The sequence below is a fragment of the Mytilus californianus genome, unplaced genomic scaffold (genome assembly GCF_021869535.1).
Source record: "Mytilus californianus isolate M0D057914Y unplaced genomic scaffold, xbMytCali1.0.p SCAF_4, whole genome shotgun sequence".
Taxonomy (NCBI): domain Eukaryota; kingdom Metazoa; phylum Mollusca; class Bivalvia; order Mytilida; family Mytilidae; genus Mytilus; species Mytilus californianus.
The window spans coordinates 38,553,273-38,675,168 of NW_026262690.1; the positions used below are offsets into that span (position 1 = coordinate 38,553,273).

General features: G+C 32.4%; 1 protein-coding gene across 7 annotated transcripts; it reads left to right on the top strand.

Moving 5' to 3' along the window:
- Nucleotides 1–61,544: 61,544 nt before the first annotated feature.
- Nucleotides 61,545–120,245, top strand: LOC127698268 (GTPase-activating protein skywalker-like). 7 transcript variants are annotated; one of them, XM_052201649.1, is made up of 12 exons: nucleotides 61,545–61,593; nucleotides 73,937–73,987; nucleotides 88,743–89,316; nucleotides 94,334–94,641; nucleotides 95,004–95,111; nucleotides 100,152–100,242; nucleotides 104,903–105,012; nucleotides 105,522–105,725; nucleotides 107,697–107,777; nucleotides 113,031–113,189; nucleotides 115,282–115,490; nucleotides 116,822–120,245. In XM_052201649.1, the coding sequence occupies exons 3-12, from the start codon at nucleotides 88,866–88,868 to the stop codon at nucleotides 116,955–116,957; spliced, it is 1,857 nt and encodes a 618-aa protein (XP_052057609.1). In that variant the 5' UTR covers nucleotides 61,545–61,593; nucleotides 73,937–73,987; nucleotides 88,743–88,865; the 3' UTR covers nucleotides 116,958–120,245. The 7 variants fall into 7 exon arrangements, with proteins under 7 accessions (XP_052057609.1, XP_052057611.1, XP_052057616.1 ...); XM_052201651.1 differs by having other exon boundaries at nucleotides 61,545–61,589; XM_052201656.1 differs by lacking the exon at nucleotides 107,697–107,777.
- The last annotated feature ends 1,651 nt before the right edge of the window (nucleotides 120,246–121,896 follow it).

Consider the following 121,896-nt stretch of genomic DNA (forward strand, 5'->3'; position numbering starts at 1 on the left):
AAAGCTTGCGAAAACGTGACATGACCATCGCTGGCTGATAGGATCAACCTCGACAATGACAGGACCAAATGAAAATGCTAATTACTTTTTTATTACTCTAATGTTTCTCTCAAATTTGAAATATAATAAGATTAGACCATTTTATACATAAATATAAGAAAAATATAGAAAATAAAATGCTCCGCTGGGCGCAGCTTGATACGACCGCAGAGGTCGAACCCTGAACAGTTGGGGCAAGTATGGACACAACATTCAAGCTTGATGCAGCACTAAATTTGGATTGTGATTCCTTATTTGACACAGCATAGGTTTCTGACACAGAATGAATGTGGTCTAAGAATTTAAAAAAATTTAATTTACCTATTCAAACCATATCATTATTATTTGCTTTTATATATAAATCAGAAATAACCAATTTAAAATGGAAAATTTTAAAGAAAACTAGAGGCTCTAAAGAGCCTGTGTCGCTCACCTTGGTCTATGTGCATATTAAACAAAGGACACAGATGGATTCATGATAAAATTGTGTTTTGGTGATGGTGATGTGTTTGTAGATCTTACTTTACTGAACATTATTGCTGCTTACAATTATCTCTATCTATAATGAACTTGGCACAGTAGTTACAGTGGAAAATATTTTGTAAAAATTTACAAAAATTTACAAAATTTATGAAAATTGTAAAAAATTTACTATAAAGGGCAATAACTCCTTAAGGGGTCAATTGACAATTTTGGTCATTTGACCTATCTGTAGATCTTACTTTGCTGTACATTATTGCTGTTTACAGTTTATCTCTATCTATAATAATATTCAAGATAATAACCAAAAGCTGCACAATTTTCTTAAAATTACCATTTCAGTGGCAGCAACCCAACAACGTGTTGCCTGATTGGTCTGAAAATTTCAGGGCAGGTAGATCTTGACCTAATGAACAATTTTATCCTTGTCAGATTTGCTCTAAATGCTTTTGTTTCAGAGATTATGAGCCAAAAACTGCATTTTACCCTATGTACTATTTTTTAGCCATGTCGGCCATCTTGGTTCGCGGGCGGAGTTATCGGACACATTTTTTCAACTAGATACCCTAATGACGATTGTGGACAAGTTTGGTTAAATTTGTCTAAGTAGTTTCAGAGGAGAAGATTTTTGTAAAAGATTACAAAAATTTACGGAAAAATGGTTAAAAATTGACTATAAAGGGCAATAACTCCTTAAGGGGTCAATTGACCATTTTGGTCAAGTTGACTTATTTGTAGATCTTACTTTGCTGAACATTATTGCTGTTTACAGTTTATCTCGATCTATAATAATATTCAAGATAATAACAAAAAACGGCAAAATTTCCTTAAAATTACCAATTCAGGGGCAGCGACCCAACAACGGGTTGTCAGATTCATCTGAAAATTTCAGGGCAGAAAGATCTTAACCTGATAAACAATTTTAACCCATGTCAGATTTGCTCTAAATGCTTTGGTTTCAGAGATATAAGCCAAAATCTACATTTTACCCCTATGTTCTATTTTTAGCCATGGCGGCCATCTTGGATGGTTGGCCGGGTCACCGGACACATTTTTTAAACTAGATACCCCAATGATGATTGTGGCCAAGTTTGGTCAAATTTGGCCAAGTAGTTTCAGAGGAGAAGATTTTTGTAAAAGTTTACGGACGACGGACGCAGGACGCAGGACGACGGACGACGGACGCCAAGTGATGAGAAAAGCTCACTTGGCCCTTTGGGCCAGGTGAGCTAAAAAAGGACCCCCCTTATGATTCATCACCCCCAAACTCAATCCCAGCCTTCCCTTTGTGGTATAGTACCTTGAAGTACAATTTCAGAGAGATCCATACGCTTGAACACAAGTCATTGTCTGGAAACTAGAAAAATGCTTGTTTTTGGCCCCTTTTTGGACAGAAAGTCACAGACAAAAAGTCACGGACAAAAAGACACAATTCAGTTTTGAGATTATTTTTCTTTGGTCAAGGAAACACTTGTTTTAAAAAAATATTTCAGTATTTTCTTAATCTTATGTATGAAAAGCTACTTTGTAAACAAAATTTATTAAAAAAAAATATCATTATACATGTAATAAAATAGTTGTTAAGAAAACAAAATGTCGAAGTGGCTTGGTACTTAAATGGCTTCATGATGCCAAGAAATATAATAATTAAAGTTTTTTACCCAACAAAAAATGTATTTTTCCTGATTTGTTTAGTAATACCTTATTAATTATGGATCAAAATTTAACAATTTAAACATTTTGCAAGTAATATTAGAAAGAAATTAGGACTTTTCATCGGCCAGGTCATTGTCAACGTTGGTCAGGTCACGTTAACGTTACCGCAAGCTTTTAATACTTTTATCTATATTTTTCTTATATTTATGTATGAAATGGTCTAATTTTATTATATTTCAAATTAGAGAGCAATATTCTGAGAATTAAAAAAGTTATTAACATTTTCATTTGGTCCTGTCATTGTCGATGTTGGTCCTGTCATATTGTAAGCGTTGGTCAGGTCACATTGCCGCAAGCTTTTAATACTTTTTCTATATTTTTATTATATTTATGTATTATATATTCTAATCTTATTATATTTCAAATTTGAGAGAAATATTTTGAGAAATAAAAAAGGAATTAGCATTTTCGTTTGGTCCTGTCATTGTCGAGGTTGATCCTGTCAGTCAGCGATGGTCAGGTCACGTTAACGTTACCGCAAGCTTTTAATACTTTTATCTATATTTTTCTTATATCTATGTATGAAATGGTCTAATTTTATTATATTTCAAATTGGAGAGCAATATTCTGAGAAATAAAAAATTTATTAACATTTTATTAGGTCCTGTCATTGTCGAATTTGGTCCTGTCATATTGTAAGCGTTGGTCAGGTCACATTGCCGCAAGCTTTTAATACTTTTTTCTATATTTTTATTATATTTATGTATTATATAATCTAATCTTATTATATTTCAAATTTGAGAGAAATATTTTGAGAAACAAAAAAGAAATTAGCATTTTCATTTGGTCCTGTCATTGTCGAGGTTGATCCTGATAGTCAGCCATGGTCATGTCACGTTTTCGCAAGCTTTTGAAAAAAAATCTATATTTTTTCTTAAGTTTATGTATTAAAAGATGAGATCTTATTATATTTCAAATCTGAGATAATTCCATTGAAAAATAAAAAAGTTATTAGCATTTTTATTTGGTCTTGTCATCGTCGAGGTTGGTCCTGTCATTGTCACCGTTGGTCAGGTCACGTTTTCAAACGCTTTTAAAATAAAATTCAAATTTTTTTTCTTAAATCTATGTATTAAATGATGAAATATTATTATTTTTCAATTTGAGATAAATCGTTCAAGAAATAAAAAAGTTATTGGCATTGTTCATTTTGGTCCTGTCATTGTCCTGTCATTCGGTCCAGTCATTAGTGTTACTAAATCAGTTTGGACGATTCCATATACCATTATGTTTTACTGAGGGGTTTTTAGCTTCAGTGTCGAGTTGATGTATATTATTAAGCGTTGTCTGCGAGAAATAACTATTTTTTCTGATAGGGTAACTAAATTTAAAACCAATATAAATATAGTTAACATATATATTTTATTTAACTGAGTAAATTTATCGGAATGTGAATGACAACATAGACCTAAAATTCTTTTTGGTCTATCCCGTTTAACACAGTCATTGAGGGGTTATTATAAATGAAGATGGAAGCTGGAATAATCATGTAAAAATTGAATGATTGATTGATTGATTGTTAATAGTTGGACAATGCCACAAAACACTAATTGTAGCTTGGTACATAGTGGAAGGGAGCCAGGTCCCTGTAAAATTTGTGGCACACATGATCAGACAAAGCGTTATGTTCATATGTGTCAGAAAAAGGATAGATTACCTGCATATTATAAATATGTAAAGGAACATCATTCTATAGAAGATGAAGATTGCATTTGCAGGAAATGTGATGCAAAGTTAACAAGGGACAGTCGTCTCTTGAGCGATGATGTTACACCCCCTACTAAACGCAGAAGTCTAGAATTCAGTGATAGTGCAAGTAATGCACCAGATTTTTCTGGATCTATTTCAGGTTCATGTTCCACTTTCAGTGATTGTGCAAGTGTTGCACCAGATTCATGTGTCTCTATTTCAGGTTCATGTTTCCTTTCATCTTTACATTGTGATATATCATGTAGGGTTGCTTCAGTTGAGCCCCACAAGTTTAAGAATTGCTTTAAGACTTGGGACTCGTCTCAGCAGCCCCTTCCTGATTCCAGTGATGTTAAGGTTACATTATGTGAGGATCATTACAGAGAGTATCAGAAATGTGTTCATGATATAAACTGTTGTATATGTGACAAATCTTTAAAATATTCAAAAAAGTTTGTTACTATATCTCCAGATAAACATGACCATTTCAACCTGTGCATTACAGAAGAATTAAATGTTGAAAAAGAAATAGAATCTGAAAGCATGTTAGTATGTTTGAGTTGCTATAGATCATACAACGTGTTTTCAAAATCTACTAATTTCACATTAATTCATGCACAGTCTGATGGATTTTTAGTTGATTGTTTACAGGAGTTTGATGAGATTGATATTAAACCAGTTGACGTCACAAACATTGATTTATTTTGTTTCAGGATGATTCTGGCAGAAGTTGTAAACACATTTTTGACATATAAACCACTTTTACTGCAGTCTTTATACTCAGAATATTGTGGACATGTCTCAAAATTGTGCAACACTTTAAACATTTCATTAAATGTTGAGAGTGAAAATAGAACTAAGCATGATATTAGGTGGATTTTTAAAATGCTTAAGTCATGCTTAGGTTCTGCACTTCACTATTGGGTGCCAAAGGGTTTGAAGACAGGTAGGATGGTATATAGAGTAGGTACAGACTTCATGCGCTGTGCACATTCACAGCTTCATGGTCATAAAAAGAGTATTGATGAACTTCAAGCTGTGAATAAGGCCTTGCAGATTAAACTTGATGACTTGTCAGAAAGTTTGCAGGCAATGAAGAAGATTGAATGTCTTGATGAAACATTAAAAATCACCAGAGAGTGTATTAAGTCATATGTTTCTTCAAGTGTTAATTCTTCTGAACTACCTGATATTAGGTGCTTTGATGTGCATGATGAGATACGGAAGCTTGACCCTGTTCTTTGGAATTTCATTTATAGACACTGCAAATGAAATTGAGGAGAAAGAATTGCGCAGAGATGTGTTTAATTCATCGGAAAACAGCTATTTAGGTATAGATGATTCATGTTTGAGATTATTTCCTAGGCTTTTTGTTGCTAGCTGCATTTTTAATGCTCAAAGTTCTAAATGTGGTCAACCCCTTCATTTGCTTCTAAGTGATGTCTTGGACAAATACAGTGGTTCTTCTACAGAACTTTTAGCAATTAGCAATCGACTTGGTGCAACTGTTTCGAAGGAGTCATTGAAGCATTTTATTAGTAGTAGGTGCATTCAGCTTGATAAAGAACCTAATTTGTTAAGTTCAGACAGTTTCACTGTTGCATCTTGTTGACAATTTGGATAAAAACCAAAAGTATGCTATAGTTGGGACAGGAGCAAACAAATCAGATTTTCATGGCACGACTATTCAAGCAGTTACACCAAAGCCGAGTGTTAAGCATGATTTTACGTATGTTCCAAAGCCATCTGAGTCTAGTGATCCCGATCAGAGTGCTTCGGAAACCGGTGTAAAATCAGTATCTAGGAGTATTCCATCTGATTTGATTAAGGCCTTAAGGGAACCTGGAGACAACATTGGTGAACCTTCAAACATTAAAGTAAATAGGTTTACTCGGTTATCTTAAAATGATTTTTCCATATCTGAGGCGGAGAAAGTTGCGTGGGATAAACATGTGTCAGATTTGTCTGCGTACTGTTTCTCTAAATCAGTGTTGAAAACAAATCATATTGTACTTCCTGGTCTTAAGGCTTATTTAGCATATGACTGCAGCCAGACAGAGGTTTCTGAGTTTCACTCAATTGCAGTTTTGGATGAAACAGCTGACTCCAAAGCTACAGTTGAGTTGACACTCAATATTTTGTATGAGAAGTTCAAGGTTGAAACTAAGATCAACTATTTAGTTGTAGTTGGTGATGGTAAGTCTTACGATATTCTCATTAAGCTGAAATCAGAATATGGTAATGCACTAGATTGGGTTTTGCCATACCCTGGAGATTGGCATATTCTGAAAAACCTGCTACCAGTGTTTATGAAAATATACTATGATGCTGGTCTGAAAGAACTAGCTGTCAAGTTTCATCATGGTGCCACTCTGAAGGTGTTAACAGAGTGCACTAGATTTCCCATGACCCACCGGTTTTTATCACATGTTTGGGAAGCCATGTTCAGATATCAGGTAGAGTCTTTCATGAGGTGTTGCTTGTTTTGATAATGATTTTCAGAAAATCATTTCTGTCATTTTGGAAAGTGCTGACATTACAGTTAGTAGAGACTGTAATGGGAATCTTGAAGGTGATATTCAAAATTTGAAGGTATGGTCTTCTGTTTTGGAACAGAAGGATAGGTTTTCTATGATGTTGCAAGGTGTACAAGTCGAATTCGATGAATGGCGTAAGCAATCAAGTGAAAAAAGCGAGACATTTCGTTTTTGGGATAATTTCATTCATGTAGACTTTATGGCATACCTTGGTCTATGCGTTGCTATTAGGGAACAGAATTGGGATTTACGAAATGCCTCGCTGAAGAACTTGGCTTGCCTTTTCACTGCTTTTGACAGGCATAACTACATGCGTATGATTCCTTATTACTTTGCTGACCTACTTACATTCCCTCTCGATGTCATACACCATTTTAAGGCTGGTTGCTTTGCAGTGTCTTTGTCTGGGGATAATTTTTTTTCAGTGGCTCTTGATGAAGCTCATGAGATGGAGATCAACCTCAAGACCAAAAAGGCAATAAACACCTTCAGTTTACCTTCATTGACTGCCATGACATATTATATGCCTTACAGAGCTGAAACATTGCATAATCTGAAGGTGAAGTTAGATATTGAAAGTGGTCAGTCAGGTAAACGCAAGGAATTGTCAAAGTCTTACATTCATAGTGAAGAGCAGACCATTTTCCAATATGTGAAAAAATTGAAGGTTTCCTCACTATTTGTTGACGATTTGGTAGGTTATCTTCATCACATATTTACACACACCACCGCTACTAGTGACCAGGCAGATTCCCTTTTGAGGTACAGGTACTATGGTAGTGAGGACATGAATAATTATATTCAGTGTTTCTTGATCAGGGTCCCTGATATTTCAGTTAAGCAGCCACACAGGAAAAGGCGAAACCTTAAAACCTTTTCTTCTCCCAAGGTGACTGTTCATAAGCAGAAGAAAGAGATCAAGGATAATAAGACTGTGATCTCTTGTTTACGCAAGCAAATAGCTTTTTCAAAACTCTCCTCAGAACCAGTTTCTGATCTGGACCAGTTTTTGGCTTTGCCTAGAGCTATTTGTGATGCGGAAGGCATTCCCCTGAAAGGTCAGAAGTCATTGCCCCTTCATCATTTTAGGTCATGCTATCCTGATGCCTTCCTTTCTGCTTTACCCACAGAGACAGGGCTTACTGCAGTTATACTGGAAGGCATGTTTATGATTAACTCCAACCCAGCCCCTCAGCATAAGTCCTTTGGAGATTACGCTAAGTTTATATTTGACAGGTGGATTGTTAGGTCATATAAGCAGTTTTCTGCTTCAGAAATCCATGTTGTGTTTGATCACCCAAACAGGCATGGTTGTAGTCCGAAGGATGTGGAGAGGTCACGAAGAGATAGTAGTGTTCAGGCGACTGACTCTACTGTGTTAAGTTCAGTGGTACATGAAGGTCTTTTGCTGCCTTCCAGTTGGAGGTCTTTTCTAGCCAACCGTGAAAACAAGAAACTTGGTGAATTTTTTGTCCTATGAGCTTTTAAGACTAGCATTGTCATTTTTCATAGATGGATTGTGTAATGTCATTACAGCTGGTGGTTTTGACGACGACAACCGTGACAAAGCACTTGGGATCTCTTATCTTCACGTTGGCATTGTAGAGTTTGCACAGCTGTCTGCAAATCACGAAGAAGGTGATACACGGGTTTGGTTACATGCGTCTCAGGCAGCTGCCAGTCGAGTTATTATTTATAGTCCTGATACAGACACCTTTTTCATTGGTCTCCCTATTGTTAAATCTCTGAGGAAGTCTGTTTTTGTACAGACTAAGGAGACTCCCTATGAGAAGACTTTTATAGATATGATGAGCTTCCTTTCACTTCTTTCTCATGACCTCTCTCTGCAAGGTATACATGATATTGAATCATGCATTCAGATGTTGTATATTTGCAGTGGGTGTGATTTTGTGTCATTCTTCCATGGTTGTGGTAAGAAAGCATTTTTAGATGGCTTTTACCAGAATGCACAGTTTATTGCAGGTGATTTGAACCGTTCCACTCACGATGAAACAGGGCTATGTTCATTTTATAGATTGGTAGCATCAGTATACTTTGCTAAACATAGACCTGCTTTTCGGCCATCTGCTTCTATTAGTGAATTATATAACACTATTGAACTGGGTGACGGATTAGAAAGTCACACAGCATTGGTTAAGATCATACGTGAGCATATGTGGGATCGTATACAATCTGAGGATAATATGCTCCCCAATTCGGATGCTTTACAGCTTCATTGGGATAGAAGTTGTTGGGTTGCCAAGTACTGGAAGCAAGCACTTGATAATTCTATGCATTTTGAACCCATAGACAAATCTGGTTGGATTATTAAAAACACAATTGTATCTGTAGTTTGGGATTCTGATGTAAACATAGATAAAGTGGAGAAAACTATTAAGTGGTACACCAAGGGTTGATCTTGCAAAAGTGGTTGTACCACTAATAGATGCAGTTGCAGGAAGTCTGGTCTTAGTGTTGGTGGTTATTGTGGTCCAGGTTGTAAGTGTCAGAACTGTAAGAACATTGCTAGTTGTCAAAATGAACTTCCAGAGTTGTTTGATGAATTAGAATGTTTTTCTTATATTGAGTTAGATGCTTGTAGCAATATTGATTCTGATTCCAATTCTGATGAAGGTGAGGATGAAGTGCAAATTGCCCCATCTCACCCATCAGAAGAGTTTCAGTAATATTGGGATACTTTTGGATTTTTAACAGTGAGCTAGTACCAGATCTGTAAATCTGCCGAGTATTTCTTCGCACCTTACAATTGATTCATTTTGTTTAAAGACCCTTCCAATACAACCATGCCTTGCTGTTTTTATATAACACTAGGATTTTTAAGTTTAGTCCATTTTCCTAGCACAATACGGTCTATTTAAAATAGCAGCCCCAAAGTCCATTAAAGAATGTATTGATTGACGTTTATCACCACTTTAATCACTGTTGGACAGTGGAATTGTTATGGCCGTCTATTTTTGTTGGTAGAGGAACCTGCAGAGAACCACTGACATTCAGAGTCAATTAAGTAAATATATGTTAAGTCCATGAAAAAAAAATCAAGCATACTTTTCTTATCAGGTTTTTTTGCAATTTACATTAAAGTTTAATATCAGTAACGTTTCCGTCAAGTTAAAAAAATCAGTCCTATTCAATAATGTCCGCCGAAGTGACTTCCTTGGAAAAAGTATGTTTATGCAAATGCATTGTCAAGGATACACAATTGTTAAGATTATTTTTTAAATTTATATCAAAGGCTTATATCTTATGTATCAAGTTTGGAAAATGAGCTCTGAAGGTTATTTCTATTATTATTTCAATAATAACATCCATTTATGATAAAATACATTGTAAATGATAAGTAATTGAAGACCTATTGGTGACCTTCTGCTGTTGTCTGTTCTATGGTCGGGTTGTTGTCTCTTTGACATATTCCCCATTTCCTTTCTCAATTTTATACATATTAAATTAGGAGATAAGGTATGAATGCCAACGAGACCGCTATCCTTGTGCAGTGGATTTAAGCAACTATCAGTGTAAGAATGGCATTCAACAATGAGCAAAGCCCCATCTGTTCTATCATCTTTATTTAAGAACCCAACATGTGAAACATTGCTGACTGAAAAGAAATTATCTCCCTGTATGTATTTAGTTTCATACATTTGTCTCCTGCATTTTGTAATTTGAAGAATATGTTTAATTTCCTCCTCTGCTGAAAAGTTATTTTTGTGTAGTTATCATTCTTATTCATTTTTCAAATAACTCCCCTACTCCACCATTCACCTATCCCCTTTATCCACCCCATCTACCTATTCCCTACTCCGCCCAACCCTCATTTAAGTACACAGCAAGGTTTAGCTGTATCTGTTGTGTTTTTAATATGGATGATATGTATCGGCTGTATGGTGTGTTCCTGTTAATTCCATTGTATCAATATATATGTTACAGTACAAATTGAAATACACTAGAATCCAGAATCCCCCAAGTACAAATTTGAAATCATATATCTATCATTATGATTCATTTTTATCAACTACAATATTTGAAATTACTAATCAGAGATTAAGGACAACTCCAAAATTGATGATCTTTAATATATACTTGTATATTAGTTTGATCCGTTTTTTTAATAATACATATATCATGTATATATACATTTAAGTTTTGCTGGAAAGTTAAAGTACATCATCTGAACTTGTGGTACTGTGAATTTTGAACAAGAATGAAAGATTATGGTATAATTACCAGTGAGACAGCACTCCAGCAATAAAAATAAGAAGATTTCGTATAATAACCAGAGAGACAGTATTCCACAAAAAAAAAATATTTGGTATAAAGCCATGATAGCCAGTGAAACAGAACTCCAACAATAAAAATAAACATTTTGTATATTAACCAGTGAGGCAGTATTTCCCCAAAAACAATTATATGGTATATGGCCATGATAGCCAGTGAGACAGCACACCAGCAATAAAAATAAGATGATTTTGTATATTAACCAGTGAGACAGTATTCCACCAACAAAGAAAAATCCCTATGTGGTATATAGCCAGTGAGACAGCAGTCCACCAATTTGTGCGAAGAGGATTCTAAATCCTAATGAATTTCAATTAGTACTGTAGCATACTGTATATCCAGTACTTGCAACCACTTTTAAAATGAGTTTATTGAATTATGGCCAAAAACCCCTTATAAGTAATGGTTTTAAGATTAATGTAAATGATGAACATGACTAGCTTTTGGACACATTGACAAAGGGTTGAAGGGAAGGGAAATAATAATGTACAACATTATCATATTAATTTCAGTTATTTTATTTTTCAATTGGAGGCCAGAAATGACCATTTATACTGTTGTATCTGTGTATTCAGAGTATCTTAATTTCTAATTAATTTACTTTAAATTTATTCCTGTTGGAAAAAAACTGGTGTTTTAATTTTTTTTTAATTTCTTTTTTGACAAATTTAAAATTATATTATATGGTAATAATGTCAGCATTCTTTAAGTCTAAATATTAAATTTTGCAATAAAGACTAGTACTTTAAATGTCTCTTATCTGCTTATCTAAACTATGCACTCATAGTTCAAACGAAATGTTTTTTACATACTCTAATATTTGATATGGCATGCATACTTGTACAAATGTATTGGGTCATTTTCTGGTGTTCACTTAAGATTGCTACTTAAACAAAGCCCTTTATTTTACTTTCTTATCGTATACACTTTTCAGGTGTATTCAGGGTAAGCATAGTTATTAGTTAATTTTTTATATTTTTTTCACAAATTATGAGTAATTTAGATTTAGTTTGTGTTCAAGTACCAGAGAAACATAATGTTCTGGTGCTTGGACATAGTTTTGTTGCTCGTTTGGGAAATGATGTTTCTAAGATTTCTTCTTTAAGACCTGATTTTGACCTTGATCAGGCTGTAGTTCACTGCCTTGATTTCAGGGGGGGGGGGGGTGTTATCAGTGACCTTATTGAAGATCTGTCAGGGAGACTTCACAGCAAACTCCATAGTTTTCGTCCAGAAATGGTGATACTACAGATTGGTGGCAACGATATTGATAAAGCAAAAGATTATCATCCACAGTTGTACATGGAGTCTGTGAAGCATTTCATCACAAAGCTCCAGACCGTATACCAGGTACAAAAAGTTGTTCTGTGCGAGATTTTTCCTCGTCTTAAAGTCCGGGAAACTGATGTTGACTTTTATAATGAGGAAAAAGATAAGTTGAATAGGGAGTTGGATGCTCACTATTCAGTTAGGCATGCATCACCTGGTGTTGTTTTTTGGTACCACATGGGTGGTATAACAAGTTCAGAGGGTTATTTTAGTAAGCGTGATGGTGTTCATCTTAATGATGAAGGTACTAAACGTTTTTATTTTAGTATCAGAAGGGCTATTGGAAGTATTTATCCAGAATGGTAGTTCAATAGTCCTTCAAGTTTGGAATTAAAAGAAGTTCTTACTGTCTGCATGTGCCTAACTAAGTACCTGGGTTCTTCTGTTACGAAGTTTTCGTCTGTCATATGTCTATTTTCCTTGACCTCGTAAGGATAACTATATTTGGTATATATATATAGGTTCCTTTCAATATGTACATGTCTATATTTGATGTATTGAATGATTGACAAGGTTTAGTTGTTTTGGTTTGATCTATCTCTCAGATCTATACTATTTCAGCATTAGGGCTACTATATTTGGTGTATTGAATGATTAGGGCTACTATATTTGGTGTATTGAATGATTAGGGCTACTATATTTGGTGTATTGAATGATTGTAAGGTAAATTGACAAGGTTTAGCTGTTGTGGTTTGATCTATCTCTCAGATCTATACTATTTCAGCATTAGGGCTACTATATTTGGTGTATTGAATGATTAGGGCTACTATATTTGGTGTATTGAATGATTGTAAGGTAAATTGACAAGGTTTAGCTGTTGTGGTCTGATCTATCTCTCAGATCTATACTATTTCAGCATTAGGGCTACTATATTTGGTGTATTGAATGATTAGGGCTACTATATTTGGTGTATTGAATGATTAGGGCCACTATATTTGGTGTATTGAATGATTAGGGCTACTATATTTGGTGTATTGAATGATTAGGGCTACTATATTTGGTGTATTGAATGATTGTAAGGTAAATTGTGTTGTGGTCTGATCTATCTCTCAGATCTATACTATTTCAGCATTAGGGCTACTATATTTGGTGTATTGAATGATTAGGGCTACTATATTTGGTGTATTGAATGATTAGGGCTACTTTATTTGGTGTATTGAATGATTAGGGCTACTATATTTGGTGTATTGAATGATTAGGGCTACTATATTTGGTGTATTGAATGATTAGGGCTACTATATTTGGTGTATTGAATGATTGTAAGGTAAATTGACAAGGTTTTGCTGTTGTGGTTTGATCCAGCTCTCGGATCTATACTATTTCAGCAATAGGGCTACTATATTTGGTGTATTGAATGATTGTAAGGTAAATTGACAAGGTTTAGCTGTTGTGGTTTGATCCAGCTCTCGGATCTATACTATTTCAGCAATAGGGCTACTATATTTGGTGTATTGAATGATTGTAAGGTAAATTGACAAGGTTTAGCTGTTGTGGTTTGATCCAGCTCTCGGATCTATACTATTTCAGCAATAGGGCTACTATATTTGGTATATTGAATGATTGTAAGGTAAATTGACAAGGTTTAGCTGTTGTGGTTTGATCCAGCTCTCGGATCTATACTATTTCAGCAATAGGGCTACTATATTTGGTGTATTGAATGATTGTAAGGTAAATTGACAAGGTTTAGCTGTTGTGGTTTGATCTATCTCTCAGATCTATACTATTTCAGCATTAGGGCTACTATATTTGGTGTATTGAATGATTAGGGCTACTATATTTGGTGTATTGAATGATTAGGGCTACTATATTTGGTGTAGTGAATGATTAGGGCTACTATATTTGGTGTATTGAATGATTGTAAGGTAAATTGACAAGGTTTAGCTGTTGTGGTTTGATCTATCTCTCAGATCTATACTATTTCAGCAATAGGGCTACTATATTTGGTATATTGAATGATTGTAAGGTAAATTGACAAGGTTTAGCTGTTGTGGTTTGATCTATCTCTCAGATCTATACTATTTCAGCATTAGGGCTACTATATTTGGTGTATTGAATGATTAGGGCTACTATATTTGGTGTATTGAATGATTAGGGCTACTTTATTTGGTGTATTGAATGATTAGGGCTACTACATTTGGTGTATTGAATGATTAGGGCTACTATATTTGGTGTATTGAATGATTAGGGCTACTATATTTGGTGTATTGAATGATTGTAAGGTAAATTGACAAGGTTTAGCTGTTGTGGTTTGATCCAGCTCTCAGATCTATACTATTTCAGCAATAGGGCTACTATATTTGGTGTATTGAATGATTGTAAGGTGTGAGTTTCCGTTTGGCAGGTTTCATCCCAATGTGACTTTAAACTTGTAGGGTTCATTGTTCAATGTTTTCTTTTTGTTGTTTTGTCTCTTTCTTGTATATTACATTTGGTGTATTAAATGACGAAGGAATACATGTATGTCTGGCAGGTTTCATACATCCTTGACTTTTTTCATGGTTCATTGGTCAATGATAATTTTTCACTGATTTGTCAGTTTATCAGATAGTGTTTAACTATATTTGGTGTATGGAATGATTTACAGCTCTGGAGCTTTGTGATGAGGTGTAAATTACAAAAAACATACATTTGTTCAATTTTTCAATTAATTTTAGCCCCTTCTACCAAATTCTTATTTCCAATAAATATTGAATAATGAAATATTTATATTTAAAGAACAAAAAAAATCATTTTACATGGAAATTTAACTTTTGTGTCCGTTTCTTAACACCTTGCAAAGGAAAAGTTTAGGTCACCTTTAAACCAAATGATTTTAAGTTAATTCATTTTTAAAACCCCTTTCATATTATAATAGGTAAAGGTCATTTCACTTTCCATAAATAATCCAACAAATTTTAAAGAAAGACATCCCTGAATTTGATATATATAGGAAACAAATGAGATATTTTTTTTCTTATATAAATGAAGTTATCTAATTTTCTTTATTTTTTTTAAGTTGTCTATTTAAATCATTTTATTTCCGTTTTTAAGTTACTTGAGAAATACATGAAATATGGGTTGGTTAATCTAGAAGAAAAATTATTAAAATTTTTACTATTTAAAAGTAAATCGCTTTAAACTGACATACAACTTCATGGAGGGTGGTAGATCATTGTCTACAATGTTTTTCATGTTGTTGGGAACAGTTTAAAAACATTTCATTTTGTTGAATGATTTTTTTTTGTTGCTAATTTAATAATTATAATTAGGTATTTATGGGTTATTTGAAACTTATGACTGACGAAAATTTGAAGAAATATATGTAATAGATGGAACTTTGTTGTTATTAAATGTAGTGAAATGAAAAGGAACTTGAAATAAAAGGTATCGTCCTGAACATGCATGAAATATTTGCCACTGGACGTAAAGCAAACAACAATCAATCAATAAATAAAATGTACAACTTCATGGAAAGTGGTAGATCATTGTCTACAATGTTTTTCATGTTGTTGGTAAAACATTTGAATTTCGTTGAGGCTGAAATATTCTGTGTTATGGTATTACTAAGTCCGTCATTGACTTCTTTGTGTGTAATCTCAATAATTTTAGGGCATACGAAACAGTTACAGGGGTGGTAATGTAATCGCTTACAAAAAAAAATTGGCAACATTTGGAAAACAATTATTTTAAGAAAACTTGAGAAGAGAAGACGTTCAAATTTTATTTTATATTATTTTGTAATTATCTTTTAAAACAAGAAGTGTTGGTATGTTAGCAAAGATTAGTAATGTCCAAGAAACCAGAAATTCTAGTCATGTGAAAAATTAATACTCCATTTATCTCCAAAAATTAGCACATGAAGCTTTATTTTTTCATTTCAAATTTGAATTGACTGAAGGGAAAAAAAGCTTGTATTCAAACTTTCATCAAAATATCAGTGTGGGATTAAAACTGTATAGTATGCCCTTTAAAGACCAAACAGCCTATTCAGTTCTACCAGTGATTTTTCCTTAAAACTTTGTGTGAAGGTATTTCATGATTCGAGGAACAAAATATGATAAAAAAAATTGGGGGTGACCGACTTAGTTTTGTCACTATAGCAACCTCAGTTCCGTGTTTTCCCGAATATTAACATGATATTTGCTTGTTATTTAAACTCTAAAAAAATCCCATTATATCAAACCTACAAGCATAATTCTTGTTTCATGTTAAACAGCAGATTTGTGTCTATCAAATACAGGTTCAAGAGTTTAAGACTCTTATTGTTTTGATCTTAAAAAATATGATTTATTTCATTCCCGCCAAAAATAAAACGCAAGAATGAAAAACGTTTCAAGTATTAAAAAATATCTACCAGTGATTTTTCCATAAAAATTTCAAGAAGGAAAGTGACATGTGTACTCTTCAAAATAAAGCAAAAAAATGTATATGTCACTGACCTTTCAAAAAAGTTATGATTAATTTTCATGTTTTTTTCTCATTCGTTTTAAAGAAAAGAGTTGTCTTTCTTCAGAACATTGAATCTGACGTCATAGTACAAGTTTTCCTTGCTGGCGTACTGTTTGAAAAAAATTGCAAATTGGACGTTTGAAACCCACATTTAAATTTTCAAGAATCAAGAATAACAACTATATTCACCTACTTTATTATCCGGTCATACAAGGGATCACATGTATGTATCAGTATCAGATCTCATGATGTTGTTGCCGCACAAAATAAACCTTCAGAAACACCATCCGTCGGAATGAAAAATTGTTCGAAATAATCTTTTACGACGCTTAAGAAAGGAAAGTCTGTTTTTGTCCTCTCCCTCTCATTAGCAAAATCATTGAAAATAGAAAGAAAATGAAAGATGACACTGGCTAACTTACAGACTATTTGACTATATTAGACTAGATGTGTGGGTTTTTTTGTCGCGTCAATTTCAGAACTTCGCCCTAGCGCACTCTTTCGCTACTGTTGACAGACGGACAGACATTAGCACGGACGGACTTCTTTATACCATTATGTGTCCCGACTAAGACGAGCGTATACAAATTATTCCATCTAGTTTGTGGATTCATTATTTCTGAATATTTAAAATATAAGAAAATTAAAATTATAGGTATAATTGAATATATGAATTAAAGTTTTTGATTCTAAAACATTATACATCCATTTATCATAAAATACGATCCCCGTTATTACTACCTCACGTGTTTTGAATAAACGAGACAGTAAATATAAAATACAAATAAGTTTTTAATTCAAAAATTTATTTAGAATCTAAGAAATAATTTTCCGTTGAAAAATATAAAGTATTTCTCAAAACTGGATGAAATATTATGAATCTAAATAGCTCATTTTGGAAATTAAAACAAAGACAAGGTTGTATGTATAGACTGCCGGCATTGAAAATCTAAATTTGTTTTCAATCTTTCCGGTCATTGTAGCTTTTTGAAAGTGAGAAATTTGATGTTGGATCTTATTCTTGAAGCAATTGTTTTTGTCATAAGTTAAATTTACAACAAGTTTAGTTTTAAAAACCGTAAATTTTTATTTTAATTCACATTCACTGAGTATATTAATTACTTATATTTTTTGCCTTAAGCTTCTGTGAGATCAGGCGAAATCTTTATCATTTCTCCTTGAGACAATTGGAAATGAAACAAATGACAAAAGACAATGAACCTTTATCATTTTTATTTTTACTATAAGATTTTGTCAATTAAGCAGTATAGAGAAAATTTAACTTCAATGCAAGATCACCATTATTTTACGAGAATCTTAAAGAAATAAGTTAATCTCAACATGCATACGTTGCCAGTATATCGAAACTTCTAGAAAGTATTGTTTATCGGCCTAACCTTCTGAAAACTCAGTTTTGAAAATCACATATTAAGTTAAAATTCTAAGCGTAAGTCATATAATTTTACCAGTGTAAAGTTACACGGGCGTACGAGATTTGCGCCGATTTAAAAAAAAATTCGATCTTTAATTTGCGCCGATTTAAAAAAAAAATCGATCTTTAATTTGCGCCGATTTGATTCTTTCATTAGCACATATTTTATTTTTTTTAACACTTGACCCGATACTTTATTTGCTATACGAGTAAATACATGTACATGTAGTAAACCTAGAATGTATATTGCATGGTAATATATGGATATAAATAGTGTTCCCTTATGTATAAGATAATTTTGGTCATATCGTTCGAGAACTTCGTTTTGACACGAGAAAGAAAAGATGGACTTCGTTATTGGCAAGTACAACAAGTATAGAAAAGATGAAATGGAAAGAAAGGAATATATCAAATGTGTGGCATATAAATTCTCGGCAAGATAATGATTCATTGTACTAGTATTACATTTTTATGGATTTTATTGTGGTGCTTTGAAATGCTGTAAATAGAATTTTACTCCGTGATTTTAGTGAATGCAAACAGAGTGCACAAATATCTTTCAAATTGACTTATCCTGCTCGAAATTCTACTCCCATCTCCCCTTTGTGAGCAGGGGACAACAGTTATATACATGTTATAATTGACTATTCATAACATATGTATAACTGGCTAACGGAAGAGGTTTATATGATAAATAAAAAAATACCTTTCACCTATAATTTACCTGTACACAATCGGCGCAAATGAAAGACAAAATCGGCGCAAGTGGAAGAAAAAAAGTAAAATGCAGATCGGCGCAAATGCAAAAAGCCGAGTTCAAAATGTATACGTTTATTATTATTTTTATTAGAACTGGAATCCGTGAAAAACGCGAAATAGGACGTTATAATTTGACGTTTTTTTTTTCATGGCTAGAAACAACGTCATAGAGCTTTTATGTCACTACCAAGTTGCGTTAGTTGATGCGCATCAACAATAGGCTGTTTGGTCTTTAAGTGTTTCTGTACCAATTTAAGCTAAATATATATTGGAATTTTTAACTCTTAATGTTTTGATTTAGGAATAAAAATTGACCGTTTTAGTGGATTTAAAGATGTTAATAAAATTCAAGCACAATTTTAAAAATTCATATTGCTCTTTCATAGCTTTTTTAATGTTTAGAAAAGTTCTTTTGATTAAATTTTTTTGGGAAAGAGTGTTACTAATGATTTTGCTGAAGGAAAGAAAAATCCAGTAAAGAGCTTATTTGTAAGAGATTTGTTAAATGTAATTTTACTCCTTAATTCCAATCAATTTATCAAAAGTACATTTTTTTCTCCTTATTGCAATGGCTGTATTATGCTCCGTTGATAAAACATTGTTATCTTTTGGCTATGGAGGGGGTTGTAGATTAATAGTTATTGTATTTGAAGATTGAGTGTTAAAAATATTGCAGATTATGAAATCATTATTTTACATTAATTTTTAACTAAAATTCCCAATATCCCTTTTCATGAATGAACAGTAACATAATGATGATTTCATTTACAATTCTTTAATTTATGTATCAGAGAAGTGGCAATGAAATCACATTTGGTTATTTAAATCACTTTTCAAGTTGGTTTTTTGTCCCAAAGTGTTCCAGGCGATACAAAGGCATGCTGTTTCCAGCAGGGTAAACAAGTTTGTGATGAGGTCAGTTAAGTTGTTAAAGTTGATAAGGTCTTCTGTTAAAGTTTGGGTAATGTCAGTTTTAAGGAATTAAATGATATGCGCTATACCCCATTTTCATGGATCTTATTTCTACTTTTTCTCTGAGTTGTGGTCTGTTGATTTTGGGAAAAAAGGACAAAAGATACTAGAGGAACATTAGAACTCATAAGTCATTGTAAGTCAAAGATAAACTGATGAATCTTGATAAAAAGTAAAGGACCTAAAGGCATACAAAACACAACATAGAAAACTATACACTATGAACCCACATGAACTCCAACAAAAAATTGCGGTGATCTCCGGTGCTCTGGAAGGATAATTAAGCAGATCCTGCTCCACATGTTTATAGCTTTGTTAAAATCTTAAGTTTGTGGGGAAGTCAATAATATTGTTTGCAGTTGTGTTAGCCCAGCACATTCAGTTTATCATTGAAGATATTTTGGCCTTGTCCACACATTCCTGGTCTGTTTACTTGTCAACATTTGCTGAATTTATGTGTTTAAGTTCATGATAATGTCTGGTTTTAGAAGGAACCACTTACTATAAATAAAAATGGTAAATGATATTTGGATCTTTGAATATTAGTTTGATGAATAGTATGTTTAAATTTCGTTAATTTGTATGTTACTACAAAAAGAATAGGCGAGACATTTCTCTATACGTCAACAGCTTATGTACTGTTAATTGGTAGTCTATACAAGTCACTTCAGTCAAATCCAACATGCAAGGTACATGGTTTTAAATTAGATAAAATGGATGAATAAAGATGGAGAAATAGTTTATTTAAATAAGGACAAGTGGTATGATTGTGATTATGACTTTAGACCAATGTTTAAATGATGTGGATGTACAATGTAAGTAACTATAGTTCACCTTCAATTATGAGTGAAACCCATACTGACAGTTCGGCATACAAAAAATAAAACATCAATTTATTTACCAATTCAAACAATCTCCTGTGTCCTTACTTGGAACAGACACATACAAAGTATGACAAGTTAAGGTAGATAGGGTGTCTTCCTCCATCTTGGATTTTGAAATACCAGAAAATAATCGGTCTAGACCTTTAATAAAATGTGCAAATTTTGAGAGTAGTGGGTAATTCATGTGTAAGAATTTACATTTTAATATAGAAAATGACATGTTTAATTATATTTATGGTTGTATTTTACAGAAAACAGAATACTTTTGTTTGATTCGATTTTTTCTAACTTTGCCACATAAGGGGAGGCAACTCAAATGTAAGGGCAGATAATTCAAATATTGTTACTTTTACAATAGAATGTGTTAGGAATTTATCTATTTTATTATGTAGCAAGAAAACGGGCCCGGTGACCCCATTTCTTCTTTTTCTTATCTGAAAGTATAATATTAGAGCTATCTTCTCATGTTTTATCTCAAAATTCTATGGTGCAGTTTTCGTTTTATGGCAGAAAATTGCGTTTTCCATGCATAATCTATACAAAATCTGTCAATTTTGCACAACCTGTAGCGTGAAAATAAGCCCCGTGACCCATTCTTTTTATTATTTTTTCCAAAAAAGCATGATATAAACTTTATTTTGGCAAATTATTAAAAAATTCTATGGATTATAATTTAGACACCCCATCTACCTTAAATGTTTTAAATCCTCAACACCTGGAGAGTCGTGATTTGCTGAACTTTACAGATTGCCTGATTGGTACCAAGCACAAAAACAAGTTACAAAACCAGAGTCATTACGCATAATATAGATATAAGAAGATATGGTATGATTGCCAATGAGACAACTCTCAATTCAAGTCATAATTTGTAAAAGTAAACCATTATATGTCAAAGACTTAACTGATTTTAATAACCAAAGTTTGAACATTGACACATTTTCAGGTTATAATATTTTGTAAGTCCATTTAAGTTTTCTTTTGAGGTGAATGTGCTTACTAATTTTATCCTTCTGAATACAGGGTATTCCTAATATAGTGTAGATTAGCATTTAGTTTTTCCTTTGCTGAAGCCATATAACATAGAGTTCTTGTGTATTCCTCTTACTTGTAGATTTAATATTATAGTACTTGTTTATTTTGTTGCCAGTAAACCACACAACATAGTATTGCTTATGTTATTTTCCTATTACTCTTTTAACAGAATAGTTGCTTATTCAATTTGCATGTAAATTATATAACAAAGTATTTGCTTATTCCTGTTGCATACTAATTTTTATACGCCCGTTTACGGGACGTATTATGGTATACCGTTGTCCGTCTGTCCGTCCGTCCGCCCGTCCGTCCGTCCGTCCGTCGTCAACATGTCGGACATTAACTCAAAAATGCTTTAACCAATTTGCATAAAATTTTGGTGAATTGTTTATATCTATTGACGTGAGCTCCCTTTCGTTTTTTATAAATTTTAGATTTTACGTTTCCGAGTTATGGGGTTTTATTCATTAAAAAAAGGGGGATTTTCCAGTTTTCTGACAATAACTCAAGAATGCTTTCACCAACTTGCAAGAAATTGTGGTGAATTGTTTATATCTATTGACATGAGCTCCCTTTCAATTTTTATATATTTTAGATTTTACGTTTTCGAGTTACAGGGTTTTATTCATAAGAAAAGGGGGATTTTCCAGTTTTCGGATAAAAAATCAAAACTGCTTTCAGCAGTTCTTATGAAACTTTGGTGAATTGTTTATATCTATTGATGTAAGCTCCATTTAGAATTTTATAAAGTTTTCATTTATCATTTCTGAGTTATGGGGTTTTATTCATTAAAAAAGGGGGGATTTTCCAGTTTTCCGACAATAACTTCAGCAGTTCTTATGAAACTTTGGTGAATTTTTTATATCTATTGATGTAAGCTCCATTTAGAATTTTATAAATTTTTCATTTATCATTTCTGAATTATGGGGTTTTATTCATGAAAAAAGGGGGGATTTTCCAGTTTTCGGACAATAACTCAAAAATGCTGTCAGCAATTATCATGAGACTTTGGTGAATTGTTTAAATCTATTGATGTAAGCTCCCTTTACATTTTCATAAATTTCTAATTTGACATTGAGAATTAATTGAACTTTATTTGTTTATAGTCTGACAACAGATTTACTAAGTATTGCGCAACAGCACAGTGTATTGCACAACAGCAAGAAATCTTTAATTGAATATAAATTAAATTCATATAACTAATTTCAAGTTCTTTGACTACATTCATTCAGAAACCTATAATATGTCAAATATTTAATTACAATCCAAATTCAGACCTGTATCAAGCTTGAATATTGTGTCCATTTTTGCCCCAACTGTTCAGGGTTGGACCTCTGCGGGCGTATCCAGCTGCGCTCAGCGAAGCAGTTTATTTAACAGAGTTCTTGTCTATTAACATAGAGAATTACTTTTGCATGTAATTGTATTCGAAAATGAATATCACATAATTTAAGTGAAGTCATTGGTAAGTGACTATGAGTTATCATAATACCCCCTGTTGTGACAGGATATATTTATTCTGGTTAATTACTGGCTGTATATTTAGTTGCACATCAAATACATGTACATGTACAAGTTGCTCCCTTTTTATTTTTTCATCTTTTTTTCTTATTAATTTATTCAAACATATTTCATTTCATGTATACTGCGAGGATGCTGGAGGGGTGTAAGGAAAACAGATATTTATGAGTTTATTTTTTTACTTATTTGTTAGTTCGGTTAAATTTTAGTTATTTCATGATTTACTGCTTTGCTGTGTTTTTGTTTTATTATTTTCCTGTAAGAACAGTATTGAATATCAACATAATTTGGTTTAAATTTAAAATTGCAGTACAGTTCATTTATATGTGTACCTTTTATTAAATTATAATGCAAAAACATTTAATATATATTTCCAAAAAGCATAAACATATAGTATAAACTTTTAACAGACCCCTTTTTCGATATTCATAATTCAATTAAAAATTAAAAGAAATCTGCTTTTGTTAAAACTTTGTAGAACTTTTTAATTTTAATTTAAGAAAAAATATCACAAACTTCTTTTGGCATTCATGTGAATTGTATAATACCATATTGCATTTCAGATTTTTCTTTAGTTTTATTTTTACTTTGTTCTTCATGTTTTAAATCCATTTCTGGCTTTTGGATGTTTGAATGTCTCTTGATTTAAAGCCAGCAGTAGAACTTGTACATCTGATATAATTTCTAATCTAAAAAGATGATATAATTAAAATGTTAATATTCTGTTCACATCAAATAATGTTTTATTGCTTAGATATCAATATTCACAATTGTCAAGGAAATATTGTCTACATTTTCAATTTGTACATAGATTGGATAAAATTGTAAAAAAAGTTCTTTTCTAAATGTAACACGAGTTCTGCTGATGAATCAACAACCGAACTGGATATAAATCCTTTCTATTGTTGGATCGCTAGAGGGCGCTGCAAGGGTAGGCGTGTTTATTTCTATCTTTTTTTATTTTATTTTAAGTGAAATACATACTCTGACCCTGATTAGTTTTTTGTATATCAATTTTTTGGTTTGAAATCATTTATTCATTGTTGGCCAAAATTCAACAATTATTAATTTTAAGGTTCTAGTTTCATCTGAATTTTTTTATTTAAATTTTTACCTTAGAAAAAAGGCTATCATGTCATAAAATGTAACCTTTTCTTCGCAGGTCATTTAAAAAACCCTGATAGTTTGCTATTTACATACTGTCTAGAAATAATTTTATGAGCAGCATTCAACCACAGAATCTCTAGCATATTTGTTAATTCTCCCCTTTTGACAATTAAATTTAATGAATATATTATTTGCTAGCCTTTGCATGTTTGAAAATTTAATTGTCTGGAGTTTAGGGAAGTTCCTCACAAAGCAATTTCTCTCTTATAAGATTTATAAATTTTGAAGTTTTTATAACCCTGGAAGTACATGGACAAATGCAATATTCAATCATTTCATATCTATTTTTGTGTGATCAAAATTTAAATGGATATTAATTATTGACTAACGATTTAAGGAAACAACGAAATATTTTAAACTGTAATCATGCATTACTCAGATTACTGTTCAGTTTTAATGAATAACTTGCACTTCCTTCGTTGCGTGGACCTAGTTATCTCCCTTTGATCTCCGCTTCGCCACGAATAAGCTGACACAATTGCGTATCCGGGGAATTTATGATCTATAATTAATATATAAGATCCAGAAAATGGTTTTACTTCATATTTTATACCCCTCCATACGTTACCAAACACATTTAAGAAATGATTTGGGATTTTCCGTAGACCTACGCAAATTTTCCAAAAAAAATTTCAACTTCCATCGTTGTTTTAGAATACTTTTATAACACCTTTCATAAATAAGTATACATAATAATGAAGCTTATTCACTCAAGATTTGGACCCTACAAGTTTTATTTATGTACGAGTTACAATTAGACGATACGAGGTAAAAAACCAAGAGGTGTACACGTTCACAAGAAAACGGTAAACTCTGACCTTTTATCACGTGACCAATGTCTTGAACTTAGACGCCATTAAATCGTTTGCCGTTCAACTGTATAGCATGTTCTTGAGGGGTATTTGCGAAAAATACCAGTCTTGAGAATGAATTTCCCTCGCTTTACGGCTCGCGAAATTTAACATTCTCTCGACTGGTATTTTTCGCAAATACCCCTCCTTAACATGATATATCTGTTCAATACCTTAGCCTGATTCTAGCATACTAGTTTTTGCTAAAAGACTATTTTTTAACATCCATGTACTTTAACGTTTGAATCCCTCGAACCTTACCCTATTGGTCCATTACACTTTAGCGTGATATACCATCGTACTTTAGCAAACAAACAACCATCGCACTTTAGCGTGAGACACCATCGTACTTTAGCGTAGACCATCGCACTTTAGCGTGACCATCGCACTTTAGAGTACCATCGCACTTTGGAGTCCTACATATATATGTCAACCAAAAGTTATCAGCGACGTCATAATGTGTGAGGAGATGTTATCAAGCTTGCTTTCGTCTAGCGTAAAACTCTCTTAGGGAGGTGAAAAAGACCAGTAATAGAACGATAAACAGATAATTGTTTTTTTTTCGTATAGATATCGTAAAATATCAATGTGTAGAAAAGCCGATAATCTATACATGTATATATATATGTCAACCAAAAAATACAACTGATTTACACTACAACTGTTGAAAAGACCTTTATGTATATATATCTAATCTCATTCATTCTAGTCCGTTCAACTGGCAAAATCAACGGAATCGGTGTATATTTCGTGAACTCTTAACAAAAATCGTCATGGACTATTCCATATACCAATATCTTTTAGCCATTTAGGGGTCGTTTGCATTCAAAGCCAAGTTATAAATGTATGTTAATTACTTAGTGGGTTTATTTTGAGAAAAAAGAACTCAATTTCCTGATAAACTTTCTTAATACAGAAACATTATATATAGTTAACGTTTTCTTTATATTTTGCTGTATCAAATGACCTACACATACAAAAATCGTCATGGACTATTCCATATACCAATATCTTTTAGCCGTTTAGGGGTCGTTTGCATTCAAAGTCAAGTTATAAATGTATGTTACTTAGTGGGTTTATTTTGCGAAAAAGAACTCAATTTCCTGATAAACTTTCTTAATACAGAAACATTATATATAGTTAACGTTTTCTTTATATTTTGCTGTGTCAAAATGACCTAAATATAAAGGACAGTATATAGCCCAAAAAATGGTATATCACGTTCTACACATGACATTTACGCGGGAAAGACTGCCATTGGAATATATCAACACTGCAACAATAAATGTTTTTTTAATTTGATCTCCTTCCACTAAAGTCATTCAAGTAGAACGGCTAACATTATCAACATTTGATGTTGGGTTTGTCCACAATTTGGAATATATATAATATAGATATACTGTTGAGTATGTTCCCAGATGCCTGAGATGGACTTCAATTTTTATACGACCGCAAAACATTTTGCGGTCGTATATTGGTAGCACGTCGTCGTCGTCAGCGTCGTCCGAAGACAGTTGGTTTCCGGACAATAACTTTAGTATAATTAAATAGAAATCTATGAAATTTAAACACAAGGTTTATAACCACAAAAGGAAGGTTGGGATTGATTTTGGAGGTTATGGTCCTAACAGTTTAAGAATTAGGGGTAAAAAAAGGGGCCCAAATAAGCGTTTTTCTAGTTTCCAGACAGTAACTTGTGGAACGGTGTATGGATCTCTCTGAAATTATATCACAAGTTTCCATACCACAAAGGGATGGTTAGGATTTGCTTTGGGGGGTTATGCCCCAAACCTTTTAGGAATTAGGGGCAAAAAAGGGGGGAAAACAAGGGTTTCCTGATTAATGGACAATTACTTAAGACAATTTAAAAGCAGTGTAAGGGAGGTAATCCAAACACAACGTTTTGTTTACCTCCCTTACACTGCTTTTAAATTATGAATAAAGAAATGTTGTATTGTCTTGAGATGATTAGCTGTCAATTTATTTTTAGAAGTAATAAGGAATATTAATTTTAGCCATGATATGGATGTCATTTTCTATTTTAAGACTTTTATGATGTATTAAAATGGGTAATTACGGTAGCAAACTCCATTGGAAAATTTGAATTGAGATTATGACCATATCTTCAGGGAAAGATTTTTTTTGGGGGGAAAAGGGGGGGGGGGTGATAAAAAATTGGGGGGGGGGGGGTAAAAAGAAATTGTGGGGCTCAATTTTTTCTCATTTCAGATTTCAGAAATTAAAAAGAAAAACTCTTCAAATATTGGGGTGGGGGTCAATACGCAACAGCATAGTGTATTGCACAAAAGCAAAAAAAAGGGGGGGGGTAATTGTTTTTTTGTTTTTTTGTGGGGAAGGGGGGGGTCAATTCGCAACAGCAAAGTGTATTGCACAAAAGCAAAAAATTGAATATAAATTCAAATCATATAACCAATTCTAAGTTCTTTGACTACAGTTATTCTGTGTCAGAAACCTATTATGTGTCAAATATTTAATTACAATCCAAATTCAGACCTGTATCAAGCGCGAATATTGTGACCATTTTTGCCCCAACTGTTCAGGGTTGGACCTCTTCGGTCGTATCCAGCTGCGCTTTTACAGCCGAATATACAGTATGGGGTTTTCTCATTATATGCCCGTTTACGGGACGTATTATGGTATACCGTTGACCGTCTGTCCGTCTGTCCGTCTGTCCGTCCGTCCGTCGTCAACATGTCGGACATTAACTCCAAAAATCTTTAACCAATATGCATAAAACTTTGGTGAATTGTTTATATCTATTGACGTGAGCTCCCTTTCGTTTTTTATAAACTTCAGATTTACCGTTTCCGAGTTTTGGGGTTTTATTCATAAAAAAAGGGGGGATTTTCCAGTTTTCCGACAATAGCTCAAGAATTTCACCAACTTGCAAGAAATTTTGGTGAACTGTTTATATCTATTGACATGAGCTCCCTTTTGGATTTTTATAAATTTTAGATTTAACGTTTCCGAGTTATAGGGTTTTATTCATAAAAAAAATCGGACAATAACTAAAAAATGCTTTCAGCAGTTCTCATGAAACTTTGGTGAATTGTTTATATCTGTTGATGTAAGCTCCCTTTAGAAACTTATACATTTTAGATTTTACATTTCTGAGTTATGGGGTTTTATTCATTTAAAAAAGGGGGGATTTTCCAGTTTTTGGACAATAATTCAAAAATGCTTTCAGCAGTTCTCATGAAACTTTGGCGAATCATTTATAGCTGTTGATGTAATCTCCCTATATCTCAAATATGACATTGAGAAGAAATTGAACTTTATTTGTTTATAGTCTGACAACAGATTTACTAAGTATTGCGCAACAGCACAGTGTATTGCACAACAGCAAGAAATCTGTAATTGAATATAATTTCAATTCATATAACTAATTTCAAGTTCTTAGACTACATTTATTCAGAAACCTATAATATGTCAAATATTTAATTACAATCCAAATTCAGACCTGTATTAAGCTTGAATATTGTGTCCATTTTTGCCCCAACTGTTCAGGGTTGGACCTCTGCGGGCGTATCCAGCTGCGCTCAGCGAAGCAGTTTATTGAAGGAGGTACGGTTGCCTTTAATTTCTTACATTTATTTTATTTGAATTTAAGGGAATAGTTGTTATTTATATAAACAAATCCCACGTCGATATATTACATGTACAAGAATCAGACATCAACCCAACGCCAAACTGGATGTAATTGAAAGACATCTAGAGGTCAATATACAGTCTCGAACAATAGACAAAATAAGAAAAAATATAGCGAATTATTGAGAAGAATTATTATTACATGTATTTGCAAGATTTAAAATATATCGTTTAAATTTTTTTTTAGAGTTTAAGGTTCCACCTACCATTTAAGAAAACTGTGATTTCATTGCGGCTAGTCTATTAGAGGGGTATTTCATTGGTCGTAGATTTGGAATCTTATTTTATTATGAAGTCAGATTTGAACATCGACTTGAGGAATGAAGGTCGAGTAAAGACCGGACGTCAATTTTAGTCTTACATATGTATACATATAATATTATACCCTCCGCAACCAAATACCTACGCATCGAAGTTGCGGAGGGTATAATGTTTTTGACTCGTCCGTCTGTCTGTCCGTCCGTCAGTCCTGTTCTTGTCATCGCAACTCCTCTGAAACCACACAACAGAATTTCATGAAACTTTGTAGATAATAAGGACATACTATGTAGATGTGCATATCGACAGGAAATTATGATTCAATTATTTTATAGGAGTTATGCCCCTTTGAACATATTGGCCTCAATATACTACTGCAACAGCTTGTCATCGCACTCCTCTGAAACCACACAACAGAATTTCATGAAACTTTGTAGATAATAAGGACATACTATGTAGATGTGCATATCGAGAGGAAATTATGATCCAATTATTTTTCTAGGAGTTATGCCCCATTGAACTTATTAGCCTCAATATATTACTGCAACAGTTTGTCATCCCAACTCCTCTGAAAAAACACAACAGAATCTCATGAAACTTTGTAGTTAATGAGGACATATTTCCGACAGAGGGGCACTCAAGACAACCTATATCAATTTGTACATGAAGCGATTGTTACTTGCTAGATACCGAATGATTTTACCACAAATCTGTGAAAGTTTTAACCGGTGTATATACTGGAAATATGATAAAAAAAATCATGTCTTTTTCAGGACTTCTGATCCAACTATGTAGTATGGCATGTTTGTGAGATGTGGTTATGGCGGATGGATGTTCATGAAGGACCTGTAGTACAAAGTATATCACTGGATTGAGCTCTTTGTCTAAGTGTATTATTAAAGTGCTTTGCTTTGAGCTCAGTTCATTGTTATGCAATTCATTCTTTGTGAAATAAAGTTTTGACAGACAACTCTCAACTGCACAAGGAATTATCAAATTAGTATTCATTATATGTACAATGTAAGTAGTAATGGGGAGATAAAAGCATTTTATTTAGATTTGAACCAAACATTTTTTGCCGAGAAGCCAAATTAAAAAAAAAGCACAAATTTACCAAACAATGCTACTCGTGCTACTAGCAATATGATGCTAGGTGGATTTGTTACATGTTTATACGCCCGTTTACGGGACGTATTATGGTATACCGTTGTCCGTCCGTCCGTCCGTCGTCAACATATCGGACATTAACTCTAAAACGCTTTAACCAATTTGCATAAAACTTTGGTGAATTGTTTATATCTATTGACGTGAGGTCCTTTTCGTTTTTTATAAATTTCAGATTTACCGTTTCCGAGTTTTGAGGTTTTATTCGTTAAAAAAGGGGGGATTTTCCAGTTTTTCGACAATAGCTCAAGAATGCTTTCACCAACTTGCAAGAAATTTTGGTGAATTGTTTATATCTATTGACATGAGCTCTCTTTTGGATTTTTATAAATTTTAGATTTAACGTTTCCGAGTAACAGGGTTTTATTCATAAAAAAAGGGGGATTTTCCAGTTTTCGGACAATAACTCCAAAATGCTTTCAGCAGTTCTCATGAAACTTTGGTGAATTGTTTATATCTGTTGATGTAAGCTCCCTTTAAAATTAGATTTTACGTTTCCGAGTTAGGGTGTTTTATTCATTGAAAGAGGGGGGATTTTCCAGTTTTCGAACAATACCTCAAAAATGCTTTCAGCAGTTCTCATGAAACTTTGGTGAATTGTTTAAATCTATTGACAAAAGCTCCCTTTCGATTTTCATAAATTTCTGATATGACATTGAGAAGTGATTGAACTTTATTCCCTGAAAATGCGACGGGCATATCATGCGCTCATGGCGCAGCTGTTTTTTTTTTCGATTCAGTCCTGAGTGTAAATGGTCATTCAGTATGTTAAAAAAAGAACAAAATTCATAAGGCCTACCTGGCCTAATTGATTTCTAAAATTATATTTCATTGTTCAACATTTATTATTCATTTTGTTTATTTCTTAATTTGTGTGAATTAACAGTAAATGTTAATTACTGCACTTCCATACCACAACAAAACTGCCTTACTGTACTGGTATCACTTATATTTGTATCCATATAACAAAAAAAATTGAAAACAAGAATATTTTTGCAATCCCTTTTTCATTTTGAATACTACAACTTTTAAGATATTAAGACATATCAAGTAGATGTTCATATCCACTAGAAATTTTATCAGATGACTTCTGTAGCAGTTATGAGTCTTTGAAGCATGCTCACAAAGGTTCTTTTGTTGATTTCATTTTCATACTGGTCAAAACTTTTTTTTTTTCTTTGACCAGGCTTTGGAGAAGATATTTTCGAAGAAATAATAAAAAATAACACAGAAGTTTACTTTCTAGCTCATCTAGCCCCAAGCATCATGTCAGGCATTGTCATTGCTTAAAACCATTAAATGTCTTCTAATCTGAGAAACAATTTCGACATTTAAACAAAATCTTTTACTAATGATACTGGGAAGATCCACCACAAAGTAACATAAATAGAACCATACAAATAGTACACAAATACATGTTCTCAGATACCATCTCCCATAAAAAAGAATCACATCATGAACAAATGAACCTAATATATATATATGTGTTCCTCTCCTAGCTACAAAATGTATCCCAAATCAAAGATGTGGAACATATTCTATCATAATCATTTGGTATATATTTTTTTAATCATAAAAAAAACCAAGTTTAACATCATCATATCATTAAACCGGAATTGTATGTAGTAAAAACATACATGTATCAATTGAAATCAAAATTTGTGAACTGATTTTTTGAGAAAACCCAATTTCAAACGAAAAAAATGCATATTTTTTGTCCCATTTTACGTACATTCTATACATTTCTTGACCTCTTTTTTTAAATGATTGTATCTCTGAATTTCTTAATGCTACAAACATATTTTTTTCTATATTCAGATACAATTCAATGAGTTATAGATGCATATAAAAATGTCATCTAAATATATAGTATTGCCCAAATTACGTATACTTTGCCTTAACTTGAATCTTTAAGACAATACATAGCAATACATATAAATGTCCTTTTTAGCATAATAAAGGATATCCAGATGTACTTGTTAATTAATATCAAGAATCTGAAGAAATCTATCAAAATTGAAGTTTTGAGTCATCGTATTGCATTTATAATGTGTTTGTGTGTTAAGATTTAAGACAAAATGTTGTTTCAAGTATACATATGACACTATGAAACTGTTAAATTGAATAAATATCGAGGGGGAGATTGAAGGCCATGAGAAGTGTGAAATTAGTTCAGCGGAAATGGACCCTACCTTTTTATTTAGTAATAGAAAGAAAATTAATACAAACAAAATGAGATGTCCGTATATCTCAAGGAGACAGCAACCCAATGACACAACAAAAGATCGAGTTCTCTCTACCGCGTTTGACCGCGTTGATGTTAATTAAAATGTTCAAAACCAAATCAAGTTCAAATGTCAAACTTGTATGTACCAGTTTTTGAAAAATTAAATAAAATAATCTTTTTTCTAGATAGTGTATAATAAAATGATTCTAAAAACTTCGAACATTATATAATAATTCATAATAAATTGCAAACTTAAAAAGTACACAAGAAAGTGACAATATTGCTAAATATTTTATTTGGGACTAATGTTTTTCAGCTTCCGATATTCGGATAATAATACACATTTTCGTTTAAAAGCCCTTAAATTTTGTCATCATTTGAAACCGTAATCAGTGTATGATTGTCTTCGAAACAACTTTTACAATTACCTAAAATGTCGCCATCTGCAAACATGGAGCAGTTTACTATGGAAAGCCAACGGGGTCAAAATTCTTAATTCGTAAATTGTCAATTAGTAACTTGTAACTGTGTAATTTCAAAATTCTTAATTCGTAAATTGTTAATTTGTAAATTGTAACTATGGAATTTAAAAATTCTTAATTCGTAAATTGTCAATTTGTAACTTGTATCTTTGTAATTTCAAAATTCTTAATTCGTAAATTGTTAATTTGTAACTTGTAACTGTGAAATTTCAAAATTGTTAATTCGTAAATTGTCAATTTGTAACTTGTATCTTTGTAATTTCAAAATTCTTTAATTCGTAAATTTTCAATTTGTAACTTATAACTGTGTGATTTCAAAATTCTTTATTGGTAAATTGTGAATTTGTATATTGATGTTTTGTAACTTGAAACATGTCGATTCGTTAAATGTCGATGTGTTAAATGTCATCGTTGTATTATGCTAACGATCATTATGACGACAGATGCATGGCGCTCGGTTTCTTCTTCGGTGTATTTTAAATGAATCCCTTAGTTAATGTATACTATATATTAAAACTGTATTGAATATGCAATATTTTGTAATAAAGTCTAAAGTAACCAGAAAACTTAACGAGGATAAATGGACTACCCATATTTCCAACGTAGCCAAGAAGGCAAACTCAACACTAGGATTCCTGATAAGGAATTTGAGATATTGCCCACCAGAATGCAAGAAAACTGCATATATTTCACTGATCAGGTCAACAATGGAGTATGGATCAATAGTATGGGACCCCTACACATCTACGAACATCAACAAGCTTAAAAGAATACAGCGACAAGCTGCGAGATTTATAACAGAAGACTACAAATCCAGAGAAGATGGTTGCGTCTCAAACACGCTCGCCAAACTAAAACTACAAGACAAACAGACAAGACGCTCAAGCCAGAAGCTAATATTTCTGTACGAGGTGGTTGAGGGGCTGATTCTTGCTATAGAACCAGACAAACATTTAAAAAAGGCTTTTCCAAATAGAACAATTGCTGCCAAGGGATTTGACAATTATCAGTCAATAAATATTGTGGAAAAACAGGTCAAGAACTACACAAAGTGATTTGAGATTCCAACGAGCAAAATACCACAATATTCTAACTCATTTTTCGTAAAAACAGTAATCGAGTGGAACCAACTTGAAGACACTGTAGTGCGCACACCGAGCGTTGATAGCTTCAGAAACTGCTCTCGTGCACCGTCAATAAATCAACGGCGCTCTCTCTACCATTGTATTAAAGCCAGTATTGGTATCCACAAAGTATTCCTACAGATACAGATACAGATACAGAATGATTACTGGATCGACGAGACATGACATATACTAGGAGGTGACCCCTCTGGATATTTTGTCAATGACCATGATCGTAAAACTATGAAACTGTTTCTTTTTTATTACACACCTATACCCACTGTTAAACAAAGTGACAAACTATCCCTTTCAGAGAGAAGATCTCGCCATTTCGCCATTTGCATGACAGAAGCAATTCTCTCCAATCTGCTTACCCTAATTTTATTTCTCCATGAAAATCTTTGCACATGATTTGGGGTTTGGCGGGGGGTCTGTCGGGGATCATTTTTGGAGAGCAAAATGGTGGCAAACTGTGAGGAGGGGGTAGACTGGGATCCTGGCTCACTGCTCGACAGTAGAGCCAGGCGGAATACAACAACATGGATATTCGAGTGATGCATCGTGGGATAGCGTCATATCTTGATATATGGCGGGAAATATTTATATTGTTACGAATTCATTGCAAATCATTTTTGTTTCATATGAAATGCAAATTTCGAAAAATTTAGCTTATATAATATAAACATTATTGATTAATTCATTAACATCGTGAATCAACTGTTAATTAACGATCCGATCGACGAAGTATTAGATTGGGTCAGGTTGCCAGACTAAGGAGGCGGGGGGGGGGGGGGGGGGGGTACCGGGAGTATGGGGCGTGAAGCGTGAAGCAGGAGTTGAGAGGTAGCGAATCGGGATTATTTGGAGAACACCCTATCGGTTTTTTTGTTTGCAACACATTTTGTAAATTTTTATAGAACGAAAAATCAGGAGGCGGCAATTCCTTAGCTTCTTGACCAGAAAAGTTTAGTAGGCATGTACATTAATATATATATATATATATATATATATATATATATCTGTCAGCCCTTCCCCCTCAGTCAGAATAAAATGGTCCGATAATAGCATTTTAGGATTAATAGAAACCGTTTATTACCTTGGTTTTCCAGTAATGATGTAGCCTTTTATAGCCGACTATATGGAATGGGTTTTTTCTCATTGTTGAAGGCCGTACGTTGCCCATAATTGCTTACATCGACTTTATTTGAACTTTGGTGGATAGTTGTCTCGTTGGCAATCATACGGTTTATTACCACATCTCCTTATATCTATTTATCCGAATAATTCAGTCGTTATATTCCGCTGATCTACGACTACTTCATTAACCTCGCATGTAGGAGAGATCGATTACGTGGAGGGACTGAATTATTCGGGTTGTATTTTTATAGTTTCCGTTCTCAGGCGAACGAAACGCTACCTGTCATCTTCAGAAAACAAAATAAAACCGGGTTCGTGTATACATGCCATATAAAAATAAAAAAAATATTTTTCTATTTGTTTTCTTTTATATGTATGTGCTGTACATAATTGATTTATGTTACTAAGGTTATATACTGCATATGGAGGTGTTCCTACTTACAGGAGGCTTATACACAGAAAAAGAAACCGAGCGTCGAAAACGAATCGACATGTTTCAAGTTACAAAACATCAATATACAAATTGACAATTTACCAAATCACACAGTTACAAGTTACAAATTAACAATTTACGAATTAAGAATTTTGAAATTACAAAGTTACAAGTTACAAATAAACAATTTACGAATTACGAATTTTGCAATTACACAGTTACAATTTACAAATTGAAAAAATTGGGTAAATAAACGAGCTATGTACAGTGAAAATGTTTTTTTTTTCAGCCGAATTTATTTTCGTTTTGTAGTTATTAGAAATTCAAAATAATTTAGCTCCTAAATCAATGGCAATATTGAAATCAAATACTTGCATTTGCAAGCACTTAGTCGGTCGTTGCATTTTTCAACAAACCAGAAATGAGACTGCTGTTGTTGTTAAAGGATGTGTTTGACATGTTAAGAAGGTTGATTTAATTAAATATTCCAATGGATACTGTTTGCACTCTTGAATCACAAATCCAGGTAAACTTTGAATGTAAGCACATTATTAAGAAGTTGGTTTCTTATAAATGATCATCACAGAAGATTGACATTCCATTTACAGCTACATTACTAGCGGAGCAGGATCTGCCAACCCAACCCAAGGGCATCTGATATCATTCCTAGCTTGTGTTGCTCAATCTGTAGTTTTCTGTGGAGCGTTTATTTGTTACTGTTGTTTGATCGCTTTTGATCATGGATACACTAATTTAGAAATATGGTAGATATTCAGCCATTTCTTAGCTTTGGAGCGAGGATACATACTTTGTGTTATTTTAAAACATCCAATTTCACTGCACTCAACACATGTTCCGTCATTAATTTTCCCGGATTCTCTGAGATAATTTGATGTATTCTAGTGAAATGTGTCACTTGGAGATATACAATAGCAAATATAATATACGTCCAATAAAGGAGGAAGAATAATAATAATGATAAGAGCCATTCTTTTTTCATCATTATTATCTTAGTAAAGAACTAAAAGCAAGATGTTTGACGTCATAATGCAAATACGTTAGACAAAATTACTTATGTCTGACAGAAATACTTTGAAATACATATGTCAGACAGACTAATTTCAATATAATGTCAATTTAGAAATTATTGCGAGGTTTTTATTAATGCGGATAATGCAACTGGGTGAATGTCGCAACAATAAGAACTCGCTTTCTGATATCTGATGCAAATATCTATATGCAGCTTTTGCTCAAATCGCAAAAAATAATCTCGCATTTTGTCCATTCAAAAATCGCAACAAAAAATGCACGCAATAATTTCTCAATTTACAGTATTTGACTCATAAAGCCGTGATATCGAATTTTATGAAGAACTGGGCAGGGTGATACAGGCACAGGGATTAACGATAATACTGCATATACTACATACATTTTTTAGCATATATATAACACCTAAAAATCTCTTCTTTTTTTTTACATGCAGATGCCGGTATTTAGGCAACTGTATGAGCTGTCATTATTGACTGTTTTGTTAACAATCATTGTGGTTTTAGTTATTCAATGATGTAAAGTACCTCTTTAGCATTATATAAAGGATTTAACATCTGTCCGTCTTTGAACTTTGACCTTAATTTGACAGAAATTGCATTGTACGAATATTTGACGGGTTGAAAATATCGTACAGTCGTAATTTTCGAATGTAATATGATATAGCCGTATGTTAGGTGGGTGCATTAACGGATTAAATCATATGCTTATATTCACCCACTAATATCCTTGCATATGTGCGCATAATTTTTCTAGCTAGCAATGGGTTGACCTATATGCCGAGTTTCGGTATAATGTCAAAACTGAGGCACACAAAAGCATAGCGAACACAACTGGTGGGTATAGACTAGTCAAAAGATCTTATCACTGTTAATATATATATGACCCATGTTCAAAAGATATGAAAACCCGTTTCTTAGCGATGAAATAACAGGACTTTTCAAAACCGATTTTTATAGTTTGTTCTTATGCTGTACTGTTACACCACTGTCCCAGGCTAGGGGAGGGTTTGGCGTCAGCAAACATGTTTCACCCCGCCACTTTCTGTATGTGTATGTCCAAAGTCAGGAGTTTGTAATTCAGTGGTTGTCGTTTGTTGCTGTATATCATATTTGTTTTTCGTTTATTGTTTTGTACATAAATCAGGCCGATAGTTTTATCGTTTGAATTGTTTTACATTTTTCATTTCGGGGCCCTTTATAGCTGTCTATGCGGTATTGGTTTTGCCATTATGGAAGGCCGTACGGTGACCTTTAGTTGTTAACCTTTATGTCATTTGGTCTCTGGTGGAGGGTTGTCTCATTGGCAGTCATACCACATCTTCTCGTTTCTGTATGTAAGTTAATGTATTTCATTCGTTTACGCAAGCTGTATTTTTTTATGATATATAAGTTTGTTCCATATACCCGGTATACATTTATTTCACGAAACATACCTCCAGATCCTTCGTGATCGAGTGGGTCTGTAACTGGTGTAGCTCCGGGGTCCATCTCAAGTGGGACTGTAACGGATGTATCTCCGAGGTCCATCTCAAGAATATTGATCTTTTAACTGGATGAAGGCCTGGAACAGAAAGTTACTGCAATAGTGTGCATGCAATGCAGTTCTGTTATATATATATATTTATTACATTGGTAGCAATGAATTACATTGATTTTCCAGTCAAATAAAAACCGATAATTTCACATGTGAAATAAACGTGGTTATTTCACTCTCTGACGTCATACAACAATAGGCGTTGTCAAGACGTCGATAACGTCGGATCAAAACAAATTGTGAATGCGTAGAAAAAAGATATATTTCCTTACATTTTCTACATTAATTTCATTAAAAAAAAGCCATTTGCCAATGTAATAAAAAGAATAACTAATCAAAGAATTCAAATATCGAAAAATATTCAACTCGTGACCGAACAACACTGATAATTAACTCATGCGCTACGCGCATTCGTGAATTAATGTGTTGTTCGGTCACTCGTTGAATATTTTTCTCTATTTGAATTCTTCGATTAGTTATTCTATAAATATATTATATGGCCTTACAAATACCGTTTCGATTCCTAACATCACTGAAGAGACATTAATTGTCGAAATCCGGATATGGTGTACTAATTTTGCACCTTTTGTTTGCGGTATACCATCTTTTCCGCAGGTTAATTGTTTTCTGTTTGGTATTAAATTAATAATTAAGATCCATTTTGTTACATCTTGTGATCCGTTTATTTGGCCATCGCCAATGGCAGTCAGCAGGGTTTAAGAACATCCGTTGTTTGACCTTCTAGTCAAATGCGTTTTGTTAAAATATACTTTTTCACTTTTTGGGTTTTTTGGAAAACGTTGTTTGTGCTGTATTTAGACACCTCTACCAAGAAATTTGTTTTCCCGGCATGCACACTTATAAAAATTGCGGTTTTTATCCAACGCAATCATAGGTTTGAACGTTGTTTTCAATTTAGAATTGTTGGTAATATATCATAGGTTTGAACGTTGTTTTCAATTTAGACTTGTTGGTAATATATATATATATATATAAATTAAAAACAACGTTCAAACCTATGATTGCGTTGGGTCAAAACCGCAATTTTATATATATATAAAACGTCCATATTTTAGTCAACGATCTTTCTTACGAGGGCGCTGGATCGATACGAGTAACGATACATGTACACAATAAATAAATTATATAAACGCCTAAAAAGTGTACAAAACAACACCAATATTAAAAAAAGGAAACAATAAGTGTAAGTATATATATATGGTATATATAAAATGTCTGAATAATAGCCAACGATAAATCTTCCGGGACGATGGATCATATAATTATGATACAGTACACTACAAAATATAATATATAATAAGCAAGTCTAAAAGGGTACAACATCACCAAAAAAAAAAGTAAAATCATGAACAAATGTTAAATATTTCGGATAACTAATATCCTTCATCATTAAGATGTCAAATCATTCTTATCTTGACATGTGATAGTCACACTGAAATAATAATCTTGATCGTTATAAAAATTATCACGAATCAATACGCTGGTATTTTTTTTTAAATATTGATGTTTGGGAGGAGGAATAAATTCCTTAAAACTGTGAGACTCCTGTACTGAAGCCTGAGTTACATGAAACAAGTGATGGTAGGGACTCATTCTATGTGTTTTCATTAATGCCCTCTTGGGAAACTGTCCTTAACATTCTTATCCAAAAACTTTCCCGAGCAAGTCTGTCGGCCCTTGACCAACCCTAGTTGTGGTCTATGATAGTGACGGTAAGGTTTTTGAGATCAGCTTGGGCGTGCTCAGGTGATCTCAAATGAAGACTTACGGGGAGGTCGGGCTTGCAGGTGTAGTCACTTCGATGACCATTCATGCTTTTGTTGCATGACTGTTCTGTCTCGCCAATATACTGCATGCCACATCGACACTGAAGAAGGTATACAACATTCTGGGTTTTGCAAGTTACATTGCAATATATAGTGTATACGGACCCAGTGGGGTGGCAAGTAACTGTTTGAGTATTCAGTATTTGTTGGCAAATCTGGCATCGTCTGTTACATTGTAAGACACGACTTGCACCATCCTGCAGTTGAAGAGCTTTCATTAGAGGAGACATCAGCTCTCACAAATGAGTCTTTCAGACTTTTTGGTCTCCGAAAAGCTAAGACAGGAGGTTTGGGAAAGATCTTGGATAATTTTGGGTGTTTGCCAATAATCTGCCAATTGGCACGGATCAAACGGGAACGGTTAGTAAAGGCGGGATAGTATGTTAAAACAAACGGAACTATTTCGCTTCGCCTCTACTGTTTGTACTGTAATAGGTCATTGCGGCTGTTATTGTTAGCACGCGCAAACCCCTTATCTATGTCCCATTTCTTATAACCTCGTTTGGTAAAAAATCCGCGAAGTTCCTGTAACCGTTTAGTGAAAGCCTCCTCAGAGGAGCAAATCCGCTTTACTCTGAGAGATTGACTGTACGGGATACTTTTTTACAGTGTTTGGGTGACAGCTTTGGGGAGAAAGGTACTGATGTTTAAAGCTGTCACCCCAAACACTGTACAAAAAGTATCCCTTACAGTCAAGTTAACTACAATTTGAGGTGTTAAAGGACATTTACTTGGCATCAACCGATATAATACTAACAAGGAATGAGCTGTCAAATTGACAGCAAACTGAGTTTTCTGTGTTTTGAAAGGCGCTTTCAGCCTTTTTTCAATCTACCACATTCTATACCTATTTTCCAATCTATCAATGACCATTACTCCCAAACGGCAAAAATTAAATAGTCAATATAAAACTTGGCCACCATTTTGTCATCAATAACAGTATATAAAAATTTTAAGATAAACTGGATTTTTCCTTCGGAAAACCAAGTTAAAAATGAGATATTATTGGTCCATCTCATTTATTTGGTTCCGTGGTGTAAAATGTCATGTTGTGTATTTATACAGTGTCCAACAACTTGTTTGTTTGTTTGTTGTGGAATAAGTAATAAACTTCATTATACCTCAGTATATATTTCCTTTATAAAATTATATACGAATATATTTACTATTCATTTTACAAAATTGTCTGAAACAAAAATTATTAACCGGTTAAAGTCTTGTTGCGGGAAATGTTCCCGTACTTTCTGTATCATATGAATTGGCAGGCCTCCCGAAACTTCCAAATGAGTGTTGTGCTATTGTGCATTGAAATCGCCATGACGTCAATACAGAATATAGCTTCGCGGAATTTTGACGTCGCCCACTTCAAATTATAAAATGATGGGTTACCCAAAATATTTCATTTGGAACAGTTATAAGAGTAACAGTACAAAGAGAATAACTATACATTTTCTCGAAATATATGCTAGTTTCTTTCTGTATAATAAAACACTTGTTTACTGGCTATGAGGACAATAGGAAGTGTATTGTCCTCATATCCAGTAAATAAGTGTATAACCCTATTAATGATACCGAATAGAACCAGCCTTGTTAATGTCAACGAATAGCATGTTAATCGTGTCAATATCACTTGATAGTATGCAGTGTATATAAAGTGCGAATCCAGTTAGTTCATTTTCACTGTTGTAAGCGAGTACCTCTATTGTAGAATAAAGGATGATGGGGGAAAATGCGTTTGTTTACTTTTTGAAAATACACAATAATTGATTTGAATGTATGTTTTAACAAAATTTCATTACAATATAACTTTTTAATGTTTAATAACAGGATTTAAGTCCACAAAAGTGTATGAAGGCAGCAGAATCCATATTATTGTTTACTGAATGCGATTAATTTTAACTATAGATGCGATGAATTATCACTGTAAGTTCAATCATTTCTGATGTGGAATTTTTGGAGGTGCGATGAATTTTCATTGTTGTTTTTTATATGTATTCGACATGCAACAACTGAAAATAGTTTTTAAATGACTTCAATATTGATGATATTTACAATTTGAAATGCAAGCTAGTCGTAATTGAATAAACACGGGTATAACCAGGTTCATATCATGCATATTCAAATATTGTTGGTGAGTTTGCTATAAGCTTGTCATGGATCCGAAAATTTACTGGAGCAGAACATTCTTGAATATAACGTATTTCTACGGAGAACTTTCCTTTAAAAGTTTTAGAACTCGCTTAAAAAAGCTTTGAAAATTTGTCACGCCGTGTCATTCGTAATTTTACCCTATTGATAGGCTTTTTCACAACGAACAGTACAAGAATGTACAACGAACGGTCATAAAGAAAGTAAACAAACTACAAAGAGAATGAATCGCACAGTGCCAAAATTCTGAGGTCAATTTTGCAAGTAAATGTCTTCAAAAATAATTAAAACAACGGGTTTCTCATTCGCATTACGTATTTTTAACAACAACAAATCACAAAATACACGGTCGCATTTAGTGTAAGAGCCAACCAACTACTAGTATGCTCTATTTGTAGTTTAATCAAGTTTGAGTTACACAGAGTGTTCGTTTCGCGATGTTTACCAGTAATTCACAGACCTGTCTATTTAAAATAGTCACATGGTGTTCATGTAATATAAATAGTATACAATGATGTCAAGAGCAGTAAACTTTGTTTTAATAAATATTGAATACTTAACTGAACATTACGTCAATTAGTCTTTAGTGAAAATATAAGAACAGTCTATCTACCAACATCGCTTCGCGATGTAGCGATTAACGTCCGGAATCAACTGTACGGCGATTATACCACGTAGTATAGAACCATTTAAACATGTAACAATAACTGACTGTTGTCAGTATGTCCTTGTATTCTTACAACTGCGTTTTTGCTTATTTGTAACACCAACTTATAAGAAATTCAAACATAAATTAAGGTGACTCGACTGTTGCTCGAACTTTCTTTACTGTATTAGATGTATACACATTGCACGATAAATATCAATTAGCCACTCATCAAAGCGTCAGTTGTTTGTACAAGATGAAAACGTTTTCACTCATTTAATCGTGAAATGTAGATCGTTTTGTGAATGCTCTTTGTTATCTAAAATGCATCCATTAGAGCTAATTTCCTAATGCTTGTAGTTTAAAGGTTTGGTTGGCTTGTTTGCTTTGTTTGTGTGTATAAATGTTTGCTCAATCTTAATTATAATGCTTAAGCAAACATTTATACAAAGCAAGCAAGCCAACCACACCTTTAAACTACAAGCATTAGGAACATAACTCTAATAACGATTATTTTATTAGTATGCGATGTAGAATTAGATCGAAACAGAAACGTTGCCTTTTCGGTGACGCGGATTGGCTAAACTTTCCAAGATATATGTATTAAATGATGGCGTGTCATAGGAAAGGATAAATTTTATCCTACATATAGATCTGGATCTGGACAAATTACTAAAGAAAATAGAATTGACTATATTAACAATAAATGCCATTTTTAAGGAATTTGTTGATATATTACCTCAGACTTTTACTCACTAAGTATGCATATATAATCAATCCTTCTGACTTCATAAATTTTGTTAGAGAGTCGGCTGAATTAAGACTTTATATAATGGAAATTAATTAATTTCCTTCTGTGAAAATGCATCGCATGTACAATAGAAATGAATCGCCCTACAGTGAAAATGAAAGTCTAGTATCATTATTCGACAGTAAACATGAATCGCATAACGAAAACAGCATAGTGGAATTTGATTCAATATCAAGAAGCTGAATAACAAAACCTGTTTTAAGTTATTATATAATACAACATTAATAATTATGCTAAAAGGTACATTTTTTCTGCAAATGAAACTTAACTACTACTTTGAAATCTCTTGCACGCTCTGTTCGTGAACTATTCTTAATATTTATCTATTTGTGTATCAATTTTGCACCTGGATGGCTGTAGACGCGGTGAAAACCCGTCCGCATCTCATACCTATATCATGAATTTAAAAAAACAGTACACATCATATATTATTTCTTATTTTATAAAAAAATCATGAATTTGTCGTCTGTTTATTTATCATTCTACATCAGAAATTCATCACGGATACAGTGAAAATGACATTTCAGGATTCGCACATTACATACACTGGTATGTCAGTCTTGTCAAGGTCACTAAATATAGTACGTTAGTCTTGTCTGAGACTACTATAACACATAGTTATAGTAGTCTCAGGTCTTGTCAATGCCACTAAATAGTCTATTAGTCTATTAGTCTTGTCAATGTCACAGAATAGTATGAGAGTCATCCAAATATCACTGAATAGTATGTTAATCTTGTCAATGTCACTGATTAGTATGTCAGCTCTGTCAATGTCACTGAATAGTATGTTATTCTTGTTAATATCACTGAAAAATATGTCAGTCTTGTCAATGTCACTGAATAGTATGTTAGTCTTATCAATGTTAATCTAAAAATATGACAGTCATCCCAATGTTAGTCCAGTCAATGTCTTTGAATATTTTGTCAGTTTGATAAACGCTAAGTAAAATTTAGCTCGACAAAGTTAGTTATTTTTTAATATATGCAGCGATTCTAACATTTCTTTGACTACACGAACAATTATTTACCATGTTTTAGCATAGTAGACCCCCGCAAACAAAGTACGACCCTATGTTTTTACCTCGCTTGTCCAAAAGGGCACGTGTGAGCTCTCTGTCGTCTGCGATCGTTATTTAAGATTTACCCCAAAAAAATCGCTTTTTAAATCTGCAAAGTCAATTGCTACATAAAATTGTAACAATCCTGAAGAGTATCTCGATTCTAGTTCAAAATTATGTACGATGAACCCGCCGGCCAACAAACAAAATGCTTGAAATAGAACAGGGGTAAAACGCAAATAATCATACAGTATCTTGAAAACCGTATTAGATAGAGAAAATCGGAAACGTGTTTTGAATTCCACCATCTTATTATGGCCCAGTTTTACTGAAACTGTCAGACGAATCCTTAAATGACGATTTCTACTAGTGTTTTGTTATTTTGGCTATTTCCTTGAAAAATTATAATGGATAGATAGAAAATTTAACTTGCAAAATGATCAGCAAATTTATACAAACAATTTAACAGTGAAGAAATGGTCAGTCACCTCGTTAATCTAGGATTAATTACCCTTCAATGACGATTTTTGACAATTTTAGGTGTTCTTGGCAGAAATTATGAAAGATAGAGAAAAAACTGTAAATCGAGCAAAAATTATCTGTAAAACAAGTTCTACAAATAAGTAAAGAAAGTCGAAATCGTCAGTCCATTCTTCATAGGAGTTATTGCCCTGAAGTGATATTTTTTTTTTATCAATTGTTTGTGTTTGTTACTTTTTGGCTATTATCTTGAAAACTATGATAGATAGAAAAAAGCTTTAGCATAAAAAATTATCACCAACAAAAGATCTACTTATAAGTTAAACGCCTAAATGATCAGTCGATTCTTTATAAGATTTGTTGGTCTGCAATAAGAATGTTAAGCCATTTTTGCGTTTTTTGCTATAATCTTGAAAACTTTAATAGATGACCAATAAGAAAAAATCTATAGACCAACAAGACAAAATCTACAGATAAGGCAACAGGACTAGAGTCGTTATTCGTCAGAGGAGTTGTTGTCCTTCGATGACAATTTTGACTCACTTTTGAATATTGGTGAACACTAAGGTAGATAAACATAAACTAAATAGACATCTAAAATGATAAGCAAGATAAGATCTACAAATAAGTCAACGTGTCCGTTCCTCATTACTCTTTTTAGGTCTTATTGGTCTTTTATGACGGAAACTACTGTGCTGGTGGTTTGTACCACAGGATTGTGTAAGCGTCTAGTGTGGTTAGAGCCCTAGGCTCTTTATCACCGCTGGCTAGCCTGCTTTGCAGGTGAAAAGAAAGCCGACTGGGTAAGTCTTTCTGCCAGTACATAGCCTCTACACTATTCAAGACTTCTACAATGCCTCCCCGCGACGGCACATGGTAACTTGGATTTAGCATCCTAGGCATTATGGTAGAGGATCTCGGAGCAGCAAGGGCCCTAGAGATGCAGTGTGTAGGCCCATCGGCGTGTGGAAACGCCCTTGCACTCATCAACCTTGTCCCAACTATGCTTTGGGTAAATAGTACCACTGCCTTGTGGTTAGATTTGGGAAGATCAAAGGCTATGGGAGAAAACCCAGAAAGAAAAGCCGGGAAGATGGAGCTCGTCAGCCATGGTAGGCAATCGTGTATGGGAAGGAAAACCCAGACAGCAAAACTCCATTCTGCTGGTAGTAGGTTTCTCGCATCGGCTAATCACCAGGCAGAGTAAAAAGAAGCTGATTACGGAAACTACTCCAAAAGAAACACTAAATTGCGTGAACGAGGACATACGTCATACAGATGACCCAATGAATGTGTCTAGTGAAAACAGAAATACAGCTAGGGGCAAGAAGTGTGGACTCTTAACGCCAAAAAATGTTCTCAGCATAGGGGCATGGAATGTGCGGACCATGTATGAGACAGGAAAAACAGCACAAGTTGTTAATGAGATGAGAAGGTACAACATCAGTATACTAGGTGTTAGCGAATGTAGATGGGTAAACAACGGATCTATTACAACTGACACATGTGAGACCATACTGTACTCAGGCCGAACAGACAACAAACACTATGAGGGAGATGCTTTAGTATTGAGCAATGAAGCAAAAAGAGCTCTTCTAGAATGGCAACCAGTTGATGAAAGGCTTATTATGAAAAGGTTCTACTCAAAATATTCGAAACTGTCAGTGATTCAGTGCTATGCACCTACCAACGAAGCTAGTATTGAGGACAAGAATAACTTTTATGAAAAATTACAATCACTTGTTAGTAAAGTACCAGCACATGATTTATTGCTTGTAATTGGTGATCTTAACGCAAAGATTGGGGCAGATAACTCGTGTAAGGAAAGAATAATGGGCAGACATGGATGTGGAGAATGCAATGAAAATGGTGGACTTTTAGTAGATATATGCGGCTTGAATGATTTACTTATTGGAGGATCCTTATTTCCACATAAGGACATTCACAAGCTTACATTGAACTCACCAAATGGCAGGGACCAAAACCAGATAGACCACATAATTGTAAATGGAAGATGGAGAAAGTCTCTGATGGATGTCTGTGTTAAAAGGGGACCAGATTGTGGAAGTGACCATCACCTTCTACTTGGGAAGATTAGAAAGGTAGTCAAACCACAACATAGCAGAAAAGCATGTATAACATCCAACGCCTTAAAGACAACCAGATAAGACAAAAAATTAACATCAGCATAAGAAACCTATACCAAACATTACAAAATATCAGTGAAAACAACGACAACATTGGTCCGGATCTAAATGAACATTGGAACAAAGTAAAAACTATGTTTAATGATACAGCTGCTGATGTACTTGGAATTAGAGACAGTACAAGGAAAAGGTGGATTTCAGATACAACCTGGAATGTTATAGAAAAGAGAAGATTTACAAAAAGTAAGTGCAATCAAACAAGATCAGAAAGGTTGAAAGTAAAGCTGCAAAAAGAATACTCAGAGCTAAATAAAGAAGTTAAGACAAAAGCTAGAGAAGACAAACTGCAATATATTGAAGGTTTGGCCAATGAAGCAGAAGATGCATGCAAATATGGAGAACTAAGTACTGCATATAAGATCACTAAACAGCTATGTGGGAGAGTAACAACAATGACACACCAGTTTTAAGCAAGAATGGAGAGGCATTACATCGGAGTAACAGAAACTTGAAAGATGGGCAGAGCACTTTCGGGAAGTTTTAAACAGAAAACCACCAGACAAACCAGCACAATTTGATAACACCGAAGAGAAAATGGAAATAGATATACCAGGGTAAAATTGAACTTGGTGAAATAAAGAAAGCATTGTGCAAGCTCAAAATGGTAAATCAGCTGGAGTAGACAACATCAGTGCAGAACTCCTTAAGTCAGATGTAGAAACAACAACATCAATACTACACACAATATTTAGCAGAATATGGGAGGAAGAAGTTATTCCTAAAGACTGGGAAGAATGACTACTGGTTAAACTTGCAAAAAAGGTGATATGAAGAATTGCAACTACTGGAGAGGTATATCTCTACTATCTGTACCTGCAAACGTGTTCCTTCGAGTTATTACCAAGAGAATAAATAGATGCTTTAGATGACACTCTGCGGAAAGAACAAGCAGGTTTTAGAGCCAATAAAGGGTGTAGTGACCACATATTCACACCCAGAAACATCATTGAGCAGTGCATAGAATGGCAACACAACATCATCATAAATTTTGTACACTTCGAAAAGGCTTTTGATAGCTTAGACAGAGCCAGCATGTGGGAAATAATGAGAACGTACGGCATACCTGATAAAATAATTAACATGATAAAATTATTTTACAACAACTATAGATGCTGTGTCCTACACAATGGAACCCAATCCACCTGATCTAGAGTAAGACAAGGATGCATCATCTCTCCCTTTCTTTTCCTGATTGTCATCGACTGGTGCATGAGAAGAACACTTGGTAATAGAACAACTGGAATAAGATGGTCGATAAACACAATCATAGAAGACCTAGATTTTGCAGACGACATATGCCTATTATCAACAAATCGAACAAACATGCAGAACAAAACATCAAGACTACATGAGACTGCTCTATCTGTATGTTTAAAGATAAAATGTAACAGTAAATTTGGTCCGGTAGTAAAATTTGTCCGCTGGACTTTTTTTCCTAGGTAATCAAGTCCGTGACCATAATTTTACTAGGAAATTAAGTCCCTGGATAAATTTTCCTAGGAAAATAAGTCCGTACCTAGTAAAATATGTCTGGCACCTATTTTCCTAGGAAAATTTTTATATTTCTGTATTCTCCTTTTTTGTATGAAAAAAAGTCCCTTTAGAAGTTTATTTCTTAAGACATTATTTAAATTAATCAATATCAAAATCAAGAAAGGAACATTTGTGATTATGTACATCATAAAAGTCTGTGATATTAATTTTCCTACGAAAAAAAGTCCGTTTAATTATTAAAAAACACCCATATTTTGATAAAATAGTGAAACATCAATGCACAACTGTTAAACAATTTAAAAACATATAAGTTACAAATTCCATTGTTTACATGTAAATTATTTGTTTCATTACAAAATTTCCTATAAAAATAAAGGACATGGACGTTTTTACGAATATTAATGGCCTGGACATGAATTCCTAGGAAAATTAGTCTGGGCAGATAAATTTTATTAAAAGATTAATGCACAACTATTTAACAGCATTGAAATATAATTAAAAATTCCATTGTTCACATGTAAATGATTTCTCTCATTACAAATTGTCTTATCAAAATAATGAACATGGTTGTGTTTACTTAGCAATATTAATGGCCTGGACAGGATTTCCTATGAAATTTAGGGTGACATCCTGGTTTGCCCACTTTTAATTACATGCATATGTAAACATAGGGTGGATTGTTGTTTTAACAATTATAGTTTATTTCTGAATTATAGTCATATTTTTTACCTTTTATTTTACCTGTAAAATTTTATCAAATACTATATTATGCTATTAAATCAATGAAAATGTTCAAAATTTTTAATATAGTTTTTATCAGGAAAATGAATTGAATTTGACAATAAATAACTCAGCCCTGATAATAAGAAAAAATAATGGTTTGTCCTGCAGTAGTTTGAAAATAAATAAACTGACTTAAAATGTATTAAAAATAAATAACTCGGCAGGTCTTTTAAGCCATTTTATAAATGCTATTTTAAAGTATGAGATGGCACCAGATTCTTCCAAAATTTGATTTTTTAAATTTTTTTTAGGGAAAAACTTCCCAAATCTTAGTGTTGCTTTCCATTTGTATTTTAGTAAAAAAAAAATTTAACTTGACTTTTATTTTTTGAAGGATTTTTTATCTAAAAAAAAAATAGCAGCTACATCCATAAAACTATACGTGAACTACATGTTTTTGCTTTCTCCTACATATTGGTCTTTTGATTTTGTCCCCAAAAACTAAAAGTCTTACACTGAAACTAAATATTTTGCCTTGAGACCAAAATATTGTAAAAAAATAATTAAAACAGAACTTGCATTTTTGATCAAGAAAGGTTCTGGGAAAAGCGCAGAATGCATGATTTTGCATACATTTTTCTATAGCTTCTTCAGGCCTTCAGCGGCCCCAAAACCCTGCACACGAAATTTGTTAAGTTTTTTTTTTTATATACTTTATATTACTTTTAAAACAGGCTAGTGTCATTATTTTACATGTATGTTAAATTATTGAGAGAAAAAATATATGATTTATTTATAATTTATCTATACATTTATGAAAATGGAATTACAAAATAAAAAATACCTGAATATATAGAGAAAACACTGATAAACTATATACCTAAGTTGGAACAGACTATATAATTGTATGCTCATTAAACCTTTTGTCTTTTTTGTTTTCTTTACTTATAAATAATTGGTGTAATTAAAGGTGGGCAAACCAGGAGTAAACCGAAATTTAGTCTGGGCACATAAATTTTATTAAAAGATTAATGCACAACTGTTAAACAACATTAAAACATAAGAATTAAAAATTCCATTGTTTACCATTAAATGATTTCTTTTATTACACATTTTCCTATTAGAATAAAGGACATGGACGTTTTTACCTAGGAATATTGATGACATGGACATAAATTCCTAGGAAAATGAGTCTGGGGACATAAATTACTGACATCGGACTAAATATACTAGTAAATTCTGTAACCATGGACTTTTTATACTAGTAATATTTGTCCGCCCGGACACATTTTACCAGGACTAATTTATCACTTACAAAGATAATAAGCCTAAATGACAAAACTAGAAAACAACCAATAACACTTAAAGGAGATAACATAGAAGACGTGGAAAATTTTACCTATCTTGGTACTAATATCAGCCATGAAAACGGAACTAGCAAAGATATAATGATAAGGATCAACAAAGCCAGAACTTCTTTCTGCAGACTTCGAACAATATGGAAAACAACATAAATATCCAGGTCCACAAAAGTCAAAATCTATAATAGCAATGTGAAATCAGTTTTGCTATATAGTGCAGAGTCATGGAGGGTTATAAAATCTGACTTCAACAAACTGTTATCATTCCATAATACGTGTCTTCGTAAAATTTGCAAGATCTTCTGGACAAAAACCATAAGTAATAAAGACCTATACAACCTAACCTTACAAAGAGACATCAGAGCAGATATTAAAGAAAGGCGATGGAAATGGATTGGCCATGTTCTAAGAAAAGACAAACATGACATAACAAAGATAGCTCTTCGATGGACACCTGCAGAGGGGAAAAGAAAGAGAGGGAGACCGAAAGAAACATGGCGACGCACAATAGAGAGTAAACTGAGAATCGTGGGAATGACATGAAGAGAGGCAGAAAGAAAGAGACAAGACAGCCAATAGTGGAGGGCGTTGGTAGTGGCCTCATGTGCAAGTACGCACGAAGAGGATTAAGTAAGTCAGCATGACGGAAACTAGAGTAGATAAAGGGAAACTGAAAACAGCAAATATTATCAACAAAATTAGTTCGAAATCTAAAAAAAAATCACTTTACAGGAGTTGTTGCCACTGGATCACAATTTCATCCTTTTCTTCCTTTTTGCCTATCATCTTGAAAGATATAATGGATCTACAAAGACAAAAATCTTTTGAGCAAAAGAAGATATTGTCCTCGAAATTCCCGGGACCCCATTATGCAACAAACTAAACTGATACAAACAGATACTTCGGACTTTTATTTGTTTGTGAGTGAATTGGTCCAGTTTATACACCAATAAAATCCTTTAAAAAGGCGTTTAATCCTATATGGGACAACTATCCACCAGAGTTCAAATAACGAAGATATATACAATTATAGGTCAGCAAATCGGCCTTTGACAATGAGAAAAACCCATACCATATATTTAGCTGTGAAAGCCCAGACATGAAAAATGTAGAATAATTCAAACGAGAAAACTGTAGTTTACTAGAAATTTCGATGATGTGGATCAGTTTTCTTATACAAATGTACATGTTCTCATTAAAATGATGTCGACCAAAATAACGCAGCAAGTAAATTGTTATGAAACCTTATGTCATGTACCTTTTCTTCATGTTTGTGCTTTTTTAACGACTGAATGTCTTGTTACCACGATTATTGTCAAGATCGCCGCCGACGTCATAGTAGGACGTCGATGGCTATGTAATTTGTTAACGTAATGTAGATCCTTTTTTTCTTTCTAGCTGTTTTTCGGTTTTCACTTAGAAGTAGACCAGTTTGTCCGTTCAGAGATATTTAACTAAGGTTATATTTCAAAAAAGTCCGCCAAAGGATATATAAAACGGCTCGTTAACGTTAAGAGATTTTTCTTTGATATGAATATGTTGTTACTCTACAAAGGAAGGAGGGTCAATTTCACATAAATTCGTTTATTGAATAATTCTTTCATGTAATGCTCTATGCTCATTTTAACATGGGTAGACATTATATGTTTGTTCAAATCTTTATACCAAGCGTTAGCGAGATGTGAATTGTTGACAAATACAATAAAAACTCATGTTCAAATGACCATGGAATGATAGAATGGGGAAATTCAAAACTTTTGTACTTCGAAGCGACCTATAAGACACGTTCGAGAGGTAGACCTTTTGATTTGATGAAGCCAGAACATAAGAGAAAAACATCCGTTACATGATCACACAAATGAACAGATACCAATCTCCGGCGCATAGATCATATCCGTTCCGTTCCATGCTATATAACCTTGCACTAAATATGGTAAGTTAGGATTATGTAAAACAAAATTTTGAAAGCCTTATGATTACCCAAAACCGCTATCGCAAAAATGAATTAGAATGACATTCTCAGCTAATACCAAAATTAAGTAAATGTATGTTGATTTTCATTCTCAATTTTATGCTTCAGGATGTTGGTCAATGCAAGATTTTACAAAAACATGTAAAAGCAATACTGTATCCAAACTGTCTCCAACAATAATGTATAGCCCTTGATAATGTTTTGAATTTATGGATTATTAAAAATTATGCGCATTAAAAAACATCGACTTTGAGATATGCAAATTCCACTGAATTTTAAAATCTTTCGGATTTTGACACTATAAGTGAAAAAAGGGGGTAGGGGTGTGTGTGTGTGTTTAGGGGGTATAAGTTCTTTCAGATTACAAGGTGGTATAATATAACTATAAACAGTAGCCGGGTCAATCTATTTTCTATTTTCTAATGGCCATGATCGTATCGAACGTATTAAATCGTCACGATAGATTAAGAGTTGATCATTCAATCAAATGGCTCCCGTCCGATCGTATCTCTCGTATTAAATCTTTATGATCAAATAAGAGTTGACGAATTCAATCAGTTGCCTTGATTACCCTATCGTATCTATAGTATTCATTCGTTACGAACTATAAAGAGTTGATCAATTCAATCAACTGACTCTACTGGTTTTCAAGTGTCAAGATCGTATCGATTGTATTCAATTCAATCTTCTGACTTAACTGGTTTTTTTCAAAAGTCACGATCGTACTGATCATGTTTAATTCTTAGAATCGATAAAGAGTTGTCCAATTCAATAAACTGGATCTCTTGGAGCCAATGCGCCCTACCGTATCAATTGAACAGAAATATCATGTTTTGGCATGGTATCTGCGAAAAATACCAATTGAGAGACGGTGGCTCCCTCGGCTTAATGTTCGCGATCGTATCGAGATTATTCAGTCGTTACGATCGATTAAGTTAGGATCTGATTCAGTTCTATCAACTGTTTTTCCAGTTTCACGATCGTGTTACGATAAATTAAGAGTTTATCTTTTTTGTTGCATTCAAGACTCAAGATCGTACTGATCGTATTCTATCTTAAAGATCAATAAAGAGTTGATCAATTCAATCAACTTCCTCTACTGATTTTTATTACGACCGATCGAGGCTTTGCAATGTTTTATTAGGTTAATTGAGTAGGAAGTTGATGTTCAGTCGTGATCAGTTAAATATATCGTTAATATCGAGGCTTTGATTTTTGCATTGTGTTGATTGAGTTGACGGTTGTTGTAAATCGTGATGAATATCTTTACGATAGAGGCTTTTAATGTTTTATTCAGTTGAGTTTACAGTCATTTCACGGCTGTCATTCGGTATATCGAGAAAAACGAACTTGAAAGAATAAATAACGGTGGTCGAGTATTGCGATTGAATCTTGAAGGAAATCTTATAGAAAAGACACAGTAAATAATCTAATATAATGAATTATAATGACAAATATTGGAAAAATAAAATTGTCCGTCAAAATGGTTCAATATTATGATCAGTTTTCGAAAAAAAAATCAAGGTTTAAAAGTACACCGTTTTTACAAAACTACAAAAGTCAGATTGCTCCTCGAAATTTCAAAGAATTAAAAATGTAAACAAACATGATTTTTTTTCATATTTTGGTTGCATAAACTACTTTCTCTTAAAAATATCGTTCCATATTACTGTATAAAATGATTCTTAAAATTATTCAGTTTTAGTTTAATCAGAAATTTTGCAAAAATTAGAATGTTTGTAACAATATGAAATTTAGGATCGTGAAAGATCGGATACCGCTTTTTGATAAAAAGAATCGTTAAAGACCTATTGTCGCTTATTCGTTATTGCAAAAATCAACGAAACGATCAAATCATTTTTTAAGCACATGATAATATATATTTGTAATTGTTATAGCAAAAGATTAGATTTGCATGACTTATTCCGCTTCACTTTTGTTGGTGAATATAGGGCTATGGCGGTTCAATGCTATTATTTGATTATTTGATTATTTGATAATACCACACCGACTACTTTCCTTATAACAATATAAGTCCGTCTGTCCGTCCTGCATAAGTTTTGTTGTATGAAAAGTTATGATTGTCTCATCAGATTTCCATTAAGTTTTATACACAGTCATATCTATAAAACTAAGATCCTTGTTGATTTGAAAAAACGTTGTTTTAAAAATACGCAGGAAAACAACTGTCAACTGTCATATTCCTGACTTGGCACAGGCATTTTCTTAAGAAAATGGTTGGTTAAACCTGGTTTTCTAGCTAGCTTAAATGCTCACTTGTATGACAGTTGTTTTATGTTCAGTAATATAGCCAAATTGAGTGAGCAACCGAAACAGACATAATTGGTTAAAGTGGCCGTAACTGGGATCCAGCAGCCAAAACTGTGTAAATATAAAAATAAGAAGATGTAGTATAATTGCCAATGAGACAACTCTCCACCATAGACCAAATGACATAGAGGTTAACAACTATATGTCATCGTACGGCCTTCAACAATGAGCAAAACCCATACCGCATAGTCAGCTATAAAGGACCCGAAATAACACATGTAAAACAATTCAAACAAGGACTAACGGCCTGATTTATGTAAAAATACACTGAATTACAGGCTCCGGACTTGGGACAGGCACGTACAGAATGTGGCGGGGTTAAACATTGTAAGCGGGCGCCAAACCCTCCCCCTAAACATACATTACAGACATACAACACAACTGGATTAAACGATCAAACATACTTACACAAACAAAGACGCCAACAAAAAGATTTTTGTAGTTGATAATACAGTCAGTATAGTAAAGCATAATGACATATACACTTTCCCGATGAAATACACAATAAGTAAAATATAATTACAAAGGTATACAAAATGAAATTGCACTATAAAAACCTCATGTGTCCGAATCGCATCTCTGAACACACCCGCAAAAGATACGCCAAAAACCAAAATTCTGATAGCTGGATGCACATATAGGACTTGGTACTTTCCAATGAACTTTTTGAGAAAAGAGCTATAGACGTTCTTTCACAAAACCCTGGCTCATTAGTTGTTTGCTCAGACACAGTTGCGTTTTGCAAATTCTGAGTAGCAGCTGAAATCACCTGAATATCATATGAGATCAGAAATGTATACTCCATACGCGGATGAAGTTGGTGAATTGCTGCTAAGGTGAGGAAAATTTATATTTTCAAAATTGAAAACATTTCGTTTGTCATAGACTCTGGTATTGAGTTGAACGCTGTAGTCAAATTCGGGTATATGTCTAAAAATGAGGCCAGTAAGCTGTATATGTGGTGTATGTAATTTCTAGTTCAGGACTATTAATGGGACCCAATCAGAAAAAATTGTATTGTTAATAGAAACAACATCTTTATGTAAAATTAGATAATATAGCTTGTTTGATCTGACCCTTACAAAAAAAAAAAAAAAAACGTACACATTAAGAAATTTAATGGGGAAGACCACCCTCTCGCTTCATTCATTCGTGGATGCATTAGCATTAAAATTACAAAGATATTTATTTTCGACAATTTACGCTCCTGGATGCCTTATTATCTTGGATGCCTAGTTAGCATTACTTTTTAAATGAAAACAGGTCTAAACATGGGTCTATTATATGTACTAGTATAATAAATATATATTAGAGTAGATCTGATTCTTTACTTCCTCCCATGGCGGGGCTGGAATCTCAGTACTTTTTCACTTTTCACTTCTACGACAACACAGCCTACCATTGCGCAGAAGCCTTATCCCCTCCTCTTATTATAGCTAATAAAAATCAACTTTCGTTTTGGGAGGTGTAACAGATCGCATTTCGAAAATTATTTATATCAATTTCTGCTGGGTCAATCTAACTTGCAAAAAGTCAGCAGATCACCTTTGTGAGTTAATATTTTTGTTAGGACTTATTTGTAAATCACAAAACTGTAAAACCATCAACAAAGTGGAGAAAAAATACTTAAAATATGCCACCTAATTAAATTCAATTTCTTTTTAAAATTGCTTCTGTTTTGATATGTAGCGCGACGTATTAGAACGGGAGCAATTAAAGTATTTTCTTTTTATTAGATTGCAAAATATGTGTACTTAAATATTTATATTATATATAAGATTTGATCATCAGTTATTACCTGTGCATTTGGAATAAACTAGTCATGTATTTGTAGGTATCAAATCAAGTTATACAGAAAAGGATAAGGGAGAATACCTTCCATGCTTCCTCTCGTCTCAGGTTGTGGACAAAATTCGGCAAAATAACACTTACAGAGCTGAAAGGTCGGGATTTTTGGCAATAATTTTTAATATGGGTATTATTAGGAAACCAACTATTGCAATGTATTGGGAAAAAGAGAAGTAGTCAGTCAACAATAAGGTTTAGGAAAATGTTTTCTAGGAATCGTTTCCAATTAATAATCTGTTTTTTTTTTCAACTGGTCGACAACCGTAATACACCACAAAGGAACTCCGAGCACTATGATCCCGATGCATGGTTTAAATCCCTTGTTGATCACGCAAACATGCAATTTAAGCGATACTGTACGCCTAATAGAGAACTGTTTATTGATGAATCTCTTGTCGGAACTGTTATGACACAATATATACCGACTAAAGCCCACAAATTTAGCATTAAGTTATGGATGCTTGTGGAAGCCACATCAGGATAATTAATCCATTTTTTTACCTTACCGTGGAAAGCGTTATGACCTTATACCGGCTGATGATACGCAAAGAAGTCATATAGTAAATAAAATTAATGACTGAAGCTGATTTATTTAACAAGAATGATCACGTCATCTGTGATAATTTTTTCACTTCTATTCCGAATGTCAGACACATAAGAACGCTAAGACCTTACTTGATGGGAACCCTCCGTGCTATCCGTCACATGCCTCAGTTACTCCGGAACCCTCAGCTGCGGGAGAACGAGTCTCTATTTATTCGCCAAAGAGAACTCATGTGCGTTACCTCTAAAGAAAGGCAAAACCGCAAAACGGTTTGCTTCTTCGGTGATGGGGAAAATTTCTATCATAAAAATGTGCAGGTTCTCATGAAATAAATATTTACCAAAGTAATGCAGCGAGTAAATTATTATAAGTGTTACGTACCTTTTCTACATGCTTGTGCTTTCTTTAGCAACTGAATGTGTTGTGTGTTGTTACCACTACTACCGTCAAGATAGTCAACGTCATAGTAGGACGTCGATGGCTAATTAAACGTAATGCAGATTTTTTTTTTCTTGTTTTCTCGAAGAAAGGGTTCAGTAATCGGTCGAGGTTTAATCTGTTGAGAGTTTATTAAAACAAGGTTAAACCTAAAAAAAAGTCCGTAAAAGGTTTCATGATTGGTTCGTTGATATTAGGAGTACATTTTGTTGTTTTGTAATAAATCAGGTCGTTGGTGCTTTGGTTTAAATGTTTCACATATTGCCATTACGGGCCTTTTATTGCTGACTATACAGTATGGTCTTTGCACATTGTTGAAGACCGTACTAACAGTTTTGAGGCGGCCCATCGGCTGACTTAGTTTCCAATCATTTTCCAGTCTCATTTATCTGGAAGATAAAATGGACTTCGTTTGCTAACCTACTGCATGGCGTTTAGTCGATGGTATAAAAATCCGTCTAGATAACCAAAAATCCTTTCTGGTAACTTGTTATGAGGCACAACTGATAACATGGGTTTTTTTACTTCCTTGTCGATGTCCATCTCAAAATATTTCCCTTCAGGCAAATAGATGATCCTGTACCTTCTGTTCGAGAGCTTTACAAATTCCTGCACACTACTTTTGTTAATAGTGCTCCGCGTTCTGCATAGTGAAATAGTTGTGCCAAAGAAACCCAAACTGTATCCATTTTGACAGATATATCTAGAAATGGTGTAAAATTCTCTGTTAGAAGTTATTATATCTTTTCAGTATTGGTTGAAATCTCCTTAAGAAAATTAACTAGTGTACAGTAAAAACTGTTCATTTCAATTTTCAAAAGCTTCATTTAAAGTCTCTTTGAGCTTTTATAACCGACATAACACACATTTACACAATAAACATACACAATACACAATACTAATATTAAAACATAAAAGACATAGAACATATTTGAATGATATAATTTGATTTATCTTTCAGTATCATGAGCAATGGTGCTGATACAAATTTGTTGAAAATTCCACGTACTCTCATCCATAAATCACTTGACCGTTGATTACAGCCGAGTCAACGTTTCCATTCTCAATTTTATACCTCAATATACCATTAAATTTCTTGAGATTTCCTTCCTATTCAACATGCATTTTCTAACAACTCCTTGATGTGTATATGGTATAGGTAAACAGCACCATCATTATGAAAGGCAATGTTAAATCTGTTTCCTGAAAAATTGTTCACTGGTTTGTCTCAACTTTGAATTTCTTTCTCTTGAAATAGGTCTGAAATTCCAAGAAACGACAATTTCTTGTATCGTTTCCGGCGTAAACGCCTTTGTGTGGCATCAAACGGTTCGAATAATGTCCGGTCCCCAGATTTTAGGAAAAAGTAGGATAAGGTTTATTATTTTTGCATATTTCGAGAGTGGATAACAACATTTACTAGCTGTGTGTAATAATTTCAAGAAAACAAATCAATGTAGCGGATATCTTTTAAAAACTTATGCCCTTATTTCTCCGTTTTACGTGTACATTTATAGAATGTTATTTGTGTTATCCTCAAATTATAATTTTATTGTCATGTCAAATGTTAATGCCCTTCGGGTCCTTAATCGGAATAAAATATTCTTCTTCTTCTTACTTCTATAGTACCTCAACACCACTGAATTCAAGTTCCCTTGACACAGTTATTATATGTATCTGTCGCTAGGTTATGCTCAATATATCTTATGGATAAAAATACACAACTGAAACAAATATTGCTCTCATCCTAATATATAAACAGTTTTTCAGGGGCCTGCCACTTAGTGGTCGGGCCATATAGTTTTACCCTTGTCTGTTATTCCATCATTCCGCTGATTTTTGCCGAAATTACGGGCTTTGGACTTTTAAAAATTTCGTGAAAATAACAGTTATACGGACTTTTTATTCTAAGAGCGCCTTCACATATTGACCTATTTTTTAATATGTGAGTCTATACTATGATGATTTACAGATCGAGTTTACGTTTGGTTCCGCTCCGCTTATTTTTGCCAAAATAACGGGCTGTGGACTTTGAAAATTTCGTGAAAATAACAGTTTTACGGACTTTTTGCAAAACGAGTTCACATTGAGCTGCTTTTTAATTTGTAAATCTACTATGAAGAGTTACAGATCGAGTTTACGTTTCGTTCCGTCACATATTGAGCTGCTTTTTAGTTTGTGGTTCTTCTATGGTGAGTTACAGATCGAGTTTACGGTTCAAGCTTTTTTGGCGAGCGGGCCAATGCGTATCGTTCCGACACATCTAGTTTATCATATATGCTACAGCGAAGACTCTACTGTACTTGACTGAAACCGTACTGCTGTGTAGAAGACAATTCATCGATGACCTGAATAATAAATATTGTAATTATATAATTAAATCTCTGACTATTACACTAATATATTAGTCCTAGGTCAAATAGAGCCTGCGGATATCTTTGCTATAAAGCTAAACTAAATCAAAACCAAACATGAACTTCAATGTCTGATATGTTCATGTTCGCAGTTGATACCAAATCATCTAAGAAAATAGTCGATCAACGCAGGGACAGTCTATACTAACTATGTCCCTGCGTTGATCGACTATTTTATACTATAAGTCTCTGATCAACGTGACCAGAAGTTTATCCAGGAGGACCTTGATTGGCCGTTTTCGAATGGTGCTTCTTCTTCTTCTTCTTCTTCTTCTTCTTCTTCTTCTTCTTCTTCTTCTTCTTCTTCTTCTTCTTCTTCTTCTTCTTCTTCTTCTTCTTCTTCTTCGTTAAGAACCCTTGCAACAACTCTTTGAAGGGTCCGTAGGTGACCTGTTGCAAGGCTAAATTGCTGTCCCTTTCCAATATACCCTCATTTCCCATGGCAGTCTAAATTTCTCCGACCTTAATCCCTGACGCCTCTATTACAGAACCTACCTATTGTATTTATTGTTAATTTGTTCTCGTCCTGAATATGCATGAAATATTTGCCACTTGACGTTAAGCAACCAACAATCAATCAATCTTCTTCTTCTCTCAGTATAAGGCTTCCTTTGTAAAGGAACACCAAGGATAAAATCCAAGTATTGGTTATATTTACATATGTTTTTGAAAGTGTATGTCCAACGGTATTATACACAGTAAAACTTTTCTATTTACACATAAAATCCAACTGTCATTTATGAAAAACCTTGTCATGAAATTTCATCATGAAAATGATTGAGTTGTCTCTCTTTGTTCAAATCTATAGCTGGATGTCACTTACATTGTAATTAATCTCATGTCATTCTAGAGATACCTTGATTGGTAAATAAAAATATATATATGTTTCTGTATTTGTATTTGATAATTCTATATATCTAATATGGGGAAATATTTGTATGGAAGGACAACACAATATAAAATTGATCAATCCGTTATTCAAAAATAAATTTACACAATCTTTTCCTTATTCAAATTTGATATTTCCGGTTTGGGAAACTGGAAAAAATTAACTGAACTTTGTAGGTTTGTAAACATAGATTGGACATAGACATAGAACATAGAAATCTTATTTTAAACATCGACAAAGGAAATAAACTTTGAAGAGCTTTTTACACACAACAGTATTTAATAAGAGACAGGTGCTACCTGATGATCCCCCGATGGTTTTTAACAAGTGTTACTTCGCCTTCGGACTAAACAAGTGGATGATGATAATTTGCATTCATGTTTGTTTTGATCAGGTTGGGAACAACCCACCAAATGGGGTTCTTCAACTGAGTAAATCCCTCAATTGAGTAACCATTTGATAGTGCTATAACAAAATTTTCTTAGAGTATTTTTACTTAAAATTGCACAAATGTATAGAAAATGGATCAACTTCTTCTAAGAACCATATTTTTTTCGAGCTATTTTTTTATTTTGAGTTTTAAAAGAGTAAGTAGCTTTGAAAATTGTAAATTTTTTCGAAGTTTTCATATCCTTGTGACTTCTCAGTAAATCCGGTCAGGGCTATTCATCTTTTAGAAAATTTGCTGCATTTTTCATGAATACGGGCCATTTCAATTAAAACATCTGTAAAAAAAAGCACTAGAAAAGTATTCCTCTTTTGAGGGATAGTTACTCATTAAAGTAACTATTCCTCATTTGGCGGGTTGTCCCCAACCTGTTACTTGCATTGAATTGGCAGCCGTAATGTCTTGTGACTTTTCAGGTGCTCATATCCCCAATGTTAACAGTCCCATAGCATTTTTTTGTTCTAAAGATAAATCAATAAAATAATTATGTATATATATTATTACTAAGGCAATCAATACATCTACATGTATTTACCTTTTCCATGTTAGCTTAGGTCTTAAATAATTTGTGTATTCCAAAGTTGTTTGACAAAAAAATTGAGTTACTCCCCCTTTTTTGCCACTATTAACAGTAAGCTTCTTAAATTGATTTTTTTTTGTGTAAAAATATTAAATCTAAGGCAAATTGAATGCAAATACATATCAGAATATTACTTGAAAATGATTTTTGTCGAGCCTGCGACTTTTGTCGCAGAAAGCTCGACATAGGGATAGTGATCCGGCGGCGGCGTTAGCTAACTTCTTAAAAGCTTTATATTTTAGAAGGTAGAAGATCTGGATGCTTCATACTTTGTATATGGATGCCTCATGTTACGAAGTTTCCGTCAGTCACATGTCCAATGTCCTTGACCTCATTTTCATGGTTCAGTGATCATGACTACTTGAAAAAAAAGTTAAGATTTTTTGTAATGTTAAATTCTCTCTTATTATAAGTAATAGGATAACTATATTTGGAATGTGCGTACCTTGCAAGGTCCTCATTCCCGTCAGACAGTTTTCACTTGACCACGACCTCATTTCATGGATCAGTGAACAAGGTTAAGTTTTGGTGGTCAAGTCCATATCTCAGATACTATAAGCAATTAATAGGTCTAGTATATTCGGTGTATGGAAGGACTGTAAGGTGTACATGTCCAACTGGCAGGTGTCATCTGACCTTGACCTCATTTTCATGGTTCAGTGGTTATAGTTAAGTTTTTGTGTTTTGGTCTGTTTTTCTTATACTGTATGCAATAAGTCTATTGTATTTGGTGTATGGAATGATTGTGAGGTGTACATGTCCAACTGGCAGGTGTCGTCTGACCTTGACCTCATTTTCATGGTTCAGTGGTTATAGTTAAGTTTTTGTGTTTTGGTCTGTTTTTCTTATACTGTATGCAATATAGGTCTACTATATTTGGTGTATGGAATGATTGTAAGGTGTACATGTCTAGCTGGCAGGTGTCATCTGACCTTGACCTCATTTTCATGGTTCAGTGGTCAAAGTTAAGTTTTTGAGTTTTGGTCTTTTTTTCTAATACTATATATGCAATAGTTCAACTATATTTGGTGTATGGAAAGATTTTATGATCTATATGTCAGTCACGCAGGTTTTATTTGACCTTGACCTCATTTTCAAGGTTCATTGCTCAGTGTTAAGTTTTTGTGTTTTGGTCTGTTTTTCTTAAACTATAAGCAATAGGTCAACTATATTTGTTGTATGGAAGATTTGTTAGCTGTACATGCCTGCCTTGCATGGTTTATCTGACCTTGACCTCATTTTCATGGTTCATTGGTCAATGTTTAGTTTACTTGGTTAATGTTAAGTTTATGTGGCAGTTGTAATAAAGCTTTATATTAAGGACTATCAACATAATATCAATGATTAGTAAAGAAGGCGAGACATTTCAGCGTGTGCACTCTTGTTTTATCTTAGAACAATTAGAAAAATTAATATTTTGAAAATTATTTTTTTCATCTATACTTCCTTTAAACGCTTAAATTTTGAATTATACATTCTTACATCAACTAAGATCAAGTGAACCGACTGTGCAAGACCCTTATGGGTAGGCAAGGGTGTTAAAATCTCCCCTCGTCGTCAAATAGAACATTAAGTAAAGTTTAGTAATGATGAATACTAGACAATAAACCATGTGGCTTGTTTGTTGATTTAAAACTGTAAACAAAACAATAAGAGAGGAATGGCTTGGCATGAAGTGATATAGTATAATACATTAATATTTCAATGGTTTTATAAACATGATAAATGCAATGAATAAATAAAATTTAAGTTTTAAATTATTTTCAGTTAATACTTAACCATGTGATAGATCTATATAGGAAGATGTGATATGAGTGCCAATGAGACAACTCTCCATCAATTTATAAAAGTTAACCATTATAGGTCAAGGTAAGACCTTCAACACGGAGCATTGGCTCACACCGAACAGCAAGCTATAAAAGGCCCCAAAAATTACTAGTGTAAAACCATTCAAACGGGAAAACCAACAGTCTAATCTATATAAAAACCAGAAACGAGAAACACGTATAAACTACATAAACAGACAACAACTACTTCAGCTGAAAAAAATTTGTATGCGTTATGACCTGAGATTTTCTTCTTCAATGCATGACCTCCATTTTTTTTCTTCATAGGTTGACAGGTATGCCTGAAATGTTTTTTAAAAAACTTTTTTCATTGTTTCTAAAGTAAAGGAGATAGGTTGAAGGTGTTTATCGCAAAAATGATCATCATGACAAGATGTATGCACCTTGAAAATTGGAGACAAATTTAAATATTTGTTTAAGAGTTATTGCCCCTGAAATAACTTTTTTCAGCAGATGTTAGCTGTTATCTTGAAAAATATAGGAGCTAGGTTAAAAGAATAAAATACAAAAATGACCAGTACAAGAACATCTATATATAAACCCTGAAAATTCCAGAAAAATCATTCAGTCTGTTTTTGAGTACATTTAATTGCCTCTGAATTAAACATTTTTTCCAATTTTTTGCATTTTTTTGCTGTTACTTTTACAATCTATAGGAGCTAGCAATACATGTAGGTACAAAGTGAAAACTGCAAAAATGATCAGCATGACAAAAACTTCTCTAACACCACAGGACTCATTTCAACCAAACTTAAACTGAATAATCCATAGAGTATCTTGTATAAAGTTTTTCTGTTTTTCCACTGCAAATCAACTAACATGGCAACCATGACCATGACGACTAAAAATAGAACATAATGGCAACATGATCAATACCTGCAGGAGTTATTGCCCTTTAATGACAATTTTCATCTAATTTTTTTAGATTTTGGATTTTGGGCTCCGTTATCAAATTGGTCCACCATGATGTCCAAAGGGCCCTAAAATAAACTTTATTTGATTTCATCAAAAATTGAATTCTTGGGGTTCATTGTTATGCTGATTCTAACCATGTATTTAGATTTTGGATACTGGACCATGATAGGTAAATGTCCAATTTCAAATTTTTCATTTCTTTGACCACATTCATTTTGTGTCACAAACCTATGCTGTGTCAAATATTCAATCACAATCCAAATTCAGAGCTGTTTTAACCTTAAATGTTGTGTCCATGCTTGCCCCAACTGTTCAAGGTTTGACCTCTGTGTTCATATCAAGCTGCGCCCAGTAGAGCTTTTTATTGCTATTATCTTTAGAAGATTATAGAAATAGATACAGTACCATTTAAACGAATCGATTTAAGATCGTTTTTTCCGATTTCCGTGTTTTTCGGAGTCACACCGCGTACCACGGATTATACTCCTAATTTCCTTCAAAGATTCTCTCCCAACACTGTGTGGCTGTTAATTTGTTTATTGCCCATCGGATGTCCTAGAAATTAACGAAGCGTGACAACATAATCGGATTAGCCAGATTATTTACCTATGTACATTTAATCGATCTTGATTGCACCTGTGTGCTTTAAAAACACGGTATTAAAATTTTAACAAATGTTTTCCTTTCTTTGACAGATAAAGATGTGACATTATCATTCAGCATAAGATAATTATTCTTATACGTTTTTGCCTTATGTCATTGTCATTTGAAATAAAACGTACAAACAAATAAAAATACGAAGAAAAAACTTATTTTGTATTTCTATTATAGTCTGGTCAGGTCATACTTTGTGTTCTTTCAACAAAGACGATTTTACCAGAATTAGAATCTTTTATGACTTAGTAAGCAATTTCAGGTGCATATTTATTTTGCAATGTAAAATATTATGTTTCACTACCTCGGTACATGACTGACTTGAATTATTTGAATTCCGAAAAGAAACTGTAAAGTGACAACTCTGTTGAACAAAGGGAATAAGTTTCGTATGCATGCCCTTTATTCATGAAAACAAAACACTGAGAGAAATTCCCCGCCCAGACACAACACAACATTTACAACTTAATTAATTTTATGGAAAAAAATCATGCGTTTATCTCTGTTATTGATTTTTAATTATTTTTAAAAAAAAATTGAATGCGCGCAATCCGTATTTTAAAAGTTAAAAGTCCTTGGCGAAATGAAAAAAAATGAACTATTTCAACAATTACCATGATTACTATAGAAAAAAATCAAATATATATATACGAAAAATATTAAAATGAAATTATATCGTGTACCCATATGCCTCAAGAAAAAAAAAGTGGACAGGATTTTAACGAACTACACATTTTCACAGAAGATCTCTACCAACGCCCAACTAAACGACATGCATCGTGTTTTCATCTACAATAAATTTATATTGTTGACCATGGAGGTACAACTAATGTTCAGGTCTATGTCCTGTTTTGACTGATAAAACATAAAAAATAAGATAGTTAAAGAACACGTGTATTCGTTTATTCTGAAACAGATTATATTTTAGATTCCGGTTAATCAATCATAAAAGGACCCTCTAGAGCCTCAATACTAACATACAAAAATGTCAATCATTAATACAAAGCAACTTTAAAAACCTGAATGAATTTTCCCTCAGTCATTCAGAGAGGTCACCCGAGTTTACTGGTATGCGATATTATTTCCCACCATATAAAGATCTCGTGCTGTGGATAAAATTGATGTCAGCTATTTTTATCATTTAATATTGTGAGCGAAGTCAAGTTGAAGTTCAACCACACACTGTTGATCACTGAGATGTGTATCCTGGAATTGTCTTCCCACGGCAAATTAATTTCTTTTAAAATCTTTTAAGATCAAGTGCTGTCCAAAATACAACACACAAGTTTACATACATTGTGTGTAAATAAATATTATGCAAAGTCAGGCAATGCAGCTGTGGAAGTATTCCTGTTGTAGCCAAAATGTATTATTATCCTAAATTAATGCCAACAAATCGTAAAAAGAAAATGCCGTAGACTCATTAATCATAACGAATGGTGAATAATATCTATGCCCCCGTCGTAGCGGTGGGGGCATTAAGTTTTACCCTTGTCCGTCTGTACGTACGTCCCAAAATTGGTTTCCGTTCTCTAACTTGAGTTTGCCTCAACCAAATGTTATGAAACTTATACACAATGCTTATTACCACAAAACACAGATCTAGTTTGAATTTTGGTGGCGTCACTTTAAATGTTCTAGAGTTATGCTCCTTTATAAATGGAAAAATTGCAAAATTTTTAGTTTCCGTTCTCTAACTTAAGTTTGCCTCAACCAAATGTTATGAAACTTATAGACAATGCTTATTACCACAAAACACAGATCAAGTAGGGATTTGGGTGGCGTCACTTTAACCGTTCTAGAGTTATGCCCCTTTATAAATGGAAAAAATGCAAAATGTTTATTTTCCGTTCTCTAACTTAAGTTTGCCTCAACCAAATGTTATGAAACTTATACACAATGCTTATTACCACAAAACACAGATCAAGTCTGAATTTTGGTGGCGTCACTTTAAACGTTCTAGAATTATGCCCCCTTTATAAATGGAAAACTGGCAAATTTTTTATTTTCTTCTAAATATCAAGTGATTTTTAAAATTGGAGTTATCTTCCTTTGTCCATGATTATAGTTGAATCAACTACAATCAATGCTTTATACAATGCAATGTTTAATTTTGACTTCCACTGATAAAACACAGATCAAGTTGAATTTGGGTAGTGTCACTTTAACCATTATTGAGTTATGCCCCTTTATAAATCAAAAGATTGCAAAATTTTTAGTTTCCATTCTGTAACTTAAGTTTGCCCCAACCAAACATTATGAAACTTATACACAATATTCATTACCACAAAACTAAGATCAAGTACAAATTTTTATACGACCGCAAAAAGTTTTGCGGTCGTATATTGGTATGACGTTGGCGTCTATGTCATCGTCCGATGACACATTACTTTTACGTCCGGCGTCGTCCGAAGACATTTGGTTTTCGCACTCTAACTTTAGTTTAAGTGAATTGATCTCTATGAAATTTTACCATAAGGTTCAATACCACAGAAGGAAGGTTGGGATTGATTTTGGGGGTTATGGTACCAACAGTTAAGGAATTAGGGGCCAAAAAGGGGCCAAAAATAAGCATTTTTGTAACTTCCAGACATAACTTGTGTGTTAGTGTATGGAGCTCTCTGACATTGTACCACAAGGTTCCATATCACAAAGGGAATGCTGGGATTGATTTTGGGGGTAATTGCCTCAAAATTTTAGGAATTAGGGGCCAAAAAGGGGCAAAAAACAAGTATTTTTCTAGTTTTATGACAATAACTTGTGTGTAAGTGTATGGATCTTTATTAAATTGTACTACAAGGTTCCATATCACAAAGGGAAAGCTGGAATTGAGTTTGGGGTAATTGCCCAAAACGTTTAGGAAAAGGGGCCAAAAATAAGCATATTTCTAGTTTCCAGACCATAACTTGTGTTCAATTGTATGGATCTCTCTGAAATTGTACTGCAAGGTACAATGTACCATACCACAAAGGGAAGGCTGGGATTGATTTTGGGGGTACAATGTAATTGCCTCAAAATTTTAGGAATAAGGGGCAAAAAACAAGCATTTTTATACAACCGTTCTAGTTTCAGGACAATAACTTGTGTGTAAGTGTATGGATCTCTCTGAAATTGTACTACAATGTTCCATATCACAAAGGGAAGGCTGGGATTGAGTTTGGGGGTGATGAATCATAAGGGGGTTCAAAAAATTTGGGGGAGGGATATCTTTTTCCTTTTTTTCCTTTTTATACGGCCGCAAAAAAATTTTTGTGGTCGTATATTGGTATGACGTTGACGTCATCGTCGTCGTCCGGCGTCGTCCGAAGACACATTGGTTTTCGCACTCTAACTTTAGTTTAAGTGAATGGATCTTTATGAAATTTTACCACAAGGTTCAATACCACAAAAGGAAGGTTGGGATTGATTTTGGGGGTTATGGGACCAACAGTAAAGGAATTAGGGGCCAAAAATAAGCATTTTTGTAATTTCCAGACATACATGTTTTGTAACTTGTGTGTTAGTGTATGGATCTCTCTGACATTGTACCACAAGGTTCCATATCACAAAAGGAATGCTGGGATTGATTTTGGGGGTAATTGCCTCAACATTTTAGGAATTAGGGGCCAAAAAAGGGGCAAAAAACCAGCATTTTTCTAGTTTCATGACAATAACTTGTGTGTAAGTGTATGGATCATTCTGAAATTGTACTACAAGGTTCCATATCACAAAGGGAAAGCTGGAATTGAGTTTGGGGGTAATTGCCGAAACGTTTAGGAAAAGGGGCCAAAAATAAGCATATTTCTAGTTTCCAGACCATAACTTGTGTTCAAGTGTATGGATCTCTCTGAAATTGTACTGCAAGGTACCATACCACAAAGGGAAGGCTTGGATTGATGATGGGGGTAATTGCCTCAATATTTTAGGAATTAGGGGCCAAAAAGGGGCAAAAAACACATTTTCTAGTTTCCAGACAATAACTTGTGTTCAAGTGTATGGATCACTCTGAAATTGTACTGCAAGGTACCATACCACAAAGGGAAGGCTGGGATTGAGTTTCGGGGTGATGAATCATAAGGGGGTTAAAAAAATTGGGGGGGGGGGATTTTTTTTTTTTCTTTTTTTTCTTTTTTTCCTTTTTTTTTTCTTTTAAAATTTTCCATTTTAAGTTGGTTATTTCTGATTTATATTTAAAAGCAAATAATAATGATATGGTAGGAGATACACACCAAACAGGATGTGTAAATTATTATATAATAAGTATTGTGCAATAGCAAGAAATTTTCAATTGCACAGTATTGCACAATAGCAAGAAATCTTCAATTGCACAGTATTGCGCAATAGCAAGAAATCTTCAATTGCACAGTACTGCACAATAGCAAGAAATATCCAATAGCACAATATTGCGCAATAGCAAGAAATTGTCAATAGTACGTATACAGTATTGCGCAATAGCAAGAAATATTTAATTGCACAGTATTGTGCAAAAGAAGATACTTCGTATAAATTGCTTATTTCTTGACCAATTTCAATGGGGTTTTATTCTTGAATTCTTGGGGTTCTTTAATTAATATGCTGAATCTAACCGTGTATTTAGTTTTTGGATTTTGGGCCCCTTTTTAAATTGGTCCACATTGAGGTCCAAAGGGTCCAAAATTAAACTTTGTTTGATTTCATCAAAAATTGAATTATTGGGGTTCTTTGATATGCCGAATCTAACCGTGTATTTAGATTCTTAATTTTTGGTTCCATTTTCAAATTGGTCTACATTAAGGTCCAAAGGGTCCAAAATTAAACTTAGTTTGATTTTAACAAAAATTGAATTCTTAGGGTTCTTTGATATGCTGAATCTAAACATGTATTTAGATTTTTGATTATGGGCCCAGTTTTCAAGTTGGTCCAAATCGGGGTCCAAAATTAAACTTTGTTTGATTTCAAAAGTTGAATATATAGGGTTCTTTGATATGCTGAATCTAACCATGTATTTAGATTTTTGATTTTTGGGCCCCGTTATCAACTTTGTCCACATTGAGGTCAAAAGGGTCCAAAATTAAACTTTGTTTGATTTCATCAAAAATTGAATTCTTGGGGTTCTTTGATATGCTGAATCTAACCATGTATTTAGATTTTGGATATTGGACCATAATAGGTGAATGTCCAATTTAAAATTTTAAAGTTCTTAGACCACATTCATTCTGTGTCAGAAACCTATGCTGTGTCAAATATTTAATCACAATCCAAATGCAAAGCTGTATCAAGCTTGAATGTTGTGTCCATACTTGCCCCAACTGTTCAGGGTCGACCTCTGCGGTCGTATCAAGCTGCGCCCTGCAGAGCATTTTATTTTTTCTTTAAAATTTTCCATTTTAAATTGGTTATTTCTGATTTATATATAAAAGCAAATAATATTAATAATGATATGGTTTGAATAGGTAAATTAAAAAATTTTAAGTTCTTAGACCACATTCATTCTGTGTCAGAAACCTATGCTGTGTCAAATATTTAATCACAATCCAAATTCAGTGCTGTATCAAGCTTGCATGTTGTGTCCATACTTGCCCCAACTGTTCAGGGTTCGACCTCTGCGGTCGTATCAAGCTGTGCCCAGCGGAGCATTTTTTGTTTGTTTCTGTTTTCTAACTTAAGTTTGCCTCAACCAAGTGTTATGAACCTTATACACAATGCTTATTACTACATAATACAGATTAAGTACGAAATTTGGTGGTGACACTTTTACCATTCTTGAGTTATGTCCCTTTATAAACAAAAATTGCAGAATTTTCTGTTTCCGTTCTCTAACTTTAGTTTGTCTTATCTAAATGTTATAAAATTTATACACAACCGTTCTAGAGTTATGTGTTTTTACAAATAGAATGCGTGTTTATTTCTTTTTTACTTGCATATACAAAACTTTGAGACACGTAATTTTCTAAGAAAAACTGTAAACAGCAAAAATGATCAGCAATACATGTACAAGATCGACAAAAATGCCAAAGTGAACGAAACAACTGGACGACTCCTTACAGGAGTTATTGCCATTAAATGACAATTTTTGCCCTTTATCTTGCTGCTGGACACTGAACAGCCCTCTATCATCATCTTCATAATCAAAAGATAGCCCCTTAACAAAATTTAGATTTTTTTACTAATTTTTCTGTATTTTATTGATAAACATGAAAAATGGACTTTTTTCTGCAAGCAATTTTACACTGATAGCAGCAGTCACATTGCCTGAAATTTGATGGTGGAATCTGTTTCTTTAATGATTTTTAGACGAGATGCAGACAAACTTAATCCTTTTCCAATGATCTGCGAAAAGATGTGCTCTTAAATTTCTGTATGACGTCATCAGGCCTAGTCACCTTTTTTTGTGATGTCAAATAGGGAATTCAGGAAAAAGCAAGAAAATTTGACATCATTATTGAATTTGGACGAATGAAGAACTGAGACCAAATAAACCACATGTTGATTAAATTAAGATAATCAACAAGTCAGGAAAAAGATAAATTGGCTAAGAATTAGAGAAATGTATATTCACATCAGTCTCTGAAATTTAATAGGATCATGATATGGAACCTCACCATACCATTTGATGGTTTTTTTATTCTGTTAATTTTATCTAGAATTATACCTCTTTTACAGTAGAAATTTTTACCCTTTTCAGAACCAACCTTCTCATCACATCTTTTCTTAAATGGTTTATCCTATCTACAAAAAAAACGTGAATAGTTCATTGTTAGATCCTTATATACAGATGTGCATGTGGGAAGGATATTCCCGTTCGTGATTTTTTGGTAGCTTTATGCCCCTTTCCACTTAGAAATTTTTGACCAGTCTAGCACTGACCTTGTCATCGCAACTCCTCTTACAATGTACAAGTTTTATCATTTACACACAAAACTAGGTATATCTTTAGAAGACGAGGTTTTTTTTTAACAACCTTGACTATCCATGAGGGTCGTGCACGGTTGGTTATATCTTTAGACCCTGATATACAGATATTTATACGTATACATGTATGATGTGCATATGAGTAGGATCATCCAGTCCATTGAGTTTCCCCAGAGACATGTCCCTTTGAGTTAAGAAAATATTTATCCTGTCTGACAATATGTCACATATATCTTGTCATTACAACTCCTCAAAGATGGTTAATTATTTCTATATAATTCTTATTATCTTGGATTGGTCCATTAAGTTTTTTCCTTGGTCTTCACTTCGATAGACCATATTGATGAAACTACATGTACTTTTGTAACCTGCACTGTTATCTATTCATGCATGATAGACATGCATGGGATCCAGGGGTTCCAAGCAAATTGAGATTGAAAAACAAATACATAACTGTTATTTCTATTTTTATACGACCGCAAAAATTGAAAATTTTTTGGTCGTATATTGGTATGACGTTGGCGGTCAAAAGTCTCCAAAATTAAACTTTGTTTGATTTCATCAAAAATTGAATTATTGGGGTTCTTTGATATGCCAAATCTAACCGTGTTTTTAGATTTTTAATTTTGGGTCCCGTTTTTTGAATTGGTCTACATTAAGGTCCAAAGGGTCCAAAATTAAACTTAGTTTGATTTTAACAAAAATTGAATTCTTGGGGTACTTTGATATGCTGAATCTAAACATGTGTTTAGATTTTTGATTATGGGACCAGTTTTCAAGTTTGTTCAAGTTGGGGTCCAAAATTAAACTTTGTTTGATTTCAACAAAAATTGAATATATGGGGTTCTTTGATATGCTGAATCTAACCATGTATTTTGATTTTGGACATTGGACCATAATAGGTAAATTAAAAAAATTGAAGTTCTTAGACCACATTCTTTCTGTGTCAGAACCTATGCTGTGTCAAATATTTAATCACAATCCAAATTCAGAGCTGTATCAAGCTTGAATGTTGTGTCCATACTTGCCCCAACTGTTCAGGGTTCGACCTCTGCGGTCTTATCAAGCTGCGCCCAGCGAAGCATTTTATTATGATATACATGTATGTAGGATGTTCAGGCATTTGAGACAACATGAAATAAAACACTAGAAAAAAGTTTAATTCCTATCTTTCAATCAGTCACTATTAATTTATACTCTTAAAGGCTATCCAGGATGTGGGAGTAATAGTACAGCTTAGCAGACAGTTATACAAGGTGAGCAATTCAGGCTCCCTAGAGCCTCTAGTTTTAGTGATGTATAGCTCTGTATATGATTCATTTTAATGCAAATGCCTAAATCGATAAAAAAACATTTAATGCAGGTCAGAGGTGAAATTACATGCACATACAAACTGTATAGAAACATGCATTTATGTATATGCAAATACATTGATCTTATAAGGTATTCAATTAATGCTGCAGTATCATATATTAGAGTTGGTTTTCTCATGTATTGATTTGTTGAATCAGCTGAGGGGATCAATCTTAGAGAAAACAAGAATTTCTATTGATTTTATATAGGCTCCAATCAATGTAATGATCATTATAATTGGATTTCATCTTGGTGACAGGTAGTGTTGGAATTTGATTTTTATAACTCTTTTATTTAATTTGTTGGCTATTTTAAATTGTATTAAATATCTACAGATGTTGTAGTAAATGAGCCCATACATGTAATTGATCTTGAAATTTATATTCATTTACATTTTATACATGAATCAAGTCAGTAAAACTGAAATAAATACTAGAAAGTAGTTTATCTTGTAAATTCATCTGTATCCCTTCACTTAAAGGTAAATGGGAATGCTCATTCCCATACTGCCATAAATTGCATAATAGTCTATTCTGATGTAATTTACACACCACAAAATATTTAATTACAGTTGCATATGTATAACAATGTCTACTGCCATGACTGCAAATCAAGTAACTTAGCGTTCCACGGTACTGGTCTGTAAATGTCTTTTAGACGACAACCCTTAGCTGTATACATGTATATGTATTAGATGTATTTGTATATATATATAAAATGACTGAATAATAGCCAACGATAAATCTTACGGGGCGATGGATCATATAATTATGATACAGTACACTACAAAATATAATATGTAACAAGTCTAAAAGGGTACAACATCACCAAAAATTAATTAAATCATGAACAAATCATAGATATTTCGGATACATGTAACTAATATCCCTCATCAGTAAGATGTAAAATGAATCTCATCTTGACATGTGGTAGTCAAACTGAAGTAAAATTCTTGAAAGCTATACAAATTATCAATAATCAATACGCTGGTAATTTTTTTCAATATTGATGTTTGGGAGGAGGAATAAATTTCTTAAAACTGTAAGAGTCCAAAACGGAAGCCTGAGTTACTGGAAACAAGTGATAGTAGGGAAAATGAGTGACACATTCTTTGTTTTTTCATTTATGCCCTCTGGGGAAACTGTCCTAAGCTTTCTTATCCAAAACCTTTGCGGAGCAAGCATGTAGGCCCTTGACCAACCCTCGTTGTGGTCTATGATAGTGATGGTAAGGTTTTTGAGATCAGCTTGGGAAGTCAGATATTGTCTGTTACCACACGACTTGCACCATCCTTGAGAGTTTCCGGAGGAAGAGGATTCATGGATTCCATTTTACGAAGGTAGTCTGTATATATATATATATATATATATATATATGGTCAGTAGAACCTATGCTAATTGATACCACTTTAAATGTATTACATTTGAAGATCAAGAAATGTCAATCCCAGTCACTTTGAATCAAATGCAACATTGGAAGAGGTCTCTCTCTCTAGTCATGATTTAAAGATTTGCAGTGCCAATTTTGTTGCTGGCCTTTGAAACATGTTCATTTCATTCAAACTTTTGCTTTTTGAAAATCACATTTCCAATTTCATTCCCCTGAAACATGTATAATGTACCATTGTTTTTTTTGCTCAAACGTTCCTGAATTATTTCCTTTCCAAAACATGTCTAATTTTAACACTAAATTAGCCTCTTTGTCTTCAGTAATGTTGTCTGGTCCTCTAATAAGTTTTCTTTATACTGCAATATATGAGCCCATAAGTCATGACCGTAACATTTAAACAGTTGATTTTTTACTTCCTATCCTTCCTTTTAGCAATTACTTGGAAATTCCGGGAAACCAACCTGAAAATGGATTTTTCAACCCTAGAATTGCAGAATACTTCAAATGTACATGTGCTTCAATGTATTCAGCAGAACAATTTGGTGAAATATCTATGAATGAAAATACCTACAATCCTAATAAGGTGATACAGTAGACTATTGCACAAATCTTATCATGAATAATTAAGATACTTGATTTGTCCAGAAGTGACTTCTGTAGGAAAGACGTGGTAATTCAGATAGACAAGACTTGGAATGCTATGATATAAAGGAAGAGAGAACAGGGTTTTGCTTTCAAATAAATAGATATTAGATAAGGAAAAGATTGCGTTATCAAATTTGATTTTCACCCCGTTTTATTTATTTGTTGATTATTACAAAAATTCCTCTCCTAGATATATATATATATAGATATATGTAGGTGCCAATTATGCACACTTAGCTCAACCAGTAGATGCACCTGATCCAACTTTTTTTGGAGTTCATTCAATTTATACCAACTTCATTTTCCCATTGACATCAAAGAAAACTTTGTATATTACACTTAAAAAACAAAGAAGATTGACTTGCAAATTATCAGTAACTCATTAGTAAATAAAATGTCTTGAAGGTCTTTTCTTTTACAAAGTTAATGAAGAATTTGAGGAAAACCACAATTTACTCAGTTAATGAAATCAGATCTAAGGAAATCTTATTTTTTGATAATCTACTTTCAAAGAGGTGTTCAACACCAACGTGACATATTTGGACGTACAGTAATGTGGACTAGAAATGTTTGGAGGGGGGGACATGTTAGAGGGGAAGGACACTTCTGATTGTGACATTTATATAAATAGGATGATATACTGTGGATTCATTTATTTTCGTGGATACCAATTTTAGTGGATTGAAGAAAACTTGCATTTTCGTGAATATTTGATTTCGTGGTTTTGCCAAAGTCTGAATAAAAAGCTTATAGAAAATGTGTAATTTTGTTGAACATTTAAATTCGTGGTTCACCTGTACCCACGAGATCATAAAAAATTGGTATCCAAAGAATAATAATGAATCCAAAGTACTGTGGATTCATTATTTTTCGTTGGATACCAATTTTCGTGGATTTTGTGGGTACAGGTGAACTATGAATTTAAATGTTCAACGATTTACAATTTTTCCATTGGCTTGTATGCAGACTTTGGCAAAACCACGAAATTAAATATCCACGAAAATGTACGTTTTCCTCAATCGACGAAAATTGGTATCCACGAAAATAAATGAATCCGCAGTACTTGGGACAGTTATTTGGTGCAGATATACATGTATTGATAGTGATGTTATAATAAACATGTCAAACTAACATATGATCTAAAACAGCAAAAATTATCAGAATGACCACTTTGACTATATATAGGATATTGATAGACCTGATACATGTAGGAGTTATTGCTGCATTGATAATCAGTTGAAACTAATGAACCTTGACATTTAACACATTTTTTTGTATCTAAGAAAACGATGAAAGATTATATAATAACAAAACTGTTTAAACTGTTTATTATAGTTGACAGATAAATGTCATCATATAAAAAAATTTAGGTGAGATACTTTAGTCCAATCAAATATTTAAAGGTCACTCATAATCATATCGGACATGTTAGACATTTATCATCTTTTGAATATGACTTAAAGGGATAAGAAAGTATGTTTAAGGTCAGTTTGAGTTCAAACTTTTTAAAGATATTACAATTTATTTTTGTCAGAGAGGACAGGTAAAGGATACATGTTTTTCCATTTTTTCCAATTCTATTACTCTCATGTAATTTTACCTTAATGTATAGATCATGAAATATATTTTTAATACATGTATGTAGCAAAATTCAAGAAGATAATGGAACAGGTACATATACATTTAATGATACATTTGTTGTTGTCACTTGTGGTCTGTTGTATTGTCCAATATTTTGGTTACTCCTGCTGTTATCCTTTTTATCTTATTTATGAATTATTAGAAATTCATCTTATTACATGTATTAAAAAGTAAATGAAAAATTACAAATATGTGTTACATTCTCAGACATTTTTTGCGAACTACAGGTTCACTTGCAAATATTTATCTATATTTATTATGAGAATAAATTAACAATAAATTCAGTAAGTTTGTTCTGCAAAGTGGTTTGAATTGTTGCATATGATATTTTAACTGGTGTACTTGAGTTTCAGAACTTTCAGGCGTCGCGATATGGAAATGGTGTCCATATGAAACACGCCAATATATACTCAGAGACTGTTTGACATAAAGCTTTCATACTTGGTAGAATTACTTGTCATCATATTTTCTGGACCATGCTGTATTATCATTTTGATTTGACAATTTTTATGGGAGTAATTTGACTTCGACCATTTTTTTTTGCTCTGTAACAATTATACCTTGTGAACACAATTCCTCTGTGTCTTCTAAGCCTGTTTTACAGAAGGATCTCATAGATGGTAATTTGGTAGGATTGTTTGCCCTCATGTGTAATTGACCTTATTGTACTGCCATTTCGATTTTACCATTTTTTTTACGCCTGTTTACGGGACGTATTATGGTATACCGTTGTCTGTCTGTCTGTCCGTCCGTCTCTCCGTCGTCAACATGTCGGACATTAACTCAAAAATGCTTTAACCAATGTGCATAAAACTTTGGTGAATTGTTTATATCTATTGACATGAGCTCCCTTTCGTTTTTTATAAAATTTAGATTTTACGTTTCCGAGTTACGGGGTTTTATTCATTAAAAAAAGGGGGGATTTTCCAGTTTTCGGACAATAAGTCAAGAATGCTTTCATCAACTTGCAAGAAATTGTGGTGAATTGTTTATATCTATTGACATGAGCTCCCTTTTTGATTTTTATAAATTTAAGATTTTACGTTTCCGAGTTACAGGGGTTTTTTTCATAAAAAAAGGGGGGATTTTCCAGTTTTCGGACAAAAACTCAATAATGCTTTCAGCAATTCTTATGAAACTTTGGTGAATTGTTTGTATGTATTTATGTAAGCTCCCTTTAGAATTTTATAAATTTTACATTTTACATTTCTGAGTTATGGGGTTTTATTCATTAAAAAAAGTGGTGATTTTCCAGTTTTCGGACAATAACTCAAAAATGCTGTCACCAATTCTCATGAAACTTTGGTGAATTGTTTATATCTATTGATGTAAGCTCCCTTTTTATTTTCATAAATTTCTAATATGACATTGAGAATTAATTGAACTTTATTTGTTTATAGTCTGACAACAGATTTACTAAGTATTGCACAACAGCAAGAAATCTTTAATTGAATATAAATTCAATTCATATAACCAATTTCAAATTCTTTGACTACATTTATTCAGAAACCTATAATATGTTAAATATTTAATTACAATCCAAATTCAGACCTGAATCAAGCTTGAATATTGTGTCCATTTTTACCCCAACTGTTCAGGGTTTGACCTCTGCGGGCGTATCTAGCTGCGCTCAGCGAAGCAGTTTATTACAGGAGTTGAGGAAATTTGACCATTTTTTGTAGTATTGTAGCATTTGCTACAAATACAACTTCTATGTTTTATCCTATATTTATTAAAATCTAGATTATTAATTGCTTAATACCAAGTCAACATTTGTGTAGTAAGTCCACTTACATATTTACACTTTCATTTTGATCCGAACATTTTTACAGGACTTTTGGGACTTGGTGGAGGCAACTCCTCTGAAAATTGGGGAAATATCTATCTGTTTCAGTGGCGGATCTGGGTGGGGGTGGGGTTCCAGGGTTCAGAACCGACATATAGTTGGAACCCCCTTTATCCTGGTTTAGGAACCCTCTTTTATAAATGGCTGGATCTGCCCCTGTGTTTTGTGTAGAAATTTAGAAAATAATGTGTGACTTATTAATAATTATATTTCTATGAAATGTGAAAATCTAAATTGTTGATAGCTTATTCTGAAAACATTGAATGATAAAATAATTTTGCAGAAGTTATTTAAAGTCTTCTGTTAGTTGTGATTTCATTTATACACAAGGACGGAAAACTTGACAACATTGAATAGACAGAAAATGCCATTCTAGCTACTCTGTGCTTTGAATAAAGTTTTAGCAAGTCTAGCCTCATCTTGTGACAATGTATTATGAAACTGAAAGTGGTGTACATGTATTCTAAACATGAAATGGGAAATGCGCAAGACAAGTTTATATGATTGTAAAATTCACAGACTAAGAAGACCTATATACATGTATGTCTTAAATTTGTAAATGTAAAAAAAAAATAAAAAACACCTTGAAACTTGAAGCCAATACTGTTTGACACATATTATATATCACTAGGAAAAATTGGGTTACCGAGCTGAAGGAATACAAATTAACAATTGTTATGAATGTGAATGTGATATTAATTTGATAGTTTATGTTAAATGCCAATCCTTTTATATGTGATGTAATGATTAGCATATATATTGACTGACAAAAATAAATGAATTTAATTAGGTGTAAACATTTGTACTTGTACTGTAACACAGTACATAGTTTTATACATTTCCTGAAAGGAATAAGTAGATGGTGAAAGCATTCAAGGGTAAATTGTTATATTTTCTTTTTGTTCAATTACCGGTATGTCAGTTGTGGCTATAAGTATAAGTCCATACATGTGTACATGTTATTTTTTGCAACATTTTTTTTTTTTCAATTTGATAAACCTATTTTGTAGTTCCTGATTTATGATGAATATATTGCCACAGATTCAGTCATAAGAGAGGTTAAACTTATCTTTCCTTTAATAGAAAATAAACTTATTCTCAAGGTTACCAATTCAACACTGTTATTAGATCTTTGAATATTGTTTTTATAGGTTTAAATATTGATTTTGTTATCAATAAGTTAAAACACAACTGAATATTATTGTTATACACATATGTACATTCATGGTCCTACAATCTGTCAATACCTATTTATATTTTGGCATTGCACAAGGTCATGTTTTGCTCTGACTGTTTATGACCTCTTTAACTCAATCCATCGGAAGTTGGATGTGTTCTGATTGATATTTAAGTCTCTGATACTGTACATGATTTTTATGCCTCTGCCGTAGGCGATGGGGGCATTATGTGTTACCCTTGACTATCCCTCCTTCCATCCATCTTTTCATCTTACTGTCATTTCAGCTGTCCTATTTTCGTTTCTGCACTCTGATTTAAATTTTTCTCATCCAAATTTTATGAAACTCATACACAATGCTAAGAGCGAAAACTCGCAAACAGAGTTCAAATTGGGCAGTGAGTCACTTATCATTCTAGAGTTATGCCACTTTATAACTTGGAAATTTGCAAATTTTTTCATTTCCACACAGCTTACTAATGTTTTGCATACCAAAATTTTATGAAACTCCTACACAATGCTAAGAATCAAAACTTGCAGACAGAGTTTGAATTTGGGCAGTGATTCACTCACTGATCTAGAGTTATGCCCCCTTTTTAACTTGGAAAATTGCAAAGCATGAGCAGGGGCATTCATGTCTTCAGACACATTCTTCTTTTATATCATTAGTTGTTTTGGCTTTGAACTACAGCTAGCTATCAGTAGCTGTAAGTACTCTCAGATCTGTACTTTGTGTCTTTTGTGTTTTTGTTAGTTTTATTTTGTGCTTTGTATCTGTCTGTTGAGTAAAGCCTTTTTTTGTCCCCCGCAACGCATTGGGGGGACATAGAAATACCATCTGTCTGTCTGTCCGGTCTTGTTAGCGCTCTCACATGTACAGTTCTTGCCAGATTTTTATGTGTTTATTTCAGTAATGTCTTGGACGAGTTCGAAAATCAGTGCAGAACAATTATTTTTAAAAGAGTCATGCCCCTGGAAACATTTATTATATGGAAAATTGCATTGTTAGCACTCTCATGTGTACAATTCTTGCCAGATTTTTATGAAACTTATATCATATGTTTATATTAGCAATGTCTTGGACGAGTTGCTGACAATAACTTTAGTATATGTAAATCGAAATCTATGAAATTTAAACACAAGGTTTATAACCACAAAAGGAAGGTTGGGATTGATTTTGGGGGTTATGGTCATAACAATTTAGGAATTAGGGGCCAAAAAGGGGCCCAAATAAGCATTTTTCTAGTTTCCAGACAATAACTTGTGGAAAGGTGTATGGATCTCTCTGAAATTATACCACAAGTTTCCATACCACAAAGGGGTGGTTAGGATTGGCTTTGGGGGGTTATGGCTCAAACCTTTTAGGAATAAGGGGCAAAAAAAAGGGGGAAAACAAGGGTTTCCTGGTTAATGGAAAATTTTTTCAAAGTACAATGTTATGTTTGGATTACCTCCCTTACACTGCTTTTAAATTATGTATAAAGAAATGTTGTATTGTCTTGAGGTGATTAGCTGTCAGTTTATTTTTAGAAGTTACTATTAAAAATGCTGATTGAGGAATATTAATTTTAGCCATGATTATGTATGTCATTTTCTATTTTAAGACTTATATGATGTATTTAAATGGGTAATTATGGTTGCAAACTCCATTGGAAATTTGAATTGAGATTATGACCATATTTTGAGGGAAAGATTATTTTTTTTTGAAAAAGGGGGCGGGGGGGGGGGGGGGGGGTGTGGGGTGGGGGGGGTGGGTGGGTGGAGGTGAAAAAAAATTGGGGGGGGGGGGGGGGGTAAAAAAGAAATTGGAGGGGGACAATTATTTCTCATTTCAGATTTCAGAAATTAAAATTTTTTTTTTGCAAAAAAAGAGGGGGGGGGGGGGGTAAAAAAAATTTGAGGAGGGAGGCAATTTGCAACAGCATAGTGTATTGCACAAAAGCAAAAAATTGAATATAAATTCAAAACATATAACCAATTCTAAGTTTTTGACTACAGTTATTCTGTGTCAGAAACCTATTATGTGTCAAATATTTAATTACAATCCAAATTCAGACCTGTATCAAGCGCTAATTGTGTCCATTTTTGCCCCAACTGTTCAGGGTTGGACCTCTGCGGGCGTATCCAGCTGCGCTCGGCGAAGCAATTTATTCTTGTTTGTCAATGTTTTAATTGATTAGATTTTGTCATTTAAGGACCTTTTATTGCTTGCTATTCGGTATGGGTTTTGCTCATTGTTGAAGGCCATGCAGTGACTTATAGTTGTTAACCTATGTCATTTGGTCTCTGGTGGAGAGTTGACTCACTGGCAATCATACCACATCTTCTTGAAATATACACTATGATGGCATGGCTATCAAGAAACATTAAAGATATCAAATGTTATAAACTTATCAAAGGGAAAAAAGCTGCATCATTTATAGATACAGTACAAAACCGTGACATTAAACTTTATAAACTAATCAAAGGGAAAAAAGGCTGCATCATTTATAGATAAAGCACAACACCCTGACATCAAACTTTATAAACATATCAATGGGAAGGAGCTGCATCATTTATAGATATACAGCTGAGGCAGATTTTTTTTGGGGGGGAGGGAGCACAGGGGGCCAGGCCTTTGCAGCTACATATATGGTTTTAGTGTTTCCGTTCTGTAACTTAAGTTTGCCCGAACCAAACATTATAAAAACCTATACACAATACTTATTACCTTAATATTTAGATCAAGTACAAATTTGGGTAGCGTCACTTTTATCGTTCTTGAGTTATGTCCCTTTATAATGTTGTATGCAAGCGGGGGCATCATCTGTGTCCATGGGGACACATTCACCATTTATTATATGCTGAATCTAACCATGTTGTTAGATTTTGGATATCAGACCAAAAGGTAAATTAAATGTCCCTTTTCAAATTTTTAAGATCTTTGACCACATTTATTTTGTGTCAGAAACCTATATTATGTCAAAAATTTGATCACAATCCAAATTCAGACAGTATAAAGCTTGGATATTGTGTCCAAATTTGCCCCAACTGTTCAGGGTTCGACCTCTGCGGTCGTATCAGGCTGCGCTCGTTGAAGCATTTTATTTGAAATGTTTGAAAGATATGAAGCATACATATCTTTTGATTTTTGAATTCAAAGGCCAAGTAACTAAGTAGCTGTATCATACCTTCTCCTTTGTCATATATATATAATAAGGAAATGTTTACATGTATCATGCTTTTAACCTACATGTAGTAGAACATGTATATGGCTTATGAGGAAATATGCTCAACATTATCACTTCCTATGAGTTGTAGAATTTCATTTTCAGAAATGAATCATTTCATATTTTCTATTTTTACAGTAAGCACTATGATTCTGTATTTTATTTCAAACTAAATAATTGCTTCTCAACATTTTGCATTTTTAATTTTAACTTTTCAAGAGGAGGCAGCTTCAACAATTGTAAAGTTTTCTGCTTAAAGTCATTGATAGGAACTACTTGTGATAAATCAATGATTTTTTCTATAAAGTTGCATATTTAGTTTGTCGACACCTGCAGTCTATATTTCCTAGGCTATTTTTATCCTATTTGGGATGTAAAAATCAACGCTTCAAAATAAAACAAAAAAATCTAACTTTCTTATGTATCTTTTCCTCAACTTAAAACATTTATATCTAGAAACATTGAATTTAATAATCGTGGCCAAATATTGTCCTTACCGAAATTACTCCTATGTGATTAGGTCTGTTTAAGGGAAACCACTTATAATGAGTTGATATTTGGTATGCAGTTGTATGAGCATTGGCATAATTTATTTCTACGGAAATTATTTGGCCCTGTATCTTTAGTCATTGTACATTGATTTTGAATATTTTGCATAATTTACATGTGAAAGTATTTTAATTTTTACTTTTGCCTTTTACTATTAAAAAAAAAACATACAGGCGAGACATATATCTGTGTCAACAGTATATTATATTTGTTTATTGTTTTGGCATGTTAGAAATTATGAAGTAAAGGAGATGTTGGGTAATGTCAATGAGACAGCAACCCTGATGACACAAAACCCCAAAGGATATCTAGTGGTCAACAATTACAGTCTTCAACAATAGATAAGTGTCTATACTATGTGAAAAGCTCATAATCTACTGAAGTCGAAAAAACCTTGAAATAAATAAAATGGATTCTTATTTTGGGTTTGCCATTATGCTTTTCTACAATACAAAACTAAAAAAACAGAGGATGGTATTTCCAGTGCTTTACCTATATTATAGAATTAAATTTATAATGCAAATAGAATACTTTACATTTTTCTGTCCTAGAAAAGATTTTTGATAATGTTATATACATTGTGACAATAATATTATTATAATCTAAATCAGAAGTACCGTTACCAACTTATTTTTGTGAGCGATTTATTTTTTGTGACTTTTGTAGGGAAGAAAATAACACATATGTACTACTTTGATATTTCCTTATACTATTAATATTGTGTATATTCTAACTAATTTGATTGGTTTAAAAAGAGTCACATGTTCAAATACAAAAAATGTATATTACGAGAATATATTGACCTGAGAAATATATCGACCTCTGACTTTGTCCTCAGTATACCCCTCAGAGGGTGAATAAAATCCATAGGAGATTCGGCCTTCGGACTCACCCCCTATGGATTTTACTAACCCTCTATGGATCCGTAGGGGGTCAGTAGCGAACCATATAACTTATAATAGCCATTGTATGAGGTCGATATGAGGTTATATCGACATAAGAGAAGCATATTGACTTAGGACGAAGTCTGAGGTTGATATGCTTCTTTAGGTCGATATAACATTGTATTGACCTCAACCAAAGGCTACAATATATTGTTATATTATTAATCAACAACTATTGCAACTATTGCAGGAACAATGTAAAATTGGGGATTTCTAGAATTTATTTTTAGTAACATGCTGTATGCCCTGTCACACTGTTTTGATGTGCAAAAAGATTCATTTGCCAAGTGAACTTGGTCGTAAAAATTGAAAATCTTTCATTCAGATTATCTGCTTGACATTTCGATTTGCAGTTATCTATTTCTTCTTTTTTACACTGCCGCTTGGTCCAGACAAAGACCTCTATCTTGTTGGAGTTGACATAGCAGAACTGAATTTCGATTACTTATATATCGAACATAAAAACTACTGACCAAAGTTTTCAAATGATCGATGATTGTTTATTATACCCCCGCTTTAAAAAAGGGAGGTATACTGTTTTACCTCTGTCTGTCCTTCCGTCAGTCCATCCGTCCGTCCCATGAATATTTTCGTCGCATTTTTCTCAGGAACTACTTGACAAGGATTTCTGAAATTTGGTTTCAGGGTTTATATAAGTAAGTTGCACAGTTTGATGCGTTTTCAGATTCATCACTCAACAACTTCCTGTTTACTGAACACTTGTATTATTTTACACATGATAGCCAAGTTGAAAATTTTCGTCACATTTTTCTCAGGAACTACTTGATAAGTATTTCTGAAATTTGGTTTCAGGGTTTATATAAGTAAGTTACACCGTGTAATGCGTTTTTAGATTCATCACTCAACAACTTCCTGTTTACCGAAACATTTCGGTGGGGGTATCATCAGTGAGCAGTAGCTGACAGTTTTACTTGTTTATTTCTATTGAAAGTAATGAATAAGCCAGAGAATAACGAACGTAGGTTATTCTATATGAACAAAGTGTAATAGTCAGCCGAGAACCAGTTTAGGTCAAAATATCCGATAGTGGGAGATTCTATACTCCCGCGCGGGAGCGGACTGGCAAGCGGGAGATTTCTGGAATTTCATCGTTTGTCCGGGAGACTCCTGCTCAAAACGGGAGGGTTGGCAGATATGCCTGTGAAATATACTGTTTTTGACCTACAAAAAGCTAAACAACAGTATTGGCGTGCAAACTGAGTAAATACAAATGTACATGTGATCAAGTTTTAACGAATTACAATTTCTTAGAAATATTCGATTTATAATATAATTGTATAATATAAATACAACAGCAATATTGGAAAATCATGGAAATAAATTACCACTAAGTCGACTAAGAAGGGTTAAATGGGAAATTTAGTATTCGTGAAAATATATTGGTTTACAGTATATAATGAAAACTACCTTGGTAGATAGCACTTTGGTGGTTAGAATTGACAGTTTGCTGAAATGTCTTGGCTGTATGTTTTTAATTTGATTTGATTTTGAAAGGGGTATTAACTTGTGTTCAGTTGCATGTGACAAATTGAAGAGTACATGTAAAAGTGGTAGAAAGATATTTTTGGTTACTTCCCCTTAAACACACTAGAAGTCGTAGGATAAGTAAGATAAACATTTGATAAATTGTTTTGAAGAAAGAAATTTTTCCTCTCTGTAAGCAGAACAAACTTACCGGTAGTCAAAATTTTAGGTTAGGTTTCCCAAAAATCATATATTTGTAGATTTTGAGAAATTTTGCCTTAAATATATCATGTTAATCCTTGATTGATGATTTTGGATATTATGCACTTTCACCTATGAGATTAAATCAAACATGAGACTCTTTGCTTCAGCAAGGTTCTTTGAATATTTGGATTAAGATCTTTCATCATACATGCATGAGCTATTGGATGTGTCTTTCATCATATTTGGGTGTATAGCTGTCTCATTGACAATCATACCATATCTCCTTATTTTATATATATGAGCTATCAGATGTGTCTTCCATAATAAATGTATGAGTTATTGTATATGTCTTTCATCATACATGTATTAGTTATTGAATGTGTCTTCCATCATACATGTATGAGCTGTCAGATGTGTCTCTGATCCTGCTTGTATGAGCTATAGGATTAGTCTTCCATCTTAAATGTATGAGTTGTCAGATGTATCTTTATTCGTACATGCATGCATGAATTGTTGGATGTGTCTTTCCAGTCATTGGATGTGTCCTCCATCATACATGTATGAGGTATTGAATGTATCTTTCATCATGCTTTTACAAGCTGTCAGATGTGTCTTCCACCATACAAGTATGAGCTATTTGATTCGGTTCAATTTTTAGCTGTTTCTTTTGTCTTATTATAAAATGAAAGTCACTACCCAATTAGCCTCACAATTATTGAGTATTTATCATACTACCAGTACTTATCTTGAAAAGACTAAGTATTACATGTATTTATAGGTATAATTGCATAATGACTTTAGCATGCATGTCCTTCCTAAAGGTACATTGTATATAAGTTAAGGTCAATGTATGTGCATAAATTTTATGTCCCTTAGTAAATATTAATATTTTTTCATAATAAGTCCATTTTGCACAATGTTAATGAATTTATTTTGGAGAGGTATATGTATACACTTCTAAGAATGAAATTAAAATGGAGATCATTGCAGATACTAGTAATACAGTTATCAAGTTTGTGCATGATACAACAAGCACACAATAAATGTACAGATTTGAAACATCTTGATATATAGTTCACCATCAAAGAAAATACTGAACACATAAATTGTTAATGTTGAATTTTTTTATGTATCTTAAGTGTATATGTATGCAGTAAATATATTTGATTAAACAGTTTTTATTTGCTGAGGTATATAACTGTCTGGATTTCAGAACATACCTGCTATATTTAAATTTATAATATTTATAGCATGTTTTATGCTGATTCGTATATTTTTATTGTATGTAATATTATGAATATATAAATTAATATTTTTGTCCTGAGGATAATTACAAGGTGGGTTGTGACAAGTCATACAGAATTGTCTGAAGTCATTGTTTGTCTGTGTTTACTTTTGTTCTTGCACAGATTAATCATTTCAGCATGTACATGTATTTATTATACACAGAAAATAAAGAAAATGATTATTTAAAACTATAAACATAAACAGTTGAGAAGAGGTTGGTTTAAAGGGTAGACATCCATGTTATTTTAAACTGAATATTTTATTGGATTTATTTATTTTCAGGTGAAAGAAATTACACATTTAAGACATAAAAAAAATAATGAAACAGCCATAAAGTAGGAATTGAAAAAATGGATACAGTGTAAAAAAACATGTGAAAATTGGGTAAAAAAATGGGGTAGAAATATGCATGCTGTTATTGAAAGAGACAAATCGATCAGTGAGAATAGTCAGAAGGAAGAAGTAGATAAAAATGAGAAAGAAGAAAAGAAAGAAGTAGTTAATAGTCAGGAAGAAGTAGTTAATAAACTGGAAGAATTAGATGATAATCAGTATGAGATTGTGGCTGCAGAGGCAGAGGGATCAGGATTCTCTGAACTAGTTGACAAATCTGCAAGAGAGATAACATTCTCTGAGGAATATTACACCTCAAATGCCAACGATTATGACAGTTATGGTGCTGTAATGACTGGATTGAAAAACAATGATCTGGCAGTAGTCAAACATGTATTACGAACAAACAGTTGGTTACCAAATCACCTGTGTCGGGAAACATTGTGGATGCAGATCTGTAAATATTTACATAAAGCTAAAGGAGATGTGTACACAGAGTTAGAAGGAGATCTACTAGGTGACAGTAAGTATACTTGTTATGGTAAATATATTTAATTAAAGGGCATATTCAGTTTAAAAAAAAAATAACAGTTATTTGAAGAAGAGCATAATTCTGAATATGTTAAAATTTTAATTTAACATTTTGCCTGTAATCTTGGTGACTGCCATCTTCTGTATCACCACACTGACATGATACAAATAAAAACATCATAGAATATTAAGTTTAATGACTATTCATTTTCTAAACTAACTAGCTTTATAGGAACAAGGCAATATTATGTTTGTTTTCTGATGTGTAGCCAGCTTACCCTACCTCTAGGCTCTAGTATACAATGTATCTACATGTAATGAAAAGGTACTTTTTATAAGGAAATGAAAGTATGTATATATATATGTTAGCGGCAATAAGTAAAATTAGGCATTAAGCTTAAATCCTAGGCAATAAGCTAAAACCTAGGCATTAAGTTATTAATTTCAGGCATTAAGCTTATTTCGTGCAATCTGATGACAATTATTCAACCTATTGCCAAACCTCATTTCAGGCAATAACTAAAAAAAGTGAACATTGGGATTTTTGTTTTATCTTTCAAGTATATGTGTAACAGTAAATTTGGTCCGGTAGTAAAATTTGTCCGCCAGACTTTTTTTCCTAGTTAATCAAGTCCATGACCATTATTTTACTAGGAATTTAAGTCCCAGGACAAATTTTCCTAGGAAAATAAGTCCATAGCTAGTAAAATATGTCTGGCACTTATTTAACTAGGAAAAATTGTCCTAAGACTTGTTTTTCTAGTAATTTTTATTATATTTTAAAAATTATTGCAAATAAAAAAACAACATTTTTTCTTAGTTAAGATTGGAAAGTTTCATTAATTTTTCCTATTAAAATAAAGGACATGGCCGGACGTTATAACCTAGGCATGTTAGTGACATGGACATGATGTCCTAGGAAAATTAGTCTGGGGACATGAATTTTATTAAAATATTAATGCACAACTCTTAAACAATATTAAAACATAAAAATCGAATTTCCATTGTTTACATGTAAATAATTTGTTTCATTAAAATTTCCTTTTAAAATAAATGGCATGGACATTTTTACCTAGGAATATTAATGACATGGACATGATTTCCTAGGAAAATTAGTTTGAGGACAAACATTATATTAAAAAAAATGATACACAACTCTTAAACAATATTAAAACATAACATTTATATTTACCTTTTAAAATAAAGGGCATGGACGTTTTTACCTAGAAATATTAATGACATGGACATGATTTCCTAGGAAAATTATTCTGGGGACATGAATTTTATTAAAAATATAAATACACAACTCTTAAACAATATTAAAACTTAATATTTAAATTTCCAATATTGTATAAATGTAAATGATTTGATTCATTAATATTTTTCCTATTAAAAAAAGAACATGGACGTTTTTACCTAGGAATATTAATGACATGGACTTGAATTCCTAGGAAAATTAGTCTGAGGACATAAATTACTAACATCGGACTAAAAATACTAGTAAATTCTGTAACCATGGATTTTTTATACTAGTAATATGTGTCCGCCCGGACATATTTTACCAGGACAAATTTATCACTTACATATGTACATTCGGTTTAATATTCTTGATGTAAAATTTAAAGTGTTGTTTAAATTATATTTTAAATATTAATATACATTTATTTAACAGATCTTCTAATTTGAGTATTTTTCCATATTCATAACAGAATTAACTTGTATTTCCTTGTGGTATTACAAAATTAATATGTTTCAAACAAGTGATTGTATCTAATGAAAGGAAGGTGATGAAAGATTCATCTGAATAGTATTTGAAGAAAATTTACACTTCACTGGTCGAGCTGGTTTTGGTCTGGTCAAAGTAGACAAATGTAGATGTGATTTTTTGCTCACATCATCTTTCCATTTATTTTATTGGATATGTCAAAGATATGGTTAAACATTTCGTTAAATATCTCTGGCCTTCTCGTCTTTTTCACTTTTTTTTCTGGATTGTTAGCATTTAAGTGACATGTCTACTGAAGACAAATTTCTTGTATAATTGCGGTCTCAATTTGAATTAAGGAAAACAAGGAGTATATACCCAATTCAGCACAATGATCTTTTGGCAAGGTTAAACTTTTAACTTTTAGAACCCCTAGAAAAGATGGCAACTATAGACTTTTACAATTAAAAAAGGAATGACATTTTAACTATTGCAGGCTTTGAAAGGTTCAAAAGTAAAGTAGAGGAGAATGTTAGGAAAATTTGAAAATTTATATTTTTCTAGAGGAACTGTATGGTACTTTTGAAAGGGGACATACACAGGTCATGTCGACAGAGACCGTATAATTCAACAACTGAATAATGACTATGTAAATTTACCCCTTGATACCATGGCTTCTCAAATATCTAGCGATTCCATCAAACTATTTCTTTCACTTTGTGAAAATTGTAACATGAAAAAAAGCATTTAGGGAAGGGAGTAGTAGTGAAACCCATTTTATCCAAAACAATCCTAGGATTTAAGAATGATGCCTAACATCATTCAGGTAAAAGACTTACTGCCTAGGCGTTAGCTTATTGCCTAGGATTTAAGCCTAATGCCTAATTTCAATTATTGCAGCTTACATATATATATGAAACCTATAACTCAAGATGATATGTTTCTTGTATACATGTTCATGTGCAGGTATACATATCACTTATTAATTTTTTATGCAACAGAGGAGATTTGATCTTGAATTGCCCCAAAATTTAAAAAAAAAGAGTGAGACTGTTCAATGTTTTCAATATTACATTAGTTACATATATACTGTACATTAATAAATAAAAAGAGTGATACAATCTGGACACTCCAAGTACAGAATTGGTAGTTGTGATATTTCTGTGACATCATACACATGTTGAAATGGACATATTTGACCTAAATTGGGCAATTTTACACATAATTTGTGGCAAATATAGGTCACAGCCTTATACAAATATATTGTGAATAATGAATATCTGAAGGATGTAACTTGTACTTTATAGGTTTACATATATGATGGTATATTTATACCCCATGCAACAAAGTAGGGTATAATGTTTTTGACCCGCCAGTCCATCAGTCCTTGTCATTGCAACTCCTCTAAAACCAGACAACAGAATTTCATGAAACTTTGTAGATAATTGCCTTCAACAATGAATTATACCGTATAGTCCACTATAAAAGCTTAAGGCCCTGACATGAAAAATGTAAAACAATTTAAACAAGAAAACTAACTGTCTGATTTATGTAAAAAGCAATAAAACAAAATCAAATATGATAAACAGCAACAAACCACAACCACTGAATTACAGGCTCCTGACTTGGGACAGGCACATATAGAATGTGGCATTGTTAAACATATTTGCCAGTGCGCCAACCTTCCCACTAACCTGGGACAGTGGTGTTACAGCACAAGATAAGAAAAAACTTTAAAAACAGTTGAAAAGGGTTTAATTAACTAATCAGATTGATGCAAAGCACACAAAAAAAAAAAATAACAAAACCACAAAAACAAAAAAAACCAACGGCCTAATTTATAACAAAACAATTTACGAAAAACAAATATAACAGACATGAACCAACGACATTGAACCACTGAACTACAGACTATAACCATCAGTTTGTGAAATTTTCATCATGTAATGTGATATATATGTACATGTACATACATTTCTGAATATAGGAAAACATCTTTCTTTATCCAAACAAGATATATTTAGGCATGATATTTTTGTGTCTGCATGAATGGTAAATTGAAATAAAGAAATAGTTTACACAAATGTATATGTTATGTACATGTATGTATGTAACTTAAATGTTCATTTCATACAGACAATCCTGTCCATCTATATATAGCTATTACAGTATGATGACTACAAACAGAGGTCATTGATATTACAAATGAACACAATGTACTTTCACAGAACATTGATCCCCTGATATACATAATGTAAATGTACTGATAGAAACTTATATATAGAATGTGTAAGTTCTAAACAAAATATTTTAAAAGAAACTAAAATCCTATTTTAAAGTAAGTCTCTGGCTTTGATACAGTAAATGTGCTGGTTGAAATTGTCAAGTGCCCTCTGAGGGGAGTTATTGCCCTTAAAAGATGATATTTTCCATTTTTTTAGTTTCTGCACAAATTATTACAGATAGAAGTAAAACCGACGTCAGACTAAGAGAGAAAAAAAGTTAATCACACTTAGATCTTCAAATGAGTCAATTTTTCATGGCTGAATTTCAAACCGGCTCCCTATAGAATTTTTCCCCCTGAATGATGATTTTTATTCATTTTTGTATTTTTGTCAAAAACTATAGGAGTAAGAGAAAAACTTTGAAAAGCATATATAAGATCAGCAAAATAAGATCTACAAGTAAGTCAACATGGCCAAATTATCAGACTTAGTATTTATGTTAAATTAAATGACAAGTTTTTATATCAAACACTTTGATAGATCGTATAAACTGCAGCTGTAAGCAGTAAAAATGAAAATCAATACAAGACTTACAAAAATTACATTAAATAAGATCTATAAATAAGCAAACATAACTGACTGCAATGAACAGGTGAGTAATTCAGGCTCTTGGACACCTCTTGTTTTAAATATAATGTAAACTGTAAACAATGGTAAAGGCATCTTACTCTTGAGTTCCTTCATGTATATTTATGTAAAGTATGTTCCTAAATATGGTCCCTAGTCCCTAGTCCCTAGTGCTGCTAGTGTGGTACTTGCAAATATATTTCTTTATATTTTATTCATAAAACAGTAAGTAGGGGGATGAAATTACATGTAAACAAAATTTGATTCAAGAATTTTAAAGTATAGAATTAATCGAAGTGATAAGATCTGGTAGAAAAATCTTAAGAATAAGTAGGTGGGATTTTTTGATTTGCATTTAGTATGATATGTTCTCGGGCCATATACATGTATAAGGATTAAGTTCCTAAAAATAATATGATGATGCTATAATGCTGTTTGTAATTTTTTTTCAGGAAAAATTAAAGATATTCAGTTACCTTCATTTGTGGATTTTGACAATTTAGTCAGCTACCATTTATCTGAGGATGGAGTTCAACAATTACATAAGATACTGGCAATCTTACACCATACTAATCCAGATATTACATACAGTCCCTTATTATATCCCTTACTTGGCCTATTTTTACATTACATGACTCCTTCAGATGCCTACAACTGTATTTATGGACTACTGACATCCAAAGAGACTTTTATCATACAGACCAAAGTGGCTTATGAAGCATCAAAACGGGTTATGAGGGATCTCACCAAAAAGTTTGCTGTAAGTTTATTATATAAATAAATGATTATCTAGATAAAAAAAATATTATTTCAAGAAACAAATTATTCCTGTATGTATAATAGGAGAGGTGAGTTTTACTTCAATGAGGCAGCAACCCAAAACATCAAGAGACAAAAGTCATTTAGAGGACAACATTATATACATGAATGCCTATAGTTATCTGCAGGGAAATATTGGAAACAGATATACATATATTTAAAAAAAAAGATATGATGTGTTGATCCATGATACAAAATCTGTACCTCAAAGCAAAAATAAAATACTTATATTGCTGTCCATCTGAAATTGACAATGAAACACATGTATTTACATAATGGAACAGTGGTATTATATATTTTCAGAAATCAGCTTATGTCCATTTAGTGCGGAACTGTAACACCAAAGATATAGATACAGTATTTGATTCCTGGTTATGGTGGTTATTTTCTGGATTACCATTTCATTACCTGGTAAGAAGTGATATTGTATAAACTGTCAGAGTCATAGGTTCTCAAGCTAAAAAAGTAAAACGTTCTACACAATGAACACAGTAGTATGATTATGGATAGAGCCTTACAAGTTTTGCTTCAAACTGAATACAGAGATGCCTAACATACCAGCTTTATATGGTCTGGTGCTAGGGCCATCTTAAACTTGCAGTGAGGTGAGAGTTTTTTTTTTTGGCTCCGTGTTGAAGGCCTCACTGTAACTTTGAGATGAAGAACAGCAATAAAAGCGCTGTCCCTTTGCTTTTTGTGTGTTTTTTGCTGTGCATGTACTGATTTGAATGGTTTTACACTAGTCATTTTTGGGGCCCTTTATAGCTTGCTGTTCGGTGTGAGCCAAGGCTCCATGTTGAAGGCCGTACTTTGATCTATAATGGTTTACTTTTACAAATTGTGACTTGGATGGAGAGTTGTCTCATTGGCACTCATACCACATCTTCTTATATCTATAGACAAGTAATAGGAAGGATGTGAAAACATTTTCTTTTAATTTTTTTAAAACTTTGGTAAAAGATTTTACATATAGAATTCTTTTTTTTTTTAAACACAAACAACAGTTTAACACCCAATAATGAAAGTTCTTTATCAGCATTTCATTTAGAAATAATTGATAATTTTATGATTTGCTACATTGGCTAGTACTTTAATTTGGTTAACTAAATTCTTTATGGTAAAACTTAACATTTCTTAGGCTAATAAAAAATAGTGGTTCTGGCTACAAACCATGGACCTTCTCTGAATAATTTTTGATTCCTATTTTGGAAATGTTTGTCATACAATAAAGAGTATAATACACAGAACTAGTATGAAATGAACAAAATGCTTTGTCATTTAATTCTCATTGGTAGTTTGAACATAATACATGTATGATGGTACATTGTTGCTGCAATATACACAAACAGATCCAATTTAAAAAGGTTGGAAACAGATTGAAAATTTTCTTTTTTTTTGGTTGAAGAAGACTTTAAAGTCTTCTGAAATCCTATGCTGCCGGCTGTAAAATCATTGAACCGTCACCAGGAGTGTTGCCGTATCCTTTTCTGTGCTTTACTATTTCATAACTACCGTGCCATATCTTGACACTGATGTTTACACATGATCGGTTTCGAGTTTGTCAAATAGCATCTGCATCATTGTATAAAACAAATGTACAGTTAGACTTGAAAAACAATCTCTATCGTTAGTGTTATAATTTCTCATGTTTTAATGTTTTAATATCTACCTTTTTATTATGTCAATTATAAGATTTCATCTCATCTTACATGTACATTATTTATTATTTACTTGTAACCAGATGTTTTTAAAGTAGATTTGGTAGTATGCATGCATTAATTTAATTATAATCCGAAACTAAGTTGAATGATTCAGTGCCTTCTATCCACTGCCGTTTCTCGTTGGAGTAATTGGAATTAAACAACTGGATTATTCAGGTTAATCCAAACCACGTTGATTTCGTATCTGCACATGTGCATAAATGGGAAATTTAATTGTGCATCCGAAAGTTTCAAAATAATGATCAACAGAATTTTCATTGATTCAAACAATGCATCTTATGTTAATTTCAAGTATCTACGCGGAGAGTACGATTTCAACTCAATGATGCTTGACAAAAATACACGGATTTAGTTGTTCCGTCTGTGTTCAGATCTTTAACGCAATCAAGTCATATTCTGGTTTTAGAAAACATGCGTTTTTTAAAACGAAAGTTATAGAATATTTCAGTATGTTATTGCGTTAATAAAGAGTCAAAAGCACACTTAAATCTCAATGTACGAACTAATGTCAGTTAACGGAATCCATTTCGAAAGTATGTAGATTTTATGTCAATCAATGTCGGAATGTTCCCAATGATTACCTTTATTGCCTTACATTTCAAAGTTTTAAGTGATCAAAAACAGGATTTAACATGTAAATAGTCCAGCTTTTTACCGTTATTCGTCATGAAGGTACCCCCATTACTACCCTCGAGTACGGAACAAATAATTCTTTGCCGTCAATCATTCATGAAACATTTCAGAAAATAACTGTTTGACGCCTGACGGAAAAGGGCATTCCTACCCTCGTACTTTTGTGTAAAAATATCAGACATGTTAGATGAAAAACAAATATTATTAACAACAGCAAATTAGTGGGTCAAGCACATACAGAAAATGAACGGGTTTGAAAGGTTAACAAGTGCTCAAAACCCAATCCCTGACCTCAGACAAATCTGCATTGGAGATATTTAGCATTTTTCAATATATGTTTATAATGAGAAGAACAAGTAACTGTGAACAACTATAACAATTCATGATTAACTGATTGATGTTAAACCCTACTTTAAGCACACTTGACTAAAATCATGGTGGCCAGTTTTTTTTATACGAAGGAAGTTGGAATACCCAAAGTGAACTATCTACCTTTGACAGAAAAACTTTCAAGTGAAACCTAATCAATTACTAGTATAATTGCTTCCATCAAGTTGACCATGCTGAGACGAATGTATGGAACTATAGAAAATTTAATTTGAATCTACAGTATTGGAAGATATTTTAGTTTAGTATAGTCAGTTTTGGTTGAGACATGAATATTATTAAAGAATATTATTTCTGGAAGAAAAGAATACGTCAAAGCAATAATGGAACAAAGCAGACTGGGTTGGTGTGGGCTGCTTTCATGGTAATTCAAGTTACCTTTTATGCATCTTCTTCCACCTCAGAGCTATCAGCTCTTTGATTTTTTTTTATAACTTATTTAAGAATTGAGTCAGTGATAAAAATAAAAATGTCATGAAGTCAAACAAAATTAGTCTCACACAATTCAGAATCATTGTTTCTCAGGCCTATAATTTCTTGTTTCAGGGTGAGAGTGACAAATTGCATTTATCTTATGACTTCAGAAGAGTACTTAAATTAATATATTAAATAAAAACAGTGAGGAAAGCACATAAATACATAAATACAAGTAACTCTGTCATTTGTGTCCAATGTATATCTTATTTCTATGTTTGATTTATAACCTTCATTTGTTACAAAAATAAAATAATAATGTGTGATTACCAGTAATAATCTTTTACCTGTCTTGAGATGTATGGAGGTGTCTGAATGGTCAATCAAAGGATATTTTTATAAACAACAAACTTACCTTTCATTGCAAATCTTCATGTGACATTTCTTGTAAACAATCGAGAATGTTTTCCATTTCTGTAAAACTTCAAATATCAAAATTTATTAGCTTGTTTATTTGAATTGCGTCTATGGATTATGTATGTTTGTGGTTACATGCAATGAACTACATGTACAAAGTATCGTCAGATGACAAAGGAAGTAAGATTTATTTCTCCATTTGTTTATAATTTAAGTGGAAGTCTTTATTCAGTTGAAACAAACGACCCACTATGGTCTGGTTTTTGTCTGTTTTACGAACAACTTATTAAAAGTTTTGTTTGATCTTAGATAAAAAAAAATAGCATTTTCTTTTGATTTATGTTTTTGTTATGTGCTCAGGTTCACTTCTATTGAATTTGTTAAGAAATTATTGCAAAAAATGTGAATTGAAATCAGTCTTCAGTTCTATGGTCCTCTACAGATAACTGTAGACATTGATAAAGGAAATGTATAAATATGAAACAAATTCATTTAAACTGAATTAAAGATTTGGAGGGAAGAGGTATTATATGTAAAACATTTTACTTATATTTCAAGGTAAATTGTTCTTTTCTGTGATATATTTTTGAGATTGGCCACCAATATTACATAAAGAATATACCCCTTCATTATTATAAGGATTAGCTATTTTTCAATAATCAAAAATTAGGAATTTTTAAAAAAATTACAAAGAGCATTTAACTTTTTAATTTCTTTACAAATAAAAATGTGACTAGACACAGTTTTTGGTTAAAAATATTGCAGTATTCTGAACAACTTCAAATCCTTCAAACTTAATTATATGAGTTTTGTTTGACTTTGATTAAATGTATTTTACACAATATAAAAAGTATAAATTCCACAAAATTTAGGTAAAACTTAACCCAAAGTTTTGGTAGACTCTCTGAAAAACAGGTTTAATGAATTGATTGAAGTTTGTCAGAAAAACATTCCTAATTATGTAACATGTTTTTCTCTTATTTTTAAAACCTGCCCATAATCCAACAATTGTTTAGCCACTGTAAACACACCTTTTTGCCATAAACATTTGTATTGATATATAAACAGTGGGTCAGTTGTATATGTATATATATTATTAATTGAATATTTTTAAGAATTTGTGATTCTTTAAAACTTGATCACTTGTACATTTGTATTTACTTAGTTTGCATGTCAATACTGTTGTGTTTAGCTTTTTGTAGGTCAAAAACAGCATATTGCACAGGGCATACAGCATGTTACTAAAAATACATTTTAGAAATTCCCAACTTTACATTGTTCATGCAATAGTTGTTGATTAATAATATAACAATTGTAGCCTTTGGTTGAGGTCAATAGGATGTTATATTGACCTAGAGAAGCATATCGACCTTGGACTTCGTCCTCAGTCAATATGCTTCTCTTAGGTCGATATAACCTCATATCGACTTCATACAAAGGCTATAATTGTATAATATATATATGTATATATATATATTCTATAGGTAACAAGGGTAAAAATTGCTATAATGTTAAATAACATGGAAATGAGACCATTATTGTGGTTTTTGCTGTTAGTTTTTGTTTGGTTTTGTGAGTTTGTTTTAGAAATTGTCTTTTAATTTTTCTGTAAATTTGTAATAATACTAGACTTTAATTTCTTGAGTTGATACACAGATTTTAATGAACAAGTTAGGCTAAGAAATTTAAAATATGTAGGAAGTAATGATAGACTAAATTAATTTTATTAAAATATAAAAACAAGAAAATGTGGTATGATTGCCTATAAGACAACTTTCCACCAGAGACCAAATGACATAGAAGTTAGCCAATTTTTTAATGACTTGATACCAGCGTTTCAAAGTTACTTTACAAAGAATTGTTATTTCTATATTTTCAGATTCGTGTTGTTGATTGTTTTTTGTTGGAGGGTGTCAAAGTTTTCTACAGAACAGCTTTATCAATACTCATACTTTTTACAAAATACTCTGGTAAGTTAAAGAAAGGCTACTGAATATATTGATGATTTTTAGTCTAGAACTACAAGGACTCCTGTGAGACATTTGCAGATCAGTAATATGTTTGTATATAACAACATTCATGATATCTCAGAATAATACTGATATTGACAAGGGTGTCCAGAAAACATATTTGCCACCATATTGTACCTCAGATGTATTATAAATCAGTTTATTTTTGCAGAGTTTGAATTAAATCTATTTGTAAGGCCAAACCTGTTCATGAGGTTTTATTTTCTCTTTTTATATGTCCGTTTACGGGAAGTGTTGTGGTATACCATTGTCTGTCTGTCCGTCCTTCATCAACAAGTTGGATAATAACTCAAAAACGCTTAAACCAATTTTGCATGAAACTTTTGTGAATTGTTAATATCTATTTTGACCTGAGCTCCCTTTCGATTTTTATAAATTTTAGATTTTACGTTTCTGAGTTATGGGGTTTAATTCATTAAAAAAGGGGTATTTTCCAGTTTTCGTACAATAACTCAAAAGTGCTTTCAGCAGTATTCATGAAATTTTGGTGAATTGTTTATATATATTGACCTAAGCTCCCTTTCGATTTTTATAAATTTTAGATTTTCGGACAATAACTCAAAAGTGCTTTGAGCAGTTTTCATGAAACTGTGGTAACTGGTTTATATCTATCAAAATAACCTCCCTTTATTTTTTTTTTTATAAATTTCTGATATGACGTTGAGGAGTTATGGAACTTTATTCTTTGAAAAAGCGAAGGGCATATCATGCGCTCATGGCACAGCTATTTATTTCCCTTGTTCCTGTCTCCAATCTTCATTTTACATCAAATTTAATTGAATATTCTGACTATATTATCCCCTTAAACATATCCCACTTAATAGTAATCAAATGAAAAGATAAACAGAAAAAACCTATTTCTATATTGCATCATATTCTAATTTTCAACTTAGCAGACTATTGCCTTTATTATAAAGAAGTACCGGTAATTAAAAGTCATACTTGAAGTGGGATTTCTTAAGGATAGTTAAGCAACTTAAAATTGAACACACTATGTGTGTTCTGTGTGTTTTGGTGATACAGAACAGTGCTAATTTATATAATTACTGTAGATGTTTTCTTTGTAGTGGGCATAGAAAAATGTCCAAACAATAATTGCTGCACTTTTTTGAATCATCCTACACGTAAGTTGGTGCCCATTTGGGCTGTCAAAAATGCAACTTGAGAGTAAGCATGGTTTAAATAGGTGGCAAAAAATGTCCATACATTTCTTTAAAATTGTTTACTAAATGTTTTTAACCATGTATACAAAAGCTTTAATATAAAATGCACATTAACATATTATCAACAGTTCATATATTTTATGATTTTGAAATGTAGAGGTGAACAGTGACAAGTACTAGATGTAACAATTATTTGTACCTCTGTCATTTCAATTAACTTTTATAAAAAGTATGTTTTGATAAATATAAAGGTACTTCGTGTCACACTAACAGCACTACAAGAAAGTTTGCCAAAGGAAGCTTTCAGTCTTAAAATTCATTGTCATGTTAAGACAGATATCCACATCTAAAAGAAAAAAATGTTACAGTTTACCAAACTTACTCTTAATTTTGAGCCTGACAATCTATTTATATTGCTGATTGTAAATATTTTTGTCCATTTTTATATGACCGCAAAAATAGGTCATATATTGGTATGACGTTGGCGTCGTCTTCGTTGTCGTTCGAAGACACATTGGTTTTCGTGCAATAACTTTAATTTAAGTGAATGGATCTCTATGAAATTTTACCATAAAGGTTCAATACCACAAAAGGAAGGTTGGGATTGATTTTGGGGGTTATGGTCCTAACAGTTTAGGAATTATGGGCCAAAAAGAGGCCCAAAAAGGCATTTTTTCTAGTTTCCAGACAATAACTTGTGTTTAAGTGTATGGATCTCTCTGAAATTATACCACAAGTTTCCATACCACAAAGGGATGGTTAGGATTGGCTTTGGGGGGTTATGGCTCAAACCGTTTAGGTATTAGGGGCAAAAAAGGGGAAAAAACAAGGGTTTCCTGGTTAATGGACAATTTAAGGGAGGTAATCCAAAAACAAAATTGTACAATGTTGGATTACCTCCCTTGTACTGCTTTTAAATTATCTATTTAAGACTTTTATGATGTATTTAAATGGGTAATTATGGTTGCAAACTTCATTGGAAATTTGAATTGAGATTATGACCATATCTTGAGGGAAAGAATTTTTTTTTTTGAAAAGGTGGGGGGGGGGGGGGCAATTTTTTTCTCATTTCAGATTTCAAACAAAATTTCTTCACATATTTAGGGATTTTTTTTTTTGGGGGGGGGGGGGGGGGGTTCAATACGCAACAGCATAGTGTATTGCACAAAAGCAAACAAAAAAGGGGGTTAATTTTTATTATTATTTTTTTTTTGGGGGTGGGGGGGGGGGATGTCAATTCACACAGGCACAGTGTATTGCACAAAAGCAAAAAATTGAATATTAATTCAAATCATATAACCAATTCTAAGTTCTTTGATTACAGTTATTCTGTGTCAGAAACCTATTATGTGTCAAATATTTAATTACAATCCAAATTCAGTTCTGTATCAAGCGTGAATATTGTGTCCATTTTTGCCCCAACTGTTCAGGGTTGGACCTCTGCGGTCGTATCCAGCTGCGCTCAGCGAAGCATTTTATTTTTTTATTTTTTCACTATGTTCATTTTTGCCTGTTACAGTTTTTGACATTAAGTTTTACATAGAATTGTTTACAGCCTTTTGCAGTTAGTTATACTTATACATGGATAGCATGTATCAGTAAGGAAATTTTGCAATGAAATAGATTGAAAAATAAAGTTAGTATAACATTGTTAAGCTTAGAAGATCTTTAAGTATTAGGACAGTTGGACACCTCAGATATCTTTATTCTTCTCCTAGGAATGAAATAACTATTATTCTTTATTCATTCTTGAGATTATTTCCACCTGTGTCCTGGTATACAAAGGAGCAAACGTGTATGTCACAGGAAACCACCTGCTTCCTGGTATACAAAGGAGCAAACGTGTATGTCACAGGAAACCACCTGCTTCCTGGTATACAAAGGAGCAAACATGTATGTCACAGGAAACTTGCTCCTAATATTATATTATTGTTTGAGCTGTTGATTTAAATTCATTTAATTCAAATGAGTGATACTTCACTATTTCCTAAACTGTTCTATCTTATATAGATATATTTTCTTTAAATATGACATATTCTTTTTATATGAACAAAATGATTTCTGAAGTATCATTTTTGTACAGTTCTGCTTTTCTTGTGTTTCTTTTAAAAATTGAAGGCCTTTCTTCTTTGCTTATCTTTTTATCTTTCATTGAAAATAACTGACAAAACTGCAGATAGACAATATACATGCATACTGCATAGTCCTTCAAAATGTGGTCAAATGCAAATTTTACTTTGCAATTCTAGTTTGTCTTAATAACAAGTAAAGACGCATTTTTTCCTCATTGCTTTGTATACCCCACCTAGGGGCATTATGTTTTTCGGTCTGTGCGTCCGTTCGTTCATTTGTCCGTCTGTCCTTCTGTCCCGCTTCAGGTTAAAGTTTTTGGTCAAGGTAGTTTTTGATGAAGTTGAAGTCCAATCAACTTGAAACTTAATACACATGTTCCCTATGATATGATCTTTCTAATTTTAATGCCAAATTAGAGTTTTGACCCCAATTTCACGGTCCACTGAACATAGAAAATGATAGTGCGAGTGGGGCATCTGTTTACTATGGACAAATTCTTGTTTAAGCCTACTTTATAGGACAGGTTTTGGTCATTGTTGAAGGTCAAATGGTTGTGTTAGGTCACATCAATGTCCTATGGTCTACAGTAAATAGTTGTTTTAGTGACATCTCCATATGTTCATTCAACATTCTTTTTTTTGACAGTTTACACCCCTAATGTGTTGTCCTGCTGTGAAAAACCAATGGTTTACAAAAGGATCATGGATTTGAATGCATCAGTTCTTTGAAAATTTGACAATATATTTAGTACATTCTTCAAGGATTTCCATAGTATAGCCCTCTTTGAAATTATTTACTTTATATTTGCAGGATAATTATCTAAGAATACATGAAATAGTTTATCTACCATACCTGATAAAACTAATCTTTTGATCAATTGAATGGATTTCTAGAATTCCATGATATCTGTTATCATAAGTTAACCCATTCCTAATTTAAAACATCTCAAAATCATTTATCAACTTGCATTATTAGCCAAGTACTTATTGTGATCCCCAAAATGAATAGATTCTTGTGTAAATCTTCCTAGAATAGACAAAAAGAAGGACTATGCTCCTAAAAAAATATTGCAGAATCCAATACTTCCTGTTACAAAAAACATATGTTGCATCACTTGAAATATGAAAATAATAATTGAACATAAATCTGATGTGGTAATTAGATTTTCATTTCATTTATGCTGGAATACAAAAATAAAGTGAAAACCTTTTTAGATAACTTCCAAAAATCTCCAGAATTCAATCAAATTACTTTAAAAAATGACAAAATTATATAATTAGAAAGAAAAAAGAGTGTTATGAACTCTAAACACATGAAATATGTATGAAATGTGAAATATTGACAATGAAACTTCTATTGAACAGGAAAAAGAACAAGTGTAGCTCCAAGAGAATGTAATGCTTTATCCAGTGTACCTCAGAATCTTTTACAATTTTGTCAGGAGATGCCTTTTAAAGTAGAAAAACTGCTTAAGGTAAGTTAACAGATGTTGGTGTAAGTAACAAATATCCTTTTTTCAGGATCATTAAATTGTATTTGATTTTGATAATTCTGCAACTGACACTTTTGTGTTAACAATATGGTTGATTACATAGAAATTCTTCATTTAAAATTTAAATAAGGTTGATCCCATACATGTAGATATATTCCTTATTTCAAAGAAATAGATGTCATTTACACAGAAATTGGATAATATGGTTTTATTTTATTTAGTAATTTCAGATTTTGACTCTTTATTTCCAGTCAAAAGTGAACTGGAGATGTATTATACATGTATTATGTCCTACTGTTTGTAATAGACAATTTAAAGTAATCATAAGTAATTGAACTAATTTTAGACAAGGGTCCAAAGATATATTTTACAGAATTCAGAAGCATTAGTTATTTATCATTATTTATTTTCAGAATAAATATGATTTATCAGCTTAATCTATCATTATAGTGTTCATCTGCAGCATGCTTATCGTAATAATTTCTTCACAGGTAGGATTTGGTATTCGTGGCTTAACAAGAAAGGAAATCAAGAAGCTACAACTGAAACATGAAATGTACTTGAACAGTCGTAATTTCCTTAATCATGAAATGCATCGAGTGGCGTCCCATCATTCCATAACTCGTTCGACAAGTGGACCGCTAGCATTACACAACATTACAACTAATAATTCCAGTGTTATAACTTCGGATATGGTATGTATCGATAGCAAATAAACTTTTTGACACTTGTGGCAAGACATTGGCCTGTAGCAATTAACATACATAAGCTTCTTAATATAGCTTTCATTTACTGAGGCACTGCACTTTCCAAACATTTAGCCATGTTAGGATTTACTATTGATATTTTATTTCTAAACTGGTTGAAATTAAAGTAAATGTTAAAGGACAGTCAGAGTTTGAATTGATAAAATTATAAATTTCAATTCAAAATAATCTGGTGTGCTGGAAGAACATTTTTAGATGCTTACAGAAAATGCACACCTGTTTTTCAATTTCTTCGTCTGTTGAAACATTTAAGATTTTTCCTCAACACAGTGTTGTTTTTATAAAGGGACGTAACACCACAACTAACCGTGTATTGAAATAAGCCCCGCCTACTAACCCAATATGGAATATACACGGTCTCCACTCAGTTGCTTTTAACCAATCATATTCCTAGAAATGTATAGGAGGTAAGATAATTGTTGATATCAAAGGTAATTATAAATGCATAAATATTTAACCCTCCTATCCTTGTTAAGTATTTTTAAGTTTTTATAGAGAACCAGAAAATTGATTTTACCTTATGTCCATTTTTTTTATCCATTTTATTTAGGTACTTTTGATAGACCATACATATCTTGGCCTACTTTTACATTAACATCCATGCATTTCAGTTGCAAGCATACTATTAGACTCCAACACATGCCTACCAACTGGGATTTTTATAATAATCAAATATTGAATTTTCTGATCAGGTGTATTTTTGAGTTATTGATTTATTGATGGCATTTTATTGTCTTGAAAATAATGGATAAGCTTATTTCTCTAATTCTTCGTCAATTTATCCCTTTCTACACCCATTGTATAAAAAAAATTTAATCAACGTGTGGTTCGTTTGATCTCAGTTCTTCATTGGTTAAAATCTTATTATGATGTCGAATTTTCTTGCTTTCCTCTGAATTTCCTATTGTGATGGCATGAAAAAAGGTGACCATGCCTGATGACGTCACATAGATAGAACACATCTTCTTGCAGATCATTTGAAAAGAAGGAATAAGTTTACCTGCGTATTGTTTGAAAATCATTAGAGAAACAGATTCCACCACCAAATCTCGTGTTATACGATATTTATCCACTCTCGACAGTTAAATTTTAAATATTTAACTGTCTCGAGTGGATAAATATCGTATCACACTCGATGCAGTGGTAGAATCTATATGAAACAGTATTTAATGTAGATACTTGTTATTTGGTATGCTAATGCATTTGCATTCATTCCTTATAGTTACAAGCTGGAATTATATGATGCCCTGTTCCTTCACTCACACAGAAATGACTTTGAAATTATTACATCAGTCAGATATAAAACTTTCATCTCATTTTGATCTATGTAGAATGCATTGTGAAAACATTGCAATTTGATATACTTATAAAAGCTTGCCTCCTGTGTTATGTTAAATTTTCTGCTTTTAAAGACACAAAAGGATATCAATGAAAATTTGGTATAACATGAAAATAAAGGTATTAAAAAAATTCTGAACTCCAAAAGTAGTTTGAAAAACTGCAAAGCAAGAATATTTACCAGCTGAGTTTCTCTAGTATCTAAATCATCACAACATGTCTAATTAGGGATTTATTATGCATTGTTGTTAAATTGCATATATGCATTACTTCTCCTTCAATTGTCTTGGATTTGTCCTTGAAGTCTCCCAACCATGGCATGATTTCTCCCTGTTTCGCTGCCAGGGAAATAAAAGTTACCTCTCCTTATCATTTTGAAGTATGATGACCACTGTTGTTGTTTATTTTCTGGGGTTTTTGGGTATTTTTGTTGCGCTTCAAGTGCTGTTAAGACATATTGCAATGTTTTCACTTTTATCTAATATTTTTTTGAATTGTCAGTACATTTTTCTATTTTTTCTCAGTGAATGATATTAAAAAAAATATTTATTTTATATTAAGCCATGCAGTAAAATGAGATCACATTCTGTTGGAATTTTGGCTCTCCCTCAAATTGATTCAAGAGCCATGATGATGGAAGATGTGAGTTACTTCCCTTGTTGTATTTTTTTATATTCTGAGTTATCTCCCATTGGATGTTCTTTATTATTTACTTTTATTTTAGTTCCATGTGCACTTCCTTTTTTATAAATGCATGCATCACTTTTGTCTTTTAAATTTACATAAAAGTTGCTCTTGTGTCTTTAAGGATAAATCAGTTTTTAATGCATTGGCTATTTATAGACTGCTTTTTCTATTCTTTTGATTGCAAAATGAATTTACTGACAATTTTTATATATTATAAGGTTGAGAAAAAAACATTATGAATTTTATTCTTCATTGTAAATATGATAGCTATATGACAGTAATGTGATTAATATGCTGAAAGATGAGTTTAAAGTACAACTGTCATTGTATATGGAGAAGTGTTGTCATCAAGTTTAGGAATAGTATGTTTTGAAGACAGTCGATTCCATATGATCAGCATTTCTAACTCACAAAATAGAGAAATCAATACAATCAAAAAATTATTTTAAAGTTCAATACAATATTAAACAAACTGATTCCTTAATTGTCTCAAAATATCCACTTGATTCTTACATTTTTATGACTAAAACAACAAAGGGAGAACAATGAACTTTTGTAAGTCAGGTGTTTTTGACAAATTGAATACATGACTCACCAACATGAAACCTGATTCTGTATTGTAGTCAACAATACATGTAAAGTCTAAAGATGTATACAGATATTTTTATTTGGACATTTTACAATCATTTCTCCATTTGTCTTCTTTGAACACTAAAGTAATAAGTAGAACTTAATAAGTTGCAGAGTAAAAACAATGCCATTTTTTTGTTTATTACTAACTTGTCTTTCATATTTCCTTTTGTAGACCTTTATAAATTTTTAATTAATGCAATTCATCCCAGATCCATGTAAAAGTTTTGTAAACATAAATTGATTCATAGATGATATATAAATGATAAAAAGAAATATATTAATTTATTCATTCTGATGATTTTCTTATAACTGAGTTTTCACCTAGTCACCTGATGACTCCGGAGATAAACTGGTACCAGAAGTGAATTGGTATTAGTATGACAACTTTATGAATCCACATTCATATGACTAAGGGTTACTAAGTCATTTTCAATGAATTTTTCAAAGGCTACCTTACAATCATAGAAATGATCTAACGACAATGTACAGTTGTATAAATATATCATTTCATTAAACACTTTAACTTTATATTTGATGAAATATTCACATTTAAATATGTTATTCTGCTGTTTACTTAACATTCTCAAAATTACATTTAACTTGTTTAAATTTCATATTATTGTTTACGTAATTTTAAATATTGCCAGTAGAGACATAAATTGTCGACAACATAAAAAAAACATATAGGTGGAAAGTACAAAGAAATAGCAAAAAATGATGGTTTAATCTTATGTAATGAATATAGTTGTCATATTTAGAGATTCATGTTTCTATGCGTGAAGAATTTCAAAACAGCATTAAACTTTACCTTATTTGTTATCCAGAAAATCATCAAAATTGTTTTGATACAAATCAAAATACAATAAAGTGAATATTTTCTTTTGTATATCTGTTGTTATGTGAAATTAGTGCTCTTGTTGCAATATATTAAATATAAGCTTGTAACCAAAATGTATGTATATGATGTAATAGTACCTGTATATTCTAGTAACCATATGTGATTGAGTGTAAGACTAGGTCTGTTTTAGGACATACTTGTCAAAATGTGATTGATCTATCCTGTATTTCTCATCAAGTGAAAACTAGAAAATAAGTCAGCTGTTAAACAAAGGAAAAGACATGCAGGATTTTAAACATGCTAAGCCATATTTTGTTCTGTAGAGTATTATTGGAGGCTGTTGATGTTCCAAATTGAACATTCATTCATATACTTATAGTGGATTTTGTCAAAAACGATCTGATTGAATTTGAGGACAATACGTAGTAAACTGTATTAAACATCTGGAGTGTTTTAAAATTGTTTATTCTGTGGAATGGAGAAATTGTGTAAACTTCAGCATTTCTTGAAAGGACTTCATAAGAAACATAAAAGTCAAGGACTGACATCTAAAATAAAACTTCAAGTTAATAATTATCCATTATGTCCAAATCCAAAAGGATGTAATGTTCCAGATTGTGCTGAGGTTTGTCAGAAACTTAATTTATCTGAAATTATTCAGTTACATATTAACTTTAATAATTTTTATTATACGACCACAAAAAAAAATGATATGGCAATGTCGTCATTGTCTGAAGACATTTGGTTTCCAGACAATGACTTGAGTATTAGTGTATGGATCTATATGAAATTGTACCACAAGGTTCCATACCACAAAAGGAAGCCTGTGATTGATTTGGTGGGTTAAACTGTTTTAGAATTTTGGGCCAAAGAGGGGCCAAAGGCAAACATTTTTCTGTTTTCCAGACATTAACTTGAATAAGTGTATGGATTTGTATGAAATTGTACAACAAGGTTCCATACCACAAAAAGGAAGGTTGGATTGTATTTGAGGGTTATGGCCATATCTGCTAAGGAATTAGGGGCCAAAAAAGTGTAAAAAACAAACAATTTTTTTAAACTTTGTTTGAATTGCTTATTTCTGACCAATTTCAAAGGGTTTTATATTATCTTGAAATATTGGGGTTCTTTGATATGCCTTATCTTACCATGTATTTAGAACTTTAATTTTAGGCTGTTGTTTTCAAGTAGGTCCAAATTTCCCACATATACCTAAAACATATTGACATTTCTGTTCAAAGGGAAATAACTCAAACCACAATTAAATGATAATCCACTCTAAAATACACAACATTAATGTTACCTTCAGAACAATTCTAACCACAAATTCACAAATCTAATTAAAATAACATCCCAGCAACTTAGAATTACAATCCCATAAACCATAATTACCAATTCATACCCAATTTCATGCCACAATATTATTATCCTATTTTGTTAAAAAAAAATTAAAATCTTCAATTTATTATAATACAAGATTATCCTTTATCTTAGATATAATTTTATTCTGCATTTCATTTCCACTACATCATTCATTCCTAAAATTACTAAATTATCAATATTAATTTCTAAATGCTAACAGTTTAACAATGTCAAGAATGATGAATGTCCTCCACTTTCCCACCACCCAAAGTCACAATATGTTTTAAAACTTCAATCATTACCTGATGATAAATAAACTTCGACTACCATACACAGCCATCTGTACCCCACTTGTAGCAATATTCAAACACCAAAAAATTAGTTTAATAAAAAGTTTCCTACCAATTTACAGCTTAAACTAAATTCCTATATGGAGCATTTTAAAAACTTAGCTAATATTGTCCATTGATTAATAAATAAATTAAATTCTTGGTGTCTTGGATATGCTGAATGTAACCGTGTATTTAGATTTTGGATATTGGACCATAATAGGTAAAAGTCCAATTTCAAATGTTTCAGTTCTTTGCACACATTCATTCTTCATTCTGTATCAGAAACCTATGCTGTGTCAAATATTTAATCACAATCCAAATTCAGAGCTGTATCAAGCTCGAATGTATTGTCCATACTTGCCCCAGCTGTTCAAGGTTTGACCTCTGTTGTCGTATCAAGGCTGACCCATTTTATTACATATGTATTGAAATAGAATATGTCTAAAAAAAAAAACTTCTTCAAGGGCATTAGCTGTCAAATTCATCTTCACCGATATAACTTAAATTCTCATATTGGATTAATAACATACTAAAACGTGTATCCAAATTACAAAAAGTCTAAAATAAACAATTAACAATCCCTGGACTGGATAATATGTATCAACATTTTGTGTGTATTTTTGTCTAGACGTCATCTAATTAACTATTGTGATGACCTCCAAAGACTGCCGACGGTCATATAACCTGATATAAACATAAATATAAATATAAGCAGATAGTGACCACGTGCAATTGTATTTTTCTATGTCTGTTTGATTTCATATTGTAGGTTAAAAAGTATGTTTATCATCGTTTTTACCTGTGTAAGAATGATTTTTTGTGGATCTAATCAGTCAACCAAATGATTCATCCTTGTTTCACTTTCAATGTTGACATTCTTTTTATAGCTGAATACAAGCGTAACCCATCTCCAGCTAAGGGGTTAAATTAAAGGTCACATGAATACAGATACAATAAGGTTGATGTTTCTTATTTTATTTTGACAAATTTAACCAAATTGGTTGCTAAAGCGAATAAGTTTTTCACTGTATCACTTTCATTAGTGATTCAACAAAAACAAAAACAAAATTTTTTTTACATCTCGTAGCTAAAATCTGTAATTATTTTACTTACAAAACTGAAATAGCTCTGCTGATGATTTTTAAATATCTTAAAAGAAGTCATAGCATATAATAAATATTGCAAAATTAAGCTATAATGGTATCATCAACTCAGTAGTCAGTGCTTCTGTAGTGACATGATTTACAACAAACTTTTTGTAAATTCTCCCTTGACAAATTAAGAAATTTTTAAGAAACTAAGGTTTACACTCCCTCAGGCAAAGTTGACCTTAGATGAATTCGGCTATTTTTCAGGTCCGTTTTGGTCATATAGCTCTTCATGTGTTTTGGTCTTATATAACCTTGACTTTTAAATGTTTTAGTTTTGAGTACCTAATGAAGGCCAATCCAGAAAAGCACTTCAGACACATCAAATTAATAAAGTGTTATTTTCATTTATTGTAGCAAAAACAAAAGTTAAACTTTTTGAAATGTCAGCTTAAAGTTTTTGCTCTGAAAATTGATCAAAATAGCCATTGCTATTACTACATAGTATTTACTGATGTTCATGTATTTGCTGTATTACTATTGCAGTTGGATTATAAGGAAACTTTTGAACCTTTTAGTGCATTATATTGATCATTGAATTCAACAAATGTAAATGATTAAAGTAATCAGCATCAGCAATTAAAGTTGCAGATCAGTCATTTTCTATTGGGTAACATCAGAAATTAATCAGTTTCCACAAAATAATATCAAAGTTCATATTTTTCTTTTCTAAATTGTTAATAAGTCAATTGATGGAAAAGAACATTGTATATTATATAGTCAGTTTACATAATTCAAAAATTCACTGGCTTAGTTTTAACAAATTAATATGTATAATATTTTTTCAGTTACCACAAATAAACACGGTTAATCAGTTAGTGTACCAGTGCACAGAAAGTCATTGTTGTGTATAAAAATAATCATTGTTGATAGTGATATTTATTTATATTTTCAGCTTTATACAATATGGACCTGGTTACCTCCACGATTTGCTGTCTGCCAACCAGAGTTGTTGTATACATCAGAAGAACATGGCACTAGCCTAATGACATTGTATTCCAGAGTTGAATCATACCAACCAACACTCATATTTATAAAAACAACTACAGATGAGGTGAATTTTAGAAATAGATGGTTTAGATTTTACAATTATAAAACACTGTGGCATAAATTTCTCAATATAGGCTGTAATCTTCTGAGGCAGGGGTAAACAGTGATTCACATGTGCTTCAACACATCACAAATTTTGTTTCTTCATAGTAATTAAAGTACTGCTTGACCAAACTGTTTGAAATTAAACACAATGTCATGAATATAAAATACAGTCGATTTTGGCTTTCTGTCCCTTTATTATATAAAAAAAATTGGAATTTTTTTGTTTTTTTCCAATTAAGAATTAGAGTACTGCTCAACAAAATCTTTTTACATTTAAGCAGAATGTCATACGCCATAAAATACAGTTCAAGATCTTTTTTTGATGGTTTTGGCATGTACTGTTCAATAGTTTTTCCCCTTAATAATTGGAAAAAATAGATTTAGTTGTGTTTTCCATATGAAAATTAGAGTACTACTGCTCAACGAAATATGTTTAGATTTTTGCTAGATGTCATGAACCATTTAATATAGGTTAAGTTCAATTTTGACAGTTTTTATCTTTTACCTTTCTATGAGTTATGCCCCTTAATTATCTTTAAAATAGTTTTTTTTTACTCCTAATGATAACTTTAGTATCTCTTCACAGAATCTTACTAAATTTTAACTTGATTTCATGAACAATAAACTACAGGTGAAGTGGGATTTTGATAGAATTGATGTTGACTGGTAAATGATTATGCCCTTAATTTTTCTAAAAAAATAGTTTTTTGTTTTCAATGTTACACTTTACAGATTCCTTCATTATTTAAACACAATGCTGTGAAATACAATATGCAGTTCAATTTGGTTTTGACAATGGATTTTTACTGTTATAGAGTTATACTGGAGGCAATGGTACCTGTGATCTCTTGTTCACCTAATTCTACTTTTTCTAGTTAATGCAAAATGTTTTCTGGTCTGTGCTTCCACCCATTTGTTCGTCACTCTCGTATCAAATACACATTTTGGATTAAGGTAGATTCCCATGAAGTTAAACTTATTACAAATGTTAAAAACTGTGGATTCATAATTATTCGTGGGAAACCAATTTTCGTGGGTTTCGTGGGTACAGGTGAACCACGAATTCAAATGTTCAACGAATTACAAATTTTCTATAGGCTTTGTATGCAGTGTTTGGCAAAACCACGAAATCAAATATCCACAAACATGCAAGTTTTCCTCATTTCAACGAAAATTGATACCCTCGAAAATAAATGAATCCACAGTATGAGGTTTTCTAAATTATATGCCAAATTAAGGTTTTGCCCCAATTTCACAGTTTACTGAACGATTGCATGAAATGTAATCAAAACCTTATGGTACTGACTTGATATCTAAATCTTCCAAGATTTATCACTACCTCTCATAGTTACAAAATAGTGCAGTGAACTGATCATTCTTTAGATCCCATCCAGTCAACGTGAAACAATTTGTTAATGATATGTTATACTAAGATATTCCAATTACAATATGATGTGAATTACCATACTTATCAAGAAGAATGTTCTTTATTAACTACAAATGTACAATCATAAACAAAGGAAGATAACTCCAACTCAAAATATAACTAAATACAATTCAATGTTTTATTTTAAATTCACAAAATTGCAAAATGAAAGCAATCTTTACCCTTTTGTACTCACAAGCACTTTGAGATGCATATTGAAAAAATAAATAATCTTTGATATTGTTGTGGCATTTCCAGATACCTGTGAAAAGGAGTCTGTGTTTTTTGGTTGAAGATTTGATAGCTGTAGTCATCATACAAACACTTTCAACTGGTACCTGACACAATATATAATATACGTATATTTGTATTTGAATTATTGGTTTGTACATAAATAAGGTCGTTGGTTTTCTCATTGAATTATTTTAAATTTGTCATTTCGGGGCTTTTATATCTTACAATGCAGTATGGGTTTTGTTAATTGTTAAAGACCATACTGTGACCTATAGTTGTTCACTTATATGTCATTTGGTCTCTGGTGGAGAGTTGTCTCATAGGCAATCATATCACATCTTATTTTTATATTAGCTGTATTTATGATATTTTTATATATATTTATTCCCAGGTATTTGGTGCCTTTTGTTCTAATTACTGGAGAGACAGACGACAGAGCTCAAGAAGACTCTGCTATTTTGGGACAGGAGAAACCTTTATTTTTACATTGAGTCCAAAGAAGAGAAAGTATGAGTGGGTGGGACTTCGTGAAGAAGAGATACCCAACACTGCACACATGTTCTTAGCTGGAGACAATAGTGTCTTAACTATAGGAGGAGGGTAAGTGTAGTAATTGTAAAAGGTTTATTTGTGTAACATGTACAGTAGCATGGACAGATAACAACTCATCCAAGTTTAGCATGTTGTTTTTGCAAAGTTGTTAATCATGCTAGTAATTAATGGTTCTAATTGGATGACACCCTGTGTATAAATTTTAATTTAGTCTGTAACTAAGGGAAGCCGACATTATGAATTCAGATATGTTTTGACATGTGATGTCTTCTATAGTAAAAAAAAGAAATTACATTTTTTACCTAAAATCTTCTTTTTGTCAAATTTTATCATATTCTGAAGAGTACAAGAAGCCTAAAAACGTCTGGTGCCAGGTTTGAAGCAGAGGCTTACCTATGACATCATCTTGTTAGGTTGTCGAAGTAGACACCATTTTAGGCATTTTTGTTAATGAAAATTTCACAGATATAATGACAACAATGGACTGATTTGTTTATTTTGCATCAGAATCAAAATAGCCGTATTGTATTTGAAGTTTGGCCTATGTAAAACTTTTTATTGTGGCAAATATCTGTTTACCTTGCTCTGCAATGGGTTGCTAGACAAACTTAATTTGCAACAGTTAAACCCATATTTCACATAAACCAAGTTTCAAATTCAATAAAGTTATCTCTTTATCAGAATTGAAAAAAAAACACATTGACGTCATTACCAGGTAAATCAGTTATGTGAATTTGAAAGCAGCTTCTAAGGAAAAACGTCAGAGATGCATTGAGCCTAGTGGTATAGGGAGGGATTACTTAAGTGGCTATGTTGCATCAACAATACACCTACATGCTCTGTGCCTAAATTAGAAATACTGTCTATGAAAAATGAGGTTTTCTGCTTTTAGCCAAAAATCAAGCACATGGAACCCCAAGTTTACATGTTAAGGTTTGTTTTTCAGTCAGTTTAAAAGGAACCACTTATGATATAAAAGTCAATGCAATGTTATTTGGTATGCAGTTTTATTGGTATTTACTGTTCCGACAGAGGTTATTTGGCCCTGCACCTTCAGTTATGGTTCATTGACTTTGAATGTTTTGCATAGCTTACATGTTAAAGTATTGCCATTTTAAATTCAACATTATCATTATACTATTGCAAAAAGGGAAGACATATCTCTGTGTATTGTTTATGTATTTTTGGCTCAGCAGGACAAAAGGGACACATACTTTTGCCATTACTAAGTGTTCAGATTAGAAAGAAAGAACCCTGGAAAACACCTTTTGTTTAATTAATGATACCTTTGTTTATAGTTGTCTTAAAATTAAAGATAAATCAAGTAAAATTAAAAGGTTGAATTTAGTTTATCTTCCATGAATACTTTATATTTGCAGACATGGTGAAGCAATCCAGTTAGATGCTAACTTAGAACATTGTCGTTCTCAACATTGTGATACATTTGACAATGAACCCTTGTGTTCTAATCAAGACTTTACTTGTAAAGTGGTCGAAGTTTACGGATTTCATTAGACAGAAGAAACGAGAAGATTTGGAGAAGTTATGATTTTTTTTAATGTTCATATTGTAAAGATTGAGAAAGTTGCATGCAACTGGACAGATATATACTTTAATTCATTGTAGGTCAATCATACATTGTATTTTAAACAGAGTTTTTACGATGTGGCACAAAAACAGGTGTAACACATTTATTTTTCAAACTGTAATGCAGTATAAATTATTGAATGTATACCATATTGTTTTTAGTTGAAACTGAACATTTGGTATGTTTAGAATTAAGCTTTGGAATAAAAATTTGATTAACCAATTCTAAAAATGTTCATTAACGTTACGGTGATTTCAGTGAACGGGTAATAAGAGATCGACTGATTCAGAACAATGTTATGTAGAAACTATTTACATTTCTTCACTATAAGAATAAGAATAAGAATAAGAAGCTGCTGAACCAATCCAGCGGTATTTTATTTTATTTTATTTTATTTCTTCACTATGTTTATTATGTTATTTTGTTGATTTATTCTGTTATAAAACAATTTTTCATTCCATTTTCATTGCTGTTATATTTGAATTTATCTTATGATTTTTATTCAAAAGAGTAGAAATTAAGGAAAAAGTTATTTTAAAAATGGCAGAGTTTTATGTTTCATTCAAATCAGTTTTCAGTGTTTTTATAAAATACAAGAACTACCCCAGTATGATATCATGAATTTAGCAATATGGTTTTTATATTTTTAAATGATATTTAATTGAAAATGATATCTGACACTGCTTAAATTTTCGAAAAAGATATTTTAATCACAGATCATCAATGATTTTTTTTTTTTTTTTTTTTTTAAGTCAGTAATAATGGGAAATACCTGTATAGTATTCTATTTGATAAGAGTCGAAATTAAAAATCATTTACAGTAACTTTATGTTGTTGGATTTGAAAGCTGATATTTATTATTATTTAAAAGGAGTAGTGTTTTACTTGATAGAATGTGATCATGAAGTTATTTGCAGCATAACAATCAATTGCACTGAATTTTTAATTCTATCAAAGTTTGTAAGCATACTTCTAGTAATTTGTAAAAAAAAAAAACAATTCCTCAGTATATGAAATAACTTTGGTAAATATGAAGGGGTAGGTTCAGTGAATATCAGTTTTATTCCAAACATTACATTTAGCTCTTTATATGTTAGTAACTTTATTATATCAGGTTGTCATCAGATTGTAGTAAGATCTATATGTGAAGAAATGACATTATTAAATTAAGATATGGAAGTCTTCATAACAAACAGATTTATAACTATTTAACTTTTCCAAATGGAATATTTATGCTTTAAGATTTTATGTAAACATTGTTGAATTTTGTGTAGTTTTGTTTTACATATTAATTGTATTTAAATATGCATACTGCTTTTGTGTACTTCCAATGCAAACTATTGAAAAATTCATAAAAAAAATGATTATACATACATTGTTTAAGCTTGAATGCCATTTAAGATTAAAAGATTAATAAATATGTCATTTGTAATAATAAATTTGATGATAATTTTCTTGTCGGTTTACCATTTGGTTATAAATGTGATTTAAATCAGATAACAAAGTTAGAGTTTAGCTAACATTATTTGAAATATGTTTCATGCTTTGTCATGTCAAATAGATTGATGACAATTTCTACAGCTTATGTTAAAGAAAAAAAAATGTGTTTAAGGGCTTATTTGCCCCTTAAAAATCACCCAAAAAATAAAATTGTATGATAGCATTATCAATCACAATTTAAACTTGAGATTAAAAGCTTTAAGAACATGTTAGTAATGACGTAAGTAAGGACATAATCTGATAGTGACATCATCAGGAAGATTTATCAGTCCTTTAGCAAAACTAAACATATTTCAGGAATATTTTGGCTAAAGTAACAGAGATCATGTAATGTCCCAAAGAATTTTTTGCCAGGAAAAGATAAACTCAAAACAAACTTCCAGTCTTTAACATGTTTTTGGGTTGGGTTAGTGATCTTTAATATTTCTTAACATGTACAAGTTGAACAAATTATGTGTAATTTTGCCATTACGAAATTAATTGTCATTTCATGGCTGTGTTAAACGAATGAAAAGGAATAATTTCAAACCAAAAATGGCTAGTTTTATAACATGTAAAAATAATCTTTAGACACCTTGCTTTATACAAAGCCAACCTGCTGAGCAGGACTTATGTGCCAGCTCACAAGGTAACCTGAAGGTATGACACCCTACTGGAACAAGTTTTATTTAACTTTGAGCTGACCAGTTTTTGCTCTTTCTCCTAAATGCAGAGTGCTTAGCAGAGAAGATGCAAAATTTATATATAATCTTGTGTATGGAGATTTTTTTTTATAAATGAACAGATTAATAAAGATGCAGACAGAAAGTCATTATGTACCTATCATATCAGTAGTTTTTTGTTAGTTTTATAAACATAATATACAAAAAATGTATTTGTAAATTTGTAATATAGTGATTGTCATTGTAACCTTGTATTCAATTTTGGATTTCAAATAAACTCAAAAAGCTAGGTTGATGTTAAGGGACTGTTGAATATTTTTAGGAAATATATGTATATTATATACTCAGTAGTCATGCATCTCTAGTAACATTACACAATGTGTGAATACCCAAACCATAACAACTATGTAGTGATTGAAACATGATATGCATTGTGTTTAATCTGTCCAGAAAACAAACGTAACTTTAGGAACATGCCAAATTTATAGTATTTTCTCAATACTATTGAGATAGATAACACAAAACATTAACACATATTGGAACAGTTAATGATTTTATATTTATTTTTCTAGTTTACTTTTATATTTCAGACTTTCTATTTATTTGATGGTCTTTTGTTTTAGAAAATTAAATTAAAATATTCATTCTTGTAAGAAACAGTATCATAAACAGATTTATCTCAATTTTATAATTTAAATATTTTTCGGTAACTGAAATTTTAAACTTGGGTAAGCACTATTTTCACATTTTAATTTTTCAGAGGACATAAAATTATATTTTAATTTGCCAAAAATAGAGATTAATATAACTCCTAAACAAAGGCTAATCTATCAGTAACTAGAGAAAATGATAGTAGTTCAAATGTGTAAATAGATGATAGTTGTTTAAATATAATTAGAAATTACTCAGATGCCATATATTTTTTCTCGTAATCACAGGATTCAAACCATAGTAGATGATCATTATATGTGCAATAAGATATTGTTTTGCATCATGTATATTTATAGAAAACACTTGTGGTGTATTCAAAGAATAAATTCTCAGAAGAATTGATGTTATTTTCTTATCTCTATTTCATAATACCAAATGAAACCTAACCAGTTCTAGGATGACTGTTGTATGATATTACATTCTAAGATCCTGATATACAAATATGCACATGGGTAAAATGTTTTAATGTTAGTACATTGTCAGATCCTGATATACAGATGTTTACATGGGTAGAATGTGTTAATGTTAGTACATTGTCAGATCCTGATATACAGATGTTTACATGGGTAGAATGTGTTAATGCTAGTACATTGTCAGATCCTGATATACAGATGTTTACATGGGTAAAATGTGTTAATGTTAGTACATTGTCAGATCCTGATATACAGATGTTTACATGGGTAGAATGTGTTAATGTTAGTACATTGTCAGATCCTGATATACAGATGTGCACATGGGTAGAATATCATTAACAGTACCAATTTTATTGCACCAGATTGAGGCAAACTTACAAAATGAGATATAAACCAAAACTTTAACACAAGACAGGAAGGATCAATAGGCCATGCCAGTTATTACTTCACTTGCAGTCTGAGGTCATAAAACTTTAAAAAAAAAAAAATATTCTCTGAAACAACTTGGCCTAATGTTACCAAACTTTACCTTAATGTTCCATTGAGAATCTATTTTAAAAATTATATCAGAGGATATAATCCATCAACAAACATGGTTTCTGTCGTAAAAAAAAATTAAGTGAAACTGCAGCTTTTGGCTTACATTTAAAAACTAAAGCAGTAAGAGCAAAACTGACAAGGATAAAAAGATCAGGGCAAGGTTTATCTTCTTAGAAATTTTCAGAAAATCAGACAACAGATTTTGGAGTTGTTGCCCCTGAAATGTCCATTTTCAACAAATTGGCTATTGGTTTTTATACGACCGCAAAAAAATTTTTGTGGTCGTATATTGGTATGACGTAGGCGTCGTCGTCGTCGTCTTCGTCTGGCGTTGTCCGAAGACACATTGGTTTTCGCACTCTAACTTTAGTTTAAGTGAATGGATCTCTATGAAATTTTACCACAAGGTTCAATACCACAAAAGGAAGGTTGGGATTGATTTTGGGGGTTATGGTACCAACAGTAAAGGAATTAGGGGCCAAAAATAAGCATTTTTGTAACTTCCAGACATAACTTGTGTGTTAGTGTATGGATCTCTCTGACATTGTACCACAAGGTTCCATATCACAAAAGGAATGCTGGGATTGATTTTGGGGGTAATTGCCTCAAAATTTTAGGAATTAAGGGCCAAAAAAGGGGCAAAAAACAAGCATTTTTCTAGTTTCATGACAATAACTTGTGTGTAAGTGTATGGATCTTTCTGAAATTGTACTACAAGGTTCCATATCACAAAGGGAAAGCTGGAATTGAGTTTGGGGGTAATTTGCTGAAAAGTTTAGGAATTGGGGGCCAAAAAGGGGCCAAAAATAAGCATTTTTCTAGTTTCCAGACAATAACTTGCGTTCAAGTGTATGGATCTCTCTGAAATTGTACTGCAAGGTACCATACCACAAAGGGAAGGCTGGGATTGATGATGGGGGTAATTGCCTCAATATTTTAGGAATTAGGGGCCAAAAAGGGGCAAAAAACAAGCATTTTTCTAGTTTCAGGACAATAACTTGTGTGTAAGTGTATGGATCTTTCTGAAATTGTACTACAAG

Coding starts and splice junctions, on each gene's coding strand:
- LOC127698268 (XM_052201649.1), top strand. CDS start 88,866: ATGCATGCTGTTATTGAAAGAGACAAATCGATCAGTGAGAATAGTCAG. Junction 100,243..104,902: donor ACTTTTTACAAAATACTCTG/GTAAGTTAAAGA, acceptor TCTATTGAACAG/GAAAAAGAACAAGTGTAGCT. Junction 105,013..105,521: donor AAGTAGAAAAACTGCTTAAG/GTAAGTTAACAG, acceptor ATTTCTTCACAG/GTAGGATTTGGTATTCGTGG.